General features: G+C 33.3%; 3 protein-coding genes, 2 long non-coding RNA genes and 4 other non-coding genes across 12 annotated transcripts; 2 read left to right on the forward strand and 7 right to left on the reverse strand.

The window, feature by feature from the left end:
- The first annotated feature begins 33,095 nt into the window (after positions 1-33,095).
- Positions 33,096-47,497, forward strand: LOC141712372 (uncharacterized). Of its 4 annotated transcripts, none has more exons than XR_012571584.1 (14): positions 33,096-33,760; positions 36,982-37,060; positions 37,140-37,196; positions 39,385-39,440; positions 41,247-41,478; positions 42,543-42,628; positions 42,876-42,966; positions 43,119-43,193; positions 43,354-43,437; positions 43,850-43,914; positions 44,007-44,169; positions 44,323-44,411; positions 44,936-45,096; positions 45,235-45,349. XR_012571584.1 is itself a non-coding variant. In XM_074515292.1 (14 exons), exons 1-14 carry the CDS (start codon positions 33,243-33,245, stop codon positions 47,213-47,215), a joined length of 1,755 nt encoding a protein of 584 aa, XP_074371393.1. In that variant the 5' UTR covers positions 33,098-33,242; the 3' UTR covers positions 47,216-47,497. The 4 variants fall into 4 exon arrangements, 3 of the variants coding, with proteins under 3 accessions (XP_074371393.1, XP_074371394.1, XP_074371395.1); XM_074515292.1 differs by lacking the exon at positions 44,936-45,096 and adding an exon at positions 47,171-47,497 and having other exon boundaries at positions 33,098-33,760; XM_074515293.1 differs by lacking the exon at positions 44,936-45,096 and adding an exon at positions 47,171-47,497 and having other exon boundaries at positions 33,098-33,760; positions 42,876-42,945.
- A 2,096-nt stretch (positions 47,498-49,593) lies between these two features.
- On the reverse strand, positions 49,594-50,877 carry LOC141712373 (uncharacterized). The gene is made up of 2 exons (XR_012571585.1): positions 50,774-50,877; positions 49,594-50,208 (listed from the first exon to the last, which is right to left on the reverse strand). It is a non-coding gene; the product is annotated as an uncharacterized LOC141712373 (long non-coding RNA).
- Positions 49,750-49,872, reverse strand: LOC141716117 (small nucleolar RNA SNORD14). Its single transcript, XR_012572839.1, has one exon. It is a non-coding gene; the product is annotated as a small nucleolar RNA SNORD14 (small nucleolar RNA).
- LOC141716141 (small nucleolar RNA SNORD14) lies at positions 50,121-50,243 on the reverse strand. Its single transcript, XR_012572861.1, has one exon. It is a non-coding gene; the product is annotated as a small nucleolar RNA SNORD14 (small nucleolar RNA).
- LOC141716109 (small nucleolar RNA snoR99) lies at positions 50,306-50,412 on the reverse strand. The gene has a single exon (XR_012572834.1). It is a non-coding gene; the product is annotated as a small nucleolar RNA snoR99 (small nucleolar RNA).
- Positions 50,541-50,668, reverse strand: LOC141716129 (small nucleolar RNA SNORD14). The gene has a single exon (XR_012572850.1). It is a non-coding gene; the product is annotated as a small nucleolar RNA SNORD14 (small nucleolar RNA).
- Positions 50,878-70,821: 19,944 nt separating the features above from the next.
- Positions 70,822-71,477, reverse strand: LOC141714286 (uncharacterized). The gene is made up of 2 exons (XM_074517815.1): positions 71,391-71,477; positions 70,822-71,283 (listed from the first exon to the last, which is right to left on the reverse strand). The coding sequence occupies exons 1-2, from the start codon at positions 71,475-71,477 to the stop codon at positions 70,822-70,824; spliced, it is 549 nt and encodes a 182-aa protein (XP_074373916.1).
- A 7,314-nt stretch (positions 71,478-78,791) lies between these two features.
- LOC141712374 (ubiquitin carboxyl-terminal hydrolase 27) lies at positions 78,792-87,119 on the forward strand. The gene is made up of 11 exons (XM_074515295.1): positions 78,792-79,190; positions 79,272-79,398; positions 81,545-81,645; positions 81,735-81,968; positions 82,393-82,437; positions 82,522-82,650; positions 82,884-83,021; positions 84,219-84,281; positions 84,581-85,081; positions 85,872-86,191; positions 86,845-87,119. Exons 1-10 carry the CDS (start codon positions 78,909-78,911, stop codon positions 86,154-86,156), a joined length of 1,905 nt encoding a protein of 634 aa, XP_074371396.1. The 5' UTR covers positions 78,792-78,908; the 3' UTR covers positions 86,157-86,191; positions 86,845-87,119.
- A 10,459-nt stretch (positions 87,120-97,578) lies between these two features.
- On the reverse strand, positions 97,579-98,281 carry LOC141710746 (uncharacterized). Its single transcript, XR_012571047.1, has 2 exons — positions 98,145-98,281; positions 97,579-98,041 (listed from the first exon to the last, which is right to left on the reverse strand). It is a non-coding gene; the product is annotated as an uncharacterized LOC141710746 (long non-coding RNA).
- Between the last annotated feature and the right edge of the window lie 45,898 nt (positions 98,282-144,179).

Consider the following 144,179-nt stretch of genomic DNA (forward strand, 5'->3'; position numbering starts at 1 on the left):
AGAAAAGATTGAGGTTAAAACAGAATCAAAAAGGAAAAATAATAGAAATGGGAAGGTAGGGATTAACAAACATAACAACTACACACCTGATAAATATGCTCCAAAAAATCTGTGTTAAGTGTGGTAGTGTTAATCATTTGTCTGTTAACTGCAAACTTGCTTTGCCTACTCCCATGCCTGCACCTTCTTCTTTTCCCAACATGACCGCCATGTCTGCAATGCCTATGAATGTTTTTCCTGCACAAAATATGAAGGCACAATTTGCTAATATGCCATTTGCACCTAATCCTTATTATGCTACATTTAGTATGCCTCAAATGCCATTTAGCATGCTATACTTGAATAACATGTTTGCAAATAGCATGTCTTTTCATGTAAACTAAAATATTCATGATAATTCTGCTTCAATGAACAGTTTCAAAGGTCCAACTCAAATGAGAAAGGATGAATCTGAAATACCTAAGTCAAATGAGGTCAAACCTAAGAAACCAAAGAAAAAGACTAATAAGGCAGGACCCAAGGAAACTTGGGTACCCAAATCAACTTGATTTGACTCTGATGTGTGCAGGGAAATAGAAAGAATCTTTGTTATCTAGATAGTGGTTGCTCAAGGCACATGACTGGAGATTCTACCCTGCTCACTGAGTTCAAGAAAAGAGCTGGCCCAAGTATCACCTTTGGAGATGACAGCAAGGGTTATATTATAGGATATGGCTTGATTTCAAAGGATAATGTCATCATTGAAGAGGTTGCCCTAGTGGATGGACTCGAGCATAATCTATTGAGTATCAACCAGCTTTGTGATAAGGGCAACTCAGTCACTTTCAATTCTGAAGCATGTCTTGTGACCAACAAGAAGAGCAACAAAGTGGTTCTTACTGGAGTGAGAAAAGGAAATGTGTACCTAGATGATTTCAACTCATCAAATACAGAATCAGTAACTTGTCTTCCCAGTAAAGCAAGTCAAGATGAAAGTTGGCTATGGCACAAGAAGTTGTCTCATCTAAACTTCAAGACCATGAATGAGCTAGTCAAGAAATATTTGGTTAGTAGTATTCCTCAAGTGGAGTTTTCAAAGGATGGATTGTGTGATGCCTGCCAAAAGGGAAAGCAGATTAAAGCATCATTCAAGAAAAAGCTTGATTCAACAATTGAAGAACCTTTGCAACTGTACACATGGATTTGTTTGGACCAATCAATGTGTTGTCCATCTCTAAGAAAAGATATTGCCTAGTAATTATAGATGATTTCTCAAAGTTCTCTTGGACATATTTTCTAAAATCCAAAGATGAAGCTAGTGAAATCATCATCAATCACATAAGGCAAGTCAACAATCATCCTGACCTCAAAGTAACAAGAATCGGGAGTGATAATGGAACTGAGTTCAAAAATTCAGTGATGAGATCATTTTATGAAGAGAATGGGATTATGCATGAGTTTCTGCAGCTAGAACTCCACAACAAAATGGAGTGGTGGAAAGGAAAAATAGATCTCTTATTGAAGCTGCAAGAACAATGCTAGAAGAATCGAAGTTACCAACATATTTTTGGGCTGAAGTTGTGAATACTACATACTACACTCAGAATATTTCTTTGGTTAATCAAGCAAAATGCATGACACCCTGCCAATTGTTCAAGAATAGGAAGCTGTAACACCCCCAAATCCGGGGTCGGGGATCCGGGTTGTCACGAGTCCCATTTCCCTTAATAACACCCAATCTTAATAAACAATCAACTACTCTGTACTGTGACCCCATAATAAACACACACACCACAAGTTATAATCTCAGAGATGAATATCCAAAAATAACACGAGTCATTTTATTCCAAAATTATATGCCATTACACCTTAAAAGGGTTTCTGAATAAATTTACATTTCTTTGCCATTATTACAATTGATAGAGATACATAAGTTTGGTACATCAAAGTTGAAAGCCTAGCCTATTGGTAGTTCCTACCTCAGCTACAGCGACATTAACGCCTATAGGAAACTGCGGAACGTTTCCTATCCGCACGTGAATTGGGAGCTTGGTCCTGTTCATCTTGTCTATCCGATGTTTTGTGATGAAAGAAGAAAGCAAGGGTGAGCAACAAGCCCACCGAAATAATATGTATAATAATTAACAATATATGAGCATTCTCATAGTACTCATGAAAGTCTTGGTCAAGAAGAAATGAACCAAGCTGATATCTTAACGCGAGCAAGTCGCAAAATATTCAGTATATATATATATACATATATACTTTTCACAATCTTTGAAATCCTCTGACATGTATAATATACACAGAGTTCCAGTTTATAACTGTATAAAATATCGTTGCAAGGTGATCTCCTACATCTAACCTTGTCTCAACATTTTTCCGAAAATCTTTGACATGCACAAGATAATCATTTACTAGATATAAGTTTAAAAGATGAAGTTACAAGATACTCCAATATACTTATATCTGAATACTGCTTGAACTACCACCGTTCAAGTTATAATCAGTTTCAAAAGTTCATCACCCAGATGAGACTACAAGATAAGACTTGAATAGATTCAATCCTTGAAATATCATTATAAATAATGAAGTTACGAGATACTTCATTAAGTCCCGATATATATATACACCTATATATATATACATTTCATACACTCCTTGAAAACCTCTGTTATGAAAATTATAAACAGAGTTGCAATATCCAATGAATTTTGGAAAGGAGAAAACCTTGGCATAAACCTGATATCTTGCTGATCAGGCAAAAATACCAATAAGTAACCTTTTCTACTAGTAGACGGACGAATTCCCCACTGGTCATCACCCTGGTCGCAATAGGACCTTATGCTGGACTGCCACTCAGCCACTTACGCATTTGATGGACTCCCACTGAGCCACTTACACTTTCATGGACGCCCACTGAGCCCATGTTGCTTATGCCGACTCAAATAGATGGACTTACTTCCCGAACGTTGGGTAAGTAATCAATTCATTTACCAAAACTGCAACCTTGTTGCGAATATAAAATACACCACAGAGCCGGATCCCTCTGGTTTTGAGTGAGTATCTAAATCCCCTTTAAAAGGAAGATCTTAAATATATAAAAAATGAGTTTTGGGATCCTCTCTAACTTTTAAAAATCATTTTAAAGACTCGAAAACACTTTAAAGAGTGTTTGGAGTAATGCTGATTTAATAAAGTAAATCAGTCCCAATATATTAGAAAATATCTGAATATTATTATTTAAATAATATTCCCATAAAGAATAATCTTTATACAAATAATTGAAGTAGAAGTTGTAAAACTTATACTTGAAATGAGTATTAAATAACCAAAGATATACTTATACGAAAGTACTATCTTTATTTGAATAATCAAAAATAAGTTTGATTATCGACACCTTATTCTTTAATAAAATAAAGAATATATTTCAGTAAATAATCGGAGTCGTAGGTCCTCAAATGGATATTCAAATAATATTTATTAAATAATATAAACTGAGTCATAAGTCCCCGAATGAATATTCAAATGATATTCAGTTAATAAAATAAACTGAGTCATAAGCCCTCGAATGAATATTCGAAATAATATTCATTAAATAAAATAAAAGGAGTCATAAGCCCTCGAATGAATATTCGAATAATATTCAATAAAAAAATGAGTCATAAGCCCCTGAATGAATATTTGAAATAATATTCATTAAATAAAATAAAAGGAGTCATAAGCCCCCGAATGAATATTCGAAATAATATTCATTAAATAATATAAAGTTATCGAATAAACCTTATTCGATTAATAGTTTTGAAAACTACATCAATATATATATATATATATATAAATATATATATAATATACTCGGGAACATCTACTCCCGGTTTTAGAGAAGGGTTCACCTTTGGGTCCCCTACACACAGGGTATACGCAACTACTGCTTATCTCTAGCATAGATATTATGCAACTAATAAGCATTTGAACCAACAGATATATAAATCAAGAATACGAAACAGGCATGCATATATATCATATCAACATGCTCCAATATATCGCAAGAATTTGCTAATAATAATCATGCACTTATCACAAGATAATGCATATACATATATACATCACAACAACAGTATAACGGGTAGAAAACTTGCCTGAGTGCTCCCGGATAGACTTAAGCTTAGAGTGGGTCCGATAACCTATGAACAACAACATAAGTCGGAATCAAACCCCGGTCGCTTAAGAAACTAGACTTTTACCATTTAGAGTCCTAACGTCCGCTTTCGCGCTTAACGATTCACTTAAGTCGCTCGAGTACCCTCGGCTCCACCATTTTTAATAAATTAGCCATTAAGAGTTTTAAGGCGATTCTTTCGCGAGCACCTTACAACTGCCTAATCCACTTTACATAAATGTTTCATACCCCAAATAGTCATTTAAAGTCCTTAACCAAGGTTTCAAAGTAAGGCGAGGGGTAATGGTTCGGTCGCGAACGCCGTTACATAAAACGGTCGTTTCTCCTAAACCGTACATCGGATTCAAACGAACCACATATCAAAACGAATCTTGTAACATGAAATATCTAATCATGGCAATGGTCAAAAACTAGCAGGGAGTTCTCGGGTCCAGATGTTAAGAGCAAAAACAGTCTAAAGTAAATTGGACATTACGACGGCTATGTTTACGCGATTTCCCAAATTTTTACCATTCCAAATCATATCAATCCAACTACCAATCAACAACAACTCAAGATACACATCAATGCTACTGGTTTCAGTCATAATAAGCTCAAGGATCTCAATCCAATCATATATTATAACATCTCCAAATTCAACTAAACTACTTAACAATTAAGCTCGAATCATGCTTATCATTCAAATTACTACTCATCCATCCAAACCATCTCCAAACTTCAACATTCAAACTTATTACTAAAGGGTAGACCCGGCGGAAAATGGTTTCGGTTTGGTTTTGGATCTAATATTTGGATTTGGTTTGGTTTGTAATCCAAAACCATATTATATCCACTTCTGATAAAATATAGTTGAGGATTTGGTTTGGATCATTATAGTTATGGTTCAAAATATGGATACAATTTAAATAAACAATTATTATAAAAAACACAAAATTCAATAAAATTATAATAATCTAGTATTCAAAATTCACTATTTCTTATATATTTTTTTAGATATTTGTTACATGTGTCTTAAATTTGAAATACGAAAATTTAGCCCTTAGCTTGCTGTCTAAACAAATTTTGTAGGGTTAAAAATGTAAATTTCTATACACTATAGAATTGGCTCCGGTCTCCACTCTCTATCCACTGTCTTTCATTCATCCCCATATGATATAATATATATCTTGTATGTATATGTGCACAAAGAGAGTAGTAACATAGAACGCAGCCATACCTAGGCATAATTGTAATTACTAATACTTAATTGAGGCACAAAGATTAGAAAACTCCCAGCAATGATGATCAAAGATGCAACAGTCGACCGCCACAAGCTTTGGCCAAAAGAATAAAGATAAAACATAGTTAAAATATGGTTGCTAATATGGATGTCACGAATTTAGATCCATATTTGAAGTTAAATATGTGATTGTAAACTAACCAAATCCTTTTAACAATATGTGATATTTTTTTGAACCAAAATCCATAATCTGGACTGGATTGGTTTGGTTATCCGGTTTTAAGACCACATTGACAGGTCTACTAAAGGGTGTGAAGATTTATACCTTTCTTGGAGGGTGGAAAGTTACTAGGAAGCCTTATGGAGCCTCCTACAAGCTTGATCTTTCCAAAGAAATCAAGAACACAAAGTTAGGCTTTAAAGTTTCTAAAAGTCCGATTGAAAGAATTGTAAAAATGAGGGTCTTACCATACTTATTTGGACGATATTTGTGAACAAGAGTTGTAGGCCATCTCAATACCTTTCCAACGAGCTATAGAACACAACATTTGAGTGAGCATTTAAGGAGATATGGCAGTTTGAAGTTGCTGTGTTTATTTTGGCCGAGAGCTTGATGAAGAAAAGGGAAGAGCTTTTGTGTTTTTTGTGATTTGTTTTGATTTGCCTTGGTTGGTTGACTTTTGTTTTGTTTTAATCATCTTTAACCATGAAAAAAAATTGTGTGGTTATAAATCAACCACATTCTTTCCCTTATGTCATGCTTTGGTCATCATGTGATGTCACCCTCCACACTTGTCCTCTTCTTGTTGGTTTGATGACATCATCATCCCTAACCTCCTTGATTAACTCTTAATTGCTTGCCTAATGACCGCTGATCTGTTATACGGTTCGCTTAACTTTCGTTTTCGTTTATCGTTTGAGGGATCATACCCGGGATCTTATTACTTAGGTTTCTTTAACCTTTCCCAATACATTATATTTCTTTCATGATCCTCTCTTTTAATCCTTGAATTTAAATCCTTTTTATTCTGTTACCTTATACTCAATTCTTTCTGTATCTGGTAGATTTTCGGGAAAAATCAAAGTGTTCGAATTTGGATTCTGACGATCTTTACATACACTTATTTATCATATAGAGTACTAATAATATCCCAGAAGATCAATAAAAGAGCCCCTACATAGTGTGACATGAAAAGTTTTCTTATTCAGCATAATCAGCAAAACACTATTCATAAGGGTTTCAAAAATTCCAAAAATTGGGGTTATTATAGAAGCCAACTCTAAATTTCAAATTGATCAACATGGAAAGTTTGATGTCAAAGCAGTTGAAGGAATTTTTATTGGATATGCTGTTGGAAAAGTCTATAGAGTCTACAATCTGGGAACCAATATTGTTATGGAATCTGTGCATATTGTGTTTGATGACAAAAAGATTGAAGGACCGAAAGATGGATATTTCCATGAGAGCCTCAAATTTGATAATGTGGAGATGATTTATAAAGATAGTGATGATGATAGTGATCAAAAACCAATATCCAAGGACAATGCAGAAAAATCTATTACTAATGAAGCACATAATTCAACATCCATCGAAAGACCTAGTGCATCATCCGTCGAGAGACAATCTGCATCATCCGTCGATAAGCAACGAACATAATCCGTCGATAGAGAAATATCAACATCCGTCGATCCTTCTACAAGAGTTGGAAGTCAAATAAGATCACAGTAAGAAAGAACCCCATCTTCAAGTCAAATATCCATAAACTCAGGGGAAGTTTCTGATCATCAAATACTACTAATCATCAAGACAATAATGAGGACTCTTCATCAAGAGCTAATCTACCACAACAGAGAAAATGGAATAGAGATCACCCTTTTGAGCTCATTATTGGTGATTCACCTTCTAGAGTTCAAACAAGGAAAGCAACTCAAGAAGAATGTCTATATAACAGCTTTCTTTCTAAGGAAGAACTAAAGAAGGTAGAAGAAGTTCTGTTGGATCCTGATTGGGTTTTAGTTATGCAGGAAGAGCTAAACCAATTTGAAAGGAAAAAGGTATGGAAGTTGGTACCAAGCCTAAAGGAAAGAATCCAATTGACACCAAGTGGGTATTCAGAAACAAGATGGATGAAAATGACATAGTGATCAGGAAGAAAGCTAGATTGGTTGTTAAGGGCAACTGTCAACAAGAAGGAATAGATTTTGATGAAACTTTTGCTCCTGTTGCAAGACTTGAAGCCATCAGAATTTTCTTAGCCTATGCAGCCCGTGCCAATTTTAAAGTCTATTAAATGGATGTCAAAAGTGCCTTTCTGAATGGAGATTTGGAGGAGGAAGTCTATGTCAGTCAGCCTCTGTTAGGCACAAAACACGCGCTAATAATTCACGCAAGTATATGTGTTCACAAGTAATATAGAATGATTTCTAGTTCGTTCCCACAGAGACTCGGACTAATTATATTTAATTAACACTCACTCACCAATGTATGATTATTTCTCAATGTCAAGACAATAACTCTTTAGGTTGATTAACTAATTATTAACTACAATTAACTACGAGATAAAACACTTAATTAACACTTGAATTAACAATATCAAACACACATGAGATCATAACTTCATTATTACTTCCTTCAATACTTATTGTTATTACCCTTAGCATGTAATGTGTTGGATTTTAATCGCAGCGGAGGCATGGTAAAACACTTTTACACATATAAAATCCAAATGAAAGCATATAAATCGTGATAAAAACATAGGGATCGATTACTAACCTTTAATATGCGATCCAAAAGCAACGATCAGAGATCCTTAGCAGCTGCTCCTCAAACGTGAAGTACTCCACCGGTATCCACCAAGAAAACAACGTTAAGGAGGAGGAGGTGGAGAGAATTAGATTTTATAAAATTTTGGGGTTAGAATAAAAATAGGGTTTATAATAGTATATTTATAGGCAAAATTTTCAGCTGAAATTTTCCCATAAATATTATTATTATTATTATCCCATTTATTATTCTCATTAATAATTAATACACCTTTTAATTATTAATTCTTTTTCTAAACACTTTAGAAATAATTCTCTCTCTTGATTTAATTTCCAAAAAATTAAATCCTTAATTAATAATATTAAGAACTTTTCTTAATTAATTTATAATCAATTAAATCTCATTTAAAATCAATTATTAAATTTGCCAATTAATTATTTATTTCACAAATAAATAATTATTAGCCATTATTAATTAATTCCTCCACATTAAATCATTCTCTTTTTATGGTGTGACCCTGTAGGTTCAATATTAAGCCGGTAGTAGAAATAAATAATAATAAAACTATTTTATCATTATTTATATAAATTCTCTAATTTATTAAATATGATTAATTAATTAATCACATTTATTCTACATCGTGAGGGATACTTCTCAGCATATCGCGACTATCCGGATAATATGAATTCACTGCTTAGAATACCAAGAACCTATTCAGTGAATAGTTACCGTACAATAAACTCCTTCTACCCTACAATGTCCCGATTAAATACAAGGCATGGATCTCGTGTCAAGCCTATCTAATTTAATCACTTGCTTACCATTTACTATGCTTAGTTCTATGCAAATTAGAAACTCCTTTCTAATTTCATTCACTCTGGCCAGAGATTTCTGGACTAGCATAAGTGGATCAGCCTTGAACATTCGCTTCCTTCACTGGAAGGGGTAGATCCTTTATTGATCATACACTATCTTCGTGTACAAATTCCTATACCCAGTAGAGCCCTAATAATTATCCCTGGAGACTAAGAACTAAACCAAAGCATAGTTCAGTGTACACAAGATGACTATGATGACCTAAAGTCTAAGGATACTTGTACAACTATCACTATGTGAACAACTGCTGACACGTGAGTGAACTCCATCAGTTGTTCAGCTGTGCGAGTCATGTTCAGTGAACTTATTCTATAATAAGCACCTACATACTAGCTATAGTGTCACCACACAAATGTCTATGAGAACAGACATCCTTCATAATGAAGCAAGCATAGTATGTACCGATCTCTGCGGATTATTAATTACCAGTTAGTAATCCTACGACCAGGAACTATTTAAGTTTAGAGTTATCATCTTTTAGGTCTCACTATTATGATCTCATCATAATCCATAAAAAGCTTTACTCTAAACTATGGTATATCTTATTTAAACACTTAAATAGATAAAGCCTGTAATAAAAACAAAACAAGTCTTTTATTAATATCAATGGAATCAAAACAGATTACATAAAAGGTTATTCCTAAATCCTAATACCTGATTGGACTTAGGACATATCCCTTTCATAATGGTGATGATATTAATCGAACAACACGAAACTGATAAAAGCCAACTTTCGTTGTACACTTACCATTCTACCAAACATCTACAATTAAGATAGAAGTTGAATAGGCATCAATTATGTTGAGATCCTATATGTCTACAGAATTTGACAACATAATGATTTAAGCACAAGTTATTCATTATGATTACACAGGGCAAGTAAAACGGTTAGAGTTACCCACTAATCATGCATACAATACATGAACCTATGCTAGCATGGAAAGTTCTAAATCTCAAGATTCACTGTCGCTTCACAAGATATTAACACACTTTCTTATATGTTCGCGATGCACATAAGACGAATAAGCACAACCTATGCTAGATATCATACAATCATCACACACCAAGGTATTACACAATTAACTAAAGAAATCCATAATAAATCCGCTACGACCCCATAATCATGATTAGCCCATGATAGAAGTCATCGTCACAATGGGTTCATATGAAAACATGATAATAACACATAATATAAACTAACAAACATACTTATTAAAAACCAGAGTACGTCACAAGAGTAATAAGGTTCAAAGTAAAGAAAACTAGCATCCACTGTTACAACGAATAAAAAAATCACAAGAAAACGTATGCTCCCTCTTCTTCGTTGCGATGTGCTAAAACGGTCTTCTTCCTTCTCTCCTTGCTCCTTGCTTAATACCACACACTGTGAAACGTCTCTGAAAACTACTTATATAGAAGCCCACAAGAACCAGCCGTCTCAGAAGTCCATCAGAATAAGAATTGTAAAAATCAGTATTAAATTTTACATCCCCGGGCGGCCGCCCTAGCTTCCTAGGCGGGCGCCCCGGATCCCAGGCGGCCGCCCCAGCTTCCTGGGCGGGCGCCCCAGCACCTTCTGGAAAATCCTGCATTATGCTCCTGATTTTGCTGAATTTTGCTCCTAACTTCCCACAACCAATGCCAAGCCCTTCCCTAGGCTTATTTCGATGAATTCTTCCTACATATGCAAGTTATACCCTGAAATACAAAAATACTAGAAAAACGCATCAAATACACAAAATACTTGACTTCAAGACATCAATTTAAGTCATTATAAGACGTTCAAAGTGGTATAAAATGCCACTTATCATTCCCCCAAACTTAAATCGATGTTTGTCCTCAAGCGTCACAGACTCAAAAATAAAGCAAAATATGCATGAATGCAATCTACTTGAAATGCAACGATCCCCCTCACAATGACTACACCAACCAACTCACGACATCTCAATAAATGCAATTAGGCGACTAAAGATCAATTAAATCATGCAAACTAACATACAACTAGAAACGTGGTGTGTACGGATGCTTAACAGATATGCTTCGAAACTAGATCAATTATCATAACTCAATTATCCTTAAGATAATCATGTGATTCTACAAAGAATAAATTCTAGGCACAAAATGACTTATAACACGTCAAGATCACTGGAGCTTATTACGGAATCATGCTTTTATTCAACACAAAAACAAATGCTTATTTGACCGTGCAATGAGTGAGGTCCACAAAAGACTTATGCAATGGCATCCATTTAGCGAGCGTTAGGTTAGCGGATCCCAGACTATAAGAGCCTTAGGTCACTAGGAACAAAGTCCCCTAAGAACTTAATAACTCGAATACCAAAGAGCCCACTTTTGATCAATTATGCATTAAATTATATATATTTTTTCTTTTTTTTTTCTCTTTTATCTTTTTTTCAATAATTTCTGAATGAGTGCGTTTCGCTCCATCTCATTCAACCCTAGACTACTCATAAAATTATGAGCCGGTTACTAGCCATTTGACGCCTAGCCACAATTAGCAATGAATTCCAATTTTTACTCCAATTTTTTTATTTTCATGCCTTTTATCATTAAGAGCCTATCATAAATTCTAAGCATAATCAATAGATTAACCTCAAAAACCATCAAACCATGACAACAATCTAGTCCTTAAGCATACTCTAAGACTTAGTGAAATTACAAATATTTCTAGCATGCATGTCAACCTACACGATTCAACATCACTCTAACGCTATAACTACACTCGCCTCAATATCATAAATCAATCGGTAAAGCAACGCAAAAGGGATCATGGTATATGCATGAGCTAGATGACATGATAAATAAAGTTATAAAATAAAATAAATTAAAAAAAAACTATATATGGCAAAAAAAATGCAACTATATGAACTAAACTATCATGAATATGCAACTACATGACACACACACAAATATGCTCCTTGACTACCACCCCCAAACTTAAAATCTCCACTGTCCCCAGTGAAGGTAGTAGAAAGGAACACAGGGTATACCTACTCGGAGAAATCATCATTATCACCCTCAGATGGTGGAGTATCAGGAGGCGGATAAGCAGAGTCCTCACCAAAAATGGGCCACTGGATGTCAGCTCCAAGGCCTCTGAGAGCAGTCCCAAGTGCGAGAGTGAGCTCCTGAGCAAACCTACCATGCGACTCATACATCGCATCCATCGCATCCATCCTCCTGGATAGCCTCCTATACTGGGCATCTGCCATCCATGAACTAGCACTTTCCTGGACTCTAGAAGAGCCTGCCTCATCACGAGCCTGACTGGGCCTAGCCATAGTAGCACCGGCTGCTGGTCATCCTCCTGGAAGATGATATCCCAAACCATGTTCTTTGGGCTCTTCATCCATCCACTCCTGCATCGCATTCAGAGTCGCTGAGTCAATAGGAGCAGCCGGCATTTGCAACTGCTCATAAGAAGGCCAATGAACTCCAACTGCTCTGCACAGCCTCGTGACAGTAGATGCATAAGGGATGTTTCTTTGTGTCCTCCCCCTCAAAAAATTCAAAATCCCTTGGTAAATAAACTCACCAAGGTCCACATAATACTCCTCATTCAAAATCCCTCATAATAACCTGGCTCACTCAACTGTAACCTCATGTGCATGTGAAGTAGGCAAAATATTAGCACAAATAAAGGCATTCCATGCACGGGCATACCTGTTTATCGCAACAGCCAGAAAAAAATGATACTCGTTAGATCCCGTCTTAAACTTCCACACCGTGCCTGGCTGACAGAGGGTAGCAACAATCAAATCCAAATCAAAATCCTCGGGGGTCTTCTCATTTCAATTCTCCTCCTCGGGCTTCCGTTGTCGCTGTCCAATCACACGATGAATCGCCGCGGGCTGATAATCAACAGTAAGCCCACGAACAACAGTAAACCCATTCTTTTCCGCCTTTGCGTTCGTATAAAACTCGCGAACCACACTCATTGGAACCACTTCCGATGACTCGCAAAAAGAAATCCACCCTTTCTTCGCAATCATTGGTAATAACTCACCATCCCTCCCCGATGGTAAAAATCCCCTCTCCTTCAGAATTAGCTTAGTCAAAAGCCTATTATACTCCTCCTCAGCAGCCCTATCCATCAAATGGGGTCTCGCAGCAGTTCCCCTCGAAGAATTAGCAGTAGGAACGGTGCTGCTGCTATCAATAGTTCGAGATCTCTTAGGTGCCATGGTAACTGAGAAAAAGTGTTTAGAGTTGTGTTTTGAGTGTAGGAGAGAGTTTTTAAGTTGTAAGTATATGGGAGTGTATATGGGAGAATGTATGTATATATAGGGTGGAAGTTAGGTTTAGAATTAGAATAGGAGTGGGGTTGTGGGCAAGAAATCGTGGGTTGTGGGTTGTTTGATGTGGGTTTTTATTTATTTTGGGTTTTCTGATTTTTTTGGTTTTTTATAAGGCTGAAAAAAATTTCCGACAGAAGGATTCCGAACGGCCGCTCGGGCTTTCCAAGCGGGCGCCCCAGACTCAAGGCGGTCGCCCGGGAATTCCAGGCGGGCGCCCTAGGGGTTTCTGGAAAAAAAATTTCTTGCCCAAATTTTCTGATTTTTTTTGGTTTTTTGGATATGGTAATAACTTCTAAAGGTTCCTAAAGTCTCAAGTCTTGGGTTGCCTCCCAAGAAGCACTTATTTTACGTCATTAGCTTGATGTAGAGGAGTTCAATCAAGTTGACAATAAAACGGCAGTAACCACTTCCCGGTTTGCCGTGTTGTAACACCCCAAATCCGGGGTCAAGATTTGGTGTCACTAAACAATCCTTACATAGAATAAAGAAATAAATAAATAACCCCTTGAATCCGGATCGTTTACAGGTTATGGTATGAAACAAGAATATAATCTTCTACAACTTACAACAACTAAAATACAATTGTAAATACCTCTGAACTAATGCTCGAATCATATTCTTCTAACTTCTTCAACCTCTCACAGCGGAGATTTCTCGAACTTCTGCTGTCTATCTAAGCTATTCATTTTTATCCTTATCTGTTTCTGTCAGAAATAAGAATTGACAAAGCAAGAGTGAGCCAAAAATGCCCAGCAAGTATATAATTTGAGTTTCAAACATTAATTTCAAAGAAAACTTCCAGACAAAATCTCTGAAATATTTTGAAGGGCGAAACACGAAATCATTTAAAGGATATACCTCGTTATCTTAAAAATCAATTTGATTTGCATTGCTATGAATCACATAGGACATAATGACATTTTTGTAAGAGCTTTAGAGATCGCGTGTTTTCAAAATAGCTTCTGGTATCATTTCATAATTGAGCAATGAATGCAATAACTATTCATAAAACGACGTTCAAGAAATTCCTAACTATTCAGTATCCATCATTATTGACTAAGTTTCCATAGACTTAGCCTGCTAAACCAGCCTGATAAGGACGGGTTGAATAATTAAGAAGATCTCAATTCATTCAAGATCCTAACTATCACTGAGCAACTAATGCTGCAGCAACAATCTGAACCTCGAATATATTTAGAAATATTGTAATTTCCCGAAACTGAGTGCTAAGAAAGAATAACTTTAAACCATAATCACATATTATTTCAAGAGGGAATGCCATTAATGGCGAACAACAATAAATTGGACTGGACACTAGAAACCAACATATGCACTATAACCTGCTGATCTCAGGAGATAGTGCGGATCTATACCCAACTGCATAGACCCAACCAACATATGGGGCACCCAGGCAACTATGGCCTAATAATTAATGGTCTGGGTAAAACCCAGCCTGTATAGTAACAATCCAGCCCGTAGAGTATTTTGATATCAAATCATTTTGATTTCAAAACATCCCAAATTAGGGTTCGCAAATAACCCGAACGAATGGTATTTGCTCAAGAGAGCAATTGAATTATAGGAACAAGAATAAATGAACAAGCATAATATGAGTAATTACAGCGAAATGTAAAACATTTAACTATTCTGAACTTAGATAGTAGCGAATAATATTTGCAGTATTTAAAAGAAATTCAAGAGTACTTGCAGTATTTTAAAAGAAAAATCCAGAATACTTGCCTCAATAAGCTTTAACCGTTATTACTGGTTGACTTTGGTTCGACTTTGACCGCTTCGGCTTTATCGTCTACTACTTATCCTATTCTCGATACGATCCCAACATTCAGACCCTTTGGTTGGAACTTCATTGATCTCGAAGTTTAATCACTAGATCGTTCCTAGTCCGATGTCACGTCTTAGTCTTCTGTCTAAAACCTACAGGGTTGAAATACCCTAATTCAGATAACCGCTTAAGCTTAACATCAAATTATCACCCTATTCTACCCATACGATTTCATAACCAAATTTATATTTATATATATTATCGAAATACACATAACAATTATGGTTCACATCTTCGAAACTCGGTTCGGTATTTATTTTCAGAAAATACTGCATACTCGTCGTTTTGAAAAAAACAGGGTAATCGATTATTTATAAATTATCTTATCTCAATCGCAGTCAAGTCCATTTAATATAATTGTAGATGGTTATTCGATGTCTCTAATAATTATAGGTTACGTTCCCGTATTTTCGGAATTAATTTCTGAAAATCGGGCAGCGTCTCCTCTGTTTATCGGCCTACCCGTCGAAATCAAATCGACGTCAATCACAACATAACAACAATCAATCATCCAATTCACAATCCATACGCCAAATCCAATCACCAATACAATTCAGTTATTAACTATTTTTATTCGTACATTTATTCATATTTTTATGTTTTTACTCGTATTTTTATTTTATTCGTAGGACTCAGAACCGCGTCATCACCGTCCACCGTCGGCTCGCCGAGGCTCATCGCCGACGGCGGTAAAATTCGCAGGGTTCCCGTTTATAACGGGCGTCCAACACGAATCCCACCGATTAATTACTAAGAATTTTCTGCACGAATTTACTTTATTTCATTAAAATAATCAAATAGTTTCCTGCAAGATTTAAGAAACTGAATTAAAATAATATATGATCGTAACAGTAGACAATATTCAGCAAAACTAAAAACAACACAGGACACAATTCCATCAAACTGCACAAGCATTATATATATACATGTGTATGTATATATACAATCAACAAAACCCAATTAAGGAACCGGAAAGTACTCAGGCGCGGCGGAAATGGCCGGAAACAGGGCAGAAACGGCGACCCAGTGATGGGAACCGAACACAACACACGCAAACGCAGAATCACACACAAACGTGCGCACACGCGCAGACACAACCCTCGCCGGAAAAAAAATAACCGGCAGCGAGGGAAGGAAGAAGTACAGAGGCGGTGGGGGAGGAGATACAGGGGGAAAATGGGGAAAACGGGGAAGAGAATTGAGTTTGGGAGAGATTAAAGTGAGGGATGCGAGTGAGAGAGATACAGAGAGGAGAGATGTACGAGAGAGAGAAAAAAATTGAGAGAGAGACATGACTGAAATGGGGGTAGGAAAACAGGGGTTAGGGATTGAGGATAATATCAATCGTGTTTATCTGATTATCTGTCCCGAGAAAATCCGAATTTGCATCGAATTTATAAATTCATCGAATAATTACGGGTAATAATATTAACCCGACAATTCACAAGAATCACCTTAAAATTTTCGAAATAATTTAAAACTAATAATATACAATTCTCGAAATTTTTAAATCATTTTTAGAATGCGCTTCAAACCCTTATTTTGCAAATTAACGAACAGATGTGCGGGTAAATAAAGTCCAGAAAATTTCCGAAATAATTCTAAAATTCTCCAAATATTTAAAAGTTAATAAAATAAAATTTTCATGATTTTTGAAATATCTTGGAATTAAATATTGATTTTACAATTAAATGGAGTCAGGAAATCATTTTAAAATTAAATAATAAATAAAATATTCATTTCTAAATTTTATAAATCCCTAAAAATAATAAATAAAATTATAGAACAACAAAAATAATTTTAGAAACAATTTTAGCATTTTTAAAAAAAAAAAAAAATAATATTTAATAAAATCACTTTAAAATGAATTAAATGCATACAGCTCGATAATTTATTATAAAATTAATCTTCGCGTCTAACAATTTATAGACAATTGGTAATACAGCAACACATAGCAGTCAGAATCATCACACATTTTACTTATTTAATATTTCAATAATTATATTTACATATCGATCTTAAAATGGGTTACTTAGCCGCTAAGTAACTAAATAACGATACAATTTTGATACCCGATTCGGATAATTATCAAAACGGAGCTTCATATAAAATAAATTAGACGAAAATAAGATAATAATGTCTCGTCTTTTGAGAATATGGATTCTTATCGATATATAAAATGATTTGCGTATCGAAAATTTTACACCGGGACTCGTATAGATCAAACCGTGCCCCGGATCGAAAAAGTCAAAACATGAAAAGTGTTCAGAATTATCAGATTAGGTTAGAAAGGAGTTTTCGGAAGAGTTTCGGGTTGTAAAAACGGAAAAACGATTGAAGTGGAATGATTTCTGATTCTAAAAAGAAATTTTATAATTATGTAAAATAATCATTATTAATTCTATAAATCCTTATAAAATCATATGATTATTCAAAAATTACCAGAAAAATACCAAAATTATCTAGATTTAATTCTGGATAATTAGAAGTTAAAATATTCACATTTTCATCAGAAGTAAACATCCAAATATTAATATCAGTTATCAAATAATTCACCAAAATTCACATAAAAATCACATAATAATTATTTATTGATAAAAATAATTACATAATATTTCCCAGGCGTTACATTCTTCCCCCCTTAAAAGGATTCTGTCCTCAGAATCATGCTAGAGAACAGACACTGCTACATTTCGAGTATCTACTTAAAACTTCTCAGGACTCATTACTTTAATCACATTTCAATGGTCTCCTACCGTCATCAAATTTATCAGTTGCTAATACAACCTCTAACTCAATCTTTTATTTCTCACATTGAGAGCTAAATTATTCTTCATAGTCATACACGCATGAATGCCTTATGGACTCGGTACACTTGTGACAACAAGACCAACTCATTCATAATCGTTCCATCTATTTCACTATTTCAAAGGACTAACTTAATCACACTAACCTTCTTTTCTTTCCAATTCTAATAGATCATGTTTATGAAATTTCTATTTTCACTGACTGTTCTACTTTGCATTTCAGGCCTCTTTCCATTCGATTGGCCCGACCCGTGATCATTTTCAATCGTATTCGAGAATACTTAATCGATCTCTTGCATTTTCTATTCGTCTGCACCCGATATCCTGAGTTCAAGACGTCTGATGCTTCGAAATGTTCTACATCTATTCAAATGCTAAAAAGAAAAATCTCGGCAATTGCATTTACCCACCACTTGGTAGCATACTTCCAGTTTTTTTTCAATCACTATTAAGTAGCTTCATCAAGCGAGAATCCCCTAATATGTAGAAGAAAGTACATTAATTAGGAAAGGAATGAATTAGAATTTTGTTCAAAATCCGGTCTCTTGGTATTAATACTCATTTTGTTGTCCTATCATATTAGATATCAATACGAACTTTGATGCTCACAACGTTTCCTACTGAAGTCAACATCAATCATCTGCATTAATACCACCTTTGATATTCAACAACAAAGTAAGCATCAACATAACCCAGAAGACGGATCAAAATCTATGCTTCAATTTCTAAATTTTTCAATTCTTTTAACCATTTCTCAACAATCTTAATGGTATTTCCTCTTTTCTTTCTATTTGGAACATCTGTTTCTAAATGGACCTTTTCGGTTTGGTATTTACCCACACACTGGAGCTCATAACCAGAGTTCATATATTTGAAGCTAAGAATGCCGCTGCTATTTTCCAGTTCTTCGCAAGCATATCTTCAGTCGTTCGACTTAGTTTTCCTTAGTCCTTGAATTGGCGAGGATGTTATCAATAAATACGATCACTCTATCTCAATACTCATGGTACATTGTGCTTACTTTAACCTTCAAACTTATAATTTCTGATAATCGACGCGTAGCTTTATACCTTCATTCTCTTTTCTATGACCGCTTTTACGCATAGCGCACGGTACCCTTTATTTCATTATTCTTTCATTCCACATTCCTGAAGTTTTCCTTTACTTATTATTTTATCCCTATTGAGTTAGGCGATACAGAGCTTTTAATACCAGTTTGACTCTGTGCAGTAACCGACGAGAAATCCTCACCTCATTCCTTGAGGTAATCTTGATAAGGCGTTCATTCGAACCTCCGGGACTTCACTTTAGTTCTAAAAATTCCATTTTGAGATTCATTGCAACGTGTTTCTCCAATCGTTTGCCATTAATACCTTTGTTTAATCATTCCTGTTTACACGTATTCCTTGAATGAAATTCCTATCTTCACTTATCGACGTTTCACCTCACTCTTCTAATAGTTCTGGCACAACCAACGTTCCCAACTTGCATATTTTCTGGATTATTTTATAAAATTTCTTTATCATCCTTTTGATTCCACTTCTTGTCTTGATTAGTTCTGCATTTTCATTATTCATTATCTTCTTCATACATAACGAATTTCTTTTTCTTAGTAATATTACCCTGTTTATTATTGGATAGGCCATTTCTGAAGTTCACACTGGAATGAAGACTTTTATTTATACTATTTAAATTCTTACTAACAGAGTTATCGAATTTCCTTGGTAGCTAGTTTCTTAGCCTTGCTTGGCGTATCACAAATCGCGTGTTTGACTTCTCTTCATTGATTCTCATCTCTTCACCTGAGTTCACATGCGGACTTCATCAATCTCCGTCGTTCATTGAATGCTTGAATTTGCGAGCTTTCCATTATTCTACAACAACTTCTATTCAACCGCCATTCAAAAGAAGTGTACATTCAAATATTTTATTAATTTTTCATTCGATATGGGTACATACCCAAGTTTTTCCTGAAACGCTATTGCAGATGATATATTTTCTTGACTTTATCTCATACCTTCAGGTCTTGAAATATTCTTCTTACTAGCATGAACCAATAACTTCCTATTCTTTTTTATTCATCAAAAATAACATATTTTTCTGGATCACACCTTGCACCTGATTATAATAACATCACGCTAATTGAACTAGGCCTTTTAATTTACGTTAACGCCATTACTTTCCAAATTTCTTATTGCTTTGATTTCGGAGCTGGAAATCATGTTAGAGCTTGACTCAATCTAATTGGAATCGATTTCCATTTAACTAACCATTAGTTGGCAAAGTGGATTAATCAACTCCTTTAAATGATCACATAAACCAAGTGATAACTAGCTAACTGGAATCAAAGACCAATTACATAAAGTCGGTTTGGTCGTAACAACTTTCTCAAGAACCAAGATCGCAATTATTTGGATTACTGACGAGAACGACAATATACTTCTTTTTTCTTAACTATAGGGTAATTTCTGAAAATTTAGGCAGAACTTTCCCCAACCCCATTTACTATCAGTCGGACTCAGGCTGACACCATTAATCAACCAAGTCATCCACAATCATATCCACCCACTTTTATTAACCAAAATCATCAATTTTTCCACAATTCACATTTTATCATCTTGATCATCACCTGTCTGGCATATCATATATCCTTTGAAATGAGACTTAAAGTCTTAAATCAACAAGGGTCAACATAACCACTCACTTTCCAGTTCTTTCAAAATCTTATAAAATTTTATTAGTGAACTTTAAAATTTGACTCATTTTTCAAAATTTTATTTCGCGAGTATCTTAACTTATTTCTTGTCATTACCCATTGTGTACAGTTACTTTTAAGAATTAAGCCGCATCATTCCATCTTAAATCTTCACGACAAATATCTTTCAGCGACGAAGGGATGTTTCACGTCGTAATTGCATGTCTGAGTCATCGTTCAGAATTTCCTTGATCTCTGATCGTCGTCCCGATACCCGTTTGCTTCGTCTGACGCACACGGCTTTGCCTCCTTATTTTGTAACTAATTCATTCGTTATAATTTACTAACGATTTTATTTTTCATCGAAGTCTTCTGATTTGAAGTGTATAGCGTTAACGTACTCTACCGTACTGATGAGATCCTCATAACACGAACAACTGTCAGATTTGATGTCTTTGCCACGACCGCGTTGTCGGTGTATCCATTCGTCTTTGCTCACAAATGTCCCCTATTTATCGGCTTGCAATTATATTCTTCTTCGATGCGTAATTCTACATATCGCACGAGACTATTCTATATCTTTCATAATCATCAGAGAACAGACTCGATGCAAGAAGAGATTTTATGAATATGATTTTAATTGAGAAACAGAATAAGGAATAACAATGCAACAACCGATTAAGAGAATTTATAAATCAGAAAATTGAAGGAAGAAAAATGAATGAAGAATGAAACAACCATATTCATACTCAAGATGGCCAGTCTTTCATACTATATGGCATACAGCACATGATTAGGTGGCGTCCCACCCGACTTTTCATCATTTCGACAAAACGTCATATCATAACACTGTTGTCTCAATCAGAAATTAAGGATTTGAGAAGAGAAACAATTCAGAAGGGATACAGGAATTTTTTTTTTTCTTTCATTTTCGCCTCATATAATTTATCAACAGAAGAAGTTCCTACATATTTAAGAATCAAGAAAAATATATACTATCGTATTAGAAGAAAGAATGTCAATACCGAACACCTTCCACGCTTCACTTACGTATGCCTTCAGGATCGTGCGGATACAGGTTCACAATTCAAATCACATCATTGCTTTGAAATGCTTCCTGGAAATGCCTTCACACCAAATGCTTCAATTATTTAATCTTAATCGCGTCGTTCCGAAGTTAAAATCATGGCTTCAGATTTCATCTATGTCGTGTAAAATACCCATTGCTCACGTAATGTCTCTAATTCGTCGATAGAAATACGATTCTTCTCCATTCATCTGGAAGATTCTGCCATTTCCTTCAATCATCCTCCGTCCATTCGAATCACGAATCGCGTTAAATTTTAATAATTTCATGAATTGGGGTAAATAATATTTTAATATGTTAATTTAATTATTGATTTTATTAAACAATGTTTACTTTCATTTTTCACAGCAAACCTTAAACCTTCCTCCTGCTGATGGGTCTACTTGGCCCTTTGAATAACAATACTGAGTCTAATTCCATTCTTCTTTTTAGATCATTTTCTGTTTATAATAACAAGAACATAAATAGTAATTTGACAACCAATTTGTAAAACTCATTTTATGTAAAAATCTTCTGAAAGTTGATTAAGAGAATCTTTTCCGAAATCTCACTTTAAAGTTTTGGAAATCAATTATTTTGGTCGTCATTACTATATAAGTTACTTGCTATTTTCCTGATTTACCAATGAAATGTCTAATTAAAAGAATGCCCATATAAGGTCTCTCCACTTTGGCACTTCTTCCACTTTTCCCTGGATTATACATGCACTTATTAGCCGACGAAACTCCATTTACCGTTATATGCCATTTTATTCCTAACTCGGACCCAATGCTGACATCTGCCATTGTCTTTCCTATTCTTGTCATCGTCCTTGACGTTATGCTTACAACTACGCACGCGATTCGATGTTCTGTCTGTAGATAAGGGTGCATCTTCTTGCTAGTCGTACCTATACCTAGTAAGGTAAATATTGTTCCATGCGTAGCTCCCGATAAGTGATGAGAATCTTCTTGCAACGGTGGTGCCTTTGAAACGCGCAACGTTGGTTCTTCATCAGCTTCCATCAACTGATTGCCTTCGACGTGGAGCTCGTCTTACTACCTAATTCTAAGTTAAATCGTACTGAAACTCACGAAGTTCTCACAAGACTCAATCGCATTTTCCTTAAAACCACATGAAAGTAGGGTAACATACCCAGTTTCCGTCGATCTGTCGATTTCTCATTACTATAGAATCTGAGAACGCAATATACCTATAATGTTCTGATATTCGCCTTACACTTTCTCAGCAATCTTATCTTACCATCTCCTTATCGGATCTGCTAACCCTAATTCGTACTCAACTCAATTTATCCTGAATATGCCTAGGATCTTTCTTATCTTGTACGACCTATCATTCCTATCTTACTCTCACCTATTCTTATTTCAGTGACCAATAACCTGTAGCTCTGATACCAACTGTAACACCCCAAATCCGGGATCAAGATTTGGTGTCACTAAACAATCCTTACATAGAATAAAGAAATAAATAAATAACCCCTTGAATCCGGATCGTTTACAGGTTATGGTATGAAACAAGAATGTAATCTTCTACAACTTACAACAACTAAAATACAATTGTAAATACCTCTGAACTAATGCTCGAATCATATTCTTCTAACTTCTTCAACCTCTCGCAGCGGAGATTTCTCGAACTTCTGCTGTCTATCTAAGCTATTCATTTTTATCCTTATCTGTTTCTGGCAGAAATAAGAATTGACAAAGCAAGAGTGAGCCAAAAATGCCCAACAAGTATATAATTTGAGTTTCAAACATTAATTTCAAAGAAAACTTCCAGATAAAATCTCTGAAATATTTTGAAGGGCGAAACACGAAATCATTTAAAGGATATACCTCGTTATCTTAAAAATCAATTTTATTTGCATTGCTATGAATCACATAGGACATAATGACATTTTTGTAAGAGCTTTAGAGATCGCGTGTTTTCAAAATAGCTTCTGGTATCATTTCATAATTGAGCGATGAATGCAATAACTATTCATAAAATGACGTTCAAGAAATTCCTAACTATTCAGTATCCATCATTATCGACTAAGTTTCCATAGACTTAGCCTGCTAAACCAGCCTGATAAGGACGTGTTGAATAATTAAGAAGATCTCAATTCATTCAAGATCCTAACTATCACTGAGCAACTAATGCTGCAGCAACAATCTGAACCTCGAATATATTTAGAAACATTGTAATTTCCCGAAACTGAGTGCTAAGAAAGAATAACTTTAAACTATAATCACATTTTATTTCAAGAGGGAATGCCATTAAAGGCGAACAACAATAAATTGGACTGGACACTAGAAACCAACATATGCACTATAACCTGCTGATCAGTCAGGAGATAGTGCGGATCTATACCCAACTGCATAGACCCAACCAACATATGGGGCACCCAGGCAACTATGGCCTAATAATTAATGGTCTGGGTAAAACCCAGCCTGTATAGCAACAATCCAGCCCGTAGAGTATTTTGATATCAAATCATTTTGATTTCAAAACATCCCAAATTAGGGTTCGCAAATAACCCGAACGAATGGGTATTTGCTCAAGAGAGCAATTGAATTATAGGAACAAGAATAAATGAACAAGCATAATATGAGTAATTGCAGCGAAATGTAAAACATTTAACTATTCTGAACTTAGAATAGTAGCGAATAATATTTGCAGTATTTAAAAGAAATTCAAGAGTACTTGCAGTATTTTAAAAGAAAAATCCAGAATACTTGCCTCAATAAGCTTTAACCGTTATTACTGGTTGACTTTGGTTCGACTTTGACCGTTTGGCTTTATCGTCTATCTTTTATCCTATTCTTGATACGATCCCAACATTCAGACCCTTTGGTTGGAACTTCATTGATCTCCAAGTTTAATCACTAGATCGTTCCTAGTCCGATGTCACGTCTTAGTCTTCTGTCTAAAACCTACAGGGTTGAAATACCCTAATTCAGATAACCGCTTAAGCTTAACATCAAATTATCACCCTATTCTACCCATACGATTTCATAACCAAATTTATATTTATATATATTATCGAAATACACATAACAATTATGGTTCACATCTTCGAAACTCGGTTCGGTATTTATTTTTAGAAAATACGCATACTCGTCGTTTTGAAAAAAACAGGGTAATCGATTATTTATAAATTATCTTATCTCAATCGCAGTCAAGTCCATTTAATATAATTGTAGATGGTTATTCGATGTCTCAAATAATTATAGGTTACGTTCCCGTATTTTCGGAATTAATTTCTTGAAAATCGGGCAGCGTCTCCTCTGTTTATCGGCCTACCCGTCGAAATCAAATCGACGTCAATCACAACATAACAACAATCAATCATCCAATTCACAATCCATACGCCAAATCCAATCACCAATACAATTCAGTTATTAACTATTTTTATTCGTACATTTATTCATATTTTTATGTTTTTACTCGTATTTTTATTTTATTCGTAGGACTCAGAACCGCGTCATCACCGTCCACCGTCGGCTCGCCGAGGCTCATCGCCGACGGCGGTAAAATTCGCGGGTTCCCGTTTATAACGGGCGTCCAACACGAATCCCACCGATTAATTACTAAGAATTTTCTGCACGAATTTACTTTATTTCATTAAAATAATCAAATAGTTTCCTGCAAGATTTAAGAAACTGAATTAAAATAATATATGATCGTAACAGTAGACAATATTCAGCAAAACTAAAAACAACACAGGACACAATTCCATCAAACTGCACAAGCATTTATATATATACATGTGTATGTATATATACAATCAACAAAACCCAATTAAGGAACCGGAAAGTACTCAGGCGCGGCGGAAATGGCCGGAAACAGGGCAGAAACGGCGACCCAGTGATGGGAACCGAACACAACACACGCAAACGCAGAATCACACACAAACGTGCGCACACGCGCAGACACAACCCTCGCCGGAAAAAAAATAACCGGCAGCGAGGGAAGGAAGAAGTACAGAGGCGGTGGGGGAGGAGATACAGGGGAAAATGGGGAAAACGGGGAAGAGAATTGAGTTTGGGAGAGATTAAAGTGAGGGATGCGAGTGAGAGAGATACAGAGAGGAGAGATGTACGAGAGAGAAAAAAAAATTGAGAGAGAGACATGACTGAAATGGGGGTAGGAAAACAGGGGTTAGGGATTGAGGATAATATCAATCGTGTTTATCTGATTATCTGTCCCGAGAAAATCCGAATTTGCATCGAATTTATAAATTCATCGAATAATTACGGGTAATAATATTAACCCGACAATTCACAAGAATCACCTTAAAATTTTCGAAATAATTTAAAACTAATAATATACAATTCTCGAAATTTTTAAATCATTTTTAGAATGCGCTTCAAACCCTTATTTTGCAAATTAACGAACAGATGTGCGGGTAAATAAAGTCCAGAAAATTTCCGAAATAATTCTAAAATTCTCCAAATATTTAAAAGTTAATAAAATAAAATTTTCATGATTTTTGAAATATCTTGGAATTAAATATTGATTTTACAATTAAATGGAGTCAGGAAATCATTTTAAAATTAAATAATAAATAAAATATTCATTTCTAAATTTTATAAATCCCTAAAAATAATAAATAAAATTATAGAACAACAAAAATAATTTTAGAAACAATTTTAGCATTTTTTAAAAAAAAAAAATAATATTTAATAAAATCACTTTAAAATGAATTAAATGCATACAGCTCGATAATTTATTATAAAATTAATCTTCGCGTCTAACAATTTATAGACAATTGGTAATACAGCAACACATAGCAGTCAGAATCATCACACATTTTACTTATTTAATATTTCAATAATTATATTTACATATCGATCTTAAAATGGGTTACTTAGCCGCTAAGTAACTAAATAACGATACAATTTTGATACCCGATTCGGATAATTATCAAAACGGAGCTTCATATAAAATAAATTAGACGAAAATAAGATAATAATGTCTCGTCTTTTGAGAATATGGATTCTTATCGATATATAAAATGATTTGCGTATCGAAAATTTTACACCGGGACTCGTATAGATCAAACCGTGCCCCGGATCGAAAAAGTCAAAACATGAAAAGTGTTCAGAATTATCAGATTAGGTTAGAAAGGAGTTTTCGGAAGAGTTTCGGGTTGTAAAAACGGAAAAACGATTGAAGTGGAATGATTTCTGATTCTAAAAAGAAATTTTATAATTATGTAAAATAATCATTATTAATTCTATAAATCCTTATAAAATCATATGATTATTCAAAAATTACCAGAAAAATACCAAAATTATCTAGATTTAATTCTGGATAATTAGAAGTTAAAATATTCACATTTTCATCAGAAGTAAACATCCAAATATTAATATCAGTTATCAAATAATTCACCAAAATTCACATAAAAATCACATAATAATTATTTATTGATAAAAATAATTACATAATATTTCCCAGGCGTTACATAAGGACTTCACAGTAAACATGAAGGAGGCCTTGGCTAAGTTTAGAGAAGAATATATTACTATTTTGGGGAGTAATGCCAAGGTCTTTGTTCGTCCCTTAACAATGTAACAAGAATTACAGAAGGGGGATTGAATGGAATTCTTGAAACTTTTTCTTGAATAAAAATGTTCTAACTCAAATATATATATATATATATATATATAAGTGTGAATTGATTAGCAGAATGCGGAATAGTTACTTGAAATGAATCAAAACACAAGTAATTAAAACAAGAGTCTTTAAAAACTTTCTGGTGGATTTGAATGATTCCACCAGAGATATATAATATATATCAAGAGAACTCTGTGTGCAGAAAGCTCACAGCTGCTTACAAAATGATAACAACTAAGAATGAGAGAAATGCTAAGAATGCAGCTTACAAATGTTTCTCTCTTGGTTTCTTAGTTCCTTAGTTACTATTCTATTTGCTGCTTCTTGGTTTATATAACACAAAGATTATAAAGTAATAAGACAGGATAATAAAATTAAAACTATCAAGTCTAATATTATGCTACTTCATTACTCTATTCTAGCATCTTTGAATATCTTTATAATAGCATGGAAATGGCAATGCTTCTTTGTTCTCGAAACCCAGTTGAATAGGCTACCACATTCCATTTGCATACACTCGACGCATGTGACTGTGTTGTCACTGTCAACGGATGTTTGAATTCTTTATCCGTCGAGTACATGATCATCCGTCGAGTTTATGATCATCCGTTGATGGCTTTGTTGATCATCCGTCGACAGCTACATTGATCATTCGTCGATAGCTATATTGATCATCCGTTGATAGCTATTTGATCATCCATCGATGGCTTTGTTAATCATCCGTCGGTAGCTATTTGGCACTTGACTTCATTTCATTTATGCAGAATTACAAGAAATCATATATGTACAATTAATCAACCTATTCTGCATATCTAGTTAAAGTCAACATGACTTATATGCTACTACAGAATCTATACAAAGGTGTATGCAGAAATGTGCTACAAACTTATTTTTACATAAGCTACTCACTCGATGGATAATAAATCATCATCCGTCGGGACTATATTGAGTCATCCGTCGGGACTATAATCCTTATCCGTCGAGTGCTACAGAATTCACCAAGTAAAATCTACCAAGGTGTTTTGTTAATGAAATCATCAAGTTCACAACATATACACAACAGTCTTCATTCCTCAAGCAGTTTATGATGCCATTATTGTAGTGTACAAAGCTCAGTTAAAAGCCTTTTATCACATTAGAAGAGTAGTGGATAAAACTTTGGATGAACATCAGCTTGAAGTAAAGAAATTGGTAAATCAAAGGATTGATAAACTGATGTCAAATTTTTCGGATATGAAGACTAAATTTAACAAATTCTCAGACAGAATTCAAGCTCTCTCTCTCTCTCTTGTAATAGTTGAAGAAAATATATCCAAGTTGAGGGACTCTTTCATAGCCTTGCATGAGTTGATCCAGAAGCAAATCACTCAAAGTAATGTCTACAAGGTCAAGCTGGATTAATTGTACAAGGCTAGGTATGAACCATCAGCTTTGGTAATGGAGGAGATCAAGAATGTTGTCTAGAATTCACTTGGAACCATCTCTGCATCTAGTTCACAATCTATACCTTCCACATCCACCAACCTTCAAATCCAAAATCTCCAAGCTCAAGTTACAGATCTTCAAGCATCCAACACCTCTCTTTCAAATCAAGTCACACAGCTCATTTCTCTAGTCACCAGTCAACAACAGGATATCAAGACATTAACAGACTCCCATAAATGTCTACAAATGCAAACCTCAGTGTCTTTGGGAGCTATTATGAAGATACCCCTTTTGGAAACAGCTCGAGCTGTAAGAAACCAACTCCTTCTACCTCCAACAACTGTGCCTGTTATCAAGCCTAAGGGGGAGATAGAGTCTCAGCTAAAATCCAGTCAAGTTACAATTCAAAATAAAGATAATGTTGGTATGGACAGACTCATGAAGGCAGCTGAAGGCCTTTTTCTTGACAAGGAATTTGATGAACTCCTGGAAGCCCTCAGAGTCTCTCTAAACTACCATCACTTCACAAACAAGAAGGCTATGGATATGAACATAAATTTCCTGAGGGTGGTGATGGTGATCAAAGGAAATTTCAAGAAGAAGAGGATATTTGTCAATGTGAATGACTAAGGTGTGGACAGATGCATGCATGTGTCTCTATCTTATCTTCAATTAAGAAGAGCATCTGAACTAGACATCCTTATCAACAAGGTGAATATGGTGATTCCAGAGGACACTCTCTTGCTTACAGAACTCGACAAGGGTCAAATAGCTGCATTTCCAGAAGCTTACCTACGGCCAAACAATGGAGTGGCTTACATCTGTCCAACTACTAAAATGTGCAAACACTTTCAGATTCCATAGCACTGTGTCATGGGGAACTTGAGGCTAATAATGACACTAGAGACAAATTTGAAGACTAAGAAGATTAAGTCTTTTGAAGATGGAGAGATGATTAAAATTCTGGGCAAATATCTAAAGAATGCTGAAACTATATTGCCAAGAGCTCAAATTAATACAAAAGATGACTTGGATGATGATGAGCAGAAGAAAGATGAACACAAATCTTCTGGCTCAAATCCAAGTCAGTTTAGCAAGGCAAATGGTAGCAAAGTGGATGACAAGAAGAAAGAGACGAATGACAAAAAAGAAAGGGAGGATGTGAAGAGAAAGAAGGATGAAGAAGGAGGAGATAAGAAACATAAAGTCCAAGAAATTCAAATTCCACAAATTCTACCAACTCAAACCCAAAAACCTAGCCAAACAAACACTCAATCAATCCAAATCCAAAAGCCTAAGTACCTATACAAGCCAACTACTAATTCCATACTCAATATACCTATCACTGCTAGATAAACCTCTCTCAAGAAAATATCTAAACCGCCTTCATTCAAACCTTCAACTAGAACTGACTTAAAGACAACATGTAGAAAAACAAAAGAAATTCAAACTAATGTTGGTGTTATCTGAAACTGCTTCAATCATGATGACTTTCTACCAATTTCTAAGAACATAATATATGATGATTATCACCAACAATTAGCTGAGGAGATAGTCAAAGTTTGTGTTGTTTCTTTAGGAGAAGTCAAAATTTACTATAAAGATGACACCTTCATTTTGCTGAATAGAGAAGTAATTGCGATATTTTCAACTACAAAATTGGAGAGAGTGATTAGTTTGATGAATGTCAGGAATTCAAGTACAAGGATGAGGAAGGCAATATTGGCTGATAGGTTGAGAGAAAGGAATATTAGGCATGCAGGGGAAAAGGCTGAAAGGGAGGAAAGAGAAAGAAAGTATGCTAAAGATATTGAGATGTTTGAGAAAAGATCTAATGAACTGAAGGCATGGGGGTTGTGCAGTGTTTCTAAAGATGAACAATTTTTTGAATATTAGGACAGACAGAGTTTCAAGATACATGATTCATCTTCTCAATGGTTACTCATTAGTTGAATGGTTAAAACTAGTGGAAGCTCTAAGAGGGACTGAGATTATTGAAGAACTTGAAGTACTAGTCAAATTAAAGGACCTCATTAGAAGAGAACCTGGTTATGAGAAATTTAGATAAGCTTTGTAACTCTGTACTCATGTAATTGCAAAATGTACAAAAATTGTATTTTGTCAATCTGTCAGTCTTATTGTAATTTGATTTTAGCATGGGGTTAGTCTTGTTATTAGGCATGAATTTGTGATAAACAATCTTCTCACAAATTGGGGGAAGATTGTTGTGTAAGACATGCTTGTACATAACAAGACTAAGTCATATTGACAATCATGAGGATAAGTTGTATGATAATCTATATCTGTATTTTATAATTGTATATCTTGAGTCGGTAAAAATGTTTAGTAGAATAGACTGAAGGATTTTTCTGTGAGCAGCCTTCAAGCTAAGGAATAAACTATGAAAGAAGATCTAATCCTGATCATGCCTCAGAGAGAAGTGTAACAGCTTGGAATTGAATAATTCTATTCTAGAAAAAATATTCTAAGTCAGATATCGACAAGTCACAGATCAAGGGATATCGAGAAGTATGTCGAGAAGTCCAAAATGACTTGCAGAGAAGTCCCAAGAGATATCGACAAGTCATTTCTACATGTAGAGACCTCAAATATCAAGAAGTCAAAAAGTCTATGTAGAGAACCGGAGATATCAACAAGTCATTTTTTTATGTAGAGATCTAGAGATATTTCGACAAGTCAAAATTTTCATGTAGAGAACTCAAGATGTCGACAAGTCAAAAGTCTATATAGAGAACTGGAGATGTCGACAAGTCATTCTACATGTAGAGAAATAGAGACCTCGATGAGTCAAATACACATGTAGAGAACTCAAGATATCGATACATCATTTTACTCATCGATATGTCACATCTCTACTGAATAAAAAGAGATCTCAACAAACTATCTAAAATTTAGAATATAAACAAGTTCAAGATTCAAGATTATGAGTCAACAAACAATTCATTCATTGAATTGGAAAGTCTACAAAAGTAACTTGAAGAATACAAAATCAAGGGCCAAGATTTACTGGACAAAGGATGGTCACGAACCTACAAGATTCTACACATATTTGCTAACACCAGAAAAGGAAATAGACAAGATAGCTTTAGAAAATGTGTTGGTACATTTTAGTGCAAGTTTTGTAATTCTGGGTGGTTGGTTTATAAAGCATGCATGAGTCCTTAGTTTAGAAATAACAAAAATAAATATAGAAAAATCTTGTATTCTCTCTCAAGGTTTGTAGCTGAGTTCTTATTTCTAAGAACACAGATTTGTAGCAAAACAAATTTGAATAATACAATCAAGTGATTTTTTGATAAATTATCTTCTGTGTTTACTGTCTAACAATTTATCTCTACAAGTTTATATTTGCTTTGTTCAAATTAAGAACACTTTCAAAGAGGATTAAAATCTAAGAAACGCATTCACCCCTCCTCTGTGTTATATAAGATAACTATGTTAGATAATAAATTAATTAAGTAAGAGTAATTAATTAATTTCAGCAAGTACCGACCGACTACCAAATTTTTAATATTTTGTCTATTGTAACATAATGCAATATAGTATAATATATATAGACACATCATAGTTTGAGATTTATAATCAAAGCATATCCAATGGTGTTGGCTAAATTAGTTGACTAAAATGACATAAAAGAGTGATTATGTAAAATTTGTCGAACACGTCAGCTGACTTACTCCGGTGGAGTTGGCTATAATAATTGAATATATTTTAAATAATATATTTTTATCATTTTAAGTTATTATAAATAGAATGCATAATTTCGATATGATAAGTAGATTATGTGTAATTTAACTATAGATCTTTACATGTTCGAAAAATATAGCCAATATAGGGAGGTTGGCTAAATTTTGGCTAACAGGAATGCACTATGGAAGTAAGTTAATTTTTACATAATCTCTATAATATTTATTTATGATATATTTGACACATTTTTAATGGTTTTTATCCATTTGAAATGCTTAAGGGCCTAGTACTATAATTGTAATTAGGTTATATTGAGTTGGGTAAGACTTAGGGATTGCTACTGAGTTTTTTAATGGGAAGAAATAAAGTGTTTAGGAGTTAAAGTACTTTTATCTCATTTCTGAAGTGAAAGTTATGGAGTAAAAAATTATCAAATTTATATTTATTAACAATTGTGTTCACTACTTTCAAAAACTTGGGTACACAATTACGAAGGAAATTAAAACTAATTTACGTGATCTTCACTTACTTTCTTTCTATTTTAAAACTCGGCAGGGGTTAAAATTGTGGGTCAGATAACAAATAAACCCAATTAAACGTGCCCAAGGAACGAGTTGAGTCGGGTTTACGGATTTGTCCGTATTGTTTTTCACCTCGGCCTCACACTTCCCCCTCTCTTTTGCTTCCCAACTGATATTCATCTCTGGTCCAAACCTAGGGTTTATCAAACTTTTACATTCGCATGGATTTCGACGAGTACGAGTATCTCGAGAAGACAGTCGTCGAGCCTGACGCATCAATTACCAATACCAAAGGCGACGTCGTTGAAACCGACAAGGCCGAGAAAAGTTACCGGCGGCGAGAGAAGTACGACATTGACGATGATCGAGAAGAGGATCGCAAGAGTAAGAAATATCTCCGAGATGATGAGAATGGCGGAGAGAGAAAGCGCGACGAGCGAGATAGAGATAGGGAGAGAGATAGAGAAAGAAAGAGGTCGCGGCATAGGAGCGAGAGAGACGAGGAGGGAGAGAGTGAGCGACGTCGGAGTAGTAGAGATGGTGATAGAGAAAGAGAGAGGGAGAAGGAGAGAGATAGAGAGAGGAGGTCTAAGGATATGGAGAGAGAAAGGTCTAAGGAAAGAGAGAGGGAGCGGTCGAGATCGAGGAGAAGTAGGAGTCGATCGAGAATTGAACGGGAGCTGGAACGGGAGAAGGAATTGATAAGAGAAAGAGAAAGGAAAGAGCTGCGGGAAAGCAGGTGGACATTCATTTATTTTTGCCGCATTTATGCGGTGCTCATATTCTATTCTGTTTAGTTATATTGTTTGTGCTTTATGATGTATAGGGTTAATAGGCATATTCATCACTGTACTCGTTAAAAACTTTCAAGTGAGTCACTAAGTTAAAAAAGCTTACAATCGCATCACTGAACAACTTAAAACTTTCAAGCTAGTCATGTCCGTCAGTCCCGTTACAATTTTTGACAGTTTGCTGACTTGGAGTGATTAAATGGCAAAGTATCCAATAAAATGAAAAAACCTTTTTCTTCATTTTTGGGTTTTCCAATACAGGCGCATATTCTTCATTTTTGCTTCTTGTTATTCACATATGATAAACATTTAAAGTAATATTTAAAGGTCTTACTGAATAAAAAATAATGATAAAAAATAATAATATTTAAAGCCCCCATTCAAGACATTGAACAAATCACAAAAGATTTAAAGTCACAAAATATTAGGTCATATTGTCTTGTTCTAGCATAGACATTTCAATAAAAAACACTAACATAAATATTAAAATAAAGTTCATTAGCATTTTTTCACTTCTTTTTGGGTCTTGGTGCTGTGAATGCCTGCCTGCTTGGCTACTTATGTGGCAAATATTAACGGCTCTCCGTCAAAAGTCTAAGAATTTTAATGTCACTCACAATTATTTGCAAGTACAATGATGTAATTGATAGGTACTAGCTGTTCAGTGATGCAATTGTAAGGTTTTTTAACTTAGTGACCCACTTGAAAGTTTTTAACGAGTATAGTGATGAATATGCCTATTAACCCGATGTATAGGGTTAATAGGCATATTCATCACTGTACTCGTTAAAAACTTTCAAGTGAGTCACTAAGTTAAAAAAGCTTACAATCGCATCACTGAACAACTTAAAACTTTCAAGCTAGTCATGTCCGTCAGTCCCGTTACAATTTTTGACAGTTTGCTGACTTGGAGTGATTAAATGGCAAAGTATCCAATAAAATGAAAAAACCTTTTTCTTCATTTTTGGGTTTTCCAATACAGGCGCATATTCTTCATTTTTGCTTCTTGTTATTCACATATGATAAACATTTAAAGTAATATTTAAAGGTCTTACTGAATAAAAAATAATGATAAAAAATAATAATATTTAAAGCCCCCATTCAAGACATTGAACAAATCACAAAAGATTTAAAGTCACAAAATATTAGGTCATATTGTCTTGTTCTAGCATAGACATTTCAATAAAAAACACTAACATAAATATTAAAATAAAGTTCATTAGCATTTTTTCACTTCTTTTTGGGTCTTGGTGCTGTGAATGCCTGCCTGCTTGGCTACTTATGTGGCAAATATTAACGGCTCTCCGTCAAAAGTCTAAGAATTTTAATGTCACTCACAATTATTTGCAAGTACAATGATGTAATTGATAGGTACTAGCTGTTCAGTGATGCAATTGTAAGGTTTTTTAACTTAGTGACCCACTTGAAAGTTTTTAACGAGTATAGTGATGAATATGCCTATTAACCCATGATGTATATGAATTTTGTCAGCTATTGGCAGTTTGGTAATTCACCTGAAGTTATGATTGTAAGTTAATATTAGGGATTTATAACTTATTAGTTGAATGTTTAAACTTGTGCTGGCTAGAAAAGTGGAAGGAAAATTGTGGACACTCCAATTAGGGTTAGGTGTTTCCGGTGTTCCTTTATATTACAAAATTGCTGACTTATTAGAACAGCTTTATCTTAAAATTAAACTTAGTCCAAGGCCTTAGTTTTAGTAAAAAGGCACTTCTAGTTATTAATATTCCACATGTCACACAGTATATTAGTTATATTAGTGATAATATGGTATAATGGGGGTATGCACCTCCCCGCTTATGAAAGACAAATAATTAAAAGTGTCATTGTAAGAAAGTGAGAGTATATGCGTTAAGTATGTAAATGCTAACTTGGATTAAAATCGTAGATTGATTGTATGCACTTTCCAATGGGCTAACATTGCGGAAACTTCTATAAGGCTTCAATGCAGAATGTGCCTTTCCACAAATTGAGTTTGTAAGGTCGGTTGTGATTCTCTTTGGCCTTTAGATTTAGCACACTTTTAACTGTTCTAAAGTTTCTACTGGGGTTACTTAAATTTGAGGTAAGATTTTAACTAATGATGTATTCAATTTATAGGTTGGCAACGCATGTGGTGCGGCTGTATCAATCTATCAAGTTTTTGTTCACTATGAAGACTAATGCTACTAATACTTTGTTTTTGGGGCTATTTTGCTACGGAACTGTGCGTAGTTATTTGAGAATGTTTTCATCTTATCTAGACGCGATATCTACACCTCTTAGCTGATCAAAGAAATAGATATATTTAATGTCAAATAAGCAATTCTCAATAATTCTAAAAACTAATACAAGTGACAATTTACATTATTTGCAATTATGTTTGAGGAAGCTACTTATGTCCCTCCTCTCCTGGTAATAAGAGGTCGATGTTCAGGCCTTACTGGAGTCATGTTTGCGCAAGTATCAATGTTTTTGTGATTGACCTTTGTAATTTTTTTTAAAAAAACACAACCTTCTTACCCTTTTTTTTTTCTTATGTAAGCTTAGCCTCCTTACACAAAAAAAGGTGAACAGTATGATTTATAGTACACATTTTCTAGCTTCTGCAATAAAGGTATCATTGTTGTAAACCATTTCCTCTGCTTTCACTTCTTCAAGATTGACCTCTTTGAATATTTCAAAGCACTCCTACATTATGTATAACCGATGATGTGTCAGTTCTACTTTCTTCTTAGTCCTGCCTTCTAAAACTGAAAAGTTGAATGAGATGTTCATAGAATTTGTGTGTGAAACATTTGCTTACGGGATTTGACTATATAGGTGATGGAATAGTTGCTTTTGTTGAAATTCTAAAAAATCAGCACAATGGTAGAGAGTCCTCTGAGTTGGTTAAGTTCATTTTTTTATTGATCAGTTATTTGCTTAGTTGTCAATTACTGCTGTGTCTTAAAAAAGGTATACTTGTTATATAAGGTATTGAAATCTATTTTTTTTAATAGAAGCATGTTTGTGTGCTACAGAAGACTCTGAAGTCTAGTTTCTGATGGGGCATCTGACTTTTTCAGGCTCCTTGAGCCCATTCTTGTCAAATCCATGGAGGATTTTGGTATATTATTTATATCTCTTGTTTGCTCCCTTGTTATGGTTCAAGTTTGTTTCGTTGCAGGAAATTAAGAGATAAAAAAGAAGCGGCTGAGCTTGAAGCTGATCCAGAAAGAGATCAGAGAACAGTTTTTTCTTACCAGGTTAGTTCCAGGTACTGGTATTTGTCCTTTGATCACTTTCTGATGTTTACCTTTGGCTGTTTCGGTACTTTGTTTGCAGATGCCCCTCAAGGCAACTGAAAGAGATGTTTATGAGTTTTTTTCCAAAGCAGGGAAGGTAAGTAGCTTTATTTACTTAATTAATACTGAACGTACTTTTTGCCTGTGTACTTATGATTTTACTGTGCTGCTTTTTGGCCTAGTAGTTATGCGGTCATTGTAATTGGTAATAATTTGTGATAGAACAAGCATTATGCCTGTATTACATATACTATACAATAAATTTTATTAATACTAAATTTTTGTATTTAAATATTTATATAATCAGATTAATCTTATTGTTTGAAATTATATTGAATATTTTCAAATTAATATTTATATTTTAATGTTAAATAGATACTTAGAAATCATTAAATATAATAGAGCATACTTATCATACATTATCATTTTAGTTTTTCACTAAAAAAATCAAGATTTATAAAATTATCCTAAATTATATCAATAATAAGCGTTATAACAACAATTAACTTAGATTTGACTGAAACATATAGCTGGTAATTGAGAAACCAAATATATGTATTTTGATGAATTATTGATAATGACATTAATGAAAATTATTTTAAAAAAATAAAAATAAAATGAGTGTAAAATAAGTTATTACCCCATTGCGGTTCACTTTTCAAATTTCTGGTTGCTTTACTGAAGAAGATAGCCCGTGGTGTATATGATTGATATTTCATTTAGTGAATTTGACATTTCTAAATTTTGATAGTCAATATTTTTGTTAAAATAACTTTAATGGTCTTTTGTATTTAAGCTTTTTCTTACAAACCTAAATTTTTAAAATTTAAAAACAAAGATTTTAATATAATAAAATTATTTATAAAGTGTATGTAAAATTGGTATGGTTGGTAATTGAAAGTATTCTAAATGATAGAAATTGGCATTAGTCAGTATAGTTATGACAATCAATGATTAATCAGATTGATTGATTGAAGAATTAATCGAAAGCATAATTTATTGCAATCGATAATAATATACAGTTCTCATAAACTTTATCAAATTTTCATAAGATTTTTTTTTAAAAACTGTATATATTAGTTTAATATTAGTATTTAAGCATAAGATTTACAAAAATCCACATATTATTATTTCATGTAGTGATATTTATGTAGTTTTTGCCTGTGCACTACGATTATACATTAAGTCACTGCTAATATATATTTTTATAGCCCTCAAGAAATGAGTCAACAATTGTAAAAAATAAGTTTATATTGATTATTAAAACGTTTTTTAATTATTTTTTTATAAAAATATTCTTTTAAATTTTGAATTTTGACCGATTCAATTTTGACCCGATTCGACTCTTTAATCCCGTGTCACTCTCCTTTTGACTGATTATCGCTCTTTGACCTGATTTTCTATTAATCAGACAATTTTTAGAACAATGATAATTTCAAAGAGGTGGGTACATGTATTTTGATTAAATATTAATGTTGGAATTAATTGATAATTAAGAAAAAATAATTAGACATGCGAAAGGTTGAAGACTGGTGGAAGATGATTCAAAAAAAGAGAAGTTATTGAGTTGGTGGATAAGTGGGATATGGAGAACAAATAGATTAATTGAATGTTAATTAACTGAGGAAGAGAAAAATAAGTGGACGGAGAGTAATTAAGAAATGGGAAATAGAGAGAATAAGCGGAGGGGTGATTAATAAATGAAAAAGAGAGGAAATGAGTGGATGAGTGATTAAAAAATGGAAAGAGAGTGAATGAGTAGAGAGCTGGATTGGAGAATTGGAGAGAAATGGAGAAGAGAGAAAATGAGTGGAGGGATAAATAAAAAATTTGGTAGAGGGAGAATGAGTGGAGAGTGGAAAATAAATGTGGAAAAGACATTTTTGACCTTGATTGTAATTAAAATTAACTACGGTTAGACTTAACTCACTACGGTTAGACTTAACTCAATGGCAGAGTTGGTCATTTGTACACATGGGTTACTTCAGGAATTATATATATATTAATTTTATTTTTTATTTGAAAATTGGATAGAAATGATATGTTTTTCCCTTAATATACACAATTAGTTCCAGTTAAAAATGTCCCCTCTTCTTTACATCGTACTAGTACTACGTATTTGTTGTCTCTAAAGTCTGACCTGTTTTATATCTGAAATAAAATATCCTTGCAATCCTGAAGATTTTGTTTTGTTGTGTCAATTGTCAAATGGGTATAAACTGTTTGATACCTACTTCCACAATATTTTTAGTATTCTATTGATAAGCTTGTTTTATAAACTCCAGGTCAGGGATGTTCGACTGATCATGGACCGAAATTCGAGGCGATCAAAAGGAGTTGGGTACGTGTCTAATTGTTTAGATTTTTGTTAGATACTGCCAGGATTAGATACACATATGTGATTTTTAATTACTTGTCTAAGAAGCAGTTTATGGTGTGATACGGAGTTTGCATTATGTGTTTAGTTCTTCAAATTATTAGAATTTCATTACAAGCAAGTTATGACCTGTGCAGGCAGCTATATACTGCATTTATCTGCCTTTGTTAAGGTCCTGGTGGTATCTTCATAGGCATTATAAATTTAAGGAGACACTAGATTACCTTGTCTGTGGCTGCGTGGTGTTTCATAATATCAACACTTTCACTTTCTTTGTAAATGGTTCCTAATGGGACACAAATGCATGATGAATGTGTCACATAATCACAGCTACCATAGATTGAAGTGATCTCTACAAGTTTGTTTGCAGTGTATGGTTAGCAATTTGCAGAACATAAGTAGATCTCCGTATGTCAAGTTGTACCATTCGAGGTGGTTGCTACTTCAATTTGAGCCAAACGTCTGATAGATGTCCTCAAAGCTTGATCCTTTCATAAACATGCAAAATTGCAAATCTGAGCTCACATGACTGCAAAGGAGCTAAGCACGTGTTTGTACCTCTGCTTCTTCAGATCAGTACCTAGTTTTTGGCCGAACTGTCAAAGGCCCAGTGAATGTAACGGTCTCTGTTAATTGAACCTATCCAACCCAAATTGATGAGTACTGGTATATATTACAGAATTAAAATTTGATATACAAAAAGATAGACAGGTAGAGCCTTCAAGTAGATGCAATGAGCTTGAGCGAAATAAGTTAAAGCTCTACTAGTATCAATTAACAAATGGATTGATATGTTGCGACTCGAGCAGCTAGTTCCCACAGTGCTAGGTGCTGTAGTGCAATCCGGACTTTTGGATTGGGTTCGCCCTTGGTGGGTCTAGATAGGATGCCCCTTGTGGCTGTATAACCTATGTGAGCGCTCTCTTTGAAATAAAATATAATAAATCTATTGGACGGAGTGTGTTCGACTGTTCGTGCATGTATAATGAATGAACTCGAGGATCTGTGATAATCAATAGATTACCATGCAGTTTTCTGTTAGGAACAACTGTTGAGTCAATTGAAAATTTGAGATAAAGAGTTGTGTTTGTGACATGATAAGAGGGAGATAGAAGATAGACTGAGACTAGATATAATTGAGATGAGAATCAGAGACCTGTTATAGAATATGATTAGAGCGAGAGATGGTGGAATAATTTCCATTTCATATGCCTAAATATATATATTGAATTATTATTTGAAAAATCGCATAGACTAAAGGTATTTATAGAAACATCCTATTTCCCCCCAAAGCCTAGAAATCAAGGATACAGTGTTTTTACATTTCTTTATACAGTTGTGGGGGATCCAAAAGTATCTCCGACTTATGAGAAGAGACAAGTTGCATTGTGTGGAACGGAGAGCATGTCGAGGTTCCTTAGTTTTCACAGAATTTTTTTAATTGACAATTACATTGAATAAGCATCATTATTCAGCTGTAGTAGGAAAATGGGCATAAAAACCGAAAACGCGTGTTTACATAATAAAGATGGTGAGATTGGAAACTGCTCTCTTATGTTAATCAATTGTGTTTCGTAGTAAACTGAAATTTTGTACAACAGGAACTCTTGTGCTTAATTTTCCTATTTGCACCTGACAAAAAAGTAAAAGTTCCTAGTTGCAGTTCTCTGTTTTTGATCTTTGCTGCAGCCTGCATGCATATTTAGAAAATGCATACCACTTTCTCTTGGTAGAACTGCTCAGTTATGATGTGTGCTGATGACTTTGTAGGTATATTGAATTTTATGATGCAATGTCTGTGCCGATGGCGATTGCTCTCTCTGGTCACCTACTGCTCGGTCAGCCAGTAATGGTTAAGCCTTCAGAGGCCGAGAAGAACCTTGTTCAATCTAATGCGTCATCTGGTGGTACTGGGGGTCTTTTAGGTCCTTATGGGGCAGCTGATAGAAAGTTATATGTGGGCAATTTACATTTCAATATGACTGAATTTCAGCTTAAACAGGTAGAATCGAAAAACTTACGTTTTTATTATTTTCCAGATGCTTTTTAATGCTTTTACACCATCATGGTAGGAAGCAATTTATAGTTTAGTATTTTATACACATTAATAAGTTCAAAGTTCGGTCAGATGTTGCATCAGAAACCTTTATCAATGTGAAGATGGAACGAAGATAATATTGAAACAGATGTAGATTTTTTAAGATAGGACTGTATTGCACGTGTTTGTTTTTTATTTCCTTTTGTTTAAGATCTCTGAAGTCTGAAGTATGGAACCGTCTTTCTGTACATACCTATACTGCACAGCATCGTCAGGTCAAATGCTACTTCTCTTTGTAGCTTGTTATGTGTCCAATGTTATTATTTAGTTAGAACTTAGAATGCATCCCTTTCCTACATCCGATAGCCAAAAGGAAGTCTGGCTTAGAGTCACCTAGTCAACGATCCTTATGAGGATGGTGCTAATGAATCACGATCAAAGTCGAGTCATAAGGTTACATATATGCAAACATGCTGACCTGTCAAATTTGATGTCAAATTAGATATTTATAAGCAATAAATCAATGATATACACACAATGCATTTCCACATTGTATATCCATATTTTAAGTTCCAATTCAAGAAACGTCCATAAAAATCTCAAATGTTCTCATCGTAATGTGATTTTTTGAAATATATAATTTGTTACTCTATCATTTTAGTAGTAAATTTGTTTTTTTACAACAGACTTTAGATATTAATATATCCTTAATAATTTTTATATATGAATTACATTTAGAAACTTAGAGCCTTTTTGGTATCAGAGGTACATCTGTAATCATGACATCAAGCGCTCACGCTTCAACAAAGACCAGTTCTCCAGCCTCAACAGTTCTGTTTTGGCCACATCTCTCTCATCTCCTACCCCTATCCTCTCATTTCCTCCTAATTTTAATCTAACATTTGCTATCAAACTTTGGGGTCGTGAATAAATTATTCTATAAAACTTCAGTTTCAACCCCCATTGAATTATTTTGGTCTCAATCAATTTCTTGATGACACTGAGGTCACTTTTTCAGTCTTTCCCAGGTTGTGCTTAATCCGGTTATTAGTAAACAGAACCTAACCTTAGCATGTCAAGCTTGGTATAACAAAGATCAACTTCTTTTGGCAAGGTTGTTACTCTTCCATCACGGAGTCTCTTTTTTTTTCATCTTATTGTTTTTATTCTGGCCATGCTGCGTGGAAAGTCTTAACACTGCTTATGGCAGCAATGCCCAACACACAACTTATCATGGAGTTACTATTAAAATATAGAACGAATCGGTGACAGTGCTGTAATTATTGTCGAGGTGGAAAAGTAGCCTAAGAATAAAGTCTGCTATCAGGTTTTGCATTTAATTTTTTTCCCCTGGATTCCAGATATTTGAAGCTTTTGGTCCTGTGGAGCTTGTGCAATTACCTACAGACCCGGAGTCAGGACAATGCAAAGGTTTCGGGTTTATTCAAGTCGGTATTTATATGAGTTGTTTATCTTTAGACTAGTCTTCAGTTAGTAAGACTATTTTACATGTACTATTTTTATAATTAGACCAAATAATTTGATCTAATTATAATTAGATTTTCCTCGTCATCTTTCTGACTATTTTTTATGACTTCTTCTAGTTTCTGCAACTTGAACATGCAAAAGCAGCGCAAAGTTTGAATGGGAAGTTAGAGATTGCTGGTCGGACTATTAAGGTATTCACATAATGGTACTTACTAGTTCAGAGTATATGCATATATCTTGAGATATTATACCGAGTCATTAGCCGTCCAACTATTTGTTTTGTTTTGTATGTTGGGAACTGTGATTCTGTTTGACAATTAGTTTAATATGATATTTTTTCCTGTCCCCTAGGTTTCATCAGTTACAGATCATGTGAGTGCACAAGATACAGGTGCTAAAGCTGCGGACTTTGATGACGATGATGGAGGTGGTTTGGTAAGTTGTTTCAGTTCTCTTGCTGAACGTATATTCATATTTTATAGTGGTAGCAATATATATATATATATGTCAAAAAATGTCTTGTAGGCTTATATCATTAAGATGTTATTTGAACCGGACATTTGATACCATGTAGTTCAACTTACAGATACATTTGTTGCTCATGGCATATATTTTAAACTGGCAGCATTGTCCAGACACCTAGGGAAGATCATATATTCCTATTGTTTATTGTTTCATGTTTGTGATAATTTTTTGTTCGGACCGGAGAAATTCTTTCACGAGGTAAATGTAATAAGGAACAAAAAAAATTCGTGTACAGAATCGTATATCAGTAAGAAAAGTCAAACAATGCTCGCTCCACAATGTTTTATCATTATTTTGCTGATCTTGGGTATATCGTGTACAGGCTTTAAATGCTCAATCAAGAGCATTGTTAATGCAGAAGTTGGACCGCAGTGGTACCGCTACAAGGTTAGTTAAAGTTACGCTATATTTAGCATATACTGTTGTACACTTGTACTGGTTGAAATATATGACAAAGCTAACTTTGATTATTTTATCAGTTTTGCAGGAGCTCCTGTAGTTCATGGTTCTGCTCCAGTTCAGCAGTCCATCAGCGTGCCTATTAATGGGGCTGCACTTCCTATGCTTCCTTTGATAGCAGAACCTATTGGAATTCCAAGCGAGTGTTTACTCTTAAAGAATATGTTTGATCCTGCAACCGAGGTATTTTTGATTTCTTACCGTTTTTCCTTCAGACTTGCATGATACGTATGTGTTTGTGCCCTGATGCCTAGAGGCACACATATATGAGTTTGTGTGTTATGGTGTGGTCTTTTGCATCTATTGATAATAAATTTTTGCAAAAATGGTGGACAGGAGGATCCAGAGTTTGATATGGACATTAAAGATGATGTTCATGAAGAATGCTCTAATTATGGACATGTAAAGCATATTCATGTGGACAAGTAAGTGTTTCACTACGTGCTACATTTGAATTGTTGTACCGGCCCGATATCATGTGTAACCTTCATTCATGTGTTTATTTGTTACAAATTAAAAGATTCAAATAACTTGTGTGTGTAGCTTTCAGTTATTTTTCTCTTAATATTTTGAAAGTACTTTTAAGAAGAGTGTTATATAAAGATTTTGTATATAATTCCTTGAAAGGTATAAAATAATTACTTGAAGTCGAAAAGAAGGTCCAAGTATCAAGGAATTCAGCTTTAGCTATCGCCTCTAAGCATATGAGTGTCAAATTGATCACTTATGTTTCACATATCTGTTGTACATGTGTCACACAGTGCAACATTGTTGACATACGATCTATTCTTCTGTGTTTTTTTTCTCTATGTCGTCGATGTGTAATCATATTAAATTTAGGAGGAGAACATAAACTTGGCTAATTGAGATATAGAATAATTTTAGATAGCTCAAGCAAATATAAACTATGGATAGCCGATCTTCTGATATTTGTAAAATATCGAACCAGATAATCATAAGATGTTCGGGGAAATTTACTTGGAATTTAAGCAAGAATAATGCAAATGCTAATAACTGATCAGCCTAAAGAGTGGTCCCCCGCGCACCTTAATCATTTTCCCGATGGAAGTGAGATAAATGCGGTAGAATTGACCTTTCACCAACTCATTTGTAAGTAGGTACTGGAAGATTAGCTTTATATAAGCCTCGCTTGTATCTGCTTTGGTTGCAAGTTTTATCTCTTGTTGTATACAGTCATTTGGGCCATTCTATTCTCTGTCCATTGACAATATGCTTCTGGGTTTACAGGAACAGTGCTGGCTATGTGTATCTGAGGTTTGACACTGTTGAAGGAGCATCACGTGCTCAACAAGCTATGCACAGGAGATGGTTTGCTCGGAGATCAATTTCTGCCATCTTTCTGGTAAATATTCAATTGTTGGATTTTTTTTTTTAAATACAGTATTTACTCTCATTAGTAGTCACACTTCTAGAGAAAGTCCAATGCATAGCTATAGTTGGTCTTATAGCTATAATATAGAACCAAAATGAAAAAAAATCCACTCCAATGCATAGCTGTACTTGGTCTTATAAATGCATAAATAGCTAGTTGATCCTATATTTAGGACTAAAAATAGCTATAGCTATCCTAGTCACATTAAATAACTAGAAATAATATGTATGTTGGTTTGCTTTAAATGAAATTTTATAAGAGAGACAAAACTCACTAAATGTGGAAATATTTGGTTGTAAAATAGAACTAGAACTGGAGTTGAAATCCTATTTTAGCACCAAAATGCACCTTTTGGTCTCAAATTATAGCAATAGCTATAGACTTGCTCTTGGGCACATGGCGTTAATCCTATCATAGTATCCTTGTATTTAAATTGTACCAGTTTAATTATGCTCTTAATTTCAGTATTTGACTGGTAGTGTTGCATGATAGCAGACTACGGGTCCGTTTGGGGTTTCTTAAAAAATGTAACTTATGACTTAAAGTTGTAAAGTGTCATATAAGTGATATGAACATCGTAAATTATAAGTTATTTAGGTGTTTGGATAATTTTAACTAATAAGTTAATAATGTGTTTGATAAATTATAAATTATAAGGTAAGTATTTTTTTGAAATAAAATTAAATATAAATACAAATTACATGAATTAATAATTTTGATAAATGAATATAAAATAAAAAAGAGAAAAAATTTAAAAAAGATAATTACATCGGGAGAAAATTATCGAATTTTTATTAAAATAGAGATTCCAGTTACTTAAACGGATTATTTAATTTGTACTACTAATATAGTTTCGCTTATTAATAAATGATATAGATAATTAAAATATTTTAAAAAAATAAAATTCAAATATGATAAATATTTTAGTTATAAGTTGGTAGTGTGTTTAGTAAATCATAACTTATATATTATAATTATTTATTAGAAAGTAGATGATTAAACATAATAATTTTAATACACAAATAGAGAATTAAAAGGATGAAATTTGAAAATAGGAAAACTCAAATATAAATAACAAAGCAATATAAATTGAAGAAGTAAGGCAGAGAACAAGACAAATTGAAAATGAGAATGAAAAAGCAAAAAACCCAACTTTCTCATTTTCCTCATATATGGTCCTATATGATCATTTTTTCTAGTCCGCCAAACAGTCATGCTAGAATGGTAATGGGCTTTCCACCTATATATGAACAACGGAGGTGGTACCAAACAGGCACTACATGTATCATTAGAATATGTCCTGCTTTCCCGTGTAGTTGTGGTTTGAGTAGAATATCTTCTAATTAAGCTTATTTTATCTTTTAAAGTTGCACAATTAATTAGCAAAAACTAAAAGGAAATAGATCCCCTCATCAGATTGTTGAAAGTTGAACAAACAAGTTGCCCCTGTTTACCTAAGTAGTCAAGTTTCAGTCAAAATAGTTTAATCTCAGATAATTCTTGGTTTGGATTTTGATCCTACTATTTGAGTTAATTTATATTACACATTCTTGTAGGTTGGTAGTAGATATAATCTGATGTGCCCTTTGGCAGGATCAAAATACATTTTTTATTTATTTTGTGTAAAATCATTTTTTACCTGCCAAAATTTCCTCCTGCAAAAACATTTTTTATTTATTTTGTGTAATTGGATTTAAACTCCGAGTTTGCTTGTTAACTTGATCATTAGTGTCATTGCCTTGTAATTTCATTTTTTGGGCAGACTCACAACCTCGTCATTTGTTTATGCAGCAACCTTACGAGTATGATGCCAAATTTAAAGGTGCAGTTCATTAAGTCATTGCCTTTGATTTGAAACAAGTCAGATCCAGGATATTTGAAGCTGTGTAATGTCTATTTTTCATGCAACTAGATACTAGTTCAGATTGCTGATACAGTGATTCTTGTTTACCCCAGGTGGGTAATTGCTGTGAATTTAAGATATTGTGCTTTAATGTAATTCAGGTTGGATGTTATACTGTGAGATGGACACAGTGATTTGATTGATTGAAAGTGTGCTGTGAAAAAAAGCCTTATTATTGGAAAAAAAAGGAGATCATAGACTATCTCTAGTGTGAATGCTTCTTTTTGAAAGCAAATTATATACGATGAAAAGTTGCCTAAAGCTGGATACATATTCGAATGAACCAATCAAAATTTCTTTAAAGAATTTTTTTTGTCTTTACGTTTTTTATTTTTCTTGGCGGTGTCATTTTGTATTTCTGATTTAGGAGTGGTATCCTTGTATATTTAAATTTATAAATGTTATACTATTAGGTTATCCAAACGGCACTCAAATTTTAAATATGTAGAAAAGAAAGACAATAATATTTGTTGAAGAAAGTAATGGCGCTGTACAAGATTATTTCAAAAAAGTTTAAATGATTGTAATGGGTGTTGGAAATGTAAAAGAAAAAGTTTAAATGGTTAATGAAGTAGTTTACTTAAATTTAAATTTCGAAGTTATTCACATCAGTTTTCTTATCTCTTAAAATATTTTTTTTTCTTATTTTGATTTTTGTGTCATTTTGTAAATATGACTTATGAGTGATACTGATACCCTTATATTTTTTAGTTTCTAAATATTATACCAATTCAGTTGCGATGTTATCAGAACGTTAGTCAAACCTTGAATATAAGAGTATTACATCTAGAAGTTAAGAAAATAGAAATAGAAATATTTGTAGAAAAAAATAATGATATAGTGGTATTTTGGAGAAATGGCTTACAAATATTTTCCGAAGTTTCTCATTTTATGTTATTCAAATACTTTGACAATGATGTTTGTAATTGTAATTAACATATTTTTTGAGTATTGGAAATGCAAAATTGAAGTTTAAAATGGTAACATTTACTTAGATTTTAACATCTACCCGGGAGTGATTTAACGTAAAAAGATAGCGTGAATATATGAGATGGGTACCATTGTAATTAAATAACTTGATTATTTTTTTTAAATATGCCAGATTTTAAAAAAATCCTGATTTTTAAAAAAAATCCCGATTAATTCCTAAAAAATATTTGACCGATCTATTTTTTGAAATTCGATTAATATTTATAAATTATTTTTGAATTATATATTTCATAATAAATAAGATAAATATGTTAAATATTATTAAAATATTTAAATATATCCGATTTTTATTACGAGTAATCACTCCGATTAAATTCTGATTTACCGATTAATCTCTAGTCAGTACCTTATAAATTTTTACAACCATGCTCATGAGAGTATTTTCCTCAAATAGTATTAAATACTAAAATTACAATCCATTTTTTCTGATTTGTAAACCGATAATTATAGATTTTTAAAGGGTTGAATTATAATCTAGTTGACATAAACAAAAGTAAAATTTTAATTGATTTTGGTCATATTCATATGTTATTTAATCGGTATTTTTTTATCATTTCCAAAAACTATAAAATTTGTAAAATAACCTGATTTTTTATTAGATTTAAAACCACTAGAATAATTTAGTAAAACTTATATATTTTGTTTATTATATAATAATATGAAAAACTCATTATTTAATCATGCTTTATATTTTAAAACTTGGAAACCTCTTGTTTAGATTTGATTCGAAGTTTATAACTTCCCCATTAAGTCCCTACTATAAACAATTTTATATTTCAAGAATAGGATTTGCTATTGGTATTGCTTGCTGGCGTAGTTAACTGAATTTTTAATGTAATTGGACTTATTCTTTTTTCAGCTTTTACCTTTAATATATCCATGTAGTATTAAATGATTACAAATTGACAAATTGGCAGTAGTCATGTAATTTCATTCTTTCAAATGCATATAATCAAATTGGTGGCATTTAATCATTTTTACAATGAACATTCCCTCCATCAGATTTTAATAGTTCATATTGTAAAAAAAATATTTCCCAAAATATTTGTTATTGACTATTAACTAACACAAGACCCTAATAAATATCATAGCCTAGAAAATTGAAATACACATTATTTAATAACATATGTGTGTATATATATATATCCACTTAATTACCTTAATTATCTTTTGTAATATTTGTAATTAATATAATGTGTAAAAATTAAGTTATATTAGTTGTGTGAAAATAAGAATAAAGATATTCTATTATCTATTTCTTGATATGTGTGAAATTTGAAAAGTGTATAATTTAAATGGAATAAAGGTAGTAACGTAAAGATTAAGTAAAGTAAATTATATTGTTTTCAGGTAAAAAAAAAATTAAAAACATAAATATTGGAGACATTTGTTCATTTGGACTGGAATCATAAAAAAACTGGGCAAATTAATATATTTTTAACCACGAAAACAGAAAATAAAAGAGCTAACTAGGTTGGGTTTCAGACATCCAAGGAAGGAGCGAGCAGCATAAACTCTCAAGCCTGGCGAAGGCGAAAGCTCTTAGGCGGCCACTGCGAATGTCTCTGAGAAACAAGCCTTTGTTTTTTCATCATCAACCCAACCAGAACTACTCATTATCTCATTGAATCAAAGAATACAAAATTATTTTGTTCGACAAATTTTTCAGCAGATTTTTTTGAAAAAAAAATTGAACACCACTAATTCTGCTCCTATCTGCAATGCAAAACCACTATGGACAAAATGTGCCAAAATGAACACTACTGTCCAAACTAAAAAGCTTGCAAAATTAAGATAGTTTGTGCTGAAATTTAATTCAAACACACAAATACATTCATAAGAAAATCTAATCTCAGACATCCAAGGAAGGATAGAGCAGCATTATCTCTCAAGCCTGGCGAAGGCGAAAGATCTTGGGCGGCCACTGCGAATGTCTCTGAGAAACAAGCCTTAGATTTATCATCATCAATAACTCAACTACATATATATAAATCAAATCCAAAATAAAAAATAAAAATTGAACAATGTATATATTATATACCAGCCATAAATGATCAGCAAATTGTAAAAAATAATAAAAAGAGCTGACAAAGTGAAAAGGCTGAAAAACTATCAGGGATCATAATCTTCCCTCAAGCAATTGAATTATGCAATAGGGGCAGACAATCCCCTATAAACACACAACTAAATTATTGTTAAAATTAAATTTAAGAACTGTGAATTTATAAAAAAATAAAGGCAAGAAATAATGTATAGAGTGGTGAGGAAAGTCTCAGACATCCAAGGAAGGGATAAAAAAACAGCATAATCTCTCAAGCCCGGCGAAGGCGAAAGATCTTGGGCGGCCACTGCGAATGTCTCTGAGAAACAAGCCTTTTATTTTATCATCATTGACTACTCACCAATACATACATGTAAAACAATTCAATTAAATAAATCAAAACAATTAAATTACATACATACATACATGAGATGCAACTCAAGTTGATTGAGGGACTTACATTGCATATGAATGAGATTGGGGGTTTCAGAGGAGAGGAAGGTTATATATAGGTATAGCTACAACAGAGGTTAGGGTTCTTTAGGGTTTTGTATTGCCGTGGTTATGAGCCCAGCCCATTTTCTGAGGCCTGTTTGGCTTAATGTTTCATTTTAAATTCAAATTCATTTGCTTTATTTTATCAGATCACAATTTCTAACTAATAAAATTACGGGGAAAACACAAAGTTATAAAATTCATAATCGATATTAACTTCTTTCGTATATGATCGATATTATACGCGAGTATGGAATATGTAACACTCAACAAATTTATTTTTTCTAAATTTATAAAATATACTAATTGTTGCGAATGCACGAAAAATTATAATATATTAATATATTTTAGGTCTAATAAAAAAAATTAAGTCGGCCACGGCTCGGACAGAACTCGACTCGGCTCTGTTTGTTTGCAACTTTAGTTGTATAGATCAAAAACGGATTTAATCGGCTGAACTACCAATTTAGGATTAATCGAACTAAAAATTAGATATATTATAATTTTAAAATATTATTATGATAATATTTAGTTATTATTAAGAAATAATATTTATTATATTATAAAGGTTATAATCATTTATATTTAAATTAATGTAATGTAAAGCATGATGTAATGTATTCCCTCCGTCTCATTGGATTGTTAAGATTTTTCAAATTATGTGAGAAAGGCTTTAAAAAATGTTAATAATTTAATGGGACGTATGGAATAACATGTAATAGAGATTGTTAGATATTGAATGCAACACAGAGATGGAGTGATCGTGTTTCTTGGATTTTTAGCTTTTTTCAACTTGTTTGGATTGTAGGTGAACAAAACAGTTGAGGTTTTGCAAAGATATATTGTGTTTACAGAAATAACCAACAAATACAATATTTTCAAAACTCACTTAATTTGTATTACTTAAGTTTGTCTTACTACAAATTCCGGGTTCTCAAGAAAATAAGAACACATCTTATATCTTGAGAGAATACAAGAAAATTTAGATCTTTTTTTTGTTACATCTGAACTAAGGAACAATGCGTGCTTTATAAACTAGCAGCACGGGTTTACAAGACTTGCACTAAAGTGTACTAAACTACTTTCTAAAGCAACCTTTTTCTATTTCCATTTCTAGCTTAACAAATCTGTGCAGAATCTTGTATGTTTGTGACCATCCTTTGTCCAGTTAATCTTGGCCCTTGATCTTATATTCTTCCAGCTACTTTGTAGACTTTTTAATCTAGTGAATAGATCATTTGTTGACCGATAAAATCTTGAACTTGTTTGTATTTTGTATTTGAGAAGTATGTCGAGATCTACGGTTTGTGTTAAGTCCCAATTTGTTTGTAGAAGGAGGGGTTGAATGCAAACAATACTGTTTAATCGAATAAAATGCGGAATAAAATGCGGAATAAAAATGTGAAACAAAATTCAAGTTAAATAAAACTTTTATTAAACTTGAAAGGTGTTACAACTACGGTATCGGTTACAAGGGATTAATCTCAAATCAATTATTACAAATCTAGAATAAATTCGACATGAACTTTTTCTATTTTTGCAATTAAAAGATCAAATGCTAAATGCGATTTGAGATTAAGTTCTAGGGATTTTAATCCGCTAGATTGATACACAAAAACAAGATAAATAATTCTAGTGGATTGGATTTAACTTTTCAATCTAGAATTTTGATCTTGAATAAAGCAGATGAAGAATAAAATGTTGTGCCTTTGTTTCTGCTGCTTTTTCTCTTGACTTGTGTGTTCTGTATGAATTATTGCATTAATATCTTCTGCTGTGTTTTTGTTGTTTAAGTAAACAGAACAATCCAGTTTACTCAGCAAGACTTTCGGCAAGATAATCAAATGAACTGGTATGACAATCCATTTGAACTGGTAGGACTTTCGGTGAGACTATCCTCTTGAACTAGCAAGACAATCCCAATAGCTAGCAAGACAATTAGAATGAACTAGCAAGACTTTCGGCATGACTATCAATTGTCATACCGATTGTCATAGTAGTTCAAATCAAATTGTCTTACTGAATTATTAATAGATTTTAATCTAATAATAATTCTGAAAATCCTTAATATTAATTCTGAATTAATTAATCAATTAATTCAATTAATCAATAAATTAATCTTTGCAGATATAATTTATTTTCTTAATTAAATTATTTGATTTAATTAATTAATAGAGAATTAATACTAATCTTGAGCAGCAACCATTCTTCTAAAAATCTTCTGAAAATTACTATCAATTATGAATCAATTCCACCACTTCAATGTTGACACTCGATGTACTGTCTGGTTCATGAGTGACTAACTTCCGTGACGTTTCTTCAAGCCTTGACCTTGATACTCTTGATTTTCTTCAGACTCAATCCTTGTAATTAATTGATACCCTGACGAGATCTCTGTCACTTGATTAAATCCACAATCTTGATTTATATCACTGAGGCTTGATCAATTTCTTGAGCTTCTTCCAGTGAATTAAGTCTTCAAGTTTGTAGATGAATAATGTTTCTTAACCCTTTGACAGATGTTACTCTGTGAGATCTCTCTGACGATAGATCCACTATTTACTTATTACATTCTTATTTGAGTTGAGTTAAATCCTCGAATATACAAATAGGCTATGCCATATGCCTTTCAGTTTGTTCTATAGAGAAGTGACATCTCGATAAGTATAATGCCTTATCGAGATCTCTGAGTTCTCTATAGGTATACTGACTTGTCGAGGTCTCTAGATCATTGCATGTGAAGTGATTTGTCGATATGTCTGAGATCTCTACATGTAGAAATGACTTATCGATATCTCTGAGATCTCTACATACACATTTTGACATGTCGGTATCTCCAATTCTTAACATCTTCATTTGACTTGTCGATCTCTGAGTTCTCTACATACAGAAATGACTTGTCGATATCTCCAGTTTTCTACATCTTCATTTGTCTTGTCGATCTCTCCGAAACTTCTCTATAAGCCATTTTGGAATTCTCGATAAGTTGTTTTGGACTTCTCGAATGATTTCTCGATATAACTTGATATGTGACTTGTCGATATCTTGACTTAGAATATTTTTCATAGAATAGTTTTATTTAACTCCAATCTTCTACATTTTTCTCTGAGGAATGATCATGGCTTGATCTTCTTCCAGAGTTTATTCCTTAGCTTGAATCTGTTCACAGAAAAATCCTCCAGTCTAATCTTCTAACCTTTTTACAGACTCAAGAAATACAATACATAATACAAAATTGATTATCAAACAACTAAATCTTATGTTTGTCAATGTGACTTAGTCTTGTTATTATACAGTCATGTATTGCACAATAATCTCCCCAAACGGTGAGAAGATTGCTTATCACAAATTCATGCCTGATAATAAGACTAATCCCAAGCTAAAATCAATTACATAAAAATTGACAGATTGACAAGTACAAAATTTTATACATTTGATGATTACATAAGTTCAACAATTACAACCATCAAGTAAATTTTTCATAGTCTGGTTCTTTCCTAATGAGGTCCTTGAGATTTACTAGTACTTGAAAATTTTCAATTATTTATGTCCCTCTTAGGGATTTCACCAGCTTGAGTCATTCATCCAATGAGTAATTATTGAGGTAACCAGTCCTGGAACTTGAAAATCTTCCAACTTAAATGTTTAGAAAATGTCCATCTTTAGAGATTTTGCTCAACCCCCTTGCCTTAGTTCACTTGACCTATGTTCAAACATCTCTATCCCCTTGGCATATTGTCTTTCCCTTTCCTCATTCCCAGCCTTTATCCTAGCATGTCTTTCATCCTTTTCTCTCAGCCTCTCAGACATCACAACCTTCCACATCCTTGTACTTGTATCCTTGTCCTTCATTAAGCTAATCACCCTCTTAAATTATGTGGTTGAGAGTGTTTCCATTACTTCCCTGCCAAGCAAGATGAATGAGCCATCCAAATAGTAGATTTTCCCATAAAATAAAGGGATCCTCGACTTCTAAGTACTTAGATCTTAAATCTTCATGTTTGTGGTGTCGGAGAAAAATTATAGAGGTAAAATTTTCTTCAGCCATGGATTTATTTTCTGCCTTTATTGTATCGCTTAATTTTTTTGAACCCAAATGCAACTTTATATCTTGTACTTGTGATAAATAATTACCGCCAGAAGTGACCAAAACAACGAACGACAAACTTGTAATATTTGTCATACTAAATCTGAATTAACACGAAAATTTTAAACTTTAATTTATCAATGTAAATATTACATAAAATCGTACTTAATCGGGTGCGTTAACAAGTATGCAATAATCAATGTATATACCATTATTATCATTAATATTATAAACAGATCTATATATAAAATGATAAATGAATTTTCACCCACTATACGAACGTCTGCGTATGCAGGTTATCTCCGACCAATATTAAGTTAGAGTGGACAATCTTGTATAAGTTAGTTATGGGCAAAAATTTATTATCCGATAGTTATGTAATTTATAAATTAAGGTTCCCACTATATTTCGGTATTACCCAAAATTAAATGGTACCATAAATTATTTTAATAGGCGGTGCTCCGACCATATAATTAAATTATTAGTAGAGGATGTGGTGTAACCACTTCTACTCCGGTCATATATATATTTAAATTATCCATAGATGTTGTGACCTCATCTATCTATATATGTATATTCAAAATAAAATTATACCCTCACAGTTTCGGCATAGTTTCGTGCTGATAACGTGTTGTAAAATACTCGCTATATTATAAACACTAACTATGGATATATAAAGCAAAGAGATAAATGCGAAGCAGTAAAAAAAGTAGATGTTGTGTGTTTTGTTCATTTCGAAAAAAGTTATTTATAGCCAAAATAAGAAATAAGAGACTTTAATGTAATGTAAAATTTCCAAGTTTAAGCCAAACCTTATAATTTAATGTTTGACCATAACAATCAATCAATTTACAACAGAATTGATTTTAAGTCCCGACAATGATTACTGTGGTCAAGTCATAACTCTCCAAAGAGCCAAGACGGAGTTCTGGCCTATTATTGATACAAATGTCGAGTCATAAGTCGTTTGAAGTGGAAAGTTTTTAAGGCAACATTATATAACTATTTGTGGAGTTCAAGAATCAATCAAGACATGACTCGTAGAGTCCAAGCACTTTGTATTATCAAGAAATAAAGAAACGACTTAAAATACTTGAATTTCCACTTGTAGAAATCGGTGAAGTCTACATTAAAAAGAAGCGGAAACTTATTATTTCCAGTACTCTTGTTTAACTAACAACTGCAAATACCAGGTGGTGGCCTTATATGTCATTTTGACATAAAAAATGGTCCAAATTGTCATCTCTGAAAATTAAGGCCCTATCTGTCACTTCATAACAGAAGTTCGTCTACCGTTTTGACATTTTTTTAAATGTAAAACAGAACTTCGTGAACCGTTAAGCTTATAGGGAAGGAAGTAAAATGCTAAATCATCTACCGTTTTGTGTTTTTTAAAAAACTTATTATTGTGCTAAACGGAACTTAATTCACCGTTATGATGATGATTTTAATAAATAAAGGAGAAGACTATAACGGAGGTTAATAAACCGTTTTCTTGTTTTTAAAATAATGAAAAAGTAAAACGTGGTATCGTCTACCGTTATGCTGGTGATTTTAATAGAATAAAAGAGAAAAAAATGTAAAACGGGGATTCAAGAAACATTTTTGTACAATATTTTAGTATCAAAACGGAACACGATGTGCCGTTTTACTCAAAACGTTATTTAAAGAACCGTTTTGCCTGTTGAACTTCAGTAACTTCTGTTCTTTACAGCAGCTACTGGATTTTTTTAAATTTTTTACTAAAATACATCAAAATATTATAAAAAACTTGCTATTTCATGAAATTAAACCATATAATTAAATTGACAATAAAAACACACACGAATACATTAAATTGATTAATAAAAATCTTCAAATTCAATACATTTGTTGGCAACGTTATTACTAAACAAATCACTAAAACAACTCATTTTTCCCCTTGGGTGCTTGAAAATCAATCGCATTTTGATACCTCATCGACTTCCTTCTTCCTTTCTTTTTCTCAACATCTTTGTCATGTATCACGGTTGGAAAGTTAATACCCGTCGGCCAAGGAGAATCTTTTTTGCTCGGAATGGGTTCGAAAACACCATTGTAAACCATCGATACATTCTCTAACCTATAGATTTCGTCAACCAACGATTCATGGCTTGTTAGGTCACACAACACTGTAGAAGGGGGTTGAATACAGTGTAAAATACAATCAAATCGATTTTGAACACAAGTAACAGTAAACAGATATATTCAATATAATAAACTCTGTTACAATGGAACTGTTCTCTCTCAGTGATGAACAAATATCACGAGAGCTGCTAGGTTACAATATATGATCTTCTCGATAATGATAACATATATAGTGTAAACCTATGTCTGTGTTTATATAGTACACGATTACAAGATAACTTCTAATAGATATGGAATATAATTTTGTCTCATAAAATATATCAATCAGATATCTTATACAATTCTTTTAGTCCTCTAACTCTTTCCATGCATATATTCTTTTGTATTAGTCTCGATCTTCTTTCCTGTGAATCAACTTCCTTCTTTAACTGTAAGTCCTCTCATACTTAAGTTCTGATATCCATCTTCCGATATTTATCTTCTGATAATCTAAGTTCTGATATCCTTAAGTTCTGACTTCCAGTAAGTACTGATTCCAGTAAGTACTGATATTTTCTGTTTGTTAAGATCTGAAAACTAAACATGAAACATATTAGACATGACATCTCAAATATATATAACAATCTCCCCCAACTTGTAAATTATGCAAAATATACAAGTTAATAGATTTGATGATGTCAAAAACATTTAAGTTCAAATGCAATAAGAGTTTAATAAGACTATTAACTACAACTTACAGTCCTTGTAGCTTTACCAACTTTACTGGATCAATCTGAATCCATAATAATTCTTAACAAAATCTCTTACCAGCTTGTCTTCAGCTTTCCTCAGAACTTCAACTAACTGTGCTTTGACCTGCATCAGTTCTTTACCTTTACTATCATTGACATTCATTGACTCACTTGCAATGGTTTCCATCCTTATCACTCATGTACCTGCATTTCTCTCATGATCTCTCTTTTGTTGCATCAAGGTCTCACCTTGGCTCCTCACCCTCACACCCTCACCTTCACCATCTAAGGTGGGACTCCTCACACTCACTTTTACCGGTCCTGAAGAAATGGACTGCATAGGTTCACTATTTTCCTCTCCTTTTTCCTGGGAGCAACCCAGACTCTCACTTATTTCACTCCCTTCCCTCAATCCTAGGAGTGATTGCACTACTACTAAGTCTTCTGCATTTGTAAGAATTAAAGATATTTTAAGCTGTGCAGAGACAGTCGACGGATAAGAGATATCCATCGGGGTAGTAATTTGGCTAACCGATGGATGACTGTTGTTAGGCACATCCGTCGGGATACAATCACTACTCGACGGATGAACAATATCCATCGAGTGAGTAGAAATGAATGAGTTTGGAGTGGAAACTATTGTGGACTCTGTGCAGATTGATGAAAATTTTGGCACAGATGTCTCAACAGTCTCAGAAAGAAATGGCAAGTGAGCCAACAAATCATCTAGAAGATGATGCTCACTTTCTTGGATTTTTGGCTTCTCCAAGAGAGTTAAAGATGGAGAATTTGGAAGTGATGTGTCTATCATGTCAACATCGAAAGAGTGTGTGGGAGAATTTGGTGTTTCAGGTGCTTCAATTGTTAGAGATTTTGGTTGTGACTCCACATTTATTGGAGCCACATCAACCTGACTTTGAGAAGGTGCAGTGACTGTGTCTTTAGCACCAGTTTGCACAATGTGTGAACCCTGTGCATCCCCAAGGGTCTTTGATTTCTTCTTTCTAGTGTAAGTTTGGGGTGAGCTTGTGTCCCTTACCCTTTTGGCTTGTGCTCTTGGCTGAGAGCTATGTTCAATAGTCACATCCTTTTGGGAGGATGCAACTAGTAATGAGCTTATATCATTATTAAGCACTACAGTTTGTTGGGAAACTGCAGTGTGGCTAGGCTGGGAAACACTCACCTCTCTAATCTTATCCTTAGGGTTTCTTTGATGTTCACCCTGTCCCTCACCTTTCTTACCCACCTTCACACTCCCCTCTTTTGGTTTGGTGGATTTTACAACTGACATCTTTTAAGAGACACCAGCGGGGGCTTTCTTTGTCTTTGTTTTTGAAATTTTGGATTTGGTAGCTTGGGTAGGCAACTGTTGGGTCAATGACACAGTTGCCATAGCTACACTAGAATTCAAAGAAGTTTGTGAGGTTGGAAGAGTAGAGACATTTGAATTTACCTCACTTACCTGAGGTGCCTCCATAACTAGAAAATAGAAGAGTGGCACCTCTTTGTGATGGTTTGCCCTGTTCAAATCTGCAATGATTCTCCTTTCTTGACCCCAACAATCTAATTTGTTGGTTGGGTTCTCAAGCACAATATCCTCAGAGAGGTGGTAAGCAAGCATCATTAAAAATCTAGCATAGTAAACATTTTTACCCCTCTTATTTAGCTCCCCTAACTTAAATTTCAACTCAAATATGACAAGATCACTAAAGTTGAAAATTTTATCAGTTACTAGCATGTAAAGCATGTTTAGCATAGAGATATTAACTGAATTAAAATTGCTAATTTTACCAGAAAATACCTTAGTGACTACATCACATAGATAACTTCATTTCTTCCTAAGACCCAACCTCCTAATTTCACTTAATTTAGAAGTAGAGAGTGCATAGCCCATGAAATTAAGCATATTAACAATGTCAGTGTCTGTGTGCGGAGAAGTTAAAGTATTATTAGAAATTTTGAAACATGCTTTAACAATATCACTATTAACACAGAATTCCTTACCTTTAATACTGAAAGTGATAGTCTTATCAGTTGAGTTGTATGTTGCAGTCATCCACATTTCTTCAACAACCTCACAGTAAATGGTGGGTGATTACAGCATGGCATAGTTGAGTTTGCAGTTCTTCACAAAATCCATCATTTTGTGGTAGTCGCCAGACTGCTGAATGCCCTTGTTCACTAAAGCCGTGAAGTTGTTCTTCTCATTGATAAATCCAGTTTGAGACATGATCTTGACGACTGGTGCCATTGTTAGAGAATGAAAATTGCAGAGAGAGAGATGATAATTGCTTTTGAGAAAGAGAGAAGTTATAGCAGATGATTTGAGAATGATGAAAGAAAAGCAATGAAAATGAATTATGCTTTTATGCTATCTCAAAAATAACTGTCAAAAATAATAAAGTAAAATAAAGTAACCAATAAGAATTGCCCAAAATAGCCGTTTAAAAATAAACTGTAAAAATTCCATCAATTATCCGTGATGTTATGCTTACAAACTGTAAGTATACTCGATGGATAATGTTCAGAGAATCAACGGCTAAGAATAAGATAATTCGACGGATGAGGATAAATCAATTATCCGTCGAGACATAAAATATTCCAGAAAAATAATTGATTTTATTAATGTTAGGTCACACACACTGTAGAAGGGGTTGAATACAGTGTTTATCATAATCAAATCGAATATAAGAACACAAGTAACAAAAAATAGATTTTATTCAACACAATAAATTCTGTTACAATATGGAACTGTCCTCTCTCAGTGATGAACAACTTATCATGAGAGCTACTAGGGTTACAATAAATAATAACTTCGATTATGATAACACATCTAGTGTAAACCCTATGTATGTGTTTATATACTACACATTTACAAGATAATCTCTAATTGATATTGAATATGATTCTGTATCCTAAAATATATCAATTAGATATCTTCTTTTCCAAGTCTTCTATTTTCCATAAAAATCTTCTCCATGCATATCTCTTCTTTATTTAGTCTTGATCTTCTTTCCTTTCAATCAGCCTTTCCTTAACTGTTCGTCCTCCAGCACTTAAGTTCTGATGTCCATCTTCTGATAATTATCTCCTGATAATTTAAGTACCGATATCCTTAAGTTATGACTTCCAGTAAGTGCTGATTTCAGTAAGTACTGATATTTCATGTTTGTTAAGATCTGAAAACTAAACATGAAACACATTAGACATGACATCTCAAATATATCTAACAATCTCCTCCAACTTGTAAATTAGCATAATATATAAGTTCAATATATATTTGATGATGTCAAAAACATTAAGTACAAATACACATGAGAATTTGACTAAGAAACTACAACTTACAGCACTTGTAGCTTTTACCATCCTTAAAGTCTGATATCAACTTTAGCCTGTATGTTCTTCAGAATTTAATAGTTGTAGTCCCTGACTTGGCTTCATTATGTGATCTCTTTAATATCAGGAGTTGTCCTGAGATAATTTTTTAAAAGACATCTCTCAGAATATGCAAGTTCATTCAACATCCTCCTTTTGGATTCTTTTAGCTCAGCTGTATCTTCAGTTATCTGAAAGATAGCAGCTCTGAGATCATTGATCTTTGCCTTTCTTATATCCTCATTAAGTCTGATATAATAGGCTTTGTCTGATTCTATGTTGAATTCAACAGCCCTATAACCCAGAAAGGTAGTAATAATCTTTGCAATGTTAGGCTTCATTTCAACAATTTTTCCATCATGAACTCTGTACTTAGGATATTATGAGTTGTCAGACTTTATCCTGTAAAGTTTCTCCTGTCTCTCAATATTATACCTTAAGAATTTGGCAGCATTATTTGTAGACTTGTTCTTTACTTGAAGCAAATATAACACATGTTCCAATTTTTCATAGTACTTCAAGTTAATAGCATCCTGCCTAATCTGGAATACCCTCCCATCTGTCATGAAATTGAACATAACCTGTTCTTTCAGTGCAGAGTGGTAAACCATCTGTACAGACTCCAATTGATCCAATCTTTCAGAAGTTGTGCCTATTCCTGGTTCAGACAGAGATGTAGGATCTAGAGTTGTGTTTCTTACTCTTTTTTCATCAGCATTTCCCAAACCAGTTTTATCTTTTGCCTCCTTTCCTAAAATCAATCTACTCTGAAAACCTCTTGATGTACTCTTCAGAGTTTGAGCAGATTGTTTAGCTTGGGTGAATCCTGGTAGAGTAGTTGAAGGTTTAACATGAGCAATGTCAGAGGTTATTCCCTTATCTCCTGATGTCAAGCTAACTTGAGTTGTGTCAGAGGTTGCTTGCTACCTTGTAGCATCTGAATTTACTAACTCCTGACTTTGAACAACTTGAGCTCTATCAGAGGTTGTTTGAGAATCTTTCTTGTTCTTCAAAATCAGATCAGTATCTTCATCAGCATCTATTTGTTCATCTATAGTTGGCATGTAAACCCCTACAGGTTTACCTTTGCCCTTAAACTTTGGATCATACTCCACTTGTGATTTGACTTTAGATGCCTCAGCACTTGTTCTTGCTTTAATCACAATGCCTTTAGCCTGTGGAGGTTTCTTTGCTGTTGCAGAAGCTTTAGACTTAGATTGTGACTTATCAATTGCAGCTTTCAGTCTAGCTTCTTCTTCTTCCAGCATTTCAAGATCCATCCCTGGATTTTCTTTAAGAAACAGCTTCTTTGAGATCTCTTCATCAAGATCTTCAGGATTGACTAGAACTTGTTTACCTGAGCTTGATTTCTTGCCAGCATCAGAACTTAGCCTTTGACTTGTAGTTCTGTCTTTCTGTAATGAAGAGCCTTTGCTTTTTCTTTGACCTCCACCCTTTTCAGAGTTTCCCTGATCTTCATTTTTATCATCTTTTTCTTTCTGTGATTTAGTAGACTTGCATTTGGACTTAATTACTTTCTCCCCCTTTTTGGCATCATCTGGAAGAAGCAGGGAGACAAGCAATTCCACATAATTTTGAAGTTCATTAAGTTGAACTTGTTGAGCAGCTTGATTTTGTAGAAGATCAAAAATTTGAGCTTGCTGCTTGTCTTGAGACTTTTCAATATTTGTTAAACGGTCAAAGTTAGGCTTGAAAAACTTCTGCTTCTCTACTTTGATTATCGGTCAGTTATATAGACAAGGGAAGACCAAGGGATGCAGGGAATGTGAAACGAAAAGAAGTAAAGCCTCGCCTCCCTAGACCGATGAGTAATTATGACAGCCATTAGAAGCTTAAAACAGGAGTTAATGAGCACACGAAACAAGTAACAATTACTACGAGTACCACTAACCCAAATTATTTTTGACTGTTTATATCTCACCCAAACATATCCTGATTTTAAATATGACTGTTTCAAATTTAAGCACAAATAAGTCAAGTAAAGAATCAGGATTTAATATCAGAACTTAGACTTATATCAGAACTTAACAGTCATCAGAACATGGCTCCTTAACTCGAAAAGTGAATGTTTTATTCCTGTAATTCTTCACACAAGTACTGATATGGTTTCATTAGAAACTTAATCATCAGAACTTCCATCAGAACTTGTCCCCAGAATTTATGCAACGGACACTTAAACTGTTCATCTAAAACAACATTTATCACCACAATAATTTTCATCATTCATATGGAGTGTATGTGTGTGTATTAAGCTAAATATCAGATAAAGAGTAAAGTCTGATTCACTTCAGTACATCTTAGAAATAAGGCATAACTAAGAACTTTGCTCAAAATCTGTCATTAGTCTGAAGTCTACTTTAGAATGAGTTCATGTATGAGTCCACCTCAACTGTTTTGTGCTTATTTTATGCATCTTTTGAAATTCCATTTTACAGTGGCTTCTAAGTGTAAGTGAGTCACGACTACTTATCAGAATTTATGTTGTTATAAGAGTATTTCTCCAGTAATCAGAGAATGTGAAAAGTCACCAAGAGAATTTTATTTTGCTTTTCTAATGCATATAACTTAATACCAGCAATGCACTTGGATCTTCCCTTCCACATTTTTACCTAGATCTCAAAGGAGTACCTGATTTTTATTTCTTTTCTTTTCTTTTTCTTTTGATAAGTGAGGCTTATCAGCACTTAGTACATCCATCAGATTTACCAACATCAAAACTTAACATATAAGAAGCATTATTCTAGTTTTTGACTTAGTAACAAGATACACAAAGTAAACTTTAACTAAGCTCAATATCAGAATTTGCTTGTGTTAAAAGATTTCCACATAAACAATTACTTCATACATGGGATCTTTAGTATATTAAAGACTACTAGGTCAACATCTAGCACAGTTATCCTCATTGGATTGAATAGTCACAGAAACAGTCATATCACTATCAGAGTTTAGAAATTCACATCAGACAACAATCAGCACTTAAAAAATTTCTAATTAAGCACAGAATACACAAAGATAGTAATATCTGTAAATACTGATCATAAAGTCTGATATATCAGAACATAAACTAAACAGATTTAGAGAAAGAACCTGAAACCATTCTAAGTTTATTTACCAGTCTTGTAAAAGTAGCTTCACACAGTGGTTTTGTGAAGATATCTGCTAGTTGTTAATTTTTTGGAACAAAATGCAATTCCACTGTACCCTCATCAACATGTTCCCTTATGAAGTGGTACCTAATGCTGATGTGCTTTGTCATTGAGTGTTGAACTGGATTACCTGTCATAACAATAGCACTTTGATTATCATAGTAAATAGGAATTTTAAAAAATTCTAACCCATAATCCAGTAATTGATTCTTCATCCAAAGAATCTGTGCACAACAGCTTCCTGCAGCAATGTATTCTGCTTCTGCAGTTGATGTGGAAATTGACTTATGTTTCTTGCTAAACCAAGAAACTAATCTGCCTCCAAGAAATTGGCAGCTTCCACTTGTGCTTTTCCTGTCAATTTTGCATCCTGCAAAATCTGCATCTGAGTAACATATTAGCTTAAAGTCTGATTCTCTAGGATACCACAATCCCAGATCAACTGTACCCTTAAGGTATTTGAAAATTCTTTTCACAGCTGTTAAGTGAGGTTCTCTTGTATCTGCTTGAAATCTTGCACAAAGACATGTAGCATACATGATATCAGGTCTACTTGCAGTTAGATAGAGTAGTGAGCCCATCATACCTCTGTAATCAGTAATATCTACTGATGTACCAGTATCCTTATCCAATTTTATTGCTTGCATTCCAAATTTCTTCAACAAATTTCTGGTGTACTTAGATTGACAAATAAAAGTTCCTTCTTCATTCTGCTTGATTTAAGGACCCATACTTGCTTGGATCCTTTGGCCTTTTTAAGTTTGTTAGCATTTGCAGCGGATTTAATATCAAAGTTTATGCTAACATACTGTTTATCATACCTTATATCAGACTTTGCATCAGACTTTACACTACAAGGAATTAAAGCAACTTTCTTCAAAGAAGGTTTTTTTTTATAATAATCATAGTATAAACTATGATATTCCTTACAAGTATAAATGGAATGCCATAAACTTCCACAATGAAAACAAAGATTTTGTGGCTTAAACCTAACAGACTGACTCTTAATTCCTGACTTAGGAGGTAAAGAGTTTATATTCTTATTCTTCCTGCAAAAAAAAGTAAGATGGTTAGAGTTTCCACAGTTATAACATTTCTTTCTAGGAGCATTAGGAACAGGTATATAATTATTGCTTTTATTCACACCTTCCTTTCCATTCCTATTTTTTCTAGATGTCTTAACCTTGTTGACATTCCTTATTTCTTTCAGCCTATGCTTAAGCTGCTTCTTTTTCATTAAGCCTATGTTGAATTCAGCTGGTTTATCCTGTTCTAATTTGTCAGAAGTTGACTTCTCCTTAACTTCTGACACAGACTCTTTCATCTTTTCAGAATCAGACTTTACAGTTTTAGCTACAAACTTAAAAGGATTTACCTTTGCCTTAACAGTTTATTTAACAACAATTGGCTCAATTTGTTCAGTTCCTTTTTCACTTTTATCATCTCCATAACCTAAGCCCTCTTTCCAGTTTCCACTACTTAATAAATTATGAGTTGTTCTGCCAGAGTTAGTCCAAGTCTTGACAATCTCTTTTTCTTTTTCTAACTCAGTTTTTTAGAGATTTATTCAATTTTAACAATTCATCTCTAACATAAAAAGCATCATCTCTTTCTTTCTGAGTTTGATGGAACATAACTAACTCTTTTTCTAAATAATTATTCCTTTTCTTAATAGCAAGATTTTCAGAAGTTAATCTTTCACATGTTAAAGTTTGATCTCTGTAGCTAATAAACATGGTTTTAAGATATAATCTCAACTCAGTAATATCATCAGTATGAAAGGCATAAGTTGTTTGAGGTACCTTTAATTCAGCAGTTTCAGGGCTGCCATCTGCATTTGCCATTAAAGCATAATTCACCTCATCTTTAGAATCTGAAGAGTCTGTCCAGCTTTTCTTCTTTGTGACAAGTGCCTTGCCTTTGTCACTCTTTCTTTTCTTGCAGTCAGGAGATATGTGGCCTCTTTCACCACAATTGTAGCATTTGACATTTGATTTCCCTCCTCTGTCAGACTTTGCACTTTTTTCTTCATACTTTCTGAACCCTTTCTTATCAGTAATTCCACCTTTCTTGAAATACTTCTTTCCCCTTCTGAATTTCCTGTAGGCTATCTTTGTGATACCCTTCACCATAAGAGCACACAATTTCATCATCTCTTCATCAGCATCTATTTCAGGTAAACTTTTAGTTTCTGAATCATCATCATCAGAACTTGATGATTCCGAATCAGACTTTATGATAAGAGCTTTTCCTTTGCTTTTCTTTGACCAACTTATCCAGCTGTCTGACATAATCAGTTAGAGTAGATGCAGTTTCATTCTTCTTGTGCAAGAAATACACCCAAGTGTACCTTGTGAACTCATCCACTATAACCATAACATAATTCTTCTTTGCAATAGACATGATATTGATTGGACCAAATAGATCAACATGCAGTAGGTGATAAGGCTCAAGAATTGAAGATTCAGTTTTGCTCTTGAAAGAAGATTTTCTTTGTTTTGCCTTTTGACATGAATCACAAAGGCCATCAGGAGCAAATACTGATTTTGGCAGTCCTCTCACAAGATCTTTCTTTACAAGCTCATTTATGTTGTTGAAATTTAAATGAGAGAGTCTTTTGTGCCAATTCCATCTTTTTTCAATTGATGCTCTACTCAACAGACAGATTGCAGAACCATCAGAACTTGTTGAAAGTCTGGCTTCATCAATGTTACCATGCCTGTAACCTTTCAGAACCACTTTGCTTGTAGAATTGCTTACAACTTCACAGTGTTCTTCAAAGAAATCCACATGATAACCTCTGTCATATATTTGACTTACACTTAGCAGATTGTGTTTAAGTCCAGAGACTAGAGCTATTGTTTCAGTGATGGCATTTCCAAGATTGATATTGCCATATCCCAGAGTTTTTCCCATATTGCCATCTCCATAAGAAACTCCTGGTCCAGCTTTCTCCACAAAGTCTGATAGCAGGGCTTTATTTCTATTCATATGTCCTGAACATCCACTGTCCAGCACTAGGATATCTTTCCTGTTGCCCTGCAATCACAAAGACCACTATTGGTTAGTTTTAAAGACCCATACATGCTTCTATCCTTTAGCCTTTTTAAGTTTGTTAGCATTTGCAGCGGATTTAATTTTAGAGTTTATGCTAACATGCTATTTATCAGAACTTATATCAGACTTTGCATCAGACTTTACACTAGAAGGAATTAAAGTAACTTTTTTCAAAGAAGGTTTTATTTGATAATAATCATAGTACAAACTTTGATATTCCTTACAAGTATAAATGGAATGCCATAAACTACCACAATGAAAACAAGGATTTTGTGGCTTAAACCTAACAGACTGACTCTTAACTCCTGAATTAGGAGGTAAAGAGTTTATATCTTTATTTTTCCTGTAAAAAGAAGCAAGATGGTTAGAGTTTCAAAAGTTATAACATTTCTTTCTAGGAGCATTAGGAATAGGCATATTATTATTGCTTTTACTCATACCTTCCTTTCCATTCCTATTTTTCCTAGCTTCATTTACCTTGTTGACATTCCTAATCTCTTTCAGCTTATGCTTAAGCTGCTTCTTTGTCATTAAGCCTATGTTTACTTCAGCTGGTTTATCCTGTTCTAATTTGTCAGAAGTTGACTTTTCCTTAACTTCTGTCACAGACTCTTCCATCTTTTCAGAATCAGACTTTACAGTTTTTGCTACAAACTTAACAGGATTTATCTTTGGCTTAGCAGTCTGTTTAACAACAATTGGCTCAATTTTTTCAGTTTCTTTTTCACTTTTATCATCTCCCTAACCTAAGCCCTCTTTCCAGTTTCCACTACTTAATAAATTCTGAGTTGTTCTGCCAGAGTTAGTCCAAGTTCTGATAATCTCTCTTTCCTTTTCTAATCAGCTTTTAGAGATTCATTCAATTTTAACACTTCATCTCTAACATATAAAGCATCATCTTTTTCTTTCTTAGTTTGATGAAGAAAAACTAACTCCTTTTCTAAATAATCATTTCTCTTTTTATAAGCAAGATTTTCAGATGTTAATCTTTCACATGTTAAAGTCTGATCTCTATAACTAATAAACATGGTTTTAAGATATAATCTCAACTCAGTAATATCATCAGTATGGAAGGCATAGGTTGTTTGAGGTACCTTCAATTCAGCAGTTTCAGGACTGCTATCAGCATTTGCCATCAGGGCATAGTTCTCCTCATGTTCAGAATCTGAAGTGTCTGTCCAGCTTTTCTTCTTTGTGACAAGTGCATTGCCATTATCACTTTTTCCTTTCTTGCAGTCAGGAGATATGTGGCCTCTTTCACCACAGTTGTAGAATTTGACATTTGAGTTGTTTCCTTTGTCAGACTTTCCTCCTTTGCATTCAGACTTTTTGAACCCTTTCTTATCAGAACTTCCACTTTTCCTGGAAAACTTCTTGCCTCTTTTAAATTTCCTGTAGACTATCTTTGTGATACCTTTCACCATAAGAGCACACAATTTCATCATCTCTTCATCAGCATCCATTTCAGGTAAACTTTCAGTTTCAAAATCATCATCATCAGTATATGATGACTCTGAATCAGACTTTATGATGAGAACCTTTCTTTTGCCCCTTTTTGAGGCAGCCATTTTAGGAGATTTCTCCTCAGCCTTAAGAGCAACTGTCCTTGACTTTCTTCCATGCCACTTTCTCCTTTGATCCATCTCAAGTTCATAAGTCTTGAGCATACCATAAATTTCATCAAGAGTAGTTTCAGTAAGGTCATAGTTGTCTCTTATGGTAGTAGACTTCAAATCCCAATTTTCAGGAAGAGCTAAAAGGAATTTTATATATGAATCTTCAAGATCATATTCCTTGTCCATCAGTGACAGATCATTCAAGAGTTTGACAAACCTGTCATATAAGTCAGTTAATGACTCATCACCTTTTGAGTCAAAGTGCTCATACTCTTGAGTGAGTATAGTCCTCATGTTCTTCTTGATTGCATCAGTTCCCTGGCATCTTGTCTCCAAAGCATCCCATATCTCATTTGCAGTCTTGCAATGAATTACCATATTTGACATGACATTATCAATGGCACTATGCAGCAAATGCCTTACCTTTGCATCCTTGGCAATGGATGAGATATCTTCAGTTGTATACTCACTTTTCTCCTTTGGTATGGTCTTTGCTGGTTGATCTACAACTACAACAGAGAGCTTGGTTGGCTTATGCGGTCCTTCATTAATTCTGTCAAGGTATTCTGGATCAGTAGCTTCCAGAAACATAACCATCTTCACTTTCCATATGGGATACTCAGAAGGTCTCAGTATGGGAACCCTAATAGTCTCATATCGACTGTGGATTTGATTGTTTTTAGTTTCTTCAGTTTTGGTGGGCTTGGTTGGATTTTCTATTTTTTCAGACATGATTGTTTGGATCTTTACTATATGTGTGTTAACAGATAGGCTCTGATACCAATTGTTAGGTCACACAACACTGTAGAAGTGGGTTGAATACAGTGTAGAATACAATCAAATCGATTTCGAACACAAGTAACAGTAAACATATATGTTCAATATAATAAACTCTATTACAATGGAACTGTTCTCTTTCAGTGATGAACAAATATCACGAGAGCTGCTAGGTTACAATGTATGATCTTCTCGATAATGATAACACATATAGTGTAAACCTATGTCTGTGTTTATATAGTACACAGTTACAAGATAACTTCTAATTGATATGGAATATAATTCTGTCTCCTAAAATATATCAATCAGATATCTTATACAATTCTTTTAGTCATCTAACTCTTTCCATACATATCTTCTTTTGTATTAGTCTCGATCTTCTTTCCTGTGAATCAGCTTCCTTCCTTAACTATAAGTCCTCTCGTACTTAAGTTCTGATATCCATCTTCCGATATTTATCTTCTGATAATCTAAGTTCTGATATCCTTAAGTTCTGACTTCCAGTAAGTACTGATTCCAGTAAGTACTGATATTTCCTGTTTGTTAAGATCTGAAAACTAAACATGAAATATATTAGACATGACATCTCAAATATATCTAACATGGCTCAATTTCAAATACGCACAACATGCTATAACAGGAGAACAAGGAATACGATACATTTGCCATTTCCCACAAGAACACAAGTACTCGGGAATCCTAACGGTATGCTTATTCCCCCCCCTTCTGGTCAACTTTCCTAGTGACTACTTCAAACAACAAAGAATTTTGATCATAAACTTTAACACTATGACCCCTAGCACACACAATGGACCGACTCAACCTCTTGCTTGCATGATTAGTAAACAATCGACCTTTAGATAAATCGGTTGCAATTTCCAAACGCTTTTCATCAAGATACTTAACCATCTTCAAAAATAGCGCTCTAACCAATGAACTAATCAGGAGCTTTCTAGCATCAAGGATCGCGTTGTTCCAACTTCCCGCATGGTTGGTGGTCATCATGCCATAATGTTTCCCTCCATCATATGCTAAAGATCATTTACTTAATGGTTTATCCTCAAACCATTTCGCGTCCTAGGCTCCTCAATTAACAATTATTCCCATAAAAATTCAAACTTCTTCTCTTGCACCTGAGAAGCTAACTCAACTAACCCATTTTTCAATCCCTTTCTCCTATGTGCAGTACAAAAATTTGCATCCAAGTGTCTAATGCAAAACCTATGATGGTCAAGGGGCTCGTACCATCCTATATGTCGCATAGCAGCAATAATACCAGCATGTCTATCAGAAATGACACAAATCCCATGTCTCCTACCTGCCACAAACCTTCTCAATCTATCCATGAACCACCCCCAACTAGAAACATTCTCAGATTCGACAATAGTAAATTCAAGTGAAAGAATATGACTAAACTCATCCACTGCCACATCACTCAATAGCACACCCGGATATGGACCGTATAAGTGAGTCCCATCTATATGTATGATAGGCATACAATGCTCAAATCCATAAATGCATGGTTTGAAAGCCCAGAAGAGTCTCTTGAATGTCACATCCTGTTCCAAATAAAGACATAATATACTCGTTAACTATAAAAAAAATTACATAAATATGGAAAATCATTTAAAAATCTATCTGATACTAGTATAAAAAGATAGAATACCTCTAAGCTCCCACGATTTTCCATATCATCCTCCTTAAAAACCCAATCAACCTTGGTTCCCACATTAAAACATTGCAATGCTTCCATCAAAAAAGGGAGGTCTTCATATGATCAGTCCCAAGATCCATGTTCCTCATCCATTGCTAGCTTTTTGGCATCTCTAATCTTCTTTCTTCCCGGTTGGTAACCAAAAATACTTTTCACCGTAGCTATCAACACTTTTTCCTTAATCATGGGATCGACTATGATTTGATCCTTAACTAGTTCAAGAATATCATGAGATGTCACATTAGGATGGTCTTGAGTAACGGTGGTGCACAAACATGTGTGTGGTCCCGAAGTTTCCATAATTTGAAATTTCCCAAGTGATTTTCGCAACCTAGCTTATAAACTCCATTCACAACCACTATCCTTATTCTTACAAACCACGATCCAATACACATCACTTGATCTAACCACCTTAATCTCTTGATGATTCCGGATATGAAAATCTCTAACTGTATGCATCAACACTTTTTTTAGTCGAATATCATCCCCTCCCTCAACTCCATTGGCTCCAATGTCTCCTCCCGTGTAATCAAAGCAGTCTCAACAACATCATACACATCCAATCCTCTACTACTAACCGTATCACCACCAATATACATACTACTAGTAGTTTGACAATCAAAACTGCTACTTCCACTCCTCTCGGAAACTTTCGAACTAGTTTCAACAACTCTCGAACTTGTTTCAGTCAATGCACAAGTTGATTTTTTTTGTAAATAAATTTCAACAAATAAAGGAGGTCCATTCGAAACAATAATTCCAAACATCATCTCAACATAATCATCATCATCAATCGGAATAATACCAAATTTCATATCATTGAAATTTTTCCATCGATAACACAACTTAAAATCATACAAACTCCTATCAATTTTCAATTTCAAAAATAATACATCACGCAAATTATTAAAATTCATAATAGAATCGAGTCTTACTTGCTTAGAAATCGGTTTATCATATACGTAACCCTCTAATTGAATTTGTTATATATTACCATCAGTATAAATCCACGCAATCACCGTAACCGATTGTGCTCCAGATCCGAACCCGAAGCCATTAATAAATCTGTAAGAATTTTAATAAATATTTATATAAAATATTTAATCTTGATATTTTAATTTTAGGTTTGCAAAGTGAGAAGCAGGAAACAGTTGTGTTTGCAAAGTGAGAGACACAACATTTGTGTTTGCAAAGAGTGAGACAGTTGTGTACGTCTGTTAGGTGTGGTTACAAATAAGAATACAAAACAGAACTTCATCCCCCGTTCTGCCATTTATTTTTATTTTTTTAATTATGAAACCAAAACGTGACATTAAGGAACGTTTCAGGGTTAGTTTTTAAAAACAAATAAAACGGGACACGATGACCCATTAAGGTTTATTTTTTATTAAACATTCAAAACGTAATACGAAATGTCGTTTTACATTATTTGTTTTTTGAAATTTCTAAATAGTGTAAAAACGGGGCACAAAGACCCGCTAAGTGTTCAAACAATCAAAACGGGGAATACAATGTCGTTTTATTTTATTTGTTTTTTAAAAGAGGTAAAATGGAAGACGAACTATCATTTTGTGTTATATACATCAAAATGTAATTTAATGTCCCGTTTTGCTTCTATTGAATTATACTGTGCTTTTTAAACATATCTCAAATTCCCTGTTTTCTAAATAATAAATTTCTTAACCAACAAATATGAAAACTAAAAATAAATTTCTTAATACAACTATACCAATAACACAACCAATAAAATTTAATACAAACGAAATACAAAATGAACTAAAATCAATATAAAGTTTGAGCCAAATAAGCAACACAGTATCTCCAAGTCTTTGTTTTTACAAGATTTCAAAAGTAAAGTCCTATAAATAGTGAAAATAAGCACAAACAACTCCATCATCTGCATTTTTCAATATCCACATAGTGTCTATAATCCACAATTCAGTCCATCATCTGCATAAAAAAATATATTTTTTAAATATACAGTATAAATTAGGAAATACATTTGATAAGTCACACACTTAAACAGTTAAAGTTACAATTAAGATGCATAAATATACACAATTAAATACACACACTTAAGAACATAAAGCTAAGCTTACTCTCATTTTTTCGCGCATATCTGCCCATCTGTTCCACACTTTGGAGGATTACCGTTCTCTTTGAACACCGTTTACCTTGAGAAGTGTAGAATTGTCCATACTTCCCAGGACGGTCCTGGGAACTCTGGTCCCGGGAACTCTTGTCCTAGGTACTCTGTGAAGATGTAACATCCGTACCGGCATCAGGATCAGTAGAAGGTGTAGGTGTAACATGGAGACTGAATGATGAAATAGAGAAATCCATAGCTACATGCTCAGTAGGCCGGTGAGAACGATGTAGAGGAGGAGGCTGCTTAGTGGAAGGATCCTCGGTACGAGGCTGCTCTGTGGAAGGGTCCTCGGTACGAGGCTGCTCGGGAGTAGGAGTCAAACCAATATCAAAAGGGGGAACATATCCATACCTATCCAAAATCTGAGGATCATGCTGGACGCGACTAGATGATCCCGACACATGAACAAAAATAGTATGAGAAACAGAATCACGTACAGGAGAATCCCGATCATCGCCAAGATCCGTAGCCATAAGATCAGTACGAGCATGAGTAGATGACTCGGGCACATCATGAGAATCAGTATGTAATAGAATACTATCATCTTCAAGCTCTGCAGCAACAGGATCATCGCCAACCAAAACCCTAGCTCGCCTACCAGCAGCAGCTCGTCCACCGCTGCGTCTACCTCGACGGGCCGGTTGCTGCCTCTCCTCCAACTGCCTAGCTCTACGAACCCACACAAATATCTCATCAAAACCATGTAATATGTACGCTCTGACAAAATCACAACACTGGTCAGAATAACGTGAAACATCAGGAAGAACATCCTGTGTCCGCTCAGATATCTGCTTGAACATAAGATCCTGAAAAAATAAACAAAGAAAAGACACACATGTTACAAGATTCTTGTATGAAATAAAGAAACTAATAAAGCATCTGTAATGAAACTACGAAAGCAAAACAACATATTCAATAAATTAAATGAACAAGAAAAAAATTACAATGCGATGATTAAATGCACCAACACGAGAAATGAATCTAATAGTCCTCTCCAATTACCAAGGATGGTACTCAGGCACTGAACTCTCGGCAACAATCGCATCTCCAACAAACAAATGATCTAAACGATGCGCCCATATAGATATGCTAGATGCATGTTTCTGAATCCATCTGATTTTGTCATTGCCCCTCAAGTTTGTACTATGCTCTGCCTCCGAGTAAACAACATCAACTGGTATAGTCTGCACAAGCCCAAACTGTCTAGCAACTCTATCAGGGCAGTGAAGCTCGACTAAGAAAATACATATCAAAGGCCCGCAGTAGCGCCAAATACGCTCACCAGTGAAACAATATGCAGGAAGCTCAGAAATGACATCAGGAGAGTAAGGCTGCCATGAGATGGTCTAAGCCCATCCAATAACGTCCGAATAGCTGAAAGGGTACGACCACCCGTACTACTGTAGGAATGACCATGAAGCCACCTATAACGACATTACTATAAACAGTCAGTTTCATATTTAAATTAAAAGTCCGTATCATATCAAGTTCATTTAAACGTTTCTAAAACCCAATTTGGGGATTAATGAACCCTAAAACATTAAAAAGTATTAAATTGTAATCTAACATGAAATTAAATTCTGGTTCCTAGGGACCCTAACCCGTTAAATATTATATCAAGTTCATTTAAACGCTAACTCGTTCCATATCATATCAAGTTCATTTAAACGCTTCGAAAATCCAATTTGGGGATTAATGAACCCTAAAACATTAAAAAGTGTTAAATTCTAATCTAACATCAAAATAAATTCTAGTTCCTAGGGTTTAGGGCCTAACGACCCTAAAATCTAGCAACAATTAGGGTTTATGCTCCATGGTTTAGGGCCTAAAGGCCCTAAACTACGAACCATAAACCCTAACCCGTTCAGTATCATATCAAGTTCATTTAAACGCTTCTAAAACCCTATTTGGGGATTAATGAACCGTAAAATATTAAAAAATGTTAAATTCTAATCAAAAATGAAAATAAAGTATAACTCTAACCCTAAACGTTCCGTAACATATGAAGTTCTTTTAAACGATTCTAAAACACAAACAAATTAATAAATGTTAAGTACCTCAGTCCACGTGGAGCTGCAACCTGACCCTCCCAGAAACGAGCACCAAACAAGGTAGAAGAGGTGCGAATGGGAGCAAGAGTAGGAAATCTCTCCCACTCCCATAACTGCAACAATAACAGACAACCAACTACCTCATAAACGTCCTTTTTTTCTTGTCTTGCATAACTCCCTATACAAATATGCAAGAACTGCAGCACCCCTAGCAGAATCTCCGCATTTGTCTAGATCAATAATAAAATATAGAAACATGGGATGGAAGAGACCTCCCGAATGATCAGTGAAGAGTACACCACCAAACAGATGAACAAGATAACACAAGACCTGGAAGCGAATATCATCTGTTGATGCATCCTGCGGTAAACGTGATGGAGCACATGAAGCAATAAAGGACAACCGAACTCTGGATCCATTCATGTCTCTCTTCGGATCAGGATCTCTACCAAAAAGCTCAGCAACATAAGAACGCCAACTCTTATCAGGGCCAAGGGTGACATCAGAAATAACAGCATCACCATCAACAGGTTGCCCTAAAAGAACACCTACATCCGGTAGAGTAATAGTGACCTCTCCCATAGACAAGTGAAATGTATGAGTCTCTGGCCGCCATCTCTCAACAAGAGCTGATATGAGACTCCAATCCAGCTGTAAAGATGTCACTCGAGCAATATCATAGAAACCAGTAAACTGAAGTAAAGGGACCACACAAAGATCTAGCGGTGGAAGATCATCTTCATTATTAGGGTTTTTTCGACGACACTTCAACATATCACCACCACATAACCTCCATATATCTAAAGATCTATGTGTATGCTGAAGATGAGGAAGGCTAGGGTTAACAGGGCCTGGATCCACGTCCTGCAAACATATAGAAGAACAAGTTAAAAAATAAACAATAAACAAGTACGATCAAAACCTGTCACTTAACATATCCACGTTAACATTATCATAATTGAAATTGTAAAACTACTACCTAGTTAAGGCAAAAGTACATTGCAATTTGCATCTATTTGAACATAAGTTTTTCATCTTTTTGAACGGAAGTTACAGTACATTAAATGCATCAGTCAGTATTCTTTACTTTCATTCATTTCCACATTGCATCAAACATGTCAGATATTGTAAACTATGTTTTACCTTTAAAGGACGTAGTAAACTTTTTTTAATTGCAACTGATTTCTATCAATTCTAAATCATACAGTTGGGGGGAACAAAAAGAGCCAAGGGCGTAGCTAACTTTCTTTACTCCTATTTCATTAATTGTTCTATTAGTAACTGACATTAATGTCCTTCAGATTCTTGGACTGGAGTTGGTGTAAAGAAAGTTGATGGATGGCAATAGGTTGGACGAAAAAGATGCAAAACGAAGTGTAATGAAAGTCATAATAAAATATTAACAATACCCTGAGGAGCACACAGGTTTATCGAGTGCTTTTTTAATATTAAGCGATAGTTATAAAGTACAATACACAAAAAAAGATGCAAATTTAAACAAGTATGATGAAGTCCTCAAAAGGATCAAAACAACTATACTAATGAAGTAATAAATTAATTTAAGATCTTATTGTGTCACAATCATATTGACACAAGGGGTGGTAGGAGAACTGAATTAATTGAAAAAGATATGACACAACTATTTGATTTTAACACTCGTCCAAACTGGCATGAACATATCTTATTTTAGTATTTTATGAAAATAAAATAAACAGTTTCAAATTTCAGTTCAAATCCCTAAAGCTATAATTTGGCACGATCAGGTCTATTAAGGAGATAAATAGATATACAAGGTATCAAATGGAAATGTCCATTTGAATTGTGCCTTGCCTAGAAATTGAGACTAAAAGTATCCGTATTTTGGTGAGCTTGTTCCTTTGGTATCAAACAGATGAAGTTCCATCTCCCTGCTCATGATGACTTCTATTAATTTGAATTTTTGTTCCAGGTTATTAGCTAAATCTCTAGTACAGGCCCTAGTAATGTCGGTGTACATTATTCACATCTCGACGACTGTGTACTGAGAAAATTCCTCAAATTATAAATGATTTTAGGCTTGCTGCAAAGAATGCCATGGAGGCTGGTATGTATTCAAGCTACAGCTAATTTTGCTTAACATAAAATTGCATACAAATTCTGACTTACATCTTTCACTATACAATATTTTTAATAGCTACAAGCTTGCAATCAGGCAGTTTTGCACTTACGATCGGGACCTTCAAACTATGTTCTTGTATACACAACAATCTACTATCAAAATCCAATATAATTCTAATATAATTCTAACACTACAGAGTACTGAAAGCAAAATATCCAACATATAAGTAGCAATTAAAAGTATAATTCGGCAATCTAAAACTGTAGAACAGGTAATCCAATAGGTAATTTAATCAAACACTTCGTATGCAATCAAATCATAAAAACAAAAAAACTCAAAAATTATAAAAATACAGATAATTACCTCAATATTCATAATTGTTGTAGGGAGGAATGATTGTTGTAGTGTTTTGTGGTCGTGGTTTTTGCTGTCGTCTCCGTCTTCTCGATAGGATGTGCTCTGTATTTGTGTTGTTTGTATATCCCGCTATGTTATGTGTTTGTGTTGTTTGTATTTTTTTAAAAAAATATAAAGGCAAAACGGAAGACGATCCTCCGTTTTGAGTTAAAAAAAATGGTACATTATGTAGCGTGGTCAAGTGATATTTTGGGCATTTTCGCTCAAATATGACAATTTGGGCATTATTCTCTCATTTAGTGACATTTAGGTCTATTGTTCGCAAATACCAGAATTATATTAAAGGCCATCATTTTCTTAAATTTGTATTTGTATTGTTATATTATTGAATTATTGTAGCAAATTGTAAATGATTAGAATACAACAAAAATAAGATTTATATTAATAAAATAATATATTTCTGAAATTTATATGTATATAATTTGATTCGGTACTAAAACAAATAACTTGTTTAAATAATTAAATTATTTGGGAGTATAATATTCAACTTGTTATTCATTAGTTTGGGACCTAACATATTCTAAGTTAAATAAAATATACATATTCTCTTATAAAAAAATTTAAAATAATACATCTAAAAGTAAAAATAACCTGAGCTTCAAAGACTCAAAGTCAAAGACAAACCGGCCCTTGCCTAAACCCCAATTTTTAAAAAAAGGTTATGCACACCTGTGTGTGTTGCTCTTCCTGAACCTGTGCAAAGTACAGGGTTTACAAAAAAGCAAAAAAAGTAGAGTACTTCTCCGGGAAGATATATGAAAATCAAAGGGCAAATTGATAGCAGGTTAATGATTAATAATCTGAGACATGGGTTGCATAATTTGCATAGGTTTAGTTTATCTGCTTCTGGGATTAAATTATCTTTAGTTAGTTTACTAGGCGCTGCTGGGCTAATCTTGATTTTGAAAGATGGTAAAGCAAGAAGCTTTAAGATTGTGCCTTACTCATCTGATTATACTATTAGTCAAGACAAGTCTTTGGTACTACCTGGATTGCACAATCTTGGAAATAATTGTTTTCTCAATGTTATTTTACAGGTATTGCAATGGGTGCATTTAAGTTTTCTTGACGAGGTTGTATTCATGTTTTAATGCATTATGTTGTTTGATTGTGGATAGGCTCTGGCAAGCTGTTCTAGTTTTCGGAGATTTGTTCGAAAGAGAGTGGAGGAGCATGAAGGTTGTTCAGTTGAGGAACTGGAAGAGGGTATGCCGCTTGCTGTTGCGTTGGATTCCCTGTTGGAAGGTATTGTATGAATTGTTTGTTTGATTGTAATCTCGGGTACGAGAGCAATATCTGGATTTGGTGCTTGTTCATTTTAATGAGCCTTTTTATCCTAAAATATGTTAAGAATGAATAATTTAACTTAATGGAATAAAGCTTTACCAAAAGGAGTCATTTTGGGTCATATTTAATTTTTGAGCCCTTGTTTGCAGGGGTGAACGTGAACACGGGTCGGGTTGGTCGGGTTCGGAGAAAAAAATGACCCAACCCAATTATTTCGGTTTATAAAATTTTTAACCCATTAACCTGATTTTTTTTAACCCCACCCTATTAATCATATATTGGGTTGGGTTGGGTTGGGTTGGGTTGAGTTATTCATATATTGGGTTGGGTTGGGTTGGGTTGGGTTGAGTTATACCTTATCATTGATGTCAGCACTCAAGTGAATAAACTTTTGATATCAAATTGAAAATCATACTTCAAAGTTTGACTACTAATTTTGCAAATGTCAAATATTACCGTAGTTCATAATGTCAACTTCGCACAAGTCATTAATTTTAAATTTAAAATAAGAGAAATTTTAAATCTATCTTCACATGACAAGACATTTGAATAAATAAAGTATACAAGTGCAATTATGTTTAACAAATTTTTTTATGTATGTATAAATGAAGATTAAAACAAGTTAGTTTTTTACTAGTTTATAAGCTATAGTTCGTCAGTCAAACAATTAAACTTATACTATCATATTAGGATGGACTAGGTTAAAATATGTGTTCAGATGACCTAACATGTAATGGACTCGCATTGAACTAAATATGTAATGGACTAAACATATAATGAGAATGTAACTCAATTATATAACGGGTTGGGTTGGGTTAGGTTAGGTTAGGTAAGGGTTTAAATTTGTTAAATCTTGACCCAACCCAACATATTCGGGTTATAAAAAAATGAACCCATATTAATACTCCGGTTTCAAACAGTTTGGGTTGGTCGGCCCAAAAGAGGGGTGGGTTGGGTCGGTTTTTCGGGTTGATCGGATTTTTGTTCTGCCCTACTTGTTTGCGGGCATTGTTTCTTGTATAACCAAGACTGATTTTGGGTCATGTTAGATATGGCCACCCAAACCTAGTTTTCAACCTTACCTAAAACAAACAATGCACAAATCAGCTATGGCTTAAGAATGTTGACAAACTGCTACTTGCTTTACAATAATAATAGGATTCTTGATTGTTCTTGACAGTTTGGTAATGCATCTGAAATATCTGAATCCTGGTTAGTGGACTTTAATAAAGTCAGGTCTTTGATGTTGATTGGGATTAGGACCTATCAATTTGCTTGGTCTAGTGCTCAAGAAGTTCCGGGAAATTAAAAACAATTTTCTTACACAATATTCTATGTTCTTATTTATAATAAATTTTGAATGTATATCCTTTTTCAAGTAAAATTAAAGTTTTATGTGTATATTTCAGATCGGACTTAATTGGTGGACTTATTTTATATATAATTTTTCTTTTATTTTGGTTTTACATATTATTATCATATATTTGTCAAATATATTGAAATACATAATATAATCAGAATAAATAAAATTTATAAGATCCGATTTTTGAATTGGAGGTTAATTTAAGAGGAATAATTAAGAGAGTTTTTGATTATATGAGAAAATTGATATATAAACTATTATATCAACTAGTATAAAAATTGGAGGTCAATTTGTGGGGAAAAATTAAGAGAGTTCGTGATTATTTGAGCAAATTGATAAAATTGATATATAAACTAATAAATCAACTAGTATAAAAATTGGAGGTCAATTAACCGCATATATTTTTTTTGATAACTAGGTGTCCGGGTATCAACTAGTATATAAATTGATAAAATTTAAATATAATTTGAGAATTTGATTCATAAAAAATTATTAGGGAAAAAGCTTATATACATAGACCAGTTACGCTGTCTAACTTACAGTCATCGAAGTTGTAATATACCTTTATTGTTAATGTGTTGAGCTGCATCTTTACAGGTCCATGTGTTTTATGTTAACACCAATGAAAGATTGTCTTTAATCTGAATTGAATTCAAATGTAAATTTTATTTTCAACTGGCTCTTGTTTGGACATGATGTTCAATAATATAACCTTTTCCTTATGTATCCTCTTTGTCGCAGACTTGTGTACTCCACAATATGAGACAGAGGTTCTGAGTCCTCGGAAAGTGATGATGGCAATCAACTACTATAATCATAATTTCAATCTGACAAAGCAGCAGGTGAAGTTCTCTCATAATCATTAATTCCATATATGTATTGTGTTTGATAGACTACGGATTTTTTTTTAAGTTCAGTTTTTTTTATATAGGATGCTGAAGAAGCATTTCTTCACATATTGTCTTCCTTACGGGAAGAACTTGCAGATCTGTATGTCTTTAATTATGGATCACTAGCAGATGCAGTTTGCTTGGTTAATAATAGGGTCCTTGGTCTTGAGAGGAGGGCCACCCAAATTGAGCTTCAAAGATGGAAAGAATACAGCCTTGGGCCTTTTGATGGGATTCTTAGCAGCATACTAACTTGCCATAGCTGTTCAAATCAGGTTGAATGATACTCGTAAGAATATCTGTAGTAGTAGATGGTTATTGTATTGCTGATTACTTATACACTACGTCACATGTATAATGGTTTTTCTTTTACATCTTATTTGTTTAGTTTGCTCAATGCTACAAATTCTTTTGTAACTGAAATGGGGTTATGCTAGGGTAATTGTATCAAGTTCACTCTAAAAATAAACTAATGCAGATGTTACGTAATCCACATATTGAATATATGTGAATCAGCTGCATCTTATCATCCACATGATACTTGCGAGTCTTGTAACCAACTATTTTGGATGAAGGGGAGTGTGATAAATTGCTTTACTACTTCATGTCCTTTTCGTAGTTCTGGAAATTTATATTTGCGACTGTAGAACAATTCTACATATTAATACGTTGAAAGTTGATTAATTTAGTATTTTGCAGATTTCCCTTGATTTCCATCATTTTCACAGTCTGCACCTCCCAGTGGTATGTTTACATGAATTTTCTGTAGATCTTCCTTTTTATATTTATCGCGGCATGTTCTTTTTTCTGTATCCTATGAAATTTTAGATGGCTGGATCTTCTGTGGAAGGGTGCCTAAAGCATTTTTTTGCTGCGGAAAAACTTGATGATTACTTCTGCAGCCACTGTTGGCATATTGCTGCTGTAAAATATTTATCCATAAATAATAAATACAAGGTATTTAATAACAAACTTTATAATTCATTGAATTACATACATTCAGGCTTCTTGCCAAACCCTAGGCTGCGGCCAAGACTTTCTTCTCAGTGTTGAGTTTTCTTGTCCTCTACTCATCAAACTAATGACTTTGAGAAATAAATATAACCCATCAAATAAGTGTCTAGAATTTCTAGTTATTTCTATCATTTGGAGCTCTATATGTTACTTGTTTTACGTGCCCTTCTTGTCAGGCAGACGCTGTAAAGGTCGGAAACTGTACCAACCAAGATTCTTGTGATTGCAGAAATCTCCCCATGCTTGGAGCCTTGCCATGGTCAAAGAGTTATTCACGAACTTTCAAGCAACTAAACATGGCACGTAGCCCTGAGGTATTGCTAACACCACAGTAGCTCCTTTCTGAAATGAGTATTCAAAGGCATAGCAGCTCAATCTAATACAGAACGTCCGTCTAGTTTTTCTTTTTTTGGGGGGGGGGGGTGGTGGTGGGTGGGTCTTGAGTTCATTATTAGTAAAGGGGTCTATTAGGTAGGACCATGGTTGTAAAAATCGGCGATTTTCCTATTAATCGGCCGGTTAATCGGCAATCGGAGAGTCGCCGATCTAGAATCATGAAATCGCCGGAAAAAATGTTTTTCCGGTAAAGCGGGTCAAACTCGTTGAAAATCGGTCAAAGACGGAAGAAATCGGATAAGATAAACTTGAAACACTACAAACTATAATTTTCAGGGATGTTTATCCGACGGAAGAGAAGACTATACATATACATACAAACTGTAAATACTTACGTTTTGTTAGAGAAGGAGAGGGAAGAAGTGGGTACACGCTTTTCGAAACCCCACTCACCAGTCACCAGTACATGCACATAAATAAATTATAATGTAGTACTTCTCTTTAAGGGAAGTGGGAACATTTACCTATGGTAATTTATCTACCTATCAGTAGTCAGTACAAAAGGTACAGTAAATATATTTACTTAAATTAAATGTGCATGATTTTGATAAAATGGTCCTTTTTATTTTTAAAATTAATTGAATAATTGAAATTTATAATATTTATTTAAAATTTATTATTAAATAACACCGATTAGTGATCCAGTTAATCTTTCCGATTAATCCCCGTATTACCGATTAATCCTAAATCGGTAGCTCAACCGATTAGTTCAGATTACCGATTTCTGTAACACTGGGTAGGACCAGTTGTCCAAAGTCAATATACCTAATCAAGCACTCAACAAAAATGATTTTTAGAATCACAAGTCATCAGTTAGTGTACGTAGAATCTTGTTGCTATTATGAGGAAAAGTAATATCTTTAGCCAGAAAGGAACTCAGAACAATGATCTCCTTAGGTTTTTATAAATTGTTATGTTACATTATAACTGTTCAGAACTGGGGATCTGACATGTTTCTGTTGCCTGGGTTACAATTGGAATAGGAAGGTAGAGGGTTTCCGTTGTATGGTATCCAATGCCACATCCTGTATTTTATACATTCTCATTTCTTAAGCCAGAGTATATATTTTCTAGCCCTCATCGCATCTGTTAATATGAGTATATCTTCTCTGCAGATTTTGTGCCTGCATCTACAACGTGTTTCACCGAATATGTTTGGCGACCTTCTCAAATTTCAGGTGCTTTGGTTTCTTCTTTTATTAGTTACATATTGGCTATCAATATAAAAAATTGGATTGCTGGAGGATGATCGTAAATATGTACAAAGTCGCAATACTTGCCATTATATGTGTAACTATATAAACAGCTGTTTGCAGAAGTTTTCACAGGCACAAAGTTTTGCTTTAATGCGTACCTATTGTTGAATTGATTTTACTAGTCCATCTTTTCTTTAAAATCCATTGTAAGAAGCATATTAATTATTAGTAATTAAAACTTTGGGCAGTCTTGTTAATTCTGGCACTTCTGATGATTATAGGGACATATTTCTTTTCCATTGACTTTGGACATGTCCTGGTTCATGAATAGCGGAGGTGGATTAAAAAGCTGCACAGAAGATCTGCCGCTGTGGCCATCAAATCCATATTGTCAACCAGCCTTCACTTTTTTTAAAAACCTTGACATGCAATTTGATTCGAGAAGAATAAATTATACAGTTGGACAAACAGAGATAATTTCTTCAGTTCCACAACAAATACAAGCTCCATCAAATGTCCCAAAAAATACACGTCTCCTGATTAATGAAGAAGAAATAAGTTTATCAGACTCTAAAGGCTGCTCAGAGAGCAACTCACCTAAGACTAACATTATAATGGAAACAAATGAGAAGATTGGTGTGGTGCGTCCAGTTGAAGAAGTTAAGACTGACCGACTGGATGATAAAAGCATCAAAGATTATCAAGGACGTCCTAATTTATTCTGTATTGGAGGTCACTCCGGCATCAGTGCTGATAATGCGCTTTTACAATCCAAATATAAGGTTGGCTTCCTGTTGAAATATTGATAATCACTCACACACACACACACACACGTCATACACACACATTACACATAGGTGTTCAATTACTCTGTTTTGTGTATTGTGTTGCACCGATCTCTTATTATAGTTTTGCAAGGAATGCAAAAGTATAACTTTATAAGGTTATTGGTGGAAAGAATTGTTTTAACAGTTGAACCTTTCCCTTCCCGTGTTTATTAGTTTTTTACTTGTATTTAAACATGTAGGTAATTATCGCCCCTCCAAAAATTATGAAGTACCAAAATTATGTTCGTTACAAAGTGTAACCAGTAGGTGGATTTTATTTTATATTTAAGTCGGTGTCTTTATGGAAACAACCTTTCTATTCCTTGTAAGTGGCAATAAGGCCTGTGCATTTTTCCCTTTACCATCCCTACTTATGAGTGAAGATATATCAGGTATGTTTGGTTTATATATAAGTCGGTGTCTTTATGGAAACAACCTCGCTATTCCTTTTAAGTTGCAATAAGGCCTGCATATTTTGCCCTTTACCATCCCTACCTATGAATGAAGATATACCGGGTATGTTTTGTTTGGTTACAAAGTGTAGCGTGACCATTTATATCTATCCTGATTCTATGTTCGAGAAATAACATACAATTTTTTTTTTAATATTTTTTTTATGGTTGTCCCACGCAACATATTTAGTTATAGATGCATGTACTTAATTTGTTATGGCTCATCTATTTGTTATTGCTTTTGATGGAGTTTTTTTAATCTTTTTATAATGGCATTTGCTTTTCTGTTCCAGTTGGCTGGAAATCAGCTCAAGGCATCTGCAGACAAGCATATGTATCGCTTAGCTTCCGTTGTACAACACTTTGGAAGAGCAGGAGGTGGACACTACACAGTTTACAGAAGAGTTAGAGCGGAGTTAAAAAATGGTGATCAAGATCCGTTACCAGAGTCCCTTTCAGCTCAGTGGTTTGGTATATCGGACTCTAAGGTATACAGAGTTTCTGAGGAAGATGTTGTCGCTGCTGATGCTAGCTTGCTTTTCTATGAGAAGATCTCAGAGGCACCTACAGATTTTTGAGTGCCATTGATTTAGATCAGCTTGATATTATTACGGTAAGCACACATAAGTCTTTATTTTTACTGAAGTGTTTCGGTAGTTAGATGTACAAGTCAGATCAATAAAACATTAGTAGCAACTAACAACAAGTAATCAAAACTATTACAATTACAAAAATAAATAAATTAAATGAAATAAATGACATGAGAGTGATATTGACTTATTGTCCATGAAAAGCTAAAAACTAAAAGAATTCATCAGAATAAACTGAAAAAGTACCTCAAGTTTTTTTTTTAAAGTAGTTCATGTGTAGATGCTACCTAGTTAGTAGTTTCAATCATTGACATAACACTTGAGGTCTTTGCTTTTACCAGTTTTGTAGTAGTTCTTTGTATAACTGAAACTTCTGTGTAACTAAGTTATGGATATTAATTAAAAATATTTGTCTTTGGTTCATTGCGGTGTGACTATAGATCATCTATTAATTTAATTTTTGAGTGAATTTAATTTAATCTTTACTTAGGCGTAACTCAATATTTGAAATTTATGTTATACCAAAAAGTTTAGTACACTGACTAATTTGATCACAAACAAGGCCTTCGCATGTTTTCTTACCATGAACCTCTCTGTAAAATTGGAACCACTATGTAATTAAGTTATTACTCTTAAAAGTAAGCAGCAAGACTTAATTTTGTTGTTGTTTGTTTAGCACAAAAAAAGAAGCTGCAAGCGAACCAGACCAAAACAACAGAAGGATTCTAATTTTCTGTTTGAAATTGTTCCTCCGTTCTTAAATTTTCTACATTTATTCTCATTAATAAATGCAACCTGTTGCTCTTGTAACAACTTAGATTATAATAAAACTTTTTGTCACTCTTACTTATCGGGTGTGATTTCCCAACTTTGTGTATTTTCAGCGCAACCAGTAAATCTTGTAATGACTGAAGTTATAAATTAAAATGACTATAGGGGGTTTGAGTGGTATCAAGTTTTATACTTTTTCTGACTATCATAAGCACGCTATAATGTTAACCGTTCCTCTAAGTTCTGGTGTTTTGATGAGGACTTGATATTTATTAAGTAAGATGAGTAATCGAGAATGTCAGGGATTCAAGGGCATCAAGTTTTAGACTTTTTTCTACTAATACAAGCTACTTTATCATGTTAACCGTTCTTCTAAGTTCTAGTTTTTTGAGGATAACTTGGTGGAAGTCAAGTGACCGGCTTAAAGCTACCGACTGGATCTTATATTATTCAAAATAATATAATACAAACTCATCCAGTTTATTCAAATTCTTATCACTGGATTTATATAATACTAGCTTTGAACATGTGTGATAGTAATATTATATAATTTTAAAAATATGTGTTGAATTTGAATTTTTAAGATGCGATTTTTTTTTCAAAATTTTTATATGATATGATTTGATAATAATTATATATATACATATATATTTGAAATATTTTATTTAAAGGTATTTCAATTAAAAAAACAATATTACTAATTAAAATATTTAGTTTTATTGTTTATTTTACGTGTGTTTAAGAAATTTAATTATTTTTTATTTAAACGATATTTTTTAACTCGGGTTAATAGTATGCGACTCACATTTAATTTGATTTTAATTTTAATTTATCATGAGACCAATTATACTAATCAATTTCAACCAATTAAATAGTAAACTGCAGAAAGTATTAAAGTTTATTAATTCTTATGGTGAATGAACAATGAGTAGCATTTAGGGACGGAGATACGGGGTGGCAAGCTGGTGCGGCGGCCACCCAAACCATCAAATTAGTGTTAAAATTAATCAGAATAAATTATATAATTATATATTTAATATCAAAATATTGTTATTTTTAGTTTTTGTCACCTCAAAAATTGTAAATTTTATGAATATAGTACCAATAGTATAATTTTGTTTTGTTTTAATCAGGATAAATAGTATATATTATTTTGTCTTATTCTTAAGGAACGAATGTTTTATTTTTTATTTAACAAATGTTATTAATTTAAAATAGTTAAAAGGAAGAATCAAATTAAAGTTCAAACAAATAAAAAGATTATAAAATTTAGGTTGTAATAACTATTTTGGAAAGTGTTAACTAATCGATCAAGCGAAATCATATTTTGCTCATAATAATATAGAACTAACGTATAAGGCGTGCCATGCACAATATGTGGTGTTTGAAAGTTAACTTTTTGACAACAAATTAGTTTTTTGAAATAAATTAAAGGTTTGACCAATTGAAACTTTTAATTTTAGTATTTGGGGATTAATTTTTTGATGTCTGCTAATTTTGAAAAAGTTACTTAGAGGAGGTTTTTCAACAAATGTCTCCAAAAAATTAATTGAAATAGTTATTGATCAAATGGGTTTTTCAAATCAGCTAAATTCAAACCGATAAGCTTACTCAATCAATCAGCTATTTAAAATAACTAATTTAAACTGTTACCACTAACACTAACCTCTAATTGCCAAATAAAATCATAATATTTTTAGTGAATTTTGTCGGTGAAATTCATTGTTTACCATAAAAAAAAAAAACTGGAATGCACAATCGATGTCCGGGATTAGAGAAAGTCCATAATTCAAATTAAGAATTTTGACACAAAAATATATTTCAACAATTTCTTTAATGGTTCCTCGAAAAATTTATTTAAAGACAATCCTTTCCTTCCATCCTCAAGTGTAAAAATACATTATAAAATATTTATTTTCCTTGTAATTTACAATTTTTTTATAATTTTTTTCAACCAACTATATGTGGTTTATTTTTATTTTTTATTTATGATTGGATCAATATTATTATTTTGTTTAGCCCGGTCCGGATGAATATTATATATTATTCTGTTTAAATCAAAATCATTAGACATGTTATAATTCTATCGTGAATATTTATCTATTTCTGAGAGTTTTTTGTTTTAAATATTACTATAATTACGGCCGACTATCAACCAAATTTTCATTATTTCATTTTTAATATAATAATTGAATAGTATAGATTAGCCTAAAACCCGTACAATGCAAGAATTATTTTTAATATTACATATTTATTGAATTTTATTCGAAGTAAAAATTTTTAAGTTATGAAACTTATTTATTTGAAATTTTAATAATATAATTTGGTAATACTTATTAATATCACATATATGTATAAGTTAGCGATACTCCAGTTTTAAAAATTAACGTAATGATTAAAATTTATATTTTTATTGATATTTACAAGTGTGTTTACGAAAAATTATCATATTTAATTAAAAGGTAAATTTTAGTTGACATAAATAGTATATGAATTGTTATTAGTCTGTTAACCGACCAAATCTAACTACCCATATTCAGATTTATGTTAGTTTAATATGTTTAAACCCGAATTAATTGTAAAATTTTATGTGTCAATAACAAAAAAATTATGTTAGCTTAAGACCTGTTATATTGACCAAATCCAACTAATTATACTTACTATTTTGTTTAATTTTATTTTAGCCCGAGTGATTATTATTTTATTTTAGACCGAATGAATAATATGTATTATTTTATTTTAGTTTGACGATATTATATATACCCCACGAATTTCCATTCAAATTTTTATTTTGTTATAGTCCGGTCCAACAATATAATATTTTTAGCGGGATCAATAATATTTATTATTTTATTTTAACCTGATTTTTCTAATCCATTTAAAATTGGATTAATAGTATAATTTTATTTAGCCATGCCGATAGTTTGATGACATCATATATACCCCAAGAATTTCATTTCAAAATTTTATATTGTTATAGTCCGGTCCAATAATATAATATTTTGCGGATCAATAATATTTATTATTTTATTTTAGCCCGATTCTTCAAATCCAACTAACTATATGTAATTTTTTTTAATTTTTTTATTTAGAATTGGATCTATATTATAATTTTGTTTAGCCCGGCCGGGTAAATTATATATATTATTTTATTTTAACGAAAATCATTAGACATATTATAATTATGTTATGAATATTTATCAATTTATGAGAGTGTTTAATTTTAAATATTACCATAATTATGGGGATCAGACCGACTACCAATCAAATTTTCATTATTTCGTTTATAAATAAAACTAGACTATAACCCGTGTGATGCACATATTATTTTTAATATTATATAATTTTTTGAATTTAATTTAAAGTGAAAATTTTAAACTATAAAATTTATTTATTTAAAATTTTAATAATATAATTTGATAATAAATAAAAATATACATATGGGTGTATAAGTTATTGATATTTTAGTTTAAAAAAATAATGTAATGATTGAAATTTATAATTTTATTGATATTTAAAAGTATTTTTTTATAAAATATAATTATGTTCTAAATTTTAGCTTATATCAATAGTATATGATTATCTTTAGTCTTTTAATCGTCCAAATCCAACTAACTATATTCAGATTTAAGTTAGTTTATGTGTAATAGCAGATCAATAGTAAAAGTACATATTATTTTATTTTAGCAGGTCTAATTATTTTCTTATTTTAATTTTGATTTATTATGAATCAATTGTATATTTTTTTAGCCCATATGAGCTATATTGATTATTTTAGTCTGGCACTATTATACACGACAAATGAATCAACTCTATTTTTATTTTATTAAAATAGTATGTATGTTATAGAATTTAAAGAAAACCCGTGGTTTATACAAATCCAAACATTGCGCAACTTTAGTATTTTGGCTATTAGTATTTTGGCTATTAGGGTCGGATCTTTGTTATCCCACTCTTCAAAACCTATACTATACCTATCGACGAATTAGATAAATTTTAATTTTATTTTAACCCGGATCAATAATATAATAATTATTTTTAGTTTAAATTTAATTTTAGTTTTAGCGTAGATCAATAATTACATTATTATTTTAGACACATGCCTTCTATATCTACCAAATCAAAATCCGCCTAATTACATCTAATTTGTTTTTAATTTTACTTTAACTCGGTGAATATTATTTTATTTTAAATTGAATAAATGATATATTTTATTTTGTTTTAGCATAATGACATTTTATCAATCAACGAATTACCTTTCAAATCTTGATTTTGTTTCTAACTCGATTCAATAATATATTTTTCGTAGTCAGATCGGTTGTATTTATCATTTTGTTTTAGCACGAGTAATCAAATCTTTGTTTTAGGTTCAGGCCTGTCATATCCATCAAATTCAGCCAATTATACTTAGTTTTTGGTTTAATTTTATTTTAGTCCGAAACGAATTATTTTGTTTTAGAATGAATTGATAATATGTATTATTTTGTTTTAGTCTGATAACATTATATCAACCAAACCAATTTCCTTTCAAATTTTTATTTTATTTGAGCTGAGTCTTTATTATTTTATTTTAGCCCAAACCTGCAAATCCAACCAACTATATGTTGTTTATTTTTATTTTTTTAATTAAAATTGGATCAATAGTATAATTTTATTTAGCCCGGCCCGCATGGAATTTATATATTATTTAGTTTAAACCAAGTTATAATTATGTTGTGAATTTATCTATTTATGATAGTGTTTTATTTTAAATATTATTACTATAATTACGGTGACCCAACCGACTATCAACCAAACTTTCATTATTTCGTTTTTAAATAATAGTATAGTTAGATAGATAGTATTGAAGATAGATAGATTGATAGATAGATAATCAACATATATTAAAAAGAATTGTTCATAATATATATGAAGAAAGATTTATTTTATTTGGAGAAAAGTAAAAAAAGACAATATGTTTTACTTAAAAAAGTATAGATTAAAAAGAATTGTCTAAAATATTTGTAAAGAAAGAGTTGTTTTAGTTGATAAAAATAGATTAGGCAACATATTTTACTTATAAAGGTAATTGGTTAGATATTAATTAAGGGAAATTGTGTAAAATAATAAATTTTTTTAAAAAGGGTAATTATGTAGTCGAAGAAAGATCCGTAAGGTTTCGTATTTATTATAATAATATAGATAGATAGATAGATAATTCAACTTCAAAAAACAATTTTTTTTAGGTAATTGAATTGTAAGATAATGCTTACTTTAAGGATATTTGTCTTTACATTAATAGTAAAAATGATATACAAAAAATATTGTATACTGTGGCCCCGTATAAAATATATTTGCGATAACTACTGTTTAGAGGTGCAGATGGATTTGACTTTTGTATTATTTTAAGAGCAGAGGTTTTTTGCATTTTCTTAAACGATGAAATGAGATTGTTGCTGTTGTTAAGGAATAAGGATGATGGTGCTAAGTTGTTTCTATAAAGCAAATAAGAATTTATGGATTTCTAAAGTCAAGAGCTTAATACAATCTTTAAGTAAAATAATAATTAAACAAAATAAATAATTAAGTAGCTAAAAAAGATAATTTATTAATTATTAGTGGTTATAATATTATTATTCTATTTTTTAATTAACTTGTCCATGATATTTTGAGAAGTTATTTTAATTGAGAGAAATAAAAAAGGTAACGTGTTATATTTGAAAACGATCTTTATTTCTTTTTCTAATATAATTCGATTACTATTGGTAATAAATTTTATAAGTAAAATAAGGGTAATTCAGTAAATTTAATGTGTACCATAAAACAGGTACCGTACAAAAACTTTCAATGTTATTATTCTATTTTATTAATAAACTTGTCCATGATATTTAGAGAAGTTGTTTTAATTGAAAGAAATAAAAAAGGTAACCTGTTATAGTTGAAAATGATCTTTATTTCTTTTTCTATTATAATTCGATTACTATGGGTAATAAAACTTTTAAATAAAATAAGGTTAATTCATTAAATTCAGCGTGTACTAGAAAACAGGTACAATACCAAAATTTTTGGTGTTTAGTCTTTTATATAATAGTAATAGATAGATAGTATAGATAAGGTTATAATTTTAACAACATCCTATATTAATACGCTTAATTATAATAACGAGTTTTCTAATGTGTGCCCAATGACACAATAAATACTAACTCCCATAAGTTTGGTGCATTTTTATTGGTCCTCTAATCATAATATTGATGGACCTCTTGCATTTAAAACAACCCCACCAATAAAAATGCACCACCTTTGAGCACACTTTAGAAAGACCGTTATAATAATTCGAACTCAATAATTAGGAGGAAAAACAAAATGAGTTTTGCGACCAGAGGGTAAATCAGATCCTTTCCGATTTTCATCAACCAGAAAAATGAAAACATATTGTATTTATCTTCTACTTTCTGGCGCCATTCAGTAAAAGAGGCTATATATTCTCACGGTAAGTACCAGGCAGCACTCAACAACAGTGTGTAAGAGTGATATGTCTGCACAGAACAAACATCTCCCATGCCATTTGTACAATAGAGAAGACATTTTATTTATCGGTGTCTTGGTGTGCTTATAAACATCATATTCAGGGTACAAGTCATGCCACGATCACTCTATTACCACCATATCTGTTATTTTATGTGTGTGTGGTCTGTGAGAGTGTAGACTTACTAGATCACACCAATGGACAAGTAGGCTTTAGATTAAGCCCCTTTTACAATGGACAGCCAACCTAAGCTGTTGATACTATACCGAAATAACTTGTACTCTTAGGGGCGTTTAGATGATAGTTGAGAATCGGAATTGGGAATGAGAACATGATGAATGATATGGAACCAGGGGAGGGTATAATTTACCCACCTTCAGAGAAGAGAATGACATTCCAATTCCATATATCATATTTCAAAATGGGAATTGGGCTCATTAACTATGAATCAAACTTTCAAAAATCTAACAGTTTTACAGAGGGTAGCAAGTTGTACTCTAGTCTCTACGCTACACTTTTCACACAAACTGATGGTGGATGACACTAGAGTACGATGGTGACTGTCGGGGCGGATTTTATTAGAGACTTCTGGGAAAACACGGGTTGGAGAAATATTTTGAATAATTTTTTACCAGTAAGTGAGATAGAATTAACTAAAAAAACACGCTCATTTATCATATATACTCATTCCCCATTCCATTTTAATTGTCACATTTGAATTTGTGCTGGTCAAATTGACTTAAGTTTGACAGAAGTTTATTACTTCCTCCGTACCTTATTACTTTTCTCGTTTCATATGTCGGGACTGTTCATAACATGAGACAAATTATTAATTTACGCCTAATCTGTAAGAGTAGATATAGTCATGGGTGATCTTATTTAATTCATATTTATGAGTACTTTAATACGGTGAAGTTTTTATATTTTATATTAATACGAAATTAAAGATATTAACTATCAAAAATGTGCGTTGGCAAACGTGATAAAGGCAAACAGGAAAAAAATTAAGGGACGGAGGGATTAATAATTTATTATTGAACAAAATAAAAAAATTACATTACCGGAAAATAGATTTAATCTATTGTAATATATAATTTTTAGTTTTTTTTTAAAATATTATAATAGTAATGTTTAATTTTTGTTCAAAAATTAGTTAATTTGACTTTTATAAAAGAAAACATAACAAATAAAATGGGATGGAGAGAGTAAAATAGAAATCAAAAGAGAAAAAAATTGATGTTATCAACAACATTTTATATAAATTGTGACATTATTCTTATATATAGGGCTTGTTTGGCACGGTCTTATAAGTCAGCTTATATAAGCTTGTAACAGTTTATTAAAGAGTGTTTGTTGACCCAATTTATAAGTCGAATTTGTAATTTATAAGCTGATACGTTGAATGTTCGTAAGGACGTATTTTCTCAACCTATCTTGATTTTTCGTTTTTTATTAACTTTAGCTTTAAAAAATATGTTTTAAAATTTTAATCTAGTTTAAAATTTATGAATTAAGATAATTATATTTAAAAATTATATATTGTAGATACAAACACTTTTATAACTTATAAGTATTTAACTACTTACCGCTTGTAAGTCACTTATTCAATTTAAGTTATAAGTTACTTATTTTAAAATTTTCTTAATGGGCACATACTATCTCTATGTAACTTTATTGCATTAGTATTATAAACATAGTATTATATGCATAATATTTCTTATATATTTTTTTATTTGTATCTGATTGAATATAAAAATCATTGCATATATAGACGGTACAAAACTAATTTCTTTATAAATTTTTTAACTTGTTTTAAAATTAGAAGATAGTAAATAAGTGTAATAAAGACTACTTATCCACTTTACCACTTCTATAGTACAACAATAATCATAAATATTTAAATCTCGTACAATTTCTTGAGAAATTAGCAGCGCGGGTACCCGATGTTAGCCTGTTTTGGATGTTTTTATTTATAATATTTTAAATTTAAAATATATTAGTTTAAAACCCGTGCGATGCTATTTAAAATATATTAGTTTTAAAAAAATATTATTATAACGCTTTTATATTTTTTGAGAATAAAAATATAGTGTTTCTATTATGTTGGAACTTTAACAAAAATATTATTCTAGAGAGGTTATTACTTAATCACTAAACTATAAGAGCTATTTGAAAAAGATTATAAGACTGATTGAACGATATAATTTTATTGATCATTTTATGTGTGTTTTAAAAATAATAATTATGATTATGATTATGTTTAGCTAAAAGTTAATTTTTGGTTCATATCAATAGGATACTGATTATGCTTAATATGACATTATTCTGATTTATCCCGTATTAGTGGTTTACTTTATTTTATTTTTGCCCGAAACCCATTATTATGACCAAATTATACTAATTAAATTTAGTTTAATTTGAATATTTTATGTCCAGATCATTAAGATAATTTTGTTTTAGACCGAATAATTAATATATGTGATTTTATTTTAGTTGGTTGAATTATATTTTAATTATCTTGGATGACTAATGTATATTATTTTCTATTTTAGTCCAAAATATCAATTAGAATAATATAAAACTAAATATGAATTAGAATTTAAAATTAGAAAGTTGGCTTTAATATTAATTAATAATAATATAAAATTGGATATAAAATAGAATTTAAATTGATATAAAAAGTTGACTCCAATATCAATAAGAATTGGAATTGAAAGATCGACTAACTGGCCAATTAGATATAGAATAAATAATTAAGGGTAATTAAGTAATTTTAGCAAGTACCGACCGACCGACTACCAAACTTTTAATATTTCGTCTATTATAATATAGTATAGACCATATTTCCAAAAAATTATGAAATTAAGATCTTAATATATCATCCATGATGTAAATCAATAATTCTATGATTTTGATTGCGTTTTTAGTTGCGGTGCTTATGGATTCTAAACCTTTTTTTATTGAAACAAAAAAAAGCTAAGTATATCAATGATATATCGATGATAAACTAAGTATAATATTTATTTTTTCTGATCTAAAAGCAGAGGAAGAATGGACCCCTAAATTAATGATAATATTTTAAAGTTATATATATATATATATATATATATATATATATATATATATATATATATATATATAATACAATAACCTCCATATAATAACCCGCAAAATTGACTCAGTTGATTAAATAGTGAATAATATTCTCTTGATCACATGTTCGAATCTCATGAGAGAAGAATTAATGATATTTATGCTTCTTGAGCCGAAACCTGTCGCTAAAATATGGTTTACCTTGTCTATTGCGTGAGCCCGTAGGGCTTACCCGGTGCGCATCCGAAGGGTAACGGCTGCGGGTTAACTACGATAAAAAAACATCAATATAATAATACTCTTTATATTAATAACGTCGATATTGTAATAAAAAATTACAGTCCCAACTTGGACCAATTATAATTAAGAATAAACTCTACATTATAATATTACATAATTTTTAAAATCCACCGTTTATTAATTTTTCTCTATATAAGAATAAAAATACTTATAATTTAATAAATATATTTACATATATCCAATAAATATAATCTTGTTATATAAACATTTCAGACTAATTAAAATATTTTTCTAAAGTTGTTTATGACAATAACTGGTCGGGTCAACATTTTATTATTTAGCTTGAGTATTCATAATAATTGATCATCAAATACCATCTTGTTGTATTCAAAATAATCCCATTTTTTCTAGTATCTTTGAAACTTCTTGACTCTAAACATTTTTTGAAAATTACAGTATCATCATCTGGGTTATCACCTTACGCTTCTTGCGATTCGTGTGATTTTTTATTCAGTTAAGGCATACACCATTGGGATGTTCGAGAAATTTATCGATATCAATTTAGTTAGTGTAATGAAATTCTTTAATTAAATATTTTAATTTTTAAATTTTTATATCAACTTCTATTTAAGAATAACCTTTATATAATAATATTTTTTCTCGGGTCCCAGGATATTATACAAGGTTTTACTGTATTTTTTTTTTTATTTAAAGCACCATTGCGGATTTGATTTTTTGAGCCGCCAACAATTCAACAGCAGCACTGCAGCACTAACTCCCCACATGAGGGACACAATCCGATCTTAAAGAAAGCACTTGTATATAAAAATACATAAAGCGATAAACATATATGCATGCTTTGGTACGACATTAATCACCTGAACTTTAATTACAAGTACGTACATGATCTATACTCGCCATGCATTTTTACACTTTAACCTCAAAATACACTTCACAAATCACAACATAGATGAACACACACCGTCTCTCTCACCCACACACAAATAGTCGATCAAACAATAATATTCTGCAGTTGCACAATACAACACATATACTATACACACTCATGCATGATATATATCTTGCAGGGAGAGAATCAATCATTAGTTATGAATGGGACTCTTCTTTCTTGGAGAAGCATAATCTGTAGCAGATGCTTCTTCTTCTTCCGCCGCAATCATCACCTCATCTCCTTTCGCTACTGACAACCTATCGTTATCCCAAGATTCACCTACCCTCAAACTTTTCATTACCAAACTTGCACCTGTAAAATTAACACATTTCTTTAGTATGAACCTAGACATTTTCACAACGCCTATAAAGAACGAGGAGGGCTTAAAATTAAAAAGGACGAGCGAATAACGTACCAGCAGCAGAGGTGTTGAGCAAGTAGCAAACCAAGACAAGTGTGACAATAATACATATCTTGCACTCTGACTTATAACCCATTTCTTTAAAGCAACGCTTAAATGTGGAAATAAGTGTTTATATATGAACGATAATGTGTGTATAATTGCATAAGCAAGAATGCAAAAGAGAAGTCTTCTATTTATAGAAAAGCATTATAACCATGGGGCCGCCATGTCAGTAATATGGCCCCGAGAGAGAGAGGAGGAGGAGAGAGAGAGAGGCCGTACGCAATCATCTGGTGATGTATACTTAACCACGAAAGAAGACTGATACTAGATTCTGCAATATAGAAACCTTGGTCTCTTCTTCTCACATTATTTCTTAAAACAAAAAAATTACTTTTGAAATCCAACTATGTTCTGTTAAACCTTTCCCCATATGGTCCTTCCACGCCGTACCTGAACTCTACTTCCTCTTTAGCTGAGTGAGTGTCTATGTTTGAGCCCTGCGACGCCTCCGACATGAGAGTAATAACTAGGTTTTGGTTGATAAAAATAGAAAGTTAAAGTAGGTTGTGCATGTATATGAGAGTGCGTAAAAGAAAGTAATCTCTCGACCTTTTTTTCTTAAACTATGTACAGGGCAAGGATTAGGTTTTTAGAGGGATGTACCTTGAATTATGATTGCTCGGTTAGAAGGATGTATGTCGCTCGTGGATACTTTACACGTGTCCATGTGAACATTGTGGAGGGTGTGCCAAGAATGCTCTAGCATGTGCTTTGAATGTGTTAATCATTAACTGTATCATGTGGGGACCTCGGTCATGACTCGTGCTCCGTGTGTCATGCCAATGTGGATATATTTGGTCAATGGCCGCGGGACTGGGCTAATTGAATCGGGATTAAATCCTAGCCCAATGAGTCATGGATCATTTGTATCATATCATTTACTCTACTCCTTATGCAGATTTTTTGGATGAGAGATTAAAAGAGAATAACTCTTTAAGTTAATGGTTTAAATTTATTTATTTTTTGACGATTTTTGCCCCAAGCTCGGATTTGATATGCAACCGATGTGATATCCTGTTTTTTTCAAAATTATTGTTATTATTCTTTGAATATATTTATGTGATTTTCTGATTTAGAAGGAATAAAATGGTGGATATTTTATTCCTGTTTGACGAGTTCGTGTCATTAAATGGTAATGTGCTAATTGTTAAGTATTGTATCGATCTTTGTCAATTTTTCAAAATATTTACTTAAATGTATTATTTTCAAAAGTTTATTTGAAAGCAGATCGTTTTATCAATATCAGTAAATTGAGTATGTTTTGCTATCTTCGGGATCGAGATGACATTTTACTCGCCTCAGTATTGTACTCGTGTTCACCCTGATAATGGGTGAGTTGTGAAAAACATTCAAAAATAGTATTTAACGACTATTTTGTTACTGGTTAAATGAATAATTGTGTATTTATTATTGTTTAAAACAATGTTGGCCATGATTTAACATGCAGTACAATTGTATGTGGCCTCGTAAGGACCAAAGTATTTTTCAGATATTTATTACGTGTTTAAAATGCATTTATATGAAATTATACGCAATTTGGGCGCATGTCAAAGTGCGTTTATTACGTGGTACCTGTTCTATCTCATCTTGCATGCATTTGCATATTTTATATGTATTTCGGGGTATATTGTTAATTTAGAAAATATTTCGGTTTATTGAAAATGATCGGACCGGGACCCGACCGGGACGTCAAAACCCAAAAAATTCGTATTTTTATTTTTATAAAATTAAAAATCTATCGAATATTCTATATTTTCACATTTTTGGAATATTTGTAATTTTTGGAAAATTTTGGTATATATTTTATATTTATTTAAAAATAATATTTTTAAAACTATTTCCCGTAAATTATAATTTCCGAGCCGTCTATTTTAAATTACGAGATCCAAACATCGTTTATTGGTTTGTGGGGTATTCTTTTTCACTACTATAAATAGCCAAAAATCTGATTTTTCTATTTTTATTAAATCATAAATTATTCGGATAATTACAAAGAAAATCAGATACTATTATGAGGGTGAAAATATGTTCTTCACACAAATTCAATGATTCCGGGAGATTTACTAGGCCGTTCTTGATGTTGTAGTAATCAAATTGAAGGTCTAGTTGAGCCTGTTCTTTTTATACCGATATCATCAACTAAGGTTGATTCTTGTTCATTTTCGTTTTGATACGAATCGAGTTCTTGTGATATGATAGTGTCTATATGTGTTTGATGTTATATTTAGCTTCATCATGTTTAATATTAATAGAATTGAGTGTAAAATTAAGTTGTTTGATTATTGGATAGAAAAATGGGGTTTTTGGATTTTTATGTTTTTAATTTACATTTTTACGGATTAAAGAGGTTATGGGTTTATGGCTGCTAATTATGATGATTTGAATGAATTATATACGTGATTAGCTTTGATTTAGTATGTAGTTCGTTAAATTTGGTTGAGAAACGAGGGTGTTTGTGTTTTGGGCGGTTTTCACCGGATTTTGGTTCATTTTTGTCGGAGATGGCAGTACAACGATGGTTTGGACTTTGGTGATGTTAGAAGTGTTTATGTATGCCCGGGAATATTAGGACCAGTTTAAGATCGAAAACGGGCTGGAATGGTAGTGTATCTGGCTAGTATTGGACTGCTTGAGTCCTGCCGACCATCGGACCCGATTCTGGGTAACCTAGTTTCCGGCGACGAGGTCGTCCGGCTCTGGTCATCCTTCCGCCAGTCCTGCCACCCGTCGATCCAAGGAAGAAGGAGATCCTTACCCCCAAAACTATTTCTGGATTTTGTTATTAAAATAATTCAAAATCCTAATTTTTAATCCCAAAATTCATTTTTAATTTAAAATTTAATTTGGTTAATTATTTTAAATAATTAATTGAATTAATTTAATTCCGAAAAATTATTATTTTTTATTATTTTCAAAAATTCAAAAATTTAGTTAATTATTTGTAATTTATTTTGATTAATTATTAATGATTTAAATAATTGATTAATTTATTTAATCAAATAATTTTATTATATATAATTAAAATAAATTTAATTATTTATAATTAATCCACATAATATTTTAAAAAAAATATTTTGAGCTTTTAAAAATATATAAAGGTATTGAATATTTAATTAATATTATTATTAAATAATTAATTCTTATTCTATTCTAAGTAAATAGACCGTTCATCCGTTTAATACGAAACAAACATGTCTAGACTCAGAAAAATATTTCGCTTCCATTAAAAATACTTTCGAGACATAAATCCTTTTATTTCGAAAGGTCGCTTATGTTTGAGCCGTTCTGAGTCAGATATTTACCGAAAAATCATATTTTCTACTCGATTCCAGTTTTAAAAACATCGAAACCTATCTTTTGGTATACCGAGTTATGTGATACATGAATTATGTGATTATGTGCTATGTGAATTACATGCGTGAATGGGTTAATAGTCTTGTGTTTGATTATTGTAATTATGTGTAGGTTATCGTATCAGGAAGATGATACAGTTTAGACGCGCAGTTCGTCGGATAATTTTCGTGTAGACTATTAAGATATATCTTTTAATTATAGATGCGGGTCGTTTAGGACAATCAGGACCAGACATAATGTATAGAGAGTAAAGTAGAATAATAATGACATATCTGGCTATCCACCGCATGAGCAAAAGATCACAAAATTAGCAAAATTAAAGATGGTGATGTTATGGGAAGTCAGAAAGGCAGAATAACTGTGTTATTGCCAGTGTGACTAAGTGCTAAAAATCAAAGGTAAGTTTTCCTACACTATTCTAATTCCAGAATAGTTTAATGTTTTACATATCAAATTGCTTATGATTATGCAAGTATTCTCCCCTATTCTAATTTCAGAATAGTAAAAATTTTATCTTGATTATGCAAGTATTTCTTCTCTGTTCTAAGTTCCGAATAGATAAATAACTTACATATCGCTAAACTAAATTCTGATTATGCAAATACTTTTTTGGAATTCTATGTTCAGAATAGTTAAGTATTTTTACTCATCCAAATACTGTATTTACAAATGCTTTAGATTTTGCGAGAAAATAATTTTGTTTTAGAGATTGCTCCTGACCATTTGAGATGGGGGAATAAATTTTATAAGGGTGTCAATTATTATGACCCTTTCAATAAAAGGTTTTAAGAGTGGATAATTGCGTAAGAGGCCGTGACGGCGGTCCAGTGTGAGCCATGTATTATACTTGATTATAATACCTTGCTAGACCAATGTGTGCATGGGGTGCCTCTTTGTTAAGTTGGATATACTTCGGCATACCGGTGTTGATCCGTGGCTGATCACCGGCGACAACATATCGCATTTCGAGGATTCCAATCTAAATTGCTATATTATTTTTTACAATCATATAATAAATGATTTATTATGTATTTCTTTTTTTGATAAAATGTTGAATATGGTTTTGATTCAATTTATAATTGACGTTGATATTTAATTTGTTGTGAACATCAAAAATTGGTATTGATATATATAATTGATGTTGACTTCAATATTTCAGTACTAGTATGTTGTGAACATCTAAGATTAATATTGATATCAAATTTGACATTGACATCAAACTGAATATTAATGTCAAAAATGGGGTTTTGAATAAAGTTTATGATTCAGTCCATAATTACTGTTTCATATTATTGTTTACGATATTCCCGTAAACACTGTTTTACGAGTTTTATTCTCGTCGAGATTTAAATTATTGCTGAAGCATTTCGCTCGAAAATATCAAAAGGGTTTTGAATACAGCTGAGGAAATAATTATTGGACTCCTTAAATAAATATTCTAGTTCAGCAATTATGATTTTAAATATTCTGCTCTATTGTAGATGTCAGTTTTATGTCAAAAGACCATAAAGAACTTGCTGAGCATTTTTTCGCTCATACTTGTCTGTTTTAAATTTTACCTTCCAGTGAAAGGTAGACTTGCGTTGTTTAGCAGCGTAATTCGAGAAAGCAAAGGAAAAATCTGTTGGAAGATGGTTGGTCCAGGATTTGCGGAACTAGTGTAAGTTCTATTATGTAAAGTTGTTTATATATATATATATTATATTTGTATTATTGTATATTTGGGTCTAGTATACTTTTTTCAAAGTCATGCTAGTGGGTTAAGTTTTGAGTTTTAGAAATTGTTGAAAAAATGTTTTAAAAGAAAGCAAAAATTTATTTATGGAATTTGAAATTCTTGTTTCTAGAACTGTAACCTAAAAAGATCTTGGTATAGTTGGGGTCGAGATAATATATTTATTTTCTAAGCAGTTGCTGACATTTGTTTATTGATTAAACATGTTATTTTATATTGAGGTTTCATAGTGACGAGCACATCCCATGATCCAGGATTTGGGGGCGTTACAACCGGATTGGATATGCAATAGCTAATACGGGTTGAAAGTTAGAACTATGTAAGAAAAAAATTGGCTCTTTTTTGCTCCCACAAGCTCGGGTTGGGTATATAATAGATAATCCAGATTAAGAGTTGAATTCGTGTTTAAAAAGTTTTGGCCGATTTTTGTCCCCTAAGCCCGGATTAAGTATTCAATAGCCAATATGGGTTATTAGTTGAATTATAATTTGAAAAAATTTGGTTGGTTTTTACTCTCCAAACCCGAATTAGGTATCCAATCTGGATTGGAAGTTAGTAGGTGTTCCATATGTCATGCAAAGGGGGATATTGTTTATTATAGGCTGCGAGACTGAATTGCTTTCGGAATGGGCCGGATTAAACCGGGACAAAAATCTAAATCCTGGCACATTGAGTTTTGGATAATTTGTATCCTATCATGTTTGATTCGACCTTAGCTGACACATCATCATACATACTATTAAATGATTTAAAAAATTTCATTGAATCAACAATGGCAGGAAGATATTGTTCGAATTTTCAACTTCACCAATATCGTCGACCGTGCCCTTTTCTTAGACGGCGAACAATTTTGAAGCTTTATTGACCACCTGTTACCTAACTAGATCATTTTCGGTGAGATGGAAATAATATCACATGTTAGTACTGAAATTCGATATGCGCTAATAAGACAAAATGAGTTTGTCTCAATTATCGGAAGAGACTGACTCTTAGGCAAATGGAATAGTCTCAATATATTGTAGAATATATAAAACAATATAAGAATAAAGAAATAAATCAAATGCAGAATACCAACAATTTTATTTTGGTTCGGCCCCTAAACTTAATGTATGACCTATATCCAAATCCCCATGTCAACTAGCATAGATAGTTTATTATAATTCAATAATAAACAACTTACAAACGTTCTTGATTACAAATACAATTGTCATTTGAAAGAATTTTTTTCTTTTAACACTAATGTCACCTAACAAACCTGCTACACTAGTCGTCTAGTCCACCGACTACCTTGGACTTGAGAATTTGTAATCTACTTGCCACAACCCGACAATACAATGATAGAAATAATGTGTATTATAATTTGATCTATATTTCGTATTTAACTCGATATACGAGAATGAGAATAAGATTACGCTTTTTAGAAAATGAGATAGAGTGTTATGAAAGCATTAAGCTCAATCTAAAAAATACAATGTGTTTTATACACCCAAGTCTAACGGCTTTGAGATTTTCAAACTTAATTTGATATAATTTGTTAAATAAGATTGTTTGAAAATAAAAGAGATAAGGATTGATAAAACAATCCATTAGAAAGAGTTTGAAATCTTCAAGCGAGTTGATATGATAAGGTTCGTTCGAGATATAATAGGAGATAAATATTCGATTACATTTAAACCTAATAACTTAAAAACTTAACACTTGATCACTGTCTTGACAAAACTGCATTATTCTTGAACAACTTTTGAAAAACTTGTAATGAAGTTTCATAATAAGAAACATGTGAATCAACAAGTACAGTCATTGATCCGCCATTCACTGGGAAAACATTGTATCACGAGTTTTGGCTTGTTTTTTTAAGCTTAATGTTAGTGGAATATAACCAAAAGATATATTTTCATTTAAGAATTAGAATGATTAACATATTAATTAGAATAAGATTAATTTAGCCTTGACCAGGTAAAATAACGTCAACCTTTTCGTCTTTCATGTAAGTGCTATTTGGCAATCTATGAGCTTTTAAATATTTACTTAAACCCTTTTTCCTTAAATATACATGAGTTAACATATTGAAGAAGACATGCTGACCATTGTGTGGCTATTGAAAACATAATCACGTGGAATGAAATCCTATTTTTGTTTTTGACCAATTAAACTAATAGATTCAAATAATCTGACAGAAATGACGAGGATACAGTTACATCTTGACAAAGCTATCATGTTAAATTTACTTCTTCTCTGTAGATAACAGGAGGGCGCGGGTGTGACATATATTATTCTGGGAAAAACCTTTAGGCAGGTAGGTATAAAATTTTGCACAAAATAATATGTATTAAATTTTAATTAATATAAATTTCATATCTTTACATAAATATTACCAATTAAAATATCCAAATTTATTTGTCATATTATTTTATACAAATATTTTAAACTAACTTTGTAAATATAACACTACACTTCTTTTTCTTATATCTAAAAACATTAGCAAATCCAGATCTCAGCTTACTGTTAGTGGTAGAAATTTAAAATTTTTAATTGTTTTCACTAGATTTTATTATTTTTTTATATATAAGTGCTAAAATTAGTATTTCAACTATTTAATATTCAAGTTATGATTATATAACTATAAATAAAATTAAATATGACTCAAATTATGAAAGATTTAATAGCATTATAGTGACACTTAATATTTTTAAGCGTAGACACTTTATAATATATATATATATTTATATTTATATCTTAATAAATTAAAAAATATTAATTTTTGATTCAGCTGGGCACTTGTCCCGCTTAATTCTACATGAATTCACCCTTGTCTAAAAGTCTGGATATAAAGTGTTCTACAACATATTAATTTTCTTAAATTAGTGACCACTGACTAGAACTATTGGGTAATTAAAGATGAAACTAAATTCAGTGGAAAAAATATTTTTTTAAATAAAAATATGTATTATTATACTACTTTAACTTTTCTAAGTAATTCGTGCTCGCTAATGCTAGGAGTTGTATTATCCGGTCAATATACAGATTATAGTTGTTCAAGACATATATAAACCATTGGAGATAACTGATGTGTTTATAGCTTTTACGTGTGTAGTGCTGGGCCTTCTCTTGCCTTAGAACTACTTTCTTTAGCAGATAATTAAGGTCATTATCGTAAAAAAATTATCTTTAATTTTTAAAATAATGTGATATGGCATTTTGTATATGACATTTTTCTTATTAATTTCGGGTGCTTATCTATATATAGAGTCTCATTTTATTTGAAAAATTATCGATTATCAATTTCTCACACCAAACATAGATTTCTTTTAGAGTATGTAGCATTTTTCCTATTTTTATATAATTTTTTTACAAAACCACGTTTTGCTGCGGCATATAAATTATTTTCTAAAAATATCTAAAAACACCTATAAAATTATATAAATTAAATATATGTAAAAAATAAAATGAATTGTATGAATACGTTCATTATATTAATTGGTGTCACGTTTTTTTGGACATATAGATTACTTTTTAAGAAAAAATCTATGTCATTGTATAAATTGAATAGATGTAAATATTAAAATAAATTATTTTTATATTATAATTATTTAAATGGTGTCATTCTTTGTCCAACACTCATTATATTAAATAAATATATATATATATATATATATTTTCGAATAAAAAATTACTATATATATTCGAATAAAAAATTACTAAATATAAAAAATATTAATTAACTCATATTCTCCTAACTTTCCTCTTAACTCAAATTGCGGTCAAATTTATAAACCTAAAATAATAAATAACTAACTAAACTGAATAAAATATACCGCACTCAATATCATAATCTAAACTAGCATAATGATCTAAACAAATAACACTTAAAAAAATTGTTGTTCAAGTAATTAATATAAAATAAAAAATCAAAATTTTTCTTATATCCACACATACACATATATCCTGGCCACATATAAAAACAATATTGATCACATGAACATATAAATTAATTTCAATGCATAAACTAAAAGTGAACACATAAACGTACCTAGTTTGCTAATTAGGTAAACTAATTCCGAATTAATAAGATAATTTTATATGTTGGTAAGTTGATTTAGAAACAAAGTGGAGAAAATTTAGAAAAATAAAAGATAAGGGTATTTTTTGATATTTGTTAATGTAAAAAAATTATGAAATTTAAAAAAATAGAATAAGACGATTTGAAAGGTTCTTGAAAAATATTAAAAATTTAAGTTGTTTTTTTTATATTTAACCTTGAAGAGAAATTAAAAAATTTAAAATAAGTTGACTTATAAGATAAATGAGTTGAAAAATATTAAATATAAGTTGTTTGTTATATTTTGGAAAAGAAGTTTTTATGAAAATATATAATTGATTTGAAGAGAAGTCCTGGGAAAATATTAAATATAAGTTGATTTTTATATTTTGACGTGAAGAGAAGATTTAGCTATTATGTAAAGGCCATGTCTTAATGATAATAAAGAGAAGTTTAAGAAAAGTATAAAAAATATAAGTTACTTTTATATTTTACCTTAAAGAGAAATTTGAGGAAAATTTTAGAAATATATGTTATTTTTATATTTTACATTGAAGAGAAAATTTAGAAAAATATAATAAATATGTTTCCTTATAAGATAAATAAGATGAAAAATATTAAATATAAGTTGTCGGTCATATTTTAGAAGAGAAGTTAAAAGTTACAGCAAAAATATTAAATATAAGTTTGATTTAATATTTTGATTTGTAGAGAAATTTTAGCTATTATATATATATATATTATTTCAAAAAATTGAGAAAATTCAAAACTTTAAGAGAAGTTGTAGGAAAATATTAAATATAAGTTGATTTTTATATTTTTATTTGAAGAGAAGTTATACCTGTTGTTTTTTATATATTTTCTAATTCAAAAAATCGAGGAAATTCCAAACAAACGACATGAGAGGCGCCACATAAACGCTTACGTCTTCTCCTTTATATAAGCACTAGTTGACAAAGCCGTGCGGCGCAACGGCCCTAAAAAAATTATTTAAAAAAATTTCATATCAAGATTATTTAAAAAAATATAAAATATAATAAATTAATTATTTTGTGTCACGCACCCGTTATAACATACATAACAAAATAAAATTGTGTATATATTTTTTCATGATACAAATTTATATCGCATTTTCTTAAGTTAATAATGATCGTACTAATTATGTTATTTTGTTAGGACGATGTATGTTGTAATAAAAAAGAGAATAATTAGATAAAATAAAATATTAACTAATATTATAATTTAGATGAAAATTAGTTTAGTTCGCTCTCCCGTCAAACACAATACTAATAAAAATCAATTATGACTTAAAAAAAAATAGTTTGAGCCGCCTTCCTGTCAAACACAATACTAATAAAAATTATTATAATTAGATAATATTTAGTTTGAGTCGCCCTCCCGTAAAACACAATACTAATAAAAAATTATTATAATTTAAATAAAAATTATTTTGGTCCGCGCTCCCATCAAACACAACACTAATAATATAATTATTATATTTTAGACAAAATTTAGTTTGAGCCGCCCGCAAGGGTTGACTCAGTTGGTTAAAGAGTTGATAACCATCATTTCAGTTGGTTAAAGAGTTGATAACCATCATTTTGGTCACAAGTTCGAATCCCATTGGAGGAGAATTTATGATTATGCCTCCTGAGTGAGTCAGAGCCTGTCGCTTAAATGCGGTTTACTTTGATTCACGTGATTTGCAAGCTATTGCGTGAGCCCATAGGGTTTACTCAATGCGCACCCAAAGGGTAGCGGCTGCAGGTTACCTATAATAAAAAAAATTAGTTTGAGTCCTACTCCCGTCAAATACAATACTAATAAAAATTATTATAATTATTTAACTATATTCTAAATATGATTGAATTCTGAATATTTATTAACTTTCCTATTAATTCAATTAAATAAAATTCTAAATAGGATTGATTTCTAAATATTTATTATCTTCTCTATTAATTTGAATGTATATAAGGAAATTTAGAAAAATATATTTTTTTAAATATATTCTAAATATGATTGACTTCTAAATATTTATTATCTTACATATTAATTCGATTAAACAACTTCGAAATAGGATTGAATTCTAAATATTTATTATCTCCCCTAATAATTCGAATGTATATAAGGAAATTTAATTTCGAGTTAAAATAGAGGAGTTCTAAAAAAATTGATAAATATTTATCAAACGATTCTGGTGCACGTTTGAAATTCATTTTTAAATAAGAAATCACGATTTAAGTTAGTTGAGAAAAAGATATAATTTGTTTAAATATATTCTAAATAAGATTGACTTCTAAATATTTATTAATTTTTCTGTAAATTCAATTAAATAAAATTCTAATAGGATTGACTTCTAAATATTTATTATCTTCCCTATTAATTTGAATTTATATAAGGAAATTTAGAAAAAGGTAATTTTTTTTAAATATATTGTAAATAAGATTGACTTCTAACTATTTATTATCTTCCATATTAATTCGATTAAACAAATTCTAAATATGATTGACTTCTAAATATTTATCATCTTCCCTATTAATTTGAATATATATAAGGAAATTTAATTTTATTGAATTAAAATAAAGGAGCTCTAGAAAAATAGATAAATAATTTCAGACGATTCTAGAGCTCCCAGGGTTTTCCTTGATATATATTAAGATATTGGTTATTGAGAAAATCTATTTTTAAATACTTATTTTTATAAATATTTCATAAGTTAAAAATTAAAACAATTTTTTTTATAAAAATATTGATATAGTTAGTTGATTCTAGTAGAAGAGGAGAAATGATATTAATAAAAATTAAGAGAATATTAAGATAATAAGTTGATTTAAACAGAAATGAGAAATGTTAGGAGAATATTATGATGGTAATTTATTAAAGAAAGGAGTGAAGAAAATTTAAGATAATACACGGTAATTAAGATATTCAGTTGTTATGATTTATCTTAAAAATTGCTAATATCTTCATGAAAAATGTTGCAAAAATTTTAGAAGAATATTGCGAATGATGATAATACATTTAGGAACCAACACAAATTAACTCATACTGTCTAGATCTCTAGATTTATGGCTCTCAACAGCAATGGCTCTTTGGGTGCAAGCAACGGGAAGAAAATTCAAATCAACCAAGCCCGGAAGGATGAATCTAGGGTAGGGAGGAAGGGTTCTCAGGAGGAGGCAGCTGGTAAGATTAGGAGTGATGTTGGGGAGTAAATGCTTAAAGACTTTGTTTGGGCTTACAAGGATTTGTTGGATAAAAAGAATAATACTAATTTCTTCAGAGGTGACAAGCAAGCTGTGACGGAAGCTCTTAACCAAATTCACTGGAGAAGTTTAAAGGCTAGGGGAGGCTTGAACTGGAAAGAGAAAGGGAAAGTTGTAGGGTATTCAAGGGTGGATGAGAGGACAGAGAATAACAAGACCTATGCTCAAGCCTTGAAGAATGAGGGTTGCGTTGAACACAATAAGGAGGATAGTGAAGAGGGGGAGTGGAAAGTGGTTCAGAAAGGGAGAAATAAGAGTAAGGTTTCCTTATCTTCAAGCTTTACGATTTTTTTATATGAAATTCTAGAAATGGCTAAAGCCGGGGAGATTTGGGATTGCTTTAAGAGCACTGGGAAGGTATTGGACATTAATCTTCTAGGAAGAGAGAGAAAAATAGTTAAAGATTTGGTTTTGTCAAGACTACTTCTGAGTTGGAGGCAGAAACAATAATCCTAAATGCAAAGGAAAAGAGGGGCTTAGGTTCGCAGATTAAAATGAGTCTTAATGGGAAGCAAGGATTTGGAGGCCGAAACTCAGAATTTGGAAATTTGAATAACTCTAAGGTCTCTTTGGAAATGCACAAAGATTTGAGGGTAGAGCAAGGCGTCACTAAAAAAAGGGTCGTAGAAAATAAGGATAATAGCAGTAATAAGCATGAGGGGATACACAAGGACTTGGGTACAGAGATGTTTGAGTATATTGAAGCTGTGGTAGATAAGGATATTGAGGATGGTTTGTTTGATACTAAAGTTGCCTTCTCAAAAATTGATGAAACAACTAGATCTTTGCTGGATAAAATAAATGCATAAGTAATTTTAGAGGTAAATGTAATTGGACTAACCTCTAGAAAGTTTTTATTGGAAAACACGAGTGAAAGGAGTTGGGAAGAGATTGTGAATGAATCTTTTAATAAATGGTTAGGGGTTTGAGAAAGTTTGAAGAAAAAGATTTAGTTGTCCCAAGGACAATTTGGTTACAATCTTATGGGATTCCTATGAATGCTTGGCTGGAAGAGAACTTGAAAGGATACACTACATGGATGGGAGATTGGGTTAGCTGGTCCTATCAAAAGGATGAAGAAAGTGAGTTCTTTGATCCAATTATTTGTCTTTCCACTAATAGGGCATAGATAGTTAGGAAAAAATGAATATTTTAGTCAATGGGAAAATCTATCCAATTATGATTTCTGAAATCACAGAGTTGGAGAAGTTAAATAGTAAGATCCAAACAATGTTTGATACTGGTAGTGTGCTGGATATTGCAGTAAAGGAAAATAAGAAGGATTTAGTTTGCAAGGATAAAAATTTGGAGGTAGATGGAGAATCAAATGTTAGAGTAGGGTTAAAGTCTTATTCAGTAATTGAAGATATTGAGGACAAGGGCACTAATGACTTCAGTTCGAGAGCATTGAATTTGGAAAGGAATAATAAGGAGGGGTTAGCTCTGGATATTCCTAAGATGATATCTCCTTTAGAGATGAATGAGCTGGATGAAGGTAATTTGAAGTTGAATTTGAATGATAAAAGGGGTTCAGAAGAAGTTTCAAGGCTGGAAGTCTTGCAACTAAATAGAGATACTCTTTTAAATTCTGATTCCTCTTGTCATGAAGAGGTAATTTCTAGGTCTTCTAGCTCAGATTATGTAGGCTCAGTTGATCAATCTCATGGATCTTTATGTCAAGGAATTGATAAGCTCAAAGTTAAAGGGGTTGGTAGGCCAAAGAAGAAGAATAAAAAGTGTAAGAATCCTTTTGACATAAAAGGTGGTCTCAAATTAGGCTATAGTAAGAGATTTGGTAAGGATAAAAGGTTGGGACCCTGTTTGGGGCTTGATGGGTATATGGATACTATTTCAGAAAGAGCTGAGACCTCCAAGGAAGAAGTTTCTAGGGAGATTGTTGAATGTGCTGAGTAGATGGGTTTAGTAGTTATAGGTGATAATGAGATTGTTCTTAAAATGATTGCAGCTCTGCTTAACATGGAGAGTTATAAATAAGTGATTGGTTGAGGATCATAATGATTGTTAGTTAAGATAGTGTTAGTCCCAAAGTATCGTAGAAGGGGGGGGGGGGGTGAATACGATACCTACAATCTTTTTCGATTCGTTTCAAGTTCTTCGTTAAAAGTACGGAATTAAAAATAACACAAAACAATTCGAGGAATATATTATTTTATTAATATAAACCTTGAGGTTGCTACAATCTAATCAAAGTATTGATTAGCTACAATAAATTCAGCAGCATAACATTCTGTTTACAAGAATAATAAATGTGAAGCTTCAATGGAGCTCTCGTAAACTTTCTGTGTTTGCTGAAGAAGATAACCAACTGAATTGAATCACATTCAATTGCTGCTTTGTAGTCTTTTAAAATTAAATAGACAGCTGGCCAATTATTGTCCACACAAATCATTTAACTTTGCTGCACATTGAATCAATGAACAACACCTCTGTGGCGACATATCTATGGAGACAAGCTTTCTCTGTGTATCCTCTGTGGCGACAGCTCTGTGGCGACAAAGTTGTCTTGTTATTCTCTGTGGTGACAACCTCTGTGGCGACATGCTTCTGTGGCGATAATTGCTCTCCTGTGGGGACAACCTCTATGGCGACAGTTGCTTTGAGCAATTATTCCAACACCTTTGTGGCGACAAGAGCTTTTATGGCGACAGAGTTGCCTTAGAGCAATATCTCTGTGGTTACATCTCCTGTGGCAACAGGGGTGCCTTGGTGCCATTTCTCTGTGGTTACATCTCCTGTGGTGACAGGTAGAGAGAGCTGTCTTTTACTTAGAATATTTTTGGCTCTTGGTCAAACCATTCTTCAATGTATCAATCATTTTTCTTCTGTTAATTGAATCAAAATACTTCCTTGAATGCTAATGTTTGGTGCACTGGTCTGTTTCACAAACAACTAGTACTGAGAGGATCCTGATTCAATTTGTCTTATGATTCTGAGTTGATACATACTGATGTTTATCCATTGCTTCTTTCACTGAACCCTTGATCTGTAACATTTGATGTAACACTCCCAAATCCGGGGTCGGGGATCCGGTTTGTCACGAGTTCCATTTCCCTTAATAACACTCAATCTTAATAAACAATCCACTACTCCGTACTGTGACCCCACAATAAACACACACACCACAAGTTATAGTCTCAGAGATGAATATCCAAAAATAACACGAGTCATTTTATTCCACAATCATTTGCCATTACACCTTAAAAGGGTTTCTGAATATATTTACATTTTCCTTGCCATTATTATAATTCATAAATATACATAAGTCTGGTACATCAAAAGTTGAAAGCCTAGCCTATTGGTAGATCCTACCTCAGCTACAACGACATCAACCCCTACAGGAAACTGCGGAACGTTTCCTATTCACTCGCGAATTGGGAGCTTGATCCTGTTCATCTTGTCTATCTGTTGTTGTGTGATGAAAGAAGAAAGCAAGGGTAAACAACACGCCCACCGAAATAATACGGATAATAATTAACAATATATGAGCATTCTCATAGTACTCATGAAAGTCTTGGTCAAGAAGAAACGAACCAAGTTTGATCTCTTAACGCGACCAAGTCGCAAAATATTCAGTATATATGTACATATACTTTTCAAAATCTTAGAAGTCCTCTTCCATGCATAATAAACACAGAGTTCCAGTTTATAACTGTATAAAAATATCGTTGCAAGGTGATCTCATATATCTAACCTTGTCTCAACATTTTTCTGAAAATCTTTGACATGCATAAGATAATCATTTACTAGATATAAGTTTAAAAGATGAAGTTAAAAGATACTCCAATATACTTATATCTTTTCCGAATACTACTTGAACTACCACCGTTAAAGTTATAATTAGTTTCAAAAGTTCATCACATAGATGAGACTACAAGATAAGATTTGAATAGATTCAATCTTTATAATATCATTCAAAAGAAATGAAGTTACGAGATACTTCATTAAGTCACGATATATATATCCATATATATCTCTCATACATTTCCTGAAAACCTCTGTCATGTAAAGTATGAACATATTTTGTAACATCCAATGAATTTGGAAAGGAAAAGAATTTTGGCATAAACCCGATATCTTGCTGATCAGGCAAAGATACCAATAAGTAACCTTTTCTACTGTAGATGGATGAATTCCTCGCCGGTCATCACCCAGGCCGCATTAGGACCTCGCGCTAGACAGTTACCCGGCCACTCACGCGTGGATGGACTGTCACCCAGCCTCTTACACCTTCATAGACCGTACCCCGGCCTGTCGCTTATGCCGACTCAATTAGACGGACTTACTTCCCGAACATTGGGCAAGTAATCAAATTGTTTTCTCAAAACAGCAACCTCGTTGCGAATATAAAATACACCACAGAGCCGGATCCCTAAGATTTTTGAGCGAATATTCAAGTCTCCTTCGAAAGGAAGATCTTAAATCTGGAAACGAGTTTTTGGGATCCGCTCTAACTTTTAAAATCATTTTGAAGACTCGAAAACATTTTTAAGAATGTTTGGAATAATGCTGATTTAATGAAATAAATCAGTCCCGATATATTAGAAAATATATGAATATTATTATTTAAATAATATTCCCATAAGGATAATCTTTATAAAAATAATTGAAGTAAAAGTTTTAAAACTCATACTTGAAATGAATAATAAATAACCAAAGATATACTTATACGAAAGTACGATCTTTATTTGAATAATCAAAAATAAGTTTGATTATCGAAACATTATTCTTTAATAAAATAAAGAATATTATTTAATAAAAGAAGCGAAGTCATAAGTCCTCGAATGAATATTCAAAATAATATTCATTAAATAAAATAAGCGGAGTCATAAGTCCTCAAATGAATATTTAAGATAATATTCATTAAACAAATAAGCAGAGTCATAAGTCCTCGAATGAATATTCAAAATAATATTCATTAAATAAATAAGCGGAGTCATAAGTCATCGAATGAATATTCAAAATAATATTCATTAAATAAATAAGCCAAGTCATAAGTCCTCGAATGAATAGTCAAAATAATATTCATTGAATAAAATAAAGTAATCGAATAAACCTTATTCGATTAATAGTTTTGAAAACTATATATATATATATATATATATTATACTCGGGAACATCGACTCCCGGTTTAGAAAAATGTTCACCTTTGGGTCCCCTATACTAAGGGTATACGCAACTACTGCTTATCTCTAACATAGGTATTATGCAACTTATAAGCATTTGAATCAACAATTAGATATCAAGATTACGAAACAGACATGCATATATACCATATCAGCATGCTCCAATATATCATCAAATTTGCTAATAACAATCATGCACTTATCACAAGATAATGCATATACATATATTTACATCACAACAACAGTATGACGGGTAGAAAACTTGTCCGAGTGTTCCCGGATAGACTTAAGCTTAGAGTGGGTCTGATAACCTATGAACAACAACATAAGTCGGAATTAAACCCCGGCCGCTTAAGAAACTAGACTTTAACCAATTGAACCTTAACGTTCGCTTGTGGTCACTTCTACGCTTAACGAATCACATAAGTCGTTCGAGTACCCTTGGCTCCACCATTTTTAATAAATTAACCATTAAGAATTTTAAGGCGATTCTTTGCGAGTACCCTACAAACTGCCTAATCCACTTTATATAATTGATTCATACTCCAATTAGTCATTTAAGGACCTTAACCAAGGTTTCAAAGTAAGGCGAGGGGTAATGGTTCGGTCGCGAAACGCCGTTACTTAAAACGGTCGTTTCTCCTAAACCGTACATCGGATTCAAGCGAACCACATATCAAAATGAAGCTCGTAACATGAACTATCTAATCATGGCAATGGTCAAAACTTAACAGTAAGTTCACCGGTCCTGATGTTAAGAACAGAACAGTTAAGGAAAATCGGGCATTATGACGTTTATGTTTACGCGATTTCCAATTTAATTAACACTCTAAATTATCATCAATTCACTCACAACCACCAATACAACAATATTCAACCATCATACTACAAACTCAGTCCCCAACTCCAAATTTTACCAATTTATCCAACCAATCAAAGACCCAATATTCAAAACCAATACAAATCCACCAAAACTACTTATAATCAAAGATCAAGCCTTAATACTAACAATGCTTCAATAAAATTTAATGGAAACATAAAATCAAAGCTAGGGTTTGAAGTTGATACCTTCCTTGGTAGGTGTTAAGTTGCTAGGAAGATTTAGGGAGCCTTAATCTAACCTCCTACAAGCTTGATCTTTCCAAAGAAATCAAGAATACAAAGTTAGGTTTTGAAGTTTCTAAAAGTCAGATTGAAAGAACTGTCAAAACGAGGGTCTTAACATGCTTATTTGGACAAGACGTGTGAACAAGGGTTGTAGGCCATCTCAATACCTTTCCAAAGAGCTATAGAACATACTATTTGAGTGAGTATTGAAGGAGATATGGTAGGTTGAAGGTGCTGCTCTGGTTTTGGCCGAGAGCTTTTGTTCTTGGAAAGCAAAAGTCAACTTCTAATTTGTGTTTTGTGATTTGTTTTGCCTTGGATTGGTTGTTTTGTTTTTGTTTTGATTAATTAACGTTTTAACCATGGTAAATTTTGTGTGGTTTATAATCAACCAACACTTCCTTCCCTTTTTGGTCATGCTTATGTCATCTGCTTATGTCATCTTGTTACACTTGTCTTCCTCGTGTTGGTGTGATGATATCATCGTCCATTAACCTCTTTGATTAACCCCTAATTACTTGGCTAATGACCGCTGATCTGTTATACGGTTCGCTTAACTTTCGTTCTCGTTTATTGTTTGAGGGATCATACCCGGGATCTTATTACTTTGGTTCCCCTAAACCTTTCTCAATATTTTATATTCCTTTTATGATCCTCTCTTATAATCCTTGAATTAAATCCTTTTAATCATGTTACCTTATACTCAATTCTTTCGGTATCTGGGGGATTTTCGGGAAAAATCAAAGTGTTCGAATTTGGATTCTGACGATCTGTACATACACTTATTTACTTTATGGAATACTAATACGATCTTAGAATTTCCATAACAGTACTCCTATATAGCGTGGTCTGATAATTTTCCTTAATCAGCATCATCAGCAAAAATTACTATTCATCCGTGTTTCAAAAATTCCAAAAATTGGGGTTATTACAGTCTCCCCTCCTTAAAAGGATTCCGTCCCGGAATCAGATAAAAATGAATAGGGATACTTTCTTAGCATTGCACTTTCTAACTCTCAAGTCAATTTTCCCACATTGTGGTTCTACCATCAAACTCTGACTAGTTTGATAACCCTTCTCCTAAGCACTTGTTCCTTTTCAATCTATAACCTTTCTCGGTTGCTCCATATAGGTTACATTTGGTTGCATGCCTATGCGCTCATATGTTAACTTCCCAATATGACTTAATATGTCCAAGGGTCCAACAATTCGTGGGCCTAGCTTTCCTTTCTTTCCGGACGACATCCCTCCTTTCCAAGGGAATACCTATAACAGCACTAGGTCCCCTACTTCCTACTCTTTTTCATTTCGTGTCAAATCAATATACTTCTTATATCCATCTTGGGCTATTACCATCCGTCCTCTGATTAGATCTATTATATCCTTGGTCCTTTGGACTACTGCGGGTCCGAGCATCTTGCGTTCTACAACTTCATCCTAACATAAGGGAGATCGACATTGTCTTCCCTCAAGGATCTCATAAGGCGATATCTCAATACTGACATATGATCTATTATCGTAAGAAAACTCAATCCGTGTTAAGTGATCGTTCCAATTTCTCTTAAGTCTATTGTACAGACTCTCATCATAGCTTCTAGCTTTATAGCTTTTGCTTCTCAATACCCATTCTTTTCCAGTTCGTAGTCATTACTATCTTCCGTACATAATACTATACTGGTTACACTTTTGCTCGTTAGCATTCTATAACCTTTTAATAATTACGTCAACCTTAGTATCACGAACGCGTTAGATTCAGAATACCACCGCACTGATACTACTCCTTCCTAGTTGCTTCTATCTTTGAAAGCTTGGTCCATCGTATAGAAGTAAAAGAATTTATTGAGAGATCACTATGATCATGAACACTTGTTATATCGCATAGTTAGTACAGAAGGTGGCCAGCCTTTAGTACTTGACAAGCAATTAAACAACATGTGGTATCCTACTAGGCTTCTATCACATAGATAGATAGTCATTCGGCAATACCTCCCCTTCTGGAAGGGTTGTTCTTCTCAGCTTACATGAAATGAAAAGGATATAAAAGAACGAATTGAAGAGAATCGTATATATATAAAAATACTGCCACAAAATATCTGGCTTGGAATCTACCTCTGAACTATAGAGGTTTGTCATAGGAGAACAAAACATATACGTATATATATCAACATCAAGTATTATAGCATCGCATTTCACATGCCTAAATATTTTTGCTATCCCGTCCATCATTCTATGGACCCATGCTCTTGTACGAGCTTATACACAATCACCTTTGAAACTCCCTCGAGATCGAAATCGAATCTGGGATTTCATTCTAGACATCATCGTTATTAGAATTCTATGCTTGCACCGCAACCTTCCTCGTATAGTAATACGACTCTCTATTGATAAGAAGGAATAAGTATTCAATAGGTAGATAATTGACTTAATTAGCCTATCAATGATAACTTATACACCACCACGACTCGATTAGTGGTACTTAATCTCAACATTCATTACCATACAACTCTCGCGGTTGTAATTGGCTCATTATTCAAAGAATCGTTGATGCATTACTATAGTCCACCACGGACCTACGGTAGTCATTCGTTTTCCTTGGAATCTTAATAGCTAACCATACGGAGTCCATACCTGTCGTATCGAATTCTTCTAAGGAGTTAACATAATCACCATTCATAATTCATGAAGAACACTCCAGCTCCTGATGTACTTTCATGACATGAAGCAGATAAAATTGCAGAAGAGTTTCAATCAAAGCAATGATAGCAGGTTAATACCATTATTAACCATATGTCTTTATTGGGAGATATGCATCTCAAAGGTTCATTTAGTCATTTCGTAACATGGTCCTGGCTTATCTCAAGATAGTACCTTCTAAGATAAATAGCCCGCTCATGGCGATTACACGAATTAAACCTTTACCAAACTACTATTATGGTTGGGTATTGCAAAGTCATCAGAAGGAATGTCAATCTTCCAAACCATAATACAACCTTCACGGCTTCAACCATCATCACTGTATTCCTCTGGCATGAGCGCCTATAATTATCCTCTTACATTTAAAGTGTCGGCCACCTCTTTGGCCTTTCCTGATAGTAAAATTTCCTTACAATCAATGTCATTTTAACCACCTCCAACTAAATTTTCTACCTCATTTCAATCACTGCTTATGTGAAAATGCTTTTCTTAAGTCCTGGTGAGAAAAGAAAAAAAATCACCATTTTTCCATAAGTCATTGCCTTAGTCTTTAGATGTGAACATTGTCACGACTGACTCTCGATCATACTTAGGATGTCTCTTATCTCGGGTCCTTCTCGTTTTCACCAATCTCGACCTTCATTGGGTCGATCTATACTTCTTATGGTTTAACACGTGCCCACCTGACATTATTATAATTACGCCATTTTTCCTTTATCAAATTTCTATTCTTGAGAACTTCGAATAATACCTTTCTCCTTATAAAACCTCTAAGGTTATCCTTGAATCGTTCCTCCTGTATTCCCTAGATACAGGGCATATCAAAATACCATTTACTAATACTAGAACCATTGTCTATTTACTTCTGAAAAATTTCTCTACTGATCTTTAAAGGTTGTTGTTACTTTAGTCCTTCATTCCATACTACCCAAACTCATAATATCCCTATTAAGGGTGAAATGCCAACCCTTATGAATTCCCCTAGGGTTCATCTCAAGTTATCGAAGTTATATCCTTAATTCCACCTTTAAAAAGGTACTTGCATCCTTTCATGGATAAATCAAGTCATATATCCTTGATAGATTATCTTATTCAATCATTCCCACCTCGATAGTCTATACCAATTTCACGATAGCATCCTTATTCAAAATAAGTTTAATCCATATGGCCTCCAAAAGATAACAACGGTTATCCACTTTTCTTGCCTGATTTGGTAATGATAACAGGGATGTTCTAGAAGATATTGGTCGTGTTCAACGTGAACTTATTCTTAATAAATCCTTATTTACTTTTGTTGTTTATCTCAACAGTCATCTCAATGTTGGGATATCTTTCATACCTGGCATCTCCCTTTCTGGGTATCATGCCCCCGGTCTTACACTTCACTTTCTTGAAGGTCACTTCCTTCATCCAATTTTCCTAATTTCTTACTTTCTTGCCTCCTCAGTCTATCCGCGTCTCCTTGTTTATCCTTCGGACTATCTCAAGGTTTCCTCGAATCCTCCTAACTTAAAGGGGATAAAATATATGTATCTTTCATGCCTTCATCCATCAGCTTTAACTCATGGTGAATCACTCTCATCCTGACGATTACATACTTTTCTATTTCTATTACTACGAGTCTTTAGGGTTTCCTCATATCTAACTCCCTTATCATTCCTCCAACTCTATTGCCTTTATATTCCTTTCCACTTCAGTTTCTTTTTATTTTCTTTTCTATTATAATCATTTCATGAACCCACTACTCATTGACTTCAAACATCACGTCGTTTTGGGATTATTGTCATCAGAACGAATCTTGACAACTTTTACAACTTAGCTTCATAATTCATCATACTCGTCCGCCTTTATCTGGCTCTAAAGCTTTTACAGTATCTCCATAATCTTGGGAATTACTTTCTCGAAAACAATTGACTGAACTTTAATCAGTTTATCATAACCTCTGGCTCCGTGCCTTTCTTGGTCTTTCACCAGCGGGTGGCCTCTCTCTTAGGAAGGTAAGTGACAAAAACAATCTTTTGTGATTCGTCCATCATTTAGAATCTCAAATGATTCCTATATTTCCTTTAGCCAGGCTCTTGCCTCGACTGGGTCAACCTGTTCCTTGGAACTCTGAGAGCTTAGCGACTTAAAGGTCCTGAAAGAATTTCCCACCGCACTGTTTCCTCAGGGTAGTGGTTGGGGATAATAGTCTAAGTTTTGTCTAGAAAGGTCCATAAATTGTCGTATAGGAGTACCGTCTCGGGTCTTCTTTCCTTACTCGACTTCTGTTTCCTTAGTCTGAACGTTCCCTCCTCCTTCCAATAATTGGGGTCATCCTACATGTTTTAAATCCTCATTTTCCACTTCATTATGTTATGGGTTCCTTCTATCTTGATGGCGACCTCCCTGACTATCACGTTCAGGGTTTGCTATAAATCTTATTCCTCAAACTAGCTTTCATCTAAGATCTCATCTTTAAGCTCTTGAACATTTGGAACCCAAATTCTGTAGGAATACCTCATTATTCCCTTATCATCTTTCTCGGTATTAATCTCTTATCTATTTGTTGGCTCTCTGCCTTCATTCATCACTTTTTCTGGCACAATATGTTCTTTTCCAATAATTCGGGTTGTATTGCAATCTCAAACAGCTTTTCGGTACCGGCTCTAGTTACCTTCACTTCTATTTCCATTTTCTCAAAATCTCTTATAAACTCTCCCAAATACATTATCATCTTGAGTCTCTCCTTTTTACTAAGGGCATCGGCCACAACATTGGCTTTCCCCGAATGATAAAGAATCTCCCAATCAAAATTCTTGATTAGCTCTAACCACCTCCTCTGGCGCATGTTGAGCTCTTTCTGCGTGAAAATGAACTAGAGCACTTATGGCTTGTGTAAATCTCACACTTCTCTCCATACAAGTAGTGCCTCTAATCTTTAGGGCAAAACTATTGCCACGAGCCCAAGCTCATGGGCGGGGATATCGAATTTTATATTTCCTTAATTGTCTTGACGCGTACGCGATTACCTTGTTGTGCTGTATAAGAGCACCCTAATTCCTTATGCGAAGCGTCAATACAATTCACAAAATCTCCTTTTTCCATCCGGCAATGCCAACATAGGAGCCGTCACCAACCTTTGCTTTAGTTCTTAAAAGCTTTTCTCCATTTCTCTGTCCATTCAAACTTCTCAGTCTTACGAGTAAGTCACGTTAAAGGGGCTACTATCTTTACAAACTTGAATGAACCTCCGGTAGTGACCGGCCAATCCTACCTCTGGTAGTTTCCCTAACCATGCTCATCAATTCCTCAGTGGTCCTTTATTCATTCTTTTCAGGATCCTCCACGGGATCCTCCTCAACAACAATCCCTTCTAGGATAACATCCTCAACCGCTACATCCTCAATATGAACATTATCCGGTCCTGCGTTAGGAAGCTCTATCGGATCCATAATCCGATCTCCAATTAGTAATAAAACATCATCGCGCTATTGCTCCTCAACCTCAGGGTTCGGAGTCCCGCTACCATATACGATAATGAACTACGCTTCTATCACGATATTTATAAGGGTTCCCATAAGGGTTTTAACTGTCAATACTACGTTAGGTAGTCCGACTATGAACTTGGCAAAAGTCCTTATTATCTTAGTGAACTTATTATTTTAACGTCACATCATCTCTGAGGTTTATAACGCTTAGCTATGATACCATATATGTAACACCCCCAAATCCGGGGTCGGGGATCCGGGTTGTCACGAGTTCCATTTCCCTTAATAACACCCAATCTTAATAAACAATCAACTACTCCGTACTGTGACCCTACAATAAACACACACACCACAAGTTATAGTCTCAAAGATGAATATCCAAAAATAACACGAGTCATTTTATTCCACAATTATTTTCCATTACACCTTAAAAGGGTTTTTGAATAAATTTACATTTTCCTTGCCATTATTACAATTCATAAATATACATAGGTCTGGTACATCAAAAGTTGAAAGCCTAGCCTATTGGTAGATCCTACCTCAGCTACAACGGCATCAACGCCTACAGGAAACTGCAGAACATTTCCTATTCGCTCGCGAATTGGGAGCTTGATCCTGTTCATCTTGTCTATTTGTTGTTGTGTGATGAAAGAAGAAAGCAATGGTGAGCAACACGCCCACCGAAATAATATGTATAATAATTAACAATATATGAGCATTCTCATAGTACTCATGAAAGTCTTGGTCAAGAAAAAATGAACCAAGTTTGATCTCTTAACGCGACCAAGTCGCAAAATATTCAGTATATATGTATATATACTTTTCAAAATCTTGGAAGTCCTCTTCCATGCATAATAAACAGAGAGTTCCAGTTTATAACTGTATAAAAATATCGTTGCAAGGTGATCTCATATATCTAACCTTGTCTCAACGTTTTTCTAAAAATCTTTGACATGCATAAGATAATCATTTACTAGATATAAGTTTAAAAGATGAAGTTAAAAGATACTCCAATGTACTTATATATTTTCCGAATACTACTTGAACTACCACCGTTCAAGTTATAATTAGTTTCAAAAGTTCATCACATAGATAAGACTACAAGACAAGATTTGAATATATTCAATCTTTATAATATCATTCAAAAGAAATGAAGTTATGAGATACTTCATTAAGTCACGATATATATATCCATATATATCTCTCATACATTTCCTGAAAACCTCTGTCATGTAAAGTATGAACAGAGTTTGTAACATCCAATGAATTTTGGAAAGGAAAAGAATTTTGGCATAAACCCGATATCTTGCTGATCAGGCAAAGATACCAATAAGTAACCTTTTCTACTGTAGATGGATGAATTCCTCGCCGGTCATCACCCAGGCCGCATTAGGACCTCGCGCTAGACCGTTACCCGACCACTCACGCGTGGATGGACTGTCACCCAACCTCTTACACCTTCATAGACCGTACCCCGGCTTGTCGCTTATGCCGACTCAATTAGATGGACTTACTTCCCGAACATTGGGCAAGTAATCAAATTGTTTTCTCAAAACAGCAACCTCGTTGCGAATATAAAATACACCACAGAGCCGGATCCCTAAGATTTTTGAGCGAATATTCAAGTCTCCTTCGAAAGGAAGATCATAAATCTGGAAACGAGTTTTTGGGATCCGCTCTAACTTTTAAAATCATTTTGAAGACTCGAAAACATTTTTAAGAATGTTTGGAGTAATGCTGATTTAATGAAATAAATCAGTCCCGATATATTAGAAAATATCTGAATATTATTATTTAAATAATATTCCCATAAGGATAATCCTTATAAAAATAATTGAAGTAAAAGTTTTAAAACTCATACTTGAAATGAATAATAAATAACCAAAGATATACTTATACGAAAGTACGATCTTTATTTGAATAATCGAAAATAAGTTTGATTATCGAAACGTTATTCTTTAATAAAATAAAGAATATTATTTAATAAAAGTAGCGGAGTCATAAGTCCTCGAATGAATATTCAAAATAATATTCATTAAATAAAATAAGCGGAGTCATAAGTCCTCGAATGAATATTTAAGATAATATTCATTAAATAAATAAGCGGAGTCATAAGTCCTCGAATGAATATTCAAATTAATATTCATTAAATAAATAAGCGGAGTCATAAGTCCTCGAATGAATATTCAAAATAATATTCATTAAATAAATAAGCGGAGTCATAAGTCCTCGAATGAATATTCAAAATAATATTCATTGAATAAAATAAAGTTATCGAATAAACCTTATTCGATTAATAGTTTTGAAAATTATATCTATATATATATAAATAAATATATACATATATTATACTCGGGAACATCGACTCCCGGTTTAGAAAAATGTTCACCTTTGGGTCCCCTATACTAAGGGTATACGCAACTACTGCTTATCTCTAGCATAGGTATTATGCAACTTATAAGCATTTGAATCAATAATTAGATATCAAGATTACGAAACAGACATGCATATATACCATATCAGCATGCTCCAATATATCGCAAAATTTGCTAATAACAATCATGCATTTATCACAAGATAATGCATATACCTATATTTACATCACAACAACAGTATAACGGGTAGAAAACTTGCCCGAGTGTTCCCGGATAGACTTAAGCTTAGAGTGGGTCCGATAACCTATGAACAACAACATAAGTCGGAATTAAACCCCGGTCGCTTAAGAAACTAGACTTTAACCAATTGAACCTTAACGTTCGCTTATGGTCACTTCTACGCTTAACGAATCACATAAGTCGTTCGAGTACCCCTGACTCCACCATTTTTAATAAATTAACCATTAAGAATTTTAAGGCGATTATTTTGCGAGTACCCTACCAACTGCCTAGTACACTTTACATAATTGATTCATACTCCAATTAGTCATTTAAGGACCTTAACCAAGGTTTCAAAGTAAGGCGGGGGGTAATGGTTCGGTCGCGAAACGCCGTTATTTAAAACGGTCGTTTCTCTTAAACCGTACATCGGATTCAAGCGAACCACATATCAAAATAAAGCTCGTAATATGAACTATCTAATAATGGCAATGGTCAAAACCTAACAGTGAGTTCACGGGTCCTGATGTTAAGAACAGAACAGTTAAGGAAAATCGGGCATTAGGACGTTTATGTTTACGCGATTTCCAATTTAATTAACACTCTAAATTATCATCAATTCACTCACAACCACCAATACAACAATATTCAACCATCATACTACAAACTCAGTCCCCAACTCCAAATTTTACCAATTTATCCAACCAATCAAAGACCCAATATTCAAAACCAATACAAATCCACCAAAACTACTTATAATCAAAGATCAAGCCTTAATACTAACAATGTTTCAATAAAACTTAATGGAATCATAAAATCAAAGCTAGGGTTTGAAGTTGATACCTTCCTTGGTAGGTGTTAAGTTGCTAGGAAGCCTTAGGGAGCCTTAATCTAACTTCCTACAAGCTTGATCTTTCCAAAGAAATCAAGAACACAAAGTTAGGTTTTGAAGTTTCTAAAAAACATATTGAAAGAACTGTCAAAACAAGGGTCTTACCATGCTTATGTTGACGAGACGTGTGAACAAGAGTTGTAGGCCATCTCAATACCTTTCCAAAGAGCTATACATACTATTTGAGTGAGTATTGAAGGAGATATGGTAGTTTGAAGTTGCTGCTCTGGTTTTGGCCGAGAGCTTTTGTTCTTGGAAAGCAAAAGTCAACTTCTAATTTGTGTTTTGTGATTTGTTTTGCCTTGGATTGGTTGTTTTGTTTTTGTTTTGATTAATTAACCTTTTAATCATGGTAAATTTTGTGTGGTTTATAATCAACCAACACTTCCTTCCCTTTTTGGTCATGCTTATGTCATCTGCTTATGTCATCTTGTTACACTTGTCTTCCTCTTGTTGGTGTGATGACATCATCGTCCATTAACCTCTTTGATTAACCCCTAATTACTTGGCTAATGATCACTGATCTTTTATACGGTTCGCTTAACTTTCGTTCTCGTTTATTGTTTGAGGGATCATACCCGGGATCTTATTACTTGGGTTCCCCTAAACCTTTCTCAATATTTTATATTCCTTTTATGATCCTCTCTTATAATCCTTGAATTAAATCCTTTTAATCATGTTACCTTATACTCAATTCTTTCGGTATCTGGTGGATTTTCGGGAAAAATCAAAGTGTTCAAATTTGGATTCTGACGATCTTTACATATACTTATTTACTTTATGGAATACTAATACGATCTTAGAATTTCCATAACAGTAATCCTATATAGCGTGGTCTGATAATTTTCCTTAATCAGCATCATCAGCAAAAGTTACTATTCATCCGTGTTTCAAAAATTCCAAAAATTGGGGTTATTACATTTGAAGTCAATACATGCAACTGATACTTAAAGTCCCTTGATGTCGTATTCTTCATGGCCGCTTGAACATAGTAATGAACTTCTTCCCATGATCTGTAAGAGGACTTAATGAATCAATCACATCATTTGGTTCTTTGTGTTTATCCTGTCTTTATCTGAAGGGTTCTTGTGCTTCACAGTTTAATAATGTTTATCTATTTATGTTTTCATGTTGAGTTATAAATCCTCGATTACATGTTACATTACATTATGCTTTACAATCTCCCCCTATTTGATTGTTAGAGTTCGACAAGCAAATCCTTAAGGATAACTCAACTGATAATAAGAAAAAGTACGAACTGTAAAATAGATAAAGATATTAAATACATTCTGGATTACATATTCATTTCCAGATTTCTTAAGATACAAATTACAAAGAAGTGTTCCTCTAGCCTGAACATATACTCTATGTCTTCTTTATCTTTGTCTTCTTCTGCTTCCTGCTTCCTTCTTCTTCTTGAGGCTGAACGGATTTTCTCTTAGAGACTTTCTTCTTAGGAGGAGATTCCTTCAGCTCATTCAATCTAGCTTGAACACAATCACGAGCTTCTATTTCAAGTGCATTGACCGGAGGTGGATTGTTTAGCTCATGAAGCATGATCTCAAGATACTTGACTTTAAAACATTTAAGAACCAGATCAAACAATAGAGAGGATTTTCTGGACATTACGAAGACTATTATCCTTTTTGGATGTCCTCTTACTCTTCTAGTGTCATTGATCGACTCTTCTTCCATTACTTCATCAAGAATATTTATGATAGGGATCAGAACAACCTTGTCATCTTTACAATTAGATAGTTTGACATCCGTCAAGGCTTGCTGAATTGAGCTTGATTCACTTGTCTTGAAGTCTTTGATTCTGAATCTGCATTTGTTGATTCTAAAGACTAACTCTCCTTCACTGTCAATGCTGATTATGGGTTCAATGTCTTTGAGAAGATTAATTTCTGCTTCTCTATTAATGAACACCATCTCATGATATTCTCTAGTGATTGCCCTCATATCCTTCTCTGTGTCTCTGATCATCTTGTCATTGAGCCTATAAGCATATAGAACTTCAGCAGCTTTGACAACTGCTTCAGATCTCTTGACACCTGGAGCTGTCAGCTTAGCTCTTTTGCTCCTTAATTGACTTTCTAGAAAGGTAAGTTGTAGATACCGAATGCTTCTTATGTGTTAGTCAGACATGGTGATATTCTGTAATCTACCACCCGTAACAAGTTTGATCACGAATGGATACATAAATGCTTGATGAGATACATCCATCATCATTCTCCAAAGTCTGTCTCTGAAGTATTCATTTTCATTCGATTTCAACCATGGGATCTTTGAGGCTAAGACAAACAGTTCAATAATGTTCAACTTCTTCAGTACACTAGTAGACACTTTCATCTGTAGACCATCTCTGTGATTGATAGTGATCTTCCATCCATTCTTTAGAATGTTCACAGTAGTTCTAGTAATTACTTTGCTGAACTGATCATAGAACTCATGGATGTTTACATATGTCTCTCTGTAGTGCTCCACAGTTCTCAACAGATTAGAGTTTCCAGGGTCTGAATAGTGATATGTTTCTGGTTTATCCATTTTCTTCTTTATTTCTTCCCATTTACTTCCTTTCCTGTTAGCTCGAAGATATGCTTCTCTCTCTTCTCTCTTCTCTTTGTTCCTTTTTCTTTGAATAGCTCTTTGAATTCTTGCTCTGGATCTTTCTATTTCTTCTTGAATTTCCAGATAAGAGCGATTGATTTTCTCTGTGATTTCATAGGATAGACAGTCATCTGAGAAAGCATCTTCGTCTTCAAATTCTTCATCCTCTGTGATGATCATTCTTTCTTCCGTAACCACTTTTTCAAATCTTGGCTCACACCCTATCGGAACATCACTTTCATCTATTTCACCTTCTTCTAGTTCTTCTTCAGAAAATAAGGGTCTTGGAGCATATATCTGAGACAACAGATTTCTCTGAGTTGTAATGATTCGGCTCAGATGCCCTGATTGCTCCCCCTGAGATATTGCGCTTTCCTTAGAGAATCTTTCCTTTAGGAGCACCCTTTCATCAATTCTCTCCTCTAGCTCTTCCTTCATCTTTACTTCAAATTCATCATAAGTACCAGTGGTCTGAAAGGCATCTTGAAGTAGATTAACAAAAGTGTCCACTTTTTCTTGTTCTACTACCCTTTTCTCCCCCTCAGTTGGGTTATCCTTCAGAGCTGGTGTTGATTGAGCATGTAAGGTCGAGACAGGGATCTCAAGAGAAGCAGGAAGTTGCTTGCTGACTGAGATCTTTGGCCCAGTATTGGCAAGAGCTGCTTCAGATGAGACCGGGATCGGCGCTTGCTTGCTAACTGAGATCTTTGGCTCAGCATTGGCAGGTGCTTTTCCTGTATGAGAGAGAGATCGCTCAACGAATTCCCGTAAACTGGCGAATGCTGCTTATTGATGTTCAAGTTGATCAGAAAGACTGGCTATCTGATGATCTTTGAGAGATAGTTCTATCTGAAAGTGTTGATCTTTAAGAGCCAGCTGTTCCTTGAGATAGCTGTCTTTGAATGCTAGCTGCTCTTTGAGATAATCTTTAGTGACGTAGTTTAATAGATCTATAGATGTAGTTTGGATGGTAGGTGTCTCACAGGCTTCCCGCAGTGTATCGCTCAACACTCTATCACTCGGTTTAGGGTCATGTGTGTTAGTTGTTCTCAGAAGTTCACTCCTCTCTAAGCTCCGAGTTCCAAGTGTACCTGTAGAAGACACTGTAGCCATCCTTAAGGAGGTCAGAAGTGGTGCAATGGGAGTTCGCAATTCCCCATCCCTGTCTGAGATAAGTTGTCTATCATCAGGAGATGATTCATCCAGAGTTTGAATCTCTGGGGGGAGCACTGGGGCCTTCATATTTGGCATCTGATCCCCAGCTTCCCCTTGTATCTGTAAAGATACATTCCCCTTTGGCTCACCAGTTAAATCTGGTTCATCGCCAATGGGTTGCCGATCCGCACCTATGTCAGATCCACTATTCGCAGATGCATCCAGGTTTATTAGTCCTGGGGAGGTAAATGCTGTGCTAGATTTGGCAGCGATTACAACACTCTCTCCTAACACCTGTGAAGGCAGTTGATCCATTGAAGGACCTTGAACAGGATATTCTAACCGTAAAATGGTTGAATTCCCTATTACCGTCAATACTTCCTCACCAAATAGTACTCTTCTAATTGACTCATTTAAAGCTTCAAGAGCTTGGATATTGGATAAGGTATTTGACTCATTACAGGATGCCGTGGCTGACGGGCGAATTTCAATAGACCTACCTTGTTGAGAAGATAGATCTAGTAACTGTGTAGTTGCCTTTTTAGCCAGAGAATCCTTTTGAGAAGATACCCGGAGGTTTGCAGTTGTCTCAGGATGTTCACTACTTTGCTTCATAGGAGACAGAGATGCGGGTTCACTCAAAGTACCTTCCTTATTTGCTACATCTAGTGCAGTTTCTCCCTCTATTTGCATAGGGTCCTTATACTCCAGGGTTTGAGCTAGAAGAGTTGACGGTGTTTGGTTTGGCTCTAGAGGGTGGTTATGAATTTGTGGCATGCCAAATTCACTCCCTAGCCTATCGACTTGTTCAACAAGTATCGGTGTGTGCTGAGAATCAAGGTGTAATTGATCTATGCTAATGAAATCAGAGCATGCTTCAAAAGTACGACTCATAGCAGAAGTACCCATACCTGAGAAGACTGGTCTATAGACAGAGGTATTAGAATGAGTAGACTCAGCAGCTTGATGTGGTGGACTAGTAGCTTCAGGTTGAGGTTGAGGGTAATCTTCAGGTTCAGCTTCTTATTCTTGTTCAACTTCAGCCTCTGCTTGGTCACCATGCTCAGAAATAGATTTATCTGCTTCTATATTCACATCTTCTTCAGGTTCATGATCAATGTTTTCCTGTGGGTCATTTTCAGCTTGAGGTTCATCTGCATCTTCAGCTTCTTCTTCTTCTTCTTCTTCTTCTTCTTCTTCTTCTTCTTCTTCTTCTTCTTCTTCTTCTTCTTCTTCTTCTTCTTCTTCTTCTTCTTCTTCTTCTTCTTCTTCTTCTTCTTCTTCTTCTTCTTCTTCTTCTTCTTCTTCTTCTTCTTCTTCTTCTTCTTCTTCTTCTTCTTCTTCTTCTTCTTCTTCTTCTTCTTCTTCTTCTTCTTCTTCTTCTTCTTCTTCTTCTTCTTCTTCTTCTTCTTCTTCTTCTTCTTCTTCTTCTTCTTCTTCTTCTTCTTCTTCTTCTTCTTCTTCTTCTTCTTCTTCTTCTTCTTCTTCTTCTTCTTCTTCTTCTTCTTCTTCTTCTTCTTCTTCTTCTTCTTCTTCTTCTTCTTCTTCTTCTTCTTCATATTGAGCATTGATAGTGGCAAAGGCATCTATCATGTGGTCTGTTAGGAAAGCAACCTCTGAGTTTGGATAGTTCCCTTTCTTGTGTAGCTTTGTTACTACCAGTTGAGACAAGACATGAGGATCTTGCATTAAGTCACTGTGAGTGGATGTCTTTTGGGCTTCTGACAATTTTCCATTTAACACTATCTGAAGAAACCTTGCATATAGGATAAAGTTCTGATGATTTGATTGGTTCTCCAAAATGTGCTCCATGAATAACCTCCCAAAGTTATTATCTGAATATTATTCGCCATTTAATTAAAATGAGAATAAAATTTAGATTTAAAACAAATTGAATTGTGCTCTTCGAATAATTAAAAGAAATAAATAGACTCTTATTAAACACACTTTAGTCCTTTAAGGATTAACCAAACAAAGCCTTAAGAAAGAAATTAGTTCAATATAAAATCACTTAATCAATTAACCAAACAAGGCCTTAACCAGTCAAAAATCAAGTAGTTCGATCTGCAATTATACTCGGGGAAACTGATTGATTTTGGGATCAAAATACTCCTAATGATCTGGTCTTTCAAAAACAATAAAAGTTTTAAAATTTGGCAGCACTTTGCTAGGGTTTTGATTGAAAAAAAATCTTTCCTCTCCTGCGATGTGTCTTGCTATGTATAGAAATCACGAGCTGTGTGTATATGATTGCAGCAGGACACTTATAATTACCAAGGGCTGTGTAGCGACCCCTCTTTGTGGCGACCACTCTCTGTGGCGACCACTCTCTGTGGCGACACAGAGGGATTGGACTTAGAAAAATTTCTAAGTCATATTCTCTGTGGCGACATAGCCTGTGGCGACACAGAGTATTGGACTTAGAAAAAATTTCTAAGTCATAATCTCTGTGGTGACATAGTTTGTGGCGACACAGAGTAATTGGACTTAGAAAAATTTCTAAGTCATATTCTCTGTGGCGACACAGCCTGTGGCGACACAGCCTGTGGCGACACAGAGTATTGGACTTAGAAAACATTTCTAAGTCATAATCTCTGTGGCGACACAGAGTATTGGACTTAGAAAAATTTCTAAGTCAAAATCCTGTGTTGCAACCCAACACTCCCTTTGCTGCTATAAATCATTTTAAACATCTTTTAAATATTGAATCATTAAAAAGAATGTTAAAAATAATAAATCATAATTATTTTTCACTACTTCTACAAATATTATCATTACATTGATAACACTATATTTTTGTGAAAAATGATTATGCTGCAATATATTTAATTTTAATTTCAATCAACCCCTTTAAATATTAATTATTTAAAGTCCACTGAGATCAAATTAAATAGCTTTATCAATATGAATGTGCTCAACCATATATATATATATATTTTATGTAAGCACAAAAATGATTGAATTACGAAAAATAATTAATGGTATGTAAATTCAAATATCCTTAAGATATTGAATTTAAACAACAAGTGAATTTAACCAGACCAAATTACAAGTATTGACTTCTAAAATTAATTAGAAATATTTAACATCCCATGTTCACTAACCAACTTAGAGAAAGTGTTTTCATCAAGTGGTTTGGTGAAGATGTCTGCAATTTGATCCTCTGTGGGTACAAAGTATAACTCCATAGTGCCATTTGTGACATGCTCTCTGATAAAGTGATACCTGATATCAATGTGCTTTGTCCTCGAGTGCTGAACTGGATTGTTTGAGATTGCTATTGCACTTGTATTATCACAGAATATTGGGATCTTTGACACCAATAGACCATAATCCCGGAGTTGGTTCCTCATCCACAAGATTTGAGCACAACAGCTTCCAGCAGCTATGTATTCAGCTTCAGCAGTTGATAGGGATACTGTGTGCTGCTTCTTGCTATGCCAAGATACCAATCTTCTTCCAAGAAACTGATAGCTTCCTGATGTACTTTTCTGGTCAATCTTACAACCTGCAAAATCTGAATCTGTATAGCCAACTAGGTCAAAACCTATACCTTTAGGGTACCAAATTCCAAGATTTGGAGTTCCCTTAAGGTACCTAAATATTCTTTTAACAACTATTAGATGAGATTCTTTTGGTTCAGCTTGAAATCTAGCACATAAGCATGTTGCAAACATTATATCTGGTCTACTTGTTGTGAGATAAAGTAATGAGCCTATCATACCTCTATCGCTTATGATGTCAACTTTCTTACCAGTTTTGTCCAGATCAAGCTTGGAGGCTGTTGGCATGTGAGTCTTTGCTGGAGCTGAATCTTCCAGATTATACTTCTTAAGAAGTTCTCTGATGTACTTAGATTGATAAATGAATATTCCATCTTTCCTTTGACTCAATTGTAATCCAAGAAAGTAGTTCAACTCTCCTATCATACTCATCTCGTACTTACTCTGCATTAGCTTAGAGAATCTCTTGCAAAGATCATCATTAGTAGAACCAAATATAATATCGTCAACATATACTTGAACTAATATCATATCAGATTTATGCACTTTATGAAATAGAGTTTTATCTATGATACCTCTAGTAAAACCATTTTCAAGTAAAAACTCAGAGAGAGTGTCATACCATGTCCTTGGAGCTTGCTTAAGACCATAGAGAGCTTTGAATAGAAAGTATACAAAATCAGCCAGATTTGGATCTTCAAAACCAGGTGGTTGTTCCACATACACTTCTTCTTCTAACTCTCCATTCAAGAATGCACTCTTCACGTCCATTTGATAAACTTTGAATTCTGAATGTGCTGCGAATGCCAAAAACATCCTGATTGCCTCAAGTCTAGCAACTAGTGCATAGGTTTCATCATAATCAATACCCTCTTCTTGAGAGTAACCTTTAGGTACCAGTCTGGCTTTATTCCTCGTTACAATGCCATCTTCATCTAGCTTGTTCCTGAATACCCATTTAGTTCCTATCACTGACTTGTTCTTTGGTTGGGGTACCAGCTTCCATACTTTCTGCCTCTCAAACTGATTGAGTTCTTCTTGCATTGTAATAACCCAATCTGGATCTTCCAGTGCCTCATCCACTTTCTTAGGTTCCATTTCTGAAAGAAACACTGAGAAGTGGCATTCATTCTGAGTGGCATGTCTAGTTCTTACTCCTGTGTCAGGATCACCAATGATCAATTCAAAGGGATTGTCTCTGTTCCAAACCCTTTGACGAGGCAGATAAGATCTTGATATTTCCCCTTGTTCAGCCTGATGTTGAGTGTGAACTATAGATCCTCTTCCTGCTCCCCCAAAGTTGCTGTCACCATGACTAGATGATTCTGATCTATTTTTAGTGGTTCTTGATGGAGTTCATGAATGATTATCATGATCATTATTTTCACCATTATCACCACTTGATCCTGAATCAACATTGCCCTGAACTATATGCACAGTTCTAGCAATCTCAGGTTCTATTATATCCAAAGGATCATCTGATAGATTCTCAAATTCCAGAGATTCAAAATCCTCTTCTCTATGCAGGCTTGCCAACTTGGTGTCGTCGAATGTTACATTATTGCTTTCAATCACCTTCTGATTAGAGATCACATAAACCCTGTAAGCTTTAGATTCCAGAGAGTAGCCAAGAAATATGCCTTCTTCTGCTTTAGCATCAAACTTTCCTAGATGTTCATTTCCTTCTTTTAGCACAAAGCATTTAGCACCAAACACATGAAAGTATTTTAGTGTTGGTTTCTTGTCAGCCATAATCTCATAAGGAGTCTTGTCATGATCTTTGTTAATCAGGGTACAATTTTGAGTGTAACACGCTGTGTTGACAGCTTCAGCCCAGAAGTAGGTGGGAAGTCTTGATTCACTTAGCATAGTCCTTGCTGGTTCAACCAAAGTACGATATTTCCTTTCTACTACCCCGTTTTCTTGTGGGGTCCTTGGGGCTGAGTACTTTCTCGAAATACCTTTCTCCGTACAAAATTCATTTAGAAATGCATTCTTGAATTCTGTCCCATTATCTGATCTGATCTTTCTAACAGGTAATTTTGCTTCCATCTCAATCTTCTTTATATGATGTAATAACCCCAAATTTTGGAATTTTTGAAACCATTATGAATAGTGTTTTGCTGATTATGCTGAATAAGAAAACTTTTCATGCCACACTATGTAGGGGTTCTTTTATTGATCTTCTGGGATATTATTAGTACTCTATGTGGTATATAAGTGTATGTAAAGATCGTCGGAATCCAAATCCGAACACTTTGATTTTTTCCCGAAAATCCACCAGATACCGAAGGAATTTAGTATAAGGTAACAGGATAAAAAGGATTTAAATTCAAGGATTTTAAGAGAGGATCATAAAAGGAATATAATGTATTGAGAAAGGTTAAGGAAATCTAAGTAATAAGATCCCGGGTATGATCCCTCAAACGATAAACGAAAATGAAAGTTAAGCGAACCGCATAACAAATCAGCGGTCATTAGCCAAGTAATTAGGAGTTAATCAAGGGGTTAGTGGATGATGATGTCATCACACCAACAAGAGGAAGACAAGTGTAACAAGGTGACATCACATGATGACCTAAGCATGACATAATGGAAGGAGGTGTGGTTGATTAATAACCACACCATTTTTCATGGGTAAATAGGTAATTAATCAAAAACAAAAGCTAGCAACCAAGCAAACAAATAAAAAAAAACACAAAACACTCCCATTTTCAAGAAGAGCTCTCGGCTTTTCTTCTTTTTCAAAGAACAAAATTCCAAAATTCAAGATCCAAGCCTTGTTAATTAGTGAGGTAATTATCTAAGGTTCCTTGTATATAGATATGGATATCCTATAAGTTTAAGCTTCTAATTCCTTCACAATCTCTTCCAATAAATTAAGGAAGAAGATGGTGAATAGTAACCTTCAAGAAATAACTTTGGTTTTCTTGATTTTTTATGAAAGTTCAAGGTAGCTTAAGCATAGATCAAGGCTTCCATGGGTATTCCAAGGATCTTTCATTGATTAAAAGCTTCAAGGAAGGTATAACTCTAAATTATCTTAGCATTAAGTTGTTTGGTATAAATGATTATGATGATGGAATGATAGGTTAAGTGTAGTAGTTGTTTTGTCATGTTGAGATCTTAGTTGTTAAGTGTTTTTGTTGATTTTGGGAGTTAAGATTAGCACTAGTTGTTCTTGATGATTCATGGTATGATTTGGGCTTGGTTTAAATGGTTTAAAGTGGTGGATGAGTGATATTGTCATATGGTTGTATTGGGATTGATTGGTGATGGTTTGGTGTTGAATTGGTTCGGTAAAATTTTGGGAAATCGCGTAAACATAGCCGTCGTAATGCCCGATTTACCGTAGACTGTTTTTGTTCTTAACATCAGAACCCTTGAAATCACTGTTAGGTTTTGACCATTGCCATGTTTAGATATTTCATGTTACGAGCTTCGTTTTGATATGTGGTACGCTTGAATCCGATGTACGGTTTATGAGAAACGACCGTTTTAAGTAACGGCATTTCGTGACCGAACCATTACCCCTCGCCTTACTTTGAAACCTTGGTTAAGGACCTTAAATGACTAACTGGGGTATGAAACATTTATGTAAAGTGTATTAGGCAGTTGGTAAGGTACTCGCAAAAGAATCGCCTTAAAACCCTTAATGGTTAATTTATTAAAAATGGTGGAGCCGAGGGTACTCGAGCGACTTAAGTGAATCGTTAAGCGCGAAAGCGAACGTTAGGACTCTAAATGGTTAAAGTCTAGTTTCTTAAATGACCGGGGTTTAATTCCGACTTATGTTGTTATTCATAGGTTATCGGACCCAATCTAAGCTTAAGTCTATCCGGGAGCGCTCAGGCAAGTTTTCTATCCGTTATACTGTTGTTGTGATGTATACATTTGTATATGCATTATCTTGTGATAGATGCATGATGGTTAATTAGAAAATTCTTGCGATATATTGTAGCATGTGATATGGTATATATGCATGCCTGTTTCGTATTCTTGATACATATATCTGTTGATTCAGGTTATAATACCTATGCTAGAGATAAGCGGTAATTTGCATATACCCTTAGTATAGGGGACCCAAATGTGAACTTTTTTCTAAAATCGGGAGTCGATGCTCCCAAATATAATACATATATATATATATTTATATATATATGAATAGTTTTTAAAACTATGAATCAAATAAGGTTTATTCGATAACCTTATTTTATTAATGAATATTATTTTGAATATTCATTCGAGGGCTTATGACCCCGTTTATTTTATTATTGAATATTATTTTGAATATTCATTCGAGGGCTTATGACCCCGTTTATTTTATTATTGAATATTATTTCGAATATTTATTCGAGGGCTTATGACCCCGTTTATTTTATTATTGAATATTCATTCGAGGGCTTATGACTCCGTTTATTTTATTAATGAATATTATTATTTGAATATTCATTCGAGGACTTATGAGTCCGATTATTTACTAATTATTATTCTTTATTTTATTAAGGAATAATGTGTCGATAATCAAACTCACTTTTGATTATTCAAATAAAGATAGTACTTTCGTATAAGTATATCTTTGGTTATTTAATATTCATTGCAAGTATAAGTTTTAAAACTTCTACTTCAATTATATTTATAAAGATTTTTCTTTATGAGGATATTATTTAAATAATAATATTCAGATATTTTCTAATATATTGGGACTGATTTATTTTATTAAATCATCATTACTCCAAACACTCTTTAAAGTGTTTTCGAGTCTTCAAAATGATTTTTAAAGGTTAGGGCGGATCCCAAAAAAAACTCATTTTTTTATATATTTAAGATCTTCCTTTCAAAGGGGATTTAAATATTCGCTCAAAACCTGAGGGATCCGGCTCTGTGGTGTGTTTTATATTCGCAACCAGGTTGCTATTTTGATAAAAGAGTTTTGATTACTTATCCAATACTCGGGAAGTAAAATTCTTGGAATAAGTTAATCCATTAACAGGCATCGCCTGGGAAATATCGGTGAGTTTCCCTTTCCAACTAGATACGACTTCTTGGTGGAGCCGTATCAACAAGTTTCTACTTGGGGAAAATGGGGACGAGCTTTACGTTTCAGAGTCATGGATTTCATCTGAACTAGGAGTGGCGTAAGTGGCCGAGTGGCGCCGGCCCAGCCTTATTATATTGGCCCAAATGGCCTGGAAGTTCCGCTAAGATGGTACATTCCTTAGGAGTCCAGTGTTCGGTTGACAAGTAAATCCGACAGTTCTCCTCTACATGTAGAAAATGGTGGGGTTGTACTACTACGACTGATCATCGTAAGTGGTCTTCCTGGCGCGACAAAACTCCCATAATGAGTTCATCATCCAATTGGATATTTCTGCAACACTACCAGAGCACTTCGATAGAAAGGCTACGGTTGAGCGATTGTTGAGTGTTGGCAGGGTCAAGTTTTCAAAATGATATTTGCATCAAATGAAGTATCTCGTAACTTCATTTTATTTTGATGATATTTTAAAGATTGATTCTATACGAGTTTTGTCTTGTAGCTTAATCTATGGGATGAACTATTTATACATTGAACGGTGGTAGTTCAAGTAGTATTCGGAAAATATATAAGTATATTGGAGTATCTTGTAACTTCATCTTTTAAACTTATATCTAGTAAATGATTATCTTGTGCATGTCAAAGATTTTTAGAAAAACATTGAGACAAGGTTAGATATATAAGATCACCTTGCAATGATATTTTTTTATGCAGTTATAAACTGGAACTCTGTGTATATTATACATGTCAGAGGATTTCAAAGATTGTGAAAAGTATATGTATATATATACTGAATATTTTGCGACTTGGTCACGTTAAGATATCAGCTTGGTTCATTTCTTTTGACCAAGACTTTCATGAGTACTATGAGAATGCTCATATATTGTTAATCAGTATACATATTATTTTCGTGGGCTTGTTGCTCACCCTTGCTTTCTTCTTTCATCACACAACATCAGATAGACAAGATGAACAGGACCAAGCTCCCAATTCGCGAGCAGATAGGAAACGTTCCGCAGTTTTCTATAGGCGTTGATGTCGCTGTAGCTGAGGTATGAACTACCAATAGGCTAGGCTTTCAACTTTTGATGTACCAGACTTATGTATCTTTATCAATTGTAATAATGGCAAAGAAATGTAAATTTATTTAGAAACACTTTTAAGGTGTAATGGCATATAATTTTGGAATAAAATGACTCGTGTTATTTTTGGATATTCATCTCTGAGACTATAACTTGTGGTGTGTTTGTTTATTGTGGGGTCATATTACAGAGTAGTTGATTGTTTATTAAGATTGGGTGTTATTAAGGTAAATGGAACTCGTGACAACCCGGATCCCTGACCCCAGATTTGGGGGTGTTACATATGATCCTCTATTAGCTGAGGTGCTTCATGCTTGGATTGTAAAAACAACACCCATGTGTACTTGGAGAAATCATCAACCATTACTAAAGCATATCTTTTCCTTGATAGTGACAATACATTTACTGGACCAAATAAATCCATGTGAATCAACTGAAGAGGTTCCGTTATACTTGTCATTTCCTTGCTTCTGTATGATGCTTTCTTTGATTTCCCTTTTTCACATGCTTCACAGAGTCCTTCTTGTTAGAATTCTATCTGTGGTAATCCTCTCACTAGTTCTATCTTGATCAGAGAGTTCATTGTTTTGAAGTTCAAGTGCGAGAGCTTCTTGTGCCATAGCCAACTTAGTTCTGATGAAGCTTTGCTATAGAAACATCTGCTTACTCCATCACAGGTAGACTTCAAGTCAGCTACGTACAGATTACCTTTCCCTACTCCCTGTAAAGCAAGCTTCTCATATTTCCTGTGAGAGATCAAACATCTTTATGTTCTTAAATCAACATTGTATCCCCTGTCACGAAACTGACTTATGCTCAGAAGATTATGCTTTAATCCTTCCACAAGAGAGATATTCTTAATGATGACATTGCCAATTTTCAAATTGCTATATCCCTTAGTAAATCCTTTGCTGTCATCTCTAAAGGTAACTATAGGGCCAGCTTTCTCAACCACACCTGTGAGCAGGGACTTTTTTCCTGTCATGTTCCTAGAACACCCACTATCCAGTATCCACATGATCTTTTCTTTTCTTATCTTACCCTGCAAACACAGATTGATTAAGAAGACTTTGGTACCCAAGTTTTCTTGGGTCCTGAAGGTTTAGGAGTATAAACATAATCAATAATTGAACCCTTAACAGGCTTAGCTTTCACTTTGGCTGGCTCCTTTTCAGTGTTAGTCTCAACAGAGTTGTCAGACTTAGAAATAGGAGTAACAGTCTTGTCTTTTGTGTGCTTATTACTCATGCTTGTCTTAGTGTTGATGCAAGTGCTAGAAGTTGCATGAAAATCTTTAAAATAATCAGACATGGTAACAAATGCACATGGCATACATCCAACTATACCACAAGGTTCATGAAAACTAGGCATGTTAGGCATGGCAGGCATACTGGAAGTTGCAATAGATTCTACTTTACCTTTAGTGCATGCATGTGCAAGATGTGCAACATAATTGCAATTATTACAAAGCTTCCTAGATGCAGATGAGGAAGATGCAAAATCAGATTTCTTATTAACATCTACCTTGCCATTCCTGTTCTTCTTAGTCTTAACCTTAGCACTCTCACCAGTCTTAGAGTTAACTATAGGTTCTGGTTTCTTAAGAGTTTCAGGTTCCTTTCTATCCACCTTAGTACCTAGGTCAGCTATGGATTTAGCTTTCGTAGCTGGAGCCTTAGGAGTCTTAGGGGATTCCTCTACTTTCTCTTTATCTTCAGCAATCAATTCCTCATTGATCAGGAAACTTACTTCATCCAAAGGTTCCGAAATAGACTCAGTGAATATCGGAGATACAACATCCTTAATAACATATGGAACCTTTTCTGAGACAAACATGTTTATTTCTGATGTGCCACTATGTTTCTTATTGTTCAGCTTAGAATAGTCAAGTCCTATTGAAGTCTTGGATTTAAATCTTTGACTATCTATTATCTCCTTCTGAGTCAAAGCTGCATTCTTAAATGCCTGTAGCTTCTTTTCTAAGTCAGCAATTTGGGTTCTAAGAATGGCCTCTATGTCTGCATTGCACTTAACCTTATTCTCTAGATACTCATTCTTTTGCTTAAGATCTTCTAGTCCAACTACAAGCAATTCTAGTTCTTCATTCCTAGAGGTTAAACTCTCAGATTTAAGAACTAACTTATCATTTTCCATTTTATATGCAAGCATGCTTGTATGAACATTATACAATTCTAAAGTAAGTTCATGCACGGTAGATTTGTATTCAGATACAGACATTTCTATAGTGGTAAGTTCAGGAACCTGGGATGCTCGTGGTGATTCCTCTGCAGAGTTTGCCATGAGAGCCATATTTACATGCTCTTCCTCGTCATCCGAATCAGTATCATCCCAGCTTTTTCCTTCAGCGATGTAGGCTCTCCCTTTTTCCTTTACCACATAAGCATTCAACTTCTATTTCAGCTTCTCATTCTTCCTTTTCAGACCTTCATAAGTTTCCTTCCTTTCATAGGAATCATTTGGTTTAGCTGCCTTGGGCTTTCTGCAATCAGATGCAAAGTGCCCTAACTCATTGCAATTGTAGCATCTGGTTTTGCTCTTGTCAACCCAGCTTGACTTGTAGCCTCCTCTGGAGCTTGACCCTAACGAGTGGCTTCCTTTCTGAAATCTTCCTGATGAACCCCTTAGTTTGTAGTTGGGCTTTCTTCTGAATCTAACATGACTAAATTTTGCATCCATGTATGCCATAGATTTTTCCTCCAATTGTTCAAGTTCCTCTTGAGTATAGAACTCACTTTCATCTTCTGGCTCACCATGAGTAATTTCAGCTATGACAATTTCTTTAATTGTTGAGGAGGTTGCAACCTTATTTTCCTGAGATTCTGGTTCACGAACTACAAGTGCAGTGATTTTTGCAAGTGCCGTACTCTTACTGTCAACAGAACTAGGTCCATAGATAATCGCTCTTTGCTCTTGCTCCGGCTCATGTGTTCTTAACTTACCATAGATCACATCCAGGGACATAGTGATAAAATCTGATCTTTCCCTGATTGATGTGTTCTTTTGTTCCAGGTTAACTGGGAGCGTCATCATAAACTTTCTGTTAGACTCTCGTATGGGGTAGACTTTCCCTTGCAGCTTTAATTCACTTAACAGTCTTGTATATCTCTCAAAGAGTGAAGACAGTGCTTCTCCGGGTTGAAGTTTGAATGCCTCATACTGAGTCGTCATAATATCCAACCTGTTTTCTTTGACTTCCTCTGTTCCTTCCATCAAAAGCTCAATGGTCTCCCACATATCTTTTGCACTGTTACTTCCTAGAAGCTGATGACTCATATCCTTATCGGTCGATTCCACAATTATGAGTTGAAGGCTTGTGTCCAGATTTATCAACTCCTTATCGATTTCCGTATATTTAGACGGATCCCTGGGAGTAGACGTGGAAGGAATTCTTACACCAGTTACAGTTTTGGATTCAACAATTACTTCCATCGGAACATAAGGTCCATTCAGTAGTATCCCAATGTAAAGTGGATTCGAAGCTTTCATAAACAACATCATTTTTTTTCCATAGGTTGTAATTATCTCTGTCAAATGGAGGATCCTTTATGCTTCCAATTCTTTGGTTATTCATTTTCTTGGCGGAATTAAATTATTTAAAATTCAAAAATTTCAAGAAATGAGAATTTTTGAAAATTAAAAAATTCAAGAATTTTTTAAGAACTTGTTTCTTTTATACGGATCTTGATTTGTATGTCAATCAACAAGCTCTGATACCAATTGTTAGTCCCAAAGTATCGTAGAAGGGGGGGGTTGAATACGATACCTACAATCTTTTTTGATTCGTTTCAAGTTCTTCGCTAAAAGTACGGAATAAAAAACAACACAAAATAATTCGAGGAATATATAGTTTTATTAATATAAACCTTGAGGTTGCTACAATCTAATCAAAGTATTGATTAGCTACAATAAATTCAGTAGCATAACATTCTGTTTACATGGATAATAAATGTGAAACTTTAATGGAGCTCTCGTAAACTTTTCGTGTTTGCTGAAGAAGATAACCAATTGAATTGAATTACATTCAATTGCTGCTTTGTAGTCTTTCAAAATTAAATAGACAGCTGGCCAATTATTGTCCACACAAATCATATAACTTTGCTGCACATTGAATCAGTGAACAACACCTCTGTGGTGACATATCTATGGTGACAAGCTTTCTCTGTGTATCCTCTATGGTGACAGCTCTGTGGTGATAGAGTGGTCTTATTATTTTCTGTGGTGACAACCTCTGTGGCGACATGCTTCTGTGGCGACAATTGCTCTCCTGTGGCGACAGTTGC

The sequence above is a fragment of the Apium graveolens genome, chromosome 3 (genome assembly GCF_009905375.1).
Source record: "Apium graveolens cultivar Ventura chromosome 3, ASM990537v1, whole genome shotgun sequence".
Taxonomy (NCBI): domain Eukaryota; kingdom Viridiplantae; phylum Streptophyta; class Magnoliopsida; order Apiales; family Apiaceae; genus Apium; species Apium graveolens.

What these genes read in the sequence shown, in the direction of transcription:
- LOC141712372 (XM_074515292.1), top strand. Translation starts at nt 33,243, where the DNA reads ATGGATTTCGACGAGTACGAGTATCTCGAGAAGACAGTCGTCGAGCCT. An exon ending in AAAGAGCTGCGGGAAAGCAG is followed by an intron (nt 33,761 to 36,981) that starts GTGGACATTCAT and finishes GTTTCGTTGCAG; the next exon opens with GAAATTAAGAGATAAAAAAG. An exon ending in GAACAGTTTTTTCTTACCAG is followed by an intron (nt 37,061 to 37,139) that starts GTTAGTTCCAGG and finishes CTTTGTTTGCAG; the next exon opens with ATGCCCCTCAAGGCAACTGA.
- LOC141714286 (XM_074517815.1), bottom strand. Translation starts at nt 71,477, where the DNA reads ATGGAAGCATTGCAATGTTTTAATGTGGGAACCAAGGTTGATTGGGTT. An exon ending in AAAATCGTGGGAGCTTAGAG is followed by an intron (nt 71,284 to 71,390) that starts GTATTCTATCTT and finishes TATTTGGAACAG; the next exon opens with GATGTGACATTCAAGAGACT.
- LOC141712374 (XM_074515295.1), top strand. Translation starts at nt 78,909, where the DNA reads ATGAAAATCAAAGGGCAAATTGATAGCAGGTTAATGATTAATAATCTG. An exon ending in TCAATCTGACAAAGCAGCAG is followed by an intron (nt 81,646 to 81,734) that starts GTGAAGTTCTCT and finishes TTTTTTATATAG; the next exon opens with GATGCTGAAGAAGCATTTCT. An exon ending in TTTTACAATCCAAATATAAG is followed by an intron (nt 85,082 to 85,871) that starts GTTGGCTTCCTG and finishes TTTCTGTTCCAG; the next exon opens with TTGGCTGGAAATCAGCTCAA.